Raw genomic sequence first — 140710 nt, 5'->3', positions numbered from 1 at the left:
CCATAAGGAGGGAGCTGGTATCCATCTCATTTTACAGAGGGAAGAGCCGAGACCCAGAGAGGATAAAGCAACTCCCCCCGAATCACACCGTGAGTAAGTAGCAGAGCCAGGCCTCGAACCCCCGCCACGTCCCTTGCAATAAACCATTTCTGCTTTGCATTTAGCATATGATGATACGCTATGCTAAAGTATGACTTCTTGTTTTTTAAAGATTTTTTTATTTATTTACTTGAGAGAGAGAGAGAGAGAGGGCCTTGGGGGGGGCGCAGAGGGAGAGGGAGAAGCAGACCCCCCCCCTCCACTCCACTGAGCAGGGAGCCTGACACGGGGCTCGGGGCTCGATCCCAGGGCCCCGAGATCATGACCTGAGCGGAAGGCAGATGCTTCACCCACTGAGCCACCCAGGCGCCCCTTAAAGTACGGTTTCTTAAACTTTGTCACCAAAGGGGCCCTAACAGCCTCCCGAGGGCCTCAAGTGAGAGCTCAAAGTGGCACTTCAGCGAGCCGGGCACTTCTCTGGCGTTCCATGTTTAGCTTTGACATTCATGCCCATCTGCATTCTGTTCCAGCAGACAGCCCTGTGCTTGTTTTCATATAAACACAACATTGACAGTGACTTCAAATCAAATACAATTGATCCTCCAGGAAGCCCTGCCACCTTGACCCCTCTGGTCCCAAGTGTCCTGGCACCCTTGCAGAGATGGCGCGTGCACAGGCCCCCAAATAAAGTCACAGATGAAAGCCCCCAACGGGGAGCTGCTCCTTGCGCTCACAAGACCTGAGCCCTGCCCAATCCCTGGGAGGGGGGCTCCCCCCCCCCCCGCACTCCGCTCTACACTGAGGCAGGAAGGGGAGGCAAGGGTGGGGATGGGGACTTCTCCCACCTTGCTGCTGCACTCACATCCCCCCCTTTGCTCCCCCGAGCCCAGCCCCACATCAGCCCAGAACAGAACTCTGCACGTTCTGGAACTGAGCGCAGGAAGCTGCCACTGACGCCCGGGAGGAAAGGGTTAAAAACATCTTTCATCTCTCAGCAGCGCCTTTATATAGTCTACGTGTGACTCTGAATGGTTATGGCTTTATATAGAGCGTGCTCTGTGCAGAGGGAGAAACCACCATAGTTAAGGGAACAAAGACGGTTCTAGTCTAACGACCTGCTTTTATTTGTAGGGACCACATCTCCAAGGGCGGCCTTCAGGTGACATCTGCCACGTCGAGTGTGCGCCTGAAGAATCACACCCATAAACACTGGGGATGCCAATGTAAGAGGGATGAGGACAGACACAAATAAACCCAAGCCACTCCTGTTTATTGTTTCTGGGGGAAAAAATGGGGGGGGGGGGAGAGAAATCACACGTTTCCTTTTGGATGTTTTCACACATAGCCGAACCTTCAAATGTCAACTTTTGCAGAGTGTTTGACCTAAAAATAGTATAATTTCTGTGTCATTTGAAAAGCTGTTTAAAATGACAGACTTAAGCCTGATTTTTCAAACATACATCTAGGAGGGGAAACCGAAGTTGCATGATTGAGGGCCCAATCTCTGAAAGAAGCAGCTAGGCCTTCATTTTGCTAAAATGTACCTGTTCCTGTGGTTTCTCATTGGTAAAATCTCCCTGGGATTTTTTTTTTTTTTTTTTTTTTTTTTTTGGCCGCTGGGTCTCCTCTTTGTGCCTTGGTGATTAAGAGAAGGGTGGGGTGGGGGAAGCATGGCACCCTGGGGGAGGCGGAGGGAGTGGTAGCCATGTCCTGGGGGCCCCCCCACACACACCACACACAACTTTGCCTCATAGGTTAGCGCCAGCTTCCACCACTCACTCCGGGGAACAGAAGGGCACAGATCTGCCTTTATACTGGCGAGATCTCAAAATGAGCAAAGCCAGGATTCCCAACCCAACCCACTTTGCCGGGCCAGAGGGTGTCACAAGCACCCTGGCAGGTAGGCCACCAGAAGCTCGTGGTTTGTTTAGACAGCGCAGGCCATTCCTGTCCACACCCCACGCTGACGCGGCTTTAGAAACACAGAGCACAGAATGCAGTTGGTAAAGTAACCCGGGTCAGAGATACACGCTGCAGATGGGGCAGGGCACAGCGCTGTGGACAGGTTCGGGAGCGAGGGGTCTAACCAGTTCTGCTCAGAGACAGACACATTTCTCCACCCGCTGGAAGGACGCCCCGCTTAATGCAAAGTGCGCCAGGTACCGCCATCCCTCCCGAGGGCCACGGTAAGCCTTCCCGGGAGAGGCAGTCCCCGCTCTTGGAAACCACTCCAAATGTGACCCTGAGTCCCAAGGTCTCAAGGCAGGGGCAGGCTGGATGCCTCTTGGCAGCCCCACAATCCTTGGGAACCCCGGACGGGGAGGCAGGAGCCCCAGGTTAACACGTTACACTGCTGGTAACTGGCTGTGTGCCTTTGAGCGAGTCACTTAACCGTTCTGGACTTCCATCGTCCCGATACGGGGATTAGGCTAGTTTCAAAAGTCTGATCATTCTGGTGGTTCCTCAAGTCACATTCGTGAAATGTATGAATGAACAACCGAATTCATGTATAATTGGCCTCCAATGGGGACCCCAAACCCCAGCCACCTCTGCCCTGGGTTCAGCCTCACACCCACACCCCTTCTCCCTGTCGGCAACTCCCCGAGAGCCTCTCATTGCAGAAAAGGTAAGCACTTGAAAACTGCTTCCTACAAACATGAATTCACGGACACATTTTCAACGCTCCAGCGCCCAAGCCTCCCCCCTCCCAACCCCCAACCTGGAGCATTTACCCAAGGCCATGCTTGCCTGGGGTTTCTCCAGCCCACTCGGGCAGCCCAGCCTCTGCTTCCCGCTCTGGAGCCCCAGAGAACCCCAGGCGAGCCCCAGGGAGCCCTGGCCCACGAGCTGCTGCACCAACCACGCTAAAGAAACGAACCTGCCGCCCTCTCTCTCCTCGCGCTTCACCAGTGGGTTCGTTTCAAAGCCTGTGGGTGGATTTCAATGAGAACAACATGAAAACATGGGCGGATTCTTTTCTCGCTAAAAGAAAAAACCTGGAACAATAAGCTGAAGTAATAACAAGGCAGAATGTGGACATCTGCTCCCCGCCCTGCACGACTCCCCAGCTCACTCCTCCCCAGCCTTGTCACCCCCTCCACCTGGCAGAGATTGCCAAAAAGTCCAAATTAATTCACCTGTGTCAACTAGGCATTGCTACCTGCTGATGTGTTGCTTGCTACTTACTTGTTCATTTATTAAACTGGAATGCGGTACGCCCTCCCTAGGTGCAGGGTGCCGCGTGTTGGGGGGGCCATGGAGGCTTCATTTTGAACAAGCCTTTAAGGAAGCCTGCAGTCTAATGGAGGAGCTTAGACAAGCCCATTAATAACTACGATACAGGGGGAAGGGAGGCAAGGCATAAATACAGGAAGTACTGTGGAAGAAAAAAAGGACATTGGCTTGTGTATGTCTGGGGCTGGAAGTGACGGGCAGGAAGGCTTCACGGAGGAGGTGGCACTTCACCTGGGCGTTAAAGTCTGGGTGAGGTTGCAAAGCATGGCTACAAGGGCAAGCCTTCTGGACAGAGGACACTGAGTGAGGAAGGGGACAGAGGTGGCAGATGCTAGTGGCAGGGGTCCCAATATCATCCACATTCAGTGTGAGCGTGTGGGGGCCAGAGCAGATAAGGCCAGAAAAGTAGACAGAAGAGGACCCAAAGCATGGAGAAAGACTCAGGAATTCGGAGTTTATTCGGTAGAGAGACAGGAACTACGGAGGACTTCTTTGCCAAGGAGCGTAGATTTGTCTCTCTCCTCTTGGATCCATTCCTTGCCCTTCTCTTGTTCTGCTCAGTATGGCAGGGAACTACATTTCCCAGGCTGCTTTGCACCTGGCCTCTCGCTCAGTTCAGCTAATGGGAGATACCGGTGGGAGGTTAGGCCGGCAGGTAGAGGGAGAAGCCAGGGTATTTCTCCCCACTCAGTGCGAGCATCAGTTGCTTCTCCAGCATCTTCTCTGTGGTTCCAGCTCCCGTTAGCTGACTCCGGCTTCCAGGTTCCTGCCACACTCCCTCTCCCTTTGTCGCTCCAGCCCTAGGGAAGCCTGCAGCTTCCTGCTGCTATTCATCCCTGTGTTGCTAACCTCTGTGTTACCTCACTGTGCCCTGTTTGGCTTTTCGGCTTCTCCAGTGTCTGTGAAGCCAGCTGCCTGGATTAAATTCCCTATGTTTAAATACCTCGAGTGGTTTCTGTTTTCTTGGCTAGACCCTCACTAATACAGGGTAATTGGATCCAATCTGGCTTCAGGAGACACATCAGCTGCAGTGGACCCCATTTAACAGCTTTTGCAATCATCCCCCAAGAGAAGGATGAGGAAGGCCTGAAGCAGGGCGGTGGCGGGAGAATAGACAAGGGAAAAGATGTTCAGAGAGCCCCAGAAGAGGTGACGCAGCCAGACCTCCCAGAGACGTGTGATGGGGGCACTGAAGGTGACGCTGATCCTCGGCTTGGGCACCCAGGGGAATGGCCAGGCTCCCCAGAGACGGGAGGGGCGGGGGAGAAGTTGAACTGGAAAGAAGTTGATGAGCTGGACTGTTCTTTCTTCTTTTTCTCCTCTTTTATTGCTTTTTTTCTTCAACTAATCCATGCACTTGGCTGTTGGGCTTTTCCTCATTGATTTTAGATTGAGGAGATTGATGGCGTAGACCTCTAAGAGGAGCGAGCCCCCGAAGACTGGAACAGGAGACAGAGGACACCTTGGGGCCAGGAGGATGGCTGAGCCCAAGGAGGGGGCACAAAGGGAAGCGGGGAGGGGACACACAGGGGCATGGAGAGGCCCACGGGGGTTGGAGGGCCTGAGTGCTGCGCAGGCGCCAGGGGCCAGGGTGGGGAGAGCAGCAGGGCTGGGCCCCACGAGCCCATGGGGGCAGTGAGCACAGAGGGGTTGGTGACAAGCAGCACGGCAGAGAGAGGAGAGGGAAGGCCGGGGAAGGCTTGCTGGGGGCCGAGGCAGCTTTGAGCCTGTGGGAAAGGAGCCAGCGAAGAGCAAGGACCCAAAAGTGCCAGAGTGAACGCATCCATTCATTCTCTGAACAACTGTTGACCACGTGCCTGAACATGCCGAGCAGTGTGTTGAGCTCCAGGGATGGAGCAGTGAATGAAAGAGGTGAAAAGTCCCTGCCTGCTCAGAGCTTCTGTGTGAATGAGGGGAAAGTGACAATACACAAGGACACTTCGGATATGTCACCCCGCAGATGATGGTAGAGGCTACGGAGCAGGGGAAGTGCAGGAAACAGGACCCGGGGAAGGGCTGTTGTCCTTCCAGCAGCGTGTTGAGCAAGGGGTCGCTGGGAGGGAGACAGAAGGAGGTGAGGAAACAAGCCAGGAAGATGGCATGGAGGAAGAGCGTGCCGGGCAGGGTCCTGAGGCCGGAGTATGCCTGGGGTGTTCCAGGAAGGACGAGGAGGCCAGGGTGGCTGGAGTGGGGGGAGGGGGAGAGGTGTGGTAACAGGATATGAGGTCAGGGAGGTAGGGAGAAGGGAAGAGACCAGGGAGGCCTGGTCAATCAGAGCAAGAACTGGTGCTTCTATCGGAGCAAAATGGGGAGCCACAGAAGAGCGTTGAGCTGGAGTGTGATGTGGTCAGGCCAAGAGTATGGACTGAGGAAGGGAGATGAGCGATCTGGGAAGCTCCAGTGGCGAGCCGCCTTCCTGTGGGAGCCACCACCCCTGAGGCTGAGCTGGGGCCTGCGTCCTGGGAGAGGGATGGCTTCCCTGCCGGCAGGTAGGACAGGGACAGGGCCCAGGAGTATCTCGGGCCTTTGCCACGACTGGGGCCAGGGCGTGCCAGTGCGGTGGGATTTGACAGCACACAACGGGAGCTTCCCGCCCCACGAACGGCCCTTGAGTCCCACACTCACGATTCCACAGTACAAAGTATTTGTGAACCTCCTGAAGGCGTCCCCCTTGCCCAGAAGCCTTGAGCAGGGGTCTTTACTGTTCATCTTCAGTGTCCACTTGACAGGGTGGGAACCGTGAGCCTCCAGCCCTCTGGACTCCTCTGCTCCCAGAACTCCCCGCACTGAGGCGAGGCTTGCCCTCACACCCACCCCTAGGTCTCCAGGCTCCCTGCTGACCTGTCAAAAAGGCCACCTGCAGACCAGGGCAGCCTTGATGCACTACCCACAGGTTGGCCCTGCCCCAGGAGCCATCTTCTTCCCCTGTATACCCACCCACCAGTGTTTGTGGCCGGCCTCAATGGAAAAACCTGTCACCCCTCACTTCTAAGACGGCCTGCCTCTGGGAAGGCCCTGACTGTGGCTTCTACAAACCTCCGGCCAGCAATGGAACCCACAGAGCCAGGGCAGTCAACCTGGTGGCCCTAGCCGGCTGTGTTTCACTCTGGAGCTTCAGCCTAACCTCTTCCCCCCAGTCCCTTTGGGCATCCACAAGAGTGCATATCTCCGTGCCCATGTACACAGACCTACTAGACCCCTCCTTTAGAAGAGTGGCTCCTCACAGCATGAGACAGCAATTTTCCCGCAGAACTTTGAGAACAACAGCAGTCCCTGGTAGGTACTCAACAGCACTAATCGGCAGCCATGTTGGAATGGGCAGCCATGTTGGAAAGGGTACATCTGAAAACAGACACTGAGATCTCCACCGTGGACCTGGAGCTCTTTGTAGAAATGGGGCTGCCGCTCTCTGCCTTCACAACCCCAGACTCTCAGTCTCGGGGAGCCCAGGTGTACTTGGCTGGGTATGAAAGGCGCCGCCTTTGGCTTTAGACTCTGTTGCTAAACCCTCCAAAACCTTAATAAAGTTTAGCCTCCCCGCTTGCCTTGTGGAAGTTGACACTTTTGTACTCTACATAGAGTTGAGTGTTAAAAATAATAGCTTTTTGTGTTGGAGTGCACACTTTCAATATGCATTTTCCACACTTCAAAATAAAATATATGACCATTAAGTCACTACAATAAGTTGAAAAACAAGATTACTGCTTTCACATCCTGTGTGAGTTGCTAATAATCTTGCTGTTATCCTGACATTATGGTCAAAAGCTATTGCTTTTAAAGTTATTGGGACAGAATGTGCCCAACATGATGGTTTTCTGAAAGGGAAAACGGAGAAGGGGAGACTATGATTTTATTGGGGTGGCTGTGATGTTTTTTTTAGCCTTTTTATTATGGAGAATACCAAACATATGCAAAAAGCGAGACTCCTATAAGGACCTGTCAAGAACCGTCATCAGCCTTACCAGCCTGCAACCCCGGGCCAGTCCGGTCCCACTCTCTGTCATCTCAGTTCCCAGACACCACAGACTTCACACGCCCGGGCCTGGGTTTTGTTAATAGTGTAGCCATAGATTATTGTCAAAGGGTAAGACCTCTCTCCTTAGCCATCCCTCTTCACTGCAGGGAAACCAAGAGATGAACTTCAGCCCAACCAATCCCCAGGAGGCCTGGGACAACCATCAGTTTCCAGACCCTGGCCACCTGGACCTTGCTGCAGCCTGAACAGAAGGTGCGTCTGCGGCGTAATGAGGGCCCGAGAGGGGAGCAGGGATGGAGGGCTGCATGCAAGGCCTCGCTCAAGTGCCCGCCTGGATCCCCGCTGCCGTGGGAAAAACACTCCATCTGTAAGACATGACCTTTGGAAAAGAGCTCATCTGATCCCATCATTTAATATCAGCTTAAAATTATTCATGGAGCTTTCTGCGGCCCTCAGGAGCGAGGCCAGACTCGCCTTATGTGCTCCAGCTCTGAAGGTCTGGCCCCCCACACCACCCCTCCACCCTCATCACACGCATGCACTGAAGGGGAGGGGCCCCGACTGGGGCCCGTGCTCCAGGTCCCTGGTGATCTCCTCGTCTGGAATACACAAATCCCCTCCGACCAGCTATACACCTCCTGGGCCTTGAAAGGTCAGCTTTTGTCACCTCCTCGGGGCGGCCTTTACTGGACTCCCCAACAAAAGCCAGCCCCTGTTCTCCCAGAGCACCCTATATTGCTTATCACAGAATCATTTCCTCTCAACAAATATGAACAGATCTTCCACGGTGTTTTCGGTATGGTGTTTGGCCACTAGTGATATAAAAGTGGAAGGAAAAAATATAAATACATATGTCCCCTCCCTCGAATCCAGGAAGGCTTGCAACTACTTCAACCAATAGAATTCCAAATTAGGCAGCACAAGGCCACAGGGTCTCTGCTTGGTTCCCACAAACACTCACGCTGGGGCCCTGAGCGGCCATGTGAGGAGTTTCACTAGGCCGAGGCCGCCATGCTGTGAGGAAACCCAAACAGCAAGAGAAACCACACGTACATGCTCTGGCCAGCGGTCCCAGATGAACTGAGGGTTTGGGTCATCCCAGCACAGGTGCCGGAAGCCTCCAGAAAAGTCCAGGGCCCAGCTGCTGGTCACCCCCAGCCCTTATGTCTTCTCAGCTGACACTCCAGTCATAGTGGAGCAGAAGCAAGTTTTTTGTGTCCTGTCTGCTCTCCTAACTCCTAGAGCCTGTGAGCGTAACAAAATTCTTGTTTCAGGTCCCTAACTTTTGGAGTGGTTTGTTATACAACAGGAGTAACAAAAACACACTGAGTTGTGAATGATGAGAAAAGGCAGACAGGCAAAGAGCTGGGTGTGAAGAGCCCAGCAAATGCAAATGTCCTGAGGTGAGACCAAGCTTGGCCTCTTGAGAAACAGGTAGCACTTTATCACAGGCCGTGTAAAGAGTTATGATTTTATTCTAAGTGTTACAGGAAGCCTTTGGGTGGGGGGGAGGGGTTGAGCAGGACAGAAACAAGCTGATTTATACTTTAAAAATATCCTACCACCCTACCACATGCTGGTAATGTATGGAGCAACTGGAACGTCCATCCACAGCTGTTGGGAGCTTAAATTTTCTAAGAAAGAAATGCCATTTTGGGGCCAGGTAAATAGTCCAGTGTTGCTTCTCTCACATGGTCCCCAGAAGACCCTGGCTTTGAGGGGCAGGCTACCATCCCCCACTACTCCCTCAGCTCTGTCCTAGCGCTCATGGCGCCTCTCCCGGTCCCCTCAGAACCTCCAAACGCCCCCTCTAGCCCATCAGTGGGGCCAAGAGGTCTGTCCTTTCCTCACCTTCCGGCCTTCCCTCACGCCTTCTCCCCTTCCGCTTTCCTCACCGGTGGCCCGGGTGAGGAGCTTCCACCTTCACCTCACCACTTCGTTGCTCACCCGGACTATGGCAACGGTCTCCTCCTGAGTCTTCCCACCTCGACCCTTACCCATTCTCCCATTCTCCATACAGCAGCCTGGGGGAGTTCTGTAAATAACTTTGTATTTGAAGCAAAATGTTCACAAAGTACAATACGCATGTCATAAGTATATATCTTGGTGGCATCTCACAGAATGAACTTATACTCGTGTCACCAGCGTCCCCATCAAGAAGCCAAGGAGCATGACCGGCAGTCCAAAAGCCCCCTGTGGCCCCTTCCATTGACTACCCTGAGGCCCTAAGGATATCCATTGTCCTAGCTTCCAACAGCATAAATTAATTCTGCCTGGATTTGAACTATCTATCGATGAAATCTACAGAATGTGTCTTTTGTCTCTGGCTTCTTTTGCTCAACATTGTTTCTGAATGTTTCCGTGCTATTGCATGGGGAACTTTGCTCATCTTCACTGCTGTCTACTATTCTATTGTGTGAATGTGCCACAATTTATTGATCCGTTCTACTGCTAATAGGCACTTGTGTAGTTTTCACAAGTGTAGTTATTTTGTTTGTCTGTCTTATAGGTAGTGCTGTAATCATATATTGACCCTGACGGAAGCTTTCTTGAGGCACAAGGCGACACACAGCAGCAAAGAGCCAAGAGATTGGCAGATAATTGGAGTCGGAGCCCTGAGCACACCACACCTGAAGCTCATCCAACTGTCAGATTTGTCAGTTACTTAAGCCATTATATCCCTTTATTGTTTAAGCCAGGTTGAACTGGATTTTCTGTCACGTGCAGTTGAAATCATTCTAATTGGTACAGAAGGCTAACAAGGAAATGGCCTTGCTTGAGGAGGTAGAAGGAATGCCACAAAAGCATATATAGGATGGGAAGATGTGAGGAGCCTTCGATCAAGGCAAATAGGAAAAGGGATATGTGGGTTCATTCTAAGACCAGAGCACCTCTAGGAAGGGTGAAAATTTGAATTATAGTTTAGTAGATATTCATCCCCTTCCCTCTCCCTCTGTGGTTTAGAGTATACTGCTGCCTCTCCCCAGCTGATGGTGTGCTGGACCACGTGGTCTTGTTTGGCCAATGAGATGTTAGCAGACTCTAATGTGAGAAAGGGTTTAAAATATTCTGGCGTGGCCAAGCTTGGCCTCTTACGCTTCTGACATCACCATGAGAAAAAGGTGCTCCAGGTAGCCCAATGGTCCAATGAGGATAAGAGACACATGGCGCAGATCTGAATCCAACCCGAATGCTGTGGATCTGGGGAGTGGTTTGTTACACAGCAGGATTACAACAATAGCTGATGGATACATAAGGCAAGAGAAAGGATCAAGAAGAACAGGAGAGATTCACCTAGGAGGGTAGATTAGTTTGCTAGGGCTGCTATAACAAAGTACCACACACCGTGTGGCTTAAACACCAGAAATTTATTGTCTCGCAGTTCTGGAAGCTGGAAGTTCAAGATCATGGTGTCAGCAGGGTTTGTGCCTTCTGAGGGCTGTGAGGGAATCTGTTCCAGGCCTCTCTCCTTGGCTTGTAGATGGCCAGCTTCTCCCTCCCTGCGTGTGCACATCCTTTTCCCCCTGTGTGTGTCTGTCTCTACCCAAATTTCCCCCTTCTATAAGGACACCAGTCATCTTGGGTTAGGGCCCACCCTAATGACCTCACTTTAAACGTGATAACTTCTATAAAGACCCTATTTCCAAATAAGGTCACATCCTTATTAAAATGTGGGTACTAGGGCTTGGGATTTCCACATATGAATTTTGAGGGGACACAATTCAACCCATAACAGAGAGCATGTTTGTGATCATGGCAAAAGCACCGATCAATAATAAGGAAAATTAAAAAAATAATAATAGGGAAAATTCTCGCTGCTGCTCATGAACCTCATACGAAACATCTGTCATACTCTAGGTGGGTTTCCACTGTTAGGCTGATGCAGCCGGTTCTCTACTGCATGGAAGGAGGTGATATAGAAAGAGTGGAGAAAGGGTTTGGAGTCATGGGGCGCCTGGGTGGCTCAGTCAGTTAGGCCTCTGCCTTTGGCTCAGGTTGTGATCTTGGGGTCCTAGGATGGGGCTCCATGTCGGGCTCTCTGCTCAGCGGGGAGTCTGCTTCTCCCTCTGCCTCTGCCGCTCCCCCCATTCATGTGCTCATGCTCTCTCTCTCTCTCTCTCTCTCTCTCTCTCAAAAAATAAAGTCTTTAAAAAAGGGGGGCTTTGGGGTCAGACACTCCTGCATTCAAACCCTAAATCTGCAACTAACTAGCTGTCTGACCTTGATTATTTGAACCCCCTGAGCCTCAGTGTCCTCATCTGTAAAACAAAGATATCAGTTCTGTGCCACTGAGTTGATCTGAGGATAAAATCATGTGTGTCATTTGGATTTGAATTTGGTAACTTATGGAAAACCCAATGAACCATGGCTTAAACAAGTATGAGGTTTGTTTGTTTCATACGGAAAGAAATGAAGAGGGTGGCTCTCCAGGACTAGTATGGCAGCCCAACGACATCCCTGAAGGCCAGTTTCTTCTGTCTTCTTCTCTAGTATCCTTAGTGTGTGGTTTTTGTCCTCATGATCACAAAATAGCTGCTGCACCTCCAGCCATGAGCCTCAATTCCATACAGGAAGATGGGGCGGGGGGGGGGGGGAGAGGAGGAGGTGGCCAAAGGGCCAAAAGGACATGCCAGCGGAGATGGCCCTTCACCAAAACCTTCCTCCTACATCCCGTTGGCTGGATCTGAGTCACATGGGCAACCCCGGCTACAAGGGAGCCTGGGAGATCACAGAATTGTGCTTTCCGGCCTCTGTGATGGAGGAAGGAAGGAAGAAAGCAGGATGTAGAGCCAGCCCACCGTGTCTACCACAGAAACGGCACAGTCCCCCCACAAAAGGGGTAGGCTCTCCGAGCAGTGCCCCCCAGGCTTCTCACACACAGGGTCCACTCTTCATAAGGTCCCCAAAGCTCTCCTCCTTGCTGCACTCTCAGTAACTGTCATAAACACTACGAGATGAAGGGAGGCAACTGGGAATTCTGTGAGGCTTGGGCGTGCTGTGTTTTACTCCGCATTGCGACCTTGCAGACATTCGGAAAACGGTCGCATCTCTAGGTGTGAGATGGACTATTTATTCCGCCTCCCTACATGCAGAATGCCCGGCCCGGATGTGGCCTGGGGGAGTCCCGGCTACAGCGGGCAGCCTAGGCGTTGAGCAGAAGCCGGATGCCACGGAAGGCCAGGGCGGAGGGCGAGAGAGGAGGCTCACAGGGCTATGGCTCAGAGAGACAGACCCACTCTCAGACAGAAGCCATGTCCTGTCGGGAGGCGGCGGGGAGGGGCCACGCTGCTCGGAGAAACTGTCCTCTGAAAGCCCTCTCGGGAGAGGTGCCACATTGCACTAAATATGTCCCAAAAGGTCAGAGGCCACAGCATGAGGCCGTCACATGCTGCATTTTGTAGCCGCTTGATTACTGAGCATCCCCTTCTCAAACACGTTCTGCCCTCACCCCCCCCCACCCCTCCACCCTCGCGCCTTTACCTTTCCCCATCCGTGGGGGTGGCGGGGGCAAGTCAACTCTTCCAAACTGCGCAGTGTAAGGCGAGGACTCTGGGAAGGACAGCGTGTCTGCTGCCGCCGCCTCCGTCTCTTTGGACTTCCGAAGCTGGGATTGTCTTTGCTTCGCTCCTCTCTAGATTGGTCGCTCTCGGGGGCCCACAGCTCGGACGAGCTTCCGCACTACAGGGAGCTGCTTCTCCTTCTGCTCCCAGCAGCCTGACCCAACTTGGCCTTGGCCATTGAGCCGGCAAGAGAGAACCAGGTAACCCCACGGCGCCTCGGGAAAGCCCAAGGCACATATTCACCAGCCACCCAGAAGCCCCTTTGCACCCTGAAATGCAGCTGGGTCTCAAGACTCCTGTGCTTGCCTCCACTTCCTCTCCCCACCCGGGTCCAGGCCTCCCCATGCTTTCTATCTTCCTTTTCTAGAATGTTCTTTGAAATGTGCAATGTATCACCTCACCTCCTTGCTTTAATCTTGTTGGTGGCATCCCACTGAGAAAGCCCTATAGGCAGCACCTCCTCCTGTGTCTTTTTCAGGCCTCTCCATCCAGCCTCAGGGCCTTTGTACCAGCCTGGAAAGCCCTTCCCCTAGCAGGCTTCTAGTTAACCCCTTATTACTCTTCCAGTCCCCATTCAAACGTGGTTTCTGCAGGACAGACTTCTCAGATGCCTCAGACCAAGTCAGGGCGCTTATGTCCTGTCAGACACCCCGATGTCATGGCTGAATGGTCACCTGGTGATTGTGTCTCCCTTAGGATGTTAGTTTCTGGAGCCCAGGCACCGGGTCTCTGGATATGCCCAATACATTCACTGAGGGAATAAAGGTGGAAATGAACTTTCCCCTAATTTTATAAAGTAATACATTCCTTTAGAAAATGTAAAAACGGGGCACCTGGGAGGCTCAGTCAGTTAAGCGGCTGCCTTCGGCTCCGGTCATGATCCCAGGGTCCTGGGATGGAGCCTCGCATGGGGCTCCCTGCTCAGCGGTGGGGGGGGGGGGGGGACTGCTTCTCCCTCTCCCTCTGCCTGTCGCTCCCCCTGCTTGTGCACACACGCTCTCTCTCTCTTTCTCTGACAAATAAATAAATTAAATATTTTTTAAAAATAGAAAATATAAAAACAAATAAAGAAAATTAAATCAACCATATTTCCAGACATAGGCACTGGTAACAGTCTTTTGCCTTTCCTTTTTTTTTTTTTTAAGATTTTATTTATTTATTTGACAGAGAGAGAGACAGCGAGAGAGGAAACACAAGCAGGGGGAGAGGGAGAGGGAGAAGCAGGCTTCCTGCCGAGCAGGGAGCCCGATGCGGGGCTCGATCCCAGGATCCTGGGCTCACGACCTGAACCGAAGGCAGCCGCTTAACGAAATGAGCCACCCAGGTACCCCTTTTTTGCCTTTCCTATGCACCTTTTATTTATTTATTTTTTTTACTAAACTGAAATTCTTCTTTTTTTAAGATTTTATTTATTTATTTATTTGTCAGAGAGAGAGATAGCAAAACAGAGCACAAGCAGGGGGAGCGGCAGGTAGAGGGAGAAGCAGGCTTCCCGCTGAGCAGGGAGCCCGACGTGGGACTCGATCCCAGGACCCTGGGATCATGACCTGAGCCGAAGGCAGACGCTTAACGCCTGAGCCACCCAGGCGCCCTGAAAATTCTGCTGAATATACAGTACAAACCATTATAGAACAATCAGTTCTCCAAAAACATGACGGTACCATTCTATTTCTTTTCCTCACTTTTTTTTTCTAATGTAACAATACCATGTAACCACTGTAGAAAATTTGGAAACTACCAAAAAAAGCGCAAAAAGAGAAATGTAAATGACCTCTAATCGCAAGCCGAGGATTTTCCTCCCGCAGCAACGCCCCATGTCCCCTTTCAGTACTGTTTCTATGCACACATTTCGCAGCGATGATTTCTGATAACATCACCACGACACTTCCAGGTGCTCTTCACCCAGAAGGGGGAAAGGGGTATTGTGGGACGTCGCCCCCCCTCCCCAAGCTGCTGAAAGCGAAGGGCAGCCTCCGGGGCGGGCGGGCTCCCTGGGAGCCTAGCTGGAGGTGGCTGGCTGGCCTCAGGCCCCACCCCCACCCCTACCTGCCCCAGGCCCCAGGGCCTTTTGTGTGCCCCAGGCCTCCCGCGAAGCCACAGAGGCCTGGTGCGCTTTTGTAACTTGATCACCTTCATCCCTGTGTCCCTGCAGGTTTCCTTAACAAGGCCAGATTTATGTACCCCCAAGGGAACCCGAGGTGTCGAGCTGTCCTCCTCCCCTGCCCAGAGGCCACCCCCCACCGCCAAAGCCACAGGGCATTCACAAGGGGGTCGGGTGGGCTTTAATAGAACCGAAGCAGTCCCTGGTGTCTGGACGGAAACTCCACCTCTCTCGGAGTTCTGGGGACGCAAGACAGGGAGTCATAAACAGGAAGCATTTCCACCGCGCCTAGTGGAAGGCAGGCGGGGCTGCTGGATGGATTCAAGTCTGCAAAAGGCGCTTGTGACGCTCAGCTCTGGCCCCCAACCAGGGGAGGTAGGTGGGCAGTGCAGGCATCCAGATATGTTGGAAAGGGGGGTAACCCCACCCCCGAAAGCCCAGGCCAAGTCTTCGATGGCAGGAAGCTGGCCCCCAGCCTGGAGCCACGGGGAAGGACTAGCAGAAGGCACCACAGTCGTGTGGAGGAAGGCCGTCCCAAACCCAAGCCTCCGGGAAACGCCTTCCTGGAGTCACAGAACACAGGAAAAATGAATTTCCCGGCCTGCCATACGGTTCCTAGAACTCCGCCTATCGGGAAGTGATGCTTCCGGGAGGGTTCTGCTCACCCCCCAGCAGTGGTTGGGCGAAAAGTCCGGTGGTGACAGGGGGTGAAGAAGAAGGGCATCATGGGAACAGCCTGCAGGGAGCCCTCCTGAAGGAGACTTCCCGGATGGAGTGTGGTGGGCACAGGCACCCGCCTCCAGCCACGCCTCTGGTCAAATCCCATCCAACCGGCATGATCCAGATTTGCCACCGGCTCCTTCCTGAAGCCACTCAGAGAGTAGAATCCGGGAATCAGAACCGCAAAAGATTTTAAGCATTGCTGGTCAAGCGTCTCCCAAAGTGTGTTTTGTGAGAGCCGGTCAGATGTACAGAGGAGTTCCTTGGTCAGGTGACTTTGGGAAACGCTGTGTGGTAGAGTACCATGGTGAGCCCAGCTCTTTGCCCCTCCCAGAATCCATGCCCTTTGCCAGGAAGCTTTGCAGTGCCCTCCCATTGCAGGTGGTTGGCCTTGGCCAATTGGCCAATATCATGCTAGCAGGCCTGAGGGAAGGAGGCTTGCAGCGAGCTGGGACGTTGAGGCTTGCTCCCTTCAGCCATCACGAGAACATGTCCAGGTAGCCCCCTGAACGGTGACATACAGGTAGGACAGAGCAGACCGGCCAGAGTCAACCCCAGCAGGACCAGCTTAGGTGGCCCTCCAGGCAGCCACCACCAGACACAAGAGCGTGCCCAGCCAATCCCCGGGTGATTCTAGACCCGTGAGCCATAAATATGGAACGTGGTAGGGTGTTGAGGTTTGGTAGCGCTGTCGAAGCAAAAGACAACTGATACAACATTGCATACTAGAACTCTCCAGAAGCAAGTCACAAGGCACATTAGTACAGTAAAGGCACTGGGACATTCTGTAGTAGAGAAACCTGTTGAAGTTTGCTGAATCCACCGTTCCCCAAACTCGTTCACTCACGGAACGCCTGTGTCCAAAGAAACATCTTAAGGAAGCAAAGTTCTGAGAGGTGCACAGCAGGAAACACGAATGAAGGCCCGCCCCTCATTTTATACATGAGGAAACCAGACCCAGAAAGGGAGCTGTCCTGGCTTCTGGGTCACAATTTCTTCTCCTTGGGGAGGTTGTCACTTGCTCGAGGCAACAGTGGCCTCTCCCTCTACTGAATTGAGGTCTGAACCACACATGTGAGTATTTGCCATATGTTGTTTTCTGATTCAATAAAGTTTTATTGAGGATCCGCTATGTGCAAACAACATAGGACTGTGTTTTCTTGGCGAAAGCCAAGCCTAGCAGCAGGATCACCAAGAAGAGACACAGTCTTTAAGCAGTTCGCTGTCTAGTGGAGAAGGAAGGCTCAGAAACAGATGCTGATAACCCAAGGGGAGAAGTGCTGTGAAGGGAAGCGTTGGGTATGAGGGATGGGGAGGTGACATACGTATCAGGGAAAGCTTCCTAGAGGAGGTGACATGTGACCTGAGTCTTGAGGAATGACTAGGAGTTACCTACATGAGGAAGATGACCTCGGGGGGACAGGGTGGGGTAGAGGCATGGGCAAGGACCCAGAGGCAGCAGGAGCGCAAGCGTGACTGAGCGGAGCTGTGTTGGTCAGGGGCGGGTGCAGAGACGAAGATCGACTCCAGGGAGTTTAAACAGAACGGGATTCCTTGTAGGGTATTAAGAGGCTTACAGGATTATTTGGAGGACTGAAGAGACCCATCCAATGCCGAACTTCCAGAAGAGTCCCCCAAAGCCACACCATGGAACTGAGCTGTCACAATCAGGGAGCCATAATGTAATCAGAAGCCACCAGGACCAGCTTGAGAACCATGTGGCCTCAGCCACGATCCATGTAAGCACAATGCATGCTTCTCTCCCGCTTTAACTGAGATCCAAAGTCAAGGTTTACACAAGAGCATCCGATCGTCATTGTCATTGTACCTGGAGCCCTAGCTGCAAGGGCGTCTGAGAAATGTCCGCTTTAGCTGTCTAATGCAGGGTGAAGTGGATGCCCAATGTCAATCCACCGTGTCTTTCCCAAAATGCCCTTAAGGAAAACGAATTCAGCATGTAGTTAGGGCTGATCTTCCCAGAAATAGTCTTAGCTCTATGGCTTCTTTTTTTTCTGTCTCTCTCATGGCACCTGTCCCCACTACTGAGCATGCTATAGGCGCTCATTAAAGACCTCCAAAAAGCCAGCCTCCTCACTGCTTGATCTCTAGGGTGGGCAGGTCTCAAGATGAATAAAGGCAACTTTTTTTTTTTTTTTTTTTAGTCTTGCCTGGAATAAATTGCTACTTTCTTGAACACACAGAAGGATGTATTATTATGAAGGTGTTCTGTATTATTACCAAGAACAATTATTCAGAAGCCAGAAGCCTAGGGCTGACGAGGTTATATTCTCTGAGGAGAAATTCCAGAAACCATTACTCATTAACTTTTTTGCCATGAAAATAATCTTCTCCTTCCCCTGCGTGGCTTTCTACCCAGGGAAGGACTCAGCCCTCCATGTTGGCACCGCACTGGTGAGTCAATGATCGGGAAGGCAGTAGTCTCCATTCTGATGCCAAAGCCAGCAGGCGGTCACTGCATGGGGCCTAATTGTGGCGCTCCACAGAGGAGGACTCTGAGAATGGTGCTTGGGCTTAGGAATACCGAACCCGTGTGTTTCCAGAAAACTCCCACGATCACACTTAAGAGTGAATCCCCATCTGCCCAGGCTTTCCTGGCGGTGACGGGTCAGGTGGCATGGTGCTCTCCTTCCTGTCCAACCAAACCCCTCGAGCTCTGCCCTGATACCCTGGAAGACGGGGCCTCTGGAATCAGACATCTGTCCAAACCCCACCGGAAGCGCGGCGGGCCTAATTAATTAATGTCTGTGGGACACTTGTACAGCCTCAAATGAGAGGTGCGAGGCACCCACAAGCCCAATTAATTAGCACCATTGACGGAGGCTTCCGGCCCCCCTCCTCTTTCGTCCCAGCCGCCTTGCCCTCTCTCAGGGCAAAGTCAGGCAGGCGGTGACAGGGCTACGGAGAGGCCAGAAGAAGGTCCCGGTCCGGGGCTGCCCACACCAGAGAGCCACCAGCCCTTGGCGTCCCCAGAGGTTTTCGGGACAGGACCTTTTTCCTCAGAGAAAATGGCTGTCTTCCTCAGAGCGTCTGAGCTTCTTCCTCAGATTAAATTCCTTTTCCTCAGAGGGAGGTACTAACGCCAAGCCGGGCCACTGACCTCAAACTCGGGCCCCTGCTCGAAGTGGCCTGGGTCTCCCGAAAATGTCTGCAGGGGCCGAGCCCTCCAAGGGCCACGCTTACACTCACCGCGGGTAGACGCAAGTGCCCACACCTACCGATTTCTCTGCTTCTGTCCTGCTATTTTTCTCCTCCACTCTTCCCCATCACCGCTCAAGGGGAGGGCGGGAAGGGAAAGGAGAAAATGTACATGGGGAGGGGAATGTTTTATTAAAGCAAAGTGAATATGCAATCATCCACCAATGGAGTGTGGAAAATCAAATAGGGGCTATTTCACATCTGATTCCTTGTACCTTTTATTACTTACGAGATCACTGGGTGTCTAATTTTCCAGCTCCGAGCACAGACCTTAGCCAGCCCGGCTCCCCGCGTGTAAGTTCAAGGCTGCCCTGGTGTTCCTTGGTCCACAGGTCACGGGAGCTCAGTAGGCCTGGTGGCTAGCACGGCTGAGACCTGGGGCATCGGGGAAGCTGGGGGTGGCCACGCAAGGCGAGGGGCAGCAAGGTCAGGGCCTGTGTGGCCCGGGTCTACGTGGCACTGAAGTCACCACCCCCCAAGCAGTCTGAGGCCTCCTGGCCCGGAAGACAGGGGTGCCTTTCAGCGCCTAACAAAGCGGTAAGGGGGCCAAGCTGGGGAGGTATTGGGTTGTATGTGAGCACTCCTCAGGGCGACACGTCCACCCACAAGGACCGCTAGTCCCCCTTCTCTTTCGGCCAGAAGCCTCTCTCCACCTCCAGCCCCCCCCAGCCTCGGGCCTGGGAGGCAGGCCCCACCCCACCACCCGCCCTGCATCCACCTCCTGTTTTGCCCTTGGCCACCAGCTGCTTTCCTGTCGCCAGGGAGGGTGAGGACAAGCTTGGAGCTGCGCACAGTGGCTCAGGCAGGCACTCCTGCCTCTCTGGGTGACAAGAGGGTTGTTTTCCTTACCTCTCCTGACCTCAGAGAGCAGGGGGCTCTGGCCACATGGCTCGGGCAGGGGAAGGGCCTGGGCCTGCTGGCCTTGCAGGCTGGGGAGAGACACGCTCAGAATCACCGAGAAAGGAACTGTCAGCCTTCATTATTAATCCCCAGTGTTAATATTTAATGTCAGAAAACTGCAACCGCCTTCTCCGCACGGGTCACGCCAACCAGAATTCCTCCATCTCTGTCCCTCGCAGCCGCGCGCCAAGACCAGCGGAGCGGTTTAGGTTGACTTCAAATACTAGGTGCGAAATGAATTCTAAAAAAAGAAAATTAAAATGAAATAAGACTTAAGAAATTATTTCACGGCTTTTGAAATCAACCTTGCTCTTTAAACGTCTCTAGAAGTATGTGTTGGAGTGCCAGAAAGTTTCGAAACGGGGCCAGGCTTATGCGTAACCTTTAAGCTAGAGAAGGGTTTTGATCTGCGGAGGGTTTTCGTGCTGTTGATGTTCCAGACGTATTTCTTAATCAGTAGCAGCCATGCAGTATGGATGCAGCCAGCAAGATTTGAAGGCTCCGATGGACATCCCCAAGATGAACTCAAGGATGGAGCACCTGACTGGCTCTGTCAGTAGACAATGCGACTCTTGATCTCCAGTTCGTGAGTTAGAGCCCCGCTTTGAGTGTAGAATTTAGTTTAAACTAAACTAAAAAAAAAAGATGAATTCAAGGTATTGAAAGAAGAGGAATATCTATCACTGAGGCAATCAATTAACTCTTACCTACCAAAACCAGCTTGTTTCTGGGGCACCTGGCTGGCTCAGTGGGTTAAGCGGCCAATTCTTCATCTCAGCTCAGATTTCAATCTCAGCGTTGTGAGTTCCAGCCCTGCACTGGGCTCCACACTGGGCATGGTGCCTACTTAAAAAAAAACAAAAACAAAAAACTTGTTTCTCAACCCAGGGCACACTGTCAGTATTTGGGGAAGGTCAGTCCTTCATTGCACGGGGCTGTCTCACACACTATCCCTGCCCATTCACCCCGTATGGCCCCCTGACATCGTGATCCTCAAAAACACCATTTCCAAACACCCCTGGGTGGTGGGCAGTGCAGCCCCAGGTTGGGAACCCCTGATCCGGGTGCACTGGGCCATCAACGTGGGATTTTTAGTGGGCGATGACTAAGCCACCAGACCAGGCCCGCAGAGCCAGCCCATCCTCAACTGAGGTGTTTGGGAAGGCAACGGGGTCTGGGCCTTGCCTCTACAAGGTGAGCTGCTGGGGTATCTTGCCCCCGTGCCCACCCCGCCCATACGCCTCCCCACCACACCGACCCAAGGGCAGCGGCCTCCACCATTCTTTGGCCCAGAGTGGGCTGCCACCTCCATCAGCGGGCGGGGAGTGGCCACGGCTTGCAAAGCTTTCATCTCCAGGACTTCAAAGAACAGCCTCGCCAAAAAGCCCAGGGCACAATTTTCCAGGATCCAGGAAACTGGATGAGTCACCTGTTGCCTTCCTCAGCTTGAACCACACCTACCAGGCCCACACCTCACCTTGTCACCAACGACCAGCAGGCTTTCTTAAAGGTCCTGTTACCAGAGCCGGGTCCCTGACTAGGTCGGGACAGCCATTTCGAAGGATAGAAATAGAAGATGACAGAATTTCAAGGGACTCTGCTCCCTACAGTTTTGTTTATAAGATTTTATGGAGAAATGATTTACATCCAGTAAAATGCAGACATCTCAAGTGTGCAGCTTGACGAATTTTTACAAATGTCCACACTCGGGGCACCTGGGCGGCTCAGTCGGTGAAGCGTCTGCCTTCGGCTCAGGTCATGGTCCCGGGGTCCTGGGATGGAGCCCCGCATCGGGGCCCCTGCTCAGTGGGGAGTCTGCTTCTCCCTCTGCCTCTCCCTGCCCCCACTTGTGCTCTCTTGGTATCTCTCTCTCTCTCTCTAAAATAAATAAATAAAATCTTTTTTTTTTATATTTATTCATTTGAGACACAGAGATACAGAGAGAGAGAGAGAGAGCATGAGCAGGGGGAGAGGCAAAGGGAGAAGCAGGCTTCCCGCCAAAAGGGGAACCCGACGCGGGGCTCGGTCCCAGGACCCCGGGATCATGACCTGAGCCGAAGGCAGACGCTCAACCATCTGAGCCACCAGGCGCCCCAATAAATAAAATATTTTAAAAAATAAAAAAAAAAGGTACACACTCACGTACCTTACAGAGTTTTAAGGCACATAAAAACGAAATTTTAATTAAAACACACACACACATCCACAAGCTGGGATAGCTAAAATGAAAAAGGGTGATGACACCAGATGTCGGCAAGGAGGCAGAGCTACGGGAACACTCGCACATGTCTGATAGGAGTGGAAATCGGTATAACCACTTTGGAAAGTGGTTTTTTTTTTTTTTTTAATTAAGTTGAACACATACCTACCGGCTGATCTAGCCATCCCATTCCTGGATATTTCCCCAAGAAAAATGAAAGTATATGCGCACGAACATTCATGGCAGCTTCATCCATAAAGAACCGAAAGCTGGAAACAACCCAAATATCCACCAACAGATGAATGGATAAACAAATTGTGGTATATCCGTGCAGTGCAATACAGCTCATCAATAAAGGGAACAAACACGCAACATGGATGAATCTCAAAATAATCATGCTGAGTGAAAGAAGCCAGAGAGCGCAGACTGCATGTTTCCATTTATATTAAATTCTAGAAAATGCAAGCTAGTCTGCAGTGACAGGAAGCAGATCAGCGGTTGCCTGGGGATGGGGAACAGGGAGAGGCAGGCGGGAGGGATTACAGGGGGGCACGGAGAAACCTTGGGGGGCCGTGGATATGTTCATGATCTTGATTACGGTGATGGTTTCACGGGTGGACGCATATGTCAAAACAGATCCAACTGTATCATTTAAATATGTGCAGTTTATCGGATGTCAATTATACCTCAAAAAAGCTGTATTTTTTTTTAAGATGTGTGCTTCACCAAACGAAAATTATACTTCCATCTTTTTTTGTTGTTTTAAATGCTGGAATTCTCTACCACTCTACCACTCCCCTCCAAACACAAACAAACGCGTACAAGTAGAGGACGTGCAATGCCACATATCCTCTCATCTTTGGGCCCAGGCAGGCGAAATCCTACTTTAGGCTCAAGGCTGTATGACGTAAGCGTGGTCACTCCAGCACAGCAGTGGCAGGAAGGCAAGACCTGCCTTCCCGAGCCGTGGCCCCGGCTCTTCCTTGTACCTGGGGCTGAAGGGCACGTTATAACCAGACGATCCTTCCCGGGGTTAGCCAGTGCACACAGTGGGGTGCACACGTGTCTACCTTTTCCTCCCTCCGCTGCTTCTGGCCCTCCTCCTTCTCGGGTGACTATTCATGGCTGGGGCACGGCAGGAACTCCACACCAGCAACCAAAATACTACACCGTGACAACTTCATCTCTTAATTACAGTAAACATTTACATAATGCTCGGGCCCAGCCAGTGCAGAAAGATTCGTTAATGCAGAAACATGCCCTTTAACCATCCCGTTTTATTACACAAACCCCCGGGGACCTGAGCAGCCCAAGATTTGCAAAAGATGATGCAGAAATTGGCTGAGATATTAAGCCCCTTTCCAGGTGCAATTAAAAGTGAGATGGAGAACCGCCTGCTCGCCCAGATAGATATTTTCTTCCTTCTGAATTCACACTATAAGGATTCTGGGGATCTAGCCGCCGTCGGAGTGCTAGCACTTGCCGGAGCCGGGGCTGGGCTTTGCTTTTATTCTCATCTTCTTCCTCTTCTCCGTTTCTGAATTGACAACCCTGCAGGCTTTGCTGGGAGGTCTAATATTTCCGCGGCCGCCCAAGCACAGGGGTTTATTCCAACATTATGAACATTCTGCTTGCTTCAAGCCTTTGATTCTTTCGAACAGACCCTCTCTGGAGAGACCAACTTTAATCACATTTCCTAGAGCCAAACCCAGCTGGCCTGGGGAGGGACCGCCCAGGCCAGGCTGAGAGTGGGCGAGGAGGCACCGGAACAGCAGACCAGGAGCCCCGCTTGCAAGGGGATGCAGGCCAGTGCACAGAGAAGGCGGCCGGGGGAGGAGGGGGGGCAGAGTGGGCTCCGGGAAGAAGTCAGACTTGAGCTTCCTCCCAGCTCCCCCTACATCCTCTCCACCCCCAGCCTCTTCCTGGCTGTGTGATCTTAGGAAAGTAACTCCTGCTCTCTGGGCCTCAGTTCCATCATCTGTAAAGCAAGGACAATGATCCCTCCTTTGCCAGGATGTGGCGGGCTTCGGGGAGGTGGCTCTGTACAGAGGGTGGGTCAGGGCCACACACGCCAGGCTCGGTGGGTGCTCAGAGGTCCCGTTATTATTTTCTTACTGCCACACTTCTCAAACCTTAGGCAGCCGAAGGGATCCCTCGTGCCCCCTGTCTAGCGATGAAATGACACTTGAGTGCTCTTAAGCCCCTTTCTCCCCTAGCGACTGAAAAGACGCGTTGTACATCAAATCAGCCCGTGAAAGCCACCCCTGGGGTTCCCACCCAGATTGGCAAGAAAGCCACCTCTGGGGTTCCCACCCAGATTGGCAAGAAAGCTGAGGCTGAGGCTGGAAGGGGCAGCTCTGAGCAGTAGTGTGCCCAGTGGGTGGACACGGCTACCAGGCTGAGAACAGGGCCAGCCGGGAACCTAGAAGGAAGTCCAACGTCCAGGAAGAACGAGACCCAAGGCCAGTCCTGGGGAGAGGCAAGAGCCTTGGTGTGGGCTCTGCCGGGCGCGCAGACACATATACCATCGTAAATAGCAGATGGCAGCTTTCAGTTATGTCGTTTAGCTCACGGACACTCATCAAGCAGCTTGGCTGTGCCGGGCACGGCTCTAGCACTTGACAAACATTATTCGTGTTGAATTTATTCATTTAGTCCTCATTACCACCCTATGAGACAGATAGTGTAATGATCCCCATTTCACAGATGAGTCAGCCGAGGCTCAGACAGGTTCATTCACTCCACCAAGTTCACAGCATCAGTAAGTGGCAGAATCGGAATTCGAATCCAGGGAGTGGGGCTGCGCGGCCCACGGGTCACCATGCAGGTGACACCTGGGGCGGGGAATCGCAGGAGGCACAGACTCGGTGGGGCTCAAGCCAGGACTTGAAGGATCAGATCAGGGCGAGTAGGGAGAGAAGGGAGAGAGGCAAAAGGGCTTTCCATGTCGGGGGCCAGAAAGTGAACCAAGACTTAAGGCAGAAATGAAGGCCACATGGCTGGTTGGGAAGGACAGGAAGAAAAGAGTTTGTGTCATCGAGCGGGAGATAGAGAAAGAGGGTATCGGGGATAATTTTGACTACAAATTACGGAAAACACCTCCACTCGACCTGGCTTCGGCCCTGCTCTCTCATGCTCTTTCTCTCTCTGAAATAAATAAATAAATCTTAAAAAAAAAAAAAACAAAAACAAAAAAACAGGCAGGCAAGACTCTGAGCACCTTTCTTAGGAGCAAATAAATATTAAGTCAATATTTTTCAGAAGCCCCTAGTAGGTGTCCCCCCCATCATGTCTCATTGGTTAGGACTGAGCCACAGATCTGTTCCTGACCCCATCCCTAGCCAGATAAATAGATCGGCCACCCAGAGGGGTGATAGATATCAGGGAGTGAGCCACCCTGCCCTCCACAAGCCCACAAGGGCAGGTCTTCGTTATGGACGCCAGCCAAGAACCGCAAAATTGATCTCGTGGGGTTTGCAGCAGAGGTGACGGGGTTTCGTGTGGCAAAGGACAGGGACCCAGAATGGCCACCCAGTGAGAATGCTGGGCTGTGGGGGTGGGGCGCATGCTGAGAAGGGCTGGCAGAGACTCACTTCCCCCCAGGGGCACCCCTACCAGTCCGAGGAGGCTGCCTGGAGGGCTAAGGACAGTGGACATGTTGAGGGGAGCAGGGCAGGGCCACCAGTCCCAGTCCCACCTCCGGGGAAGACGTGCGGGGGACACCCAACTGAGGCCAGGGGAGCCGGGTGTGGGTCTGGGGGCAGCCGAAGGGGGGTGGGAGCACCGTCCCCAGGGGCCAAGCCTGGAAAGGGGCGGCAAGAAGCAGATTGAGTTTGAAGAGCAGCCAGTCCGCAAGAAGGAATGTGGAAGATGTAGGACTCTAAAGCCAGGATCCCAGGGCCAGAAGTTCATGTGTGTTTCAGTTGTCTATTGCCAGGCAACCAACCACCCCTGCACTTGGCGGCTTAAAATAAATAACAATCACTTTACTTGCTCACAATTTTACAGTTTGAGCATCGGCTGGGCTGGAAGACCCGTTTCCTAAAGAGCCAGCAAGTCGATGCAGGCTGCCGTCTGACAGCTCAGAAATTCATTCTCTCCCAGGTCTGGAGGCCACAAGTCCAAAATCAAGGTGTCAGCGGGGTTGGTTCCTTCTGGAGGCCCCAGAGGGAGAGTCTGCTCCAGGCCTCTCTCCTGGCTTCTGGATCTCTGATCTCCACCCTGATCTCTGCCTCTGCTGTGACGTGCATAGCTGCGTGTCTGCCTCTACGTCCGTCGTTCCCTCTTCTTGAAAGGACACCTGCCATTGGATGGAAGGGACCACCAACTCCGGGACGACCTCATCTTAACCTGATTGCATCGGCCACCAGCCCGGTTCCAAACAAGGGGGCAGGGACTCCAGTGTGTCTTTGCAGACACGCCGAGTGGGGGACGGCACCCTGCCTCCTGCCAGGAGAGTGACAAGGAATTTGCAGCCATCTTGAACACCACCCCCCCACCCCCCGCCGCCCCGCGATCTGCGAGATGACAACAGGAAGGGAAATGAGGGCAGAGGAGGGAACGGCGGTTGTCCCTGCTGGCACCTGGGTGGGTCGGAGTCCCCTGGGGACCTCGTGCAGACAGTGTAGAACACGCCCCTGAGGTTGTCCCCAGCCAGCAATACGGCTGCGTCCGTATTTGTCCGCTGGTCCCTCCCCCGCCTTGTCAGTGCTCTAGGCTGCCCCGGGCCCCCGCACGCAGGAAGAGTGTGCTGCCAGAAAAACCCCTCGGGCAGGGAGTCATAGTTGTTTGCAGTGAGCAGGCTCCCAAGCATGGAGGCCAGGGCTACCGGCAGGGGGGTAGGACCCCGAAAGTGTCTGCCGCGAGGGGCAGGTCAAGGCAAGCCAGCAGGAGGAGCAGAGCCTCCCCACCTGGCCCCAACCGCAAACCCACGGGTTAAGCCGCTAGGAAAGGGCTCAGGGGCACATATGTCAACATCGCTGAACCCCAAGGGCTGCCCCCGACCACTTGAATCAGTCCAAGAGGAGCCAGCGAGGGCATATCATGGACTCCTCTTGGGTGAGCCACTGGAGGCCAGGCTGGGGACAGATCTGCCACCGCGCCCAAGATGGGCCCGGACTGCGGCCTCAGCCAGGTTCAGGGGCAGGCTTGAGGCTCCAGGCTGAGCCGTGGGGGAGCAGCTTGTGGGCCTGGGACGCAGGGCGCCGCAGTGGGGAGACGAACCCGCCGTCCCCAGGCTTCAGCTTTTTCCAGCCCAAACGGCCACTCTTCTGACCCAGGCCTCGGGGGGGGGGGGGGGGGGGGGGGGGGGGGAGGGGATTGGAAAGCGGGCAGAATGGTTTTCCCTCCCTGCTCTTCACGTCCCCTACCAGGCGCTCGTGGCCTGCAAAAGCCGCCTGCCGAAAGCACAGCCATGAGTTTCTCATGAATGATTTTAAATGATTCCTGTTCTGTCCGTGGGGGGAAATCACGTATTGAAAATCCCGCAAAAGCAGAGCCAACTGAGGACTGCTCCGGATGGTTGCTGAAGAGCAAACAGCATGGCCACTGGCGTTCAAACTGTAAAGGGTCCTGGGAGAGAAACAGGCTCCCCGGGCCAAGGCCCGCAAGGGCCCGAGGCGGTACCCTCTAAAAATCAGGCCACTGTGCCCCAACTCCACCCGCCACCCTTTTGTTCGTTATGCAACGAATAATCACTAAGCACTTGCAATATGTCACTCACTGTTCTAAGACCCTGGAAAACTGTTGTGAACAAAACAGATTAAAAAAAAAAAAAAAAAAAACCCTGTAGTCATGGAGCTTACATTCTTGCAGGGGAGAAAGGTAGAAAACAAATAAATAAACAAAACATGCAGCATGTTTTATGGTGGGAAGTGGGAAGGAGAAAAACAGGGCAGGGAAGGGAATAGAGAACATTGATAAGGGGTTGGGGATGGCGGGAAGGAGTTGACACTTCAGCAAAGGCTTAGAGGAGGTGCCAGGGAGGGAGCCGTGTGGATGATGGAGAAAAAGCAGGCCAGAGGACAGCCAGTGCAAAGGTCCTGAGGTGGGAGTGGCCCAATGTATTCCAGGAACTGCAAAGAGGCTAGTGTGGCTGAAGCAGAGAAGAGGAGGTAACAGGCCATGAGCTCAGAGAAGTCGGGACAGAGGCAGGGCCTTCCTACCGCCCTCAGCTTTCACTCAGGTGACATAGGAAGGCTCTGGAGGATTCTAAGGCAAAAGGGCCAGAAGCTGACTCGGGTTTTAGGGGACCCCTCTGGCTGTTGTTTTCAGAGCAAACTGTGGAGGGGTGAGGGCAGAAGGGAGGGGGACACGGGTGAAGAAGTTACACGACTAGTAGTTCTCCATATCCGGATACTGAGAACCACAAACATACAGTAAATATTATTTTAGTAGGACGTGTTTTCACCTTCATCACCAGCATTTGGCAAAACCCACCTTTTCCATTATGCCCACTTCAAAGATAAAGAAACAGAGAAGTTAAGTAACTTACTCAAGTTGCCCAGTTGGTAAGCTCTTTGACCAGGAAAAAATCTGGCATAGATTTCCCCATGAGACCTAGCCATATTAAAACCAAATTTATCGGGACGCCTGGGTGGTTCAGTCATTAAGCGTCTGCCTTCGGCTCGGGTCATGATCCCAGGGTCCTGGGATCCGCATCAGGGAGCCCGCTTCTCCCTCTCCCTCTGCCCCTCCCCCTGCTCGCGCTCTCTCTCCTGCGCACGCTCTCTCTCTCTCTCTCAAATAAATAAAATCTTTTAAAAAAAAATTATCCAGGGGCGCCTGGATGGCTCAGTCGTTAAGCGTCTGCCTTCGGCTCAGGTCATGATCCCAGGGTCCCGGAATGGAGCCCCGCATCGGGCTCCCTGCTCCACGGGAAGCCTGCTTCTCCCTCTCCCACTCCCCCTGCTTGTGTTCCCTCTCTCGCTGTCTCTCTCTCTCTCTCTGTCAGATAAATAAAATCTTTTAAAAAAAAAATTATCTAACACTCTCTATCTCCTGCTCCCTCCTTCCTCTGGATAAAACAAACAAACAAACAAAAAAAAAAGTGGACAAAAAGCCCCCTTGCGTCTACTAGTCTTTGGTTGATGCCTGATTCCTTTTGGGACTTCTCATGCTTCTGGTCTTTTCCTTGGGAGGAAAAGTGGTCTGAGTCTGGGGTTGAGGAGTCAGATGGCCTGGCTCAGCTGAACCCAGGGCTCTGACACCCAGCCGTGGGCAGGGCAGTTTCCAGAGGCACAAATCCGGATTTGCCTCCTCCTTCCATAAGTTCTTTTCCCCTCCGTGACCCAGACAGTGGCCAGACCTTGGCGTCGCCAGCCTTTGGGCTTTGGTGGGCAGGGTCAAGGCTGAAGTTGCCAGGCATCCAGGAGCCAACCCCTCCCAGGCTTTTGTTTCCAACGGCAGCCAAAGCTACAAAAGGATTATATGGGATCAGCCGTTCCCAGAGCCTGTTTTGTATACCGCTGGAGGTACACAGACCCGTATTTTTTAATAATTATGGTCATGTATTTTGATGTGCTAGGAAAAAAAGAACTGGCACAATCAACCCATGACTTCATGAATATTATTGCTCAGGAGGAGGCTAAAGTATTTTGGCTGGTTTGGTTTTTTTGTTTTTTAAGATGATTTAAATTAAAAATACAATGTTACTAATAACATAAGCGGTACAAAATACAGCAAGTATCATGGAGAAGGTACAGAATAAAGCTCTAGTAGGTTGTCTTGGGGGGGGGGAATAAAGGACGGGCTTCCCCTCCCCCCTCCAGCAATCTAAAAGGGTTTTAAAAAATATATATCTTTTTAATATAATGGAAGAACAGGCACACTGCAGAACGTTACAACATACAAACCATCAGAGAGGTTAAAATAAAAACCTCACACTCTCACCTCCCGGATATCACCACCATTAACACCTAAGTGCACATCCGTCTTGGTTGTCTACGGCTGTGTAGCAAATTACCACAACTTTGGCGGCTTAAAATCCCATCCATTTACTACCTGTCACTGCTGCAGGTCAGAAGTCCGGGTGGACTTGGTTCTCTGCTCTGAGCCTCAAAAGGCCAAAGTCAAGGTGTCAGCCAGGCTGGGCTTTTACTTGTAGGATCTGGGGAAGAATTCACTCTCAAGTTCGTCCCTGTTATTACCAGAAGTCAGGTCCTTGTGGCTGCAGGACTGAGGTCCTCCCAATTTCCTTTCCGGTTGTCCTCTGGTTCTTGCACATCTTCAAGCCAGAAAGAGCCCATCTAAACCCTTCTCCTGCTTCAAATCTCTCTGACTTCTCCTTCTGCCTGCCTCTTTCGCCACCAGGCAGAGAAAATGCTCTGCTTTTAAAGGGCTCTTATGATTGGGTGAGGCCCGCGGGGATAATCTCCCAACTTTAAGGCCAACTGTGCCTTATCACATGACACAATCACGGGAGTGGAACCTCCTCTCATGCACAGGTGCCGGGATCAGGGTGTGGATTCTGCCTACCACACTATCTTTCTACATTTTTCTCTGCACCCATATATTTATAAAGACATACTTGTAGGGCGCCTGGGTGCCTCAGTCGGTGAAGCACCCAACTCTTGGTTTTGGCTGAGGTCATGATCTCAAGGTCGTGGGATTGAGCCCCTCTTCAGGCTCCCCTCTCAGTGGGGAGTCTGCTCGAGGTTCTTCTCTCTTTATCTCGCTCTCTCTCGCTCTCCCTCTCCCCTGGCTCTCTCACTCTCTCTCTCTCAAATAAATACATAAATCTTAAAAAAAAAAAAAACAAGACGTACTTGTATTCTAGATAAAATAAGCAGCCTGCTTTTTCCAGTCAAGGATCTCTACCTTTCCATTTCAGGAAATATTCATCTCGACTAATACCCAGCACATATCCAGAGCTCCTCAGTGGACCCACAAATGATTTTGCAAACCAGTATCCGATCCAGACCAGATTGCATCTGGTTATGTCACTTCAGTCTGTTTCTGTCTGGCCGGGTCCTTTCTTAAATGAGCTTAGTGTATTGAAACAAATAGGAGAGCTGTTCTGCAAAATGTCCCACCTTCTAGAGCTAGCCAGCGGCTTCCTTGTGACACCATTTGGCTTGCTTCCTATCCCCTGTACCTGCTCTCCGTTGGAGGTCAGACACTGGTGCGGCGGCAAATGTTTACCACCTGGGGCGTTGGCCAATTTCCCTGGTGTAAATGCTTCCCCCGTGGCTGCTTTCAAGCTACCAACGTGACATCCCTGAATCCTGAGTTAGAAAGAGATGCCCACCGTCTGCCAGCTCAAACCAGTTCCAGCAGCCACTGCTTGATGGATGGGCTAAGGCTTTTGGAGGGGAAGGGGAGGGGGCGGCTGTCTGAAGAAAGACTCCAAGAGCTTCCCCACTCCCGTCCCCCAAGACGGCGGAGGCAGCATGATATGTGCTCCAAGAGCGGAAGAGACTGGCCACCTGTTACCTCTCAGAGGAATGGCGGGGGCTGGGGGGTGGTGAAGGGAATCACCCGGGCTGTGGTCTCAGAAGCCATGGCAAGGACCCCCGTCGTGGGGCGTGGCCGAGAAGCAAGCATGGCAGCTAAATACCCCCAGCACCCTGGCTCCTTGGGTGGGCTGCTCTCCACCGATGGCCGCAGATCCCCAGCAGGGCTGAGCCCCAGCTACCCACAGTGCTAGCTTGCTTGGTGACCATGCCTTCATCCGTTTTCTTTCCTTCCCGTCCCTGGCTCATCTCTGCACCCCTCTGCTGGGGCTTCCTGGGACCCCCTCCTACATAAAGGCCTGGCCCTCCAACCCCTGTGCCAGGGCCTACTTCCCAGACCCGAGCTGAGACAGAAGGTGGCAGGGGATTGGAATTGGTATAAGGCTAGTTCGAGGTTTCACGTTTTTTACAAAGGCACGTACTTATTTATTATTAATGCAATTAAAAATCAATTTTAAATAATAAATTTTTAAGAGGAAAAACTATAGCTAGAAGCCACAGAATATTCACAGAGAGAGACCACAGCCTCGCTCCCTATCTGCTCGCCCTGACTGAGAACCCACTGTCCCCCTGACCCTCATACCTCTCCCCGCACACCCCAGGACACGACAATGGCAGGTGATAATTTTAAGAGGAGCTGACATTTGTTGAGCAGATACTGTGCAGAGTGCTTTGCGCAGATTATCTGTTTTACATACTTAGAGCACATGTATTTATCTCCCCTTCCCTCCCAAACTCCCTTTAATACAATCGTGAAGGAACAAAAAAGGTATAAACCCACAATAAGGAAGAGGGGGCAGGGTGTCGCCAGATGAGGGATTTCAACACATTCCTGGGAGACAGAGAGCAGAAGGAAGGGTGGTGACAGGTGACACAGAGCAGAGGGAGAGGCTCCAAGCTGAGACTGCGGGGGTCCCCGAGGGCAGGAGTGGGGCTGGAAAGAGGACTGGCTGAGGGTCTGCAGGTGGACCCGCAGCCCCCCCACCCCACCCCACCCCGACCCCCACCCCCGCCCCACCACCACCACCATCCCCACCTCTGGCGGTAGGAAAGCCATGAGCCATGAGTCTTGGTTTCTTAGAGTTGACACTGGAGTTCATGCCAAACAGGGAAGACCCTCTTCTGAAGAAAGGGAACACATTTTCTGAGGAGAACTGGAGCGGCTTGTGTGCACATAAATGGCCCGGGAGAAAGCCCCCCACGACCCATCATCTGGGAGACCCAGCTCCCCACAGGCTCACCTAAATGGAGTTCACCAACCACCAATCCCCACCCATGCTTCTGGTCCACGTTCCTCCTGCTACACAGGAAGAGACACCCTCCCCAGTCGTTCATCTAAAGAAAGCCTGCAACATCAAAGAGAAAGACAGAGAAGAACAGGAAAATGGATCCTGGAGGAAACATAATTTGGTAAACAGGGGAGAATTTCAAGAAGGATGAGCAAGAGGAGGAGGTGGGGGTTGGGCGGGGGAGGAGGGGGGAAGGAGGAAGAGGAGAAGGAGAAGAGAAAGCTTTACCCTCAGATGTGAGAAGCTATTGCGCCCACAAAGCCAGACGGTGCCACTAACCATCGGAGAAAGTAAGAACCGGAGGAAATTTAAAATATGGGGACAGAGTGAAAGAAACTGATCGATGGCCTGAAAGAAAAAGAATTAAGAGATTCTTCCAGAACCCAGAGCACAAAGAAAGAGACAGAAACCATAAGAGAAAAGATAAGAGACATGCAGAATCGTCCGGGGGGTGAACATGTCAGGACTAGCAGGATCTTCGGAAAGAAAGACTATCGAAGACGGAGGGAGAGAGCCTGCAGACCATCCCAACCTTGTAGCTTAGGGCAGCGCTGGAAGAGGCAGCCTCAGCGGGGCTGGCTGTGACCCTGCACTTCGTAAGCCAGGCTTTTATGTTTTGTGTATTCTGTGTCAATGTCCCTTTGGACCCCCCTTAGTGCTTGGAGGTCTCAAGAGAAGCCAAGCTGGGGAGAGAGAGAGAGAGGGTGTCCGCACCGGGGACCCAAGCGTAACCAGGGGAAGGGGCTCTGCGGGGCCCAAGGTCAGAGCTGCTCACTTCTTATCCCCCTGAGAGATTGTCTTTCCAGAGCTAGATCCTAGAAGCCCTCCGTTTTGTTTGGAGAAGGAGGGGAGTTCTCCTTTACAGCTTCTCTTGTGGATGGGGAAGTCAGCTTGTCCAACACGTCTTATATCCAGAGGCCAATATGAACATCAGCTGATGGGTCTGATGGGAGCTGATGGGGGCAGAAGTTATAAAAGACTTCTCAACAGATGTTTCTGACACCAGAATGGGATGCCTGGTAAAAGAGTGAGCCCTCTGTCACTGGGGTATTCGAGCAGAACCCAGACAAACATCTTTAGGGAAAACTATAAAAGGAATTGGAACCCTACAGCAGGTAAATTCATAGAGATAGAAAGTAGAATAAAGGTTACCGGGGGGGGGGGGGGAACGAAGAGTAGTGCTTAACAGGTGCAGCTTCTGTTTGGGATGATGGAAAAGTTCTAGAAACAGACAGTGGTGACGTTTACATAACGTTGTCAATATACTAATGCCAGTGAATTGCACACTTGAAGAGAGTTAAAATGGTAAATGTTATGTTATGTATACTTCACCACAACTTATAAAATTTTTTTTAAAAAGGGGAATTGGAACCCACATACACTGCTGGTAGGAAGAGAGATGGTGCAACCACTGTGAAAATGAGTCTGGCAGTTTCTCAACAAAGTTAAACATAGAGTTATTGTATGACCCAGCAATCCCGCTCCTAAGTGTACACCCAACAGAAAAGAAAACATACGCTACGCATATACCCAAGAGAAACGAAAACATACGTCCACAAATGTTCAGAGCAGCACTATTCACAATAGTCAAAAGGTGGAAACAACCCAAATGTCCGCCAACAGATGAACGGATAAACAAAATGTGGTGAATCCACACAGTGGAATATTATTCGGCTATAAAAAGAAAGGAAGGACTGACACACAACAGGTATAAACGCTGGAAACATTATGTTAAGCGAAGGAAGCCAGTCACAAAAGACACATACTGCACACTATCGTGTATATGAAATCTCCAGAACAGGCAAACCTATAAAAACAGAAAGTAGATGAGTGGTTGCCTGGGACTGGAGAGTGGTTGGAGGGAGATGGGGAGTGACTGCTAATGGATATGGGGTTTCTTTTAGGGATGATAAAAAGTGATGATGGTTGCATTTCTGTGTGAACGTACTAAAAATCACTGAATTGTACACTTTCAATGGGTGGATAGTATGGTACGTGAATAACGCTGGGGTTTTTTTTTTTTCTTAAGAGGAACAGAGGCAGGGCGCCTGGGTGGCTCAGTGGGTCAAGCGCCCGACTCTTGGTTTTGGCTTGGGTCATGATCTCAGGGTCTTGGGATCGAGCCCTGTGTCAGGCTCCATGCTCAGTGCAGACTCTGCTTGAGATTCTCTCCCTCTCCCTTGGCCTCTCCCCCTCCCTCGCTCAAATAAATAAATAAACCTTTTTTAAAAAGAGGACTAGAGGCTTCCCACCAAGATGGGAACTCGGGCCGGATGACCTCCTTCTCCTTCCATTCCAAGGCTGGGTGATTTCTATTCCAAGGCTTGGTGGTCTTCGGATGCCTGCCCCCTCAAGGTTCGGGCCCCAGGAGAGTTTCTCAGCAGCTCATGGACACGCTCCCTCGTCTTGGTGCCTGCTGGTGGCTGAGTCCGAAGCTTCGGGCAGCCCCGAGCAGACGCCCCCTGCATCACACTGTCAGCCTGGCCCCCTGGGTTGGTTTGTTTTTCCAGGGCATAAACGTATTTTATGGAGAAATAAAATGCACAATAATAAAAAGGGGGAGGGGAGTGTTTCCACAGGCTCACATTTTATCCAAAGGGGCCGTGATTTGGCATCCCTGGCTCGAATATGAAATTATTACGCAGGAATTGACTCTCGGTGTCTCCGATGCTCCCGGGATGATTGCTTCTATAACTTATGGAGACAGCTGAGCGTTTGTATTCAAGTGATCACATAAATTAATATCCATATGTGGAAATGCCGTGCTGGGAGCAGACCCGGTTTAAGACTGCTTGCCTTGTAATGATCCTTGCACCTGAAGGAAAATGCCCATCCCAGGCTCCCAGTCAAGGTCTGGTTCAGAAGGGTTTGATGTGAAAGACGGCATGCAAAATGCTCCCCCTTAAAAGCGGGGCAGAACTGTGTGCTGTATTCAGCCGTGATGTCATCCGAGGGAATGAAGGGAACAGCTTTTTTCGAAAAAAAAAAAAATGTAAAAATAAATAAATCCAAAAGCATGTGCCTTAAAATGTAATGTTTTGCTCCTCAGGGATGGGTTTAGCCCAAAGTTCTAATTATACGTGTGGCAGTAAAGGCCTCCCAGGCTTCGTGCTTGCCAAACGCTTTGATTTTGCTACGTGACAGGAGACAAAATTATTCCTTTCTCCGTAAGAGATTGCCAACACCGTGCCAAAGGAGAGCCGGGGGGCGGGGGGCGGGGGGGACGCTGGCGGCTCCCGCAGGAATGAACAGTGAGCTTTGCGAGGGCAGAGCAGGGGATCGGGAAGCCGAGGACCGCAGATCACAGACCACGTAGGTGAGGCCGCAAGCCACGACCCGGGCAAGGCTGCCCCCGCGAGGGACCTAGGGAGTCATGGGGGCATCCTGTTGGCAAAGCCCCAAACCTAAGATGAAGGGGCGTCAGCCCACAAAGCCCTCTCCCATGGTACACCTCTAATTCCATTTCATTCATTCTGGAGCTTGTCAACACTGGGTAGATTTATAAACTTTTCAGGCAGTGAATGACAATCGTTTGCTCCACGGAAAAGGATAGATAGGGACGGCCCCCTGCAGAGCCAGTCACTACTCCCCACCCCACCCCACCCCCCCCCCGCCGCCCGCAAGCCTTCTCACTCTGGACTCTCCCCTGTCCAGGTGGCGGCCCCCAGCCTCACACAGGACGTGCTGAATTTAAAAACGAAGTGTTTGAAGGCTTCTCTTCTATGTTAAGAGCTGGGGGCGCCTGGGTGGCTCAGTCAGTTAAGCACCTAATTTCTGCTCAGGTCATGATCTCAGGGTCTTGGGATCGAGCCCCGAGGTGGGACCCCTGCTCAGCGGGGAGACCACTTGCCCCTACCCCCACTCGTGCTCTCTCTGTCTCTCTCTCAAATAAATAAATAAAATCTTTAAAAGAAAAAGAGCTGAACAGGGGCGCCAGGGTGGCTCAGTCGTTAAGCGTCTGCCTTCAGCTCAGGTCATGATCCTGGGGTCCTGGGATCGAGCCCCCACGTCAGGCTCCCTGCTCCACAAGGAGTCTGCTTCTCCCTCTCCTTCTGCCCCTCCCCCTGCTTGTCCTCTCTCCCGCTCTCACTCTCTCTCAAATAAATAAAATCTTAAAAAAACAAAGCTGAACAAACATGGGATAGTACAACACCTTCATTCCTACACACACACACACACATACACACCGTGGTTCTCCCATATCCACCCCACCCTGCTCACAAACTCTCCTTTTGCCTTTACAAGCAGAACAGTAGACTTCCAAGAAACTTCGAGAAAGATGTTTCTAAGGTCTTGATGGCACGGACGGACATGTCCCTCAGCAGCAGTGATGTTCTGGTAAACATTTAACAACGGGCTCTCCGGGGAGGGGAAAGCCTGTCTGTAGTGTTTGCCCATTTCTGTGGTGTAAATACTCCCACTGTGGCCCGATTTCAAGCTCTCAACTTGACATCGCTGACCGCAGAGTTGGGAAGAGATGTGTATAATTGGTTCTCCTCGGCTGGCGAACGCTGGCTCCTGCAACCACCTTCAGGAGCTGATTGGGAAAGCAAAGAGGGATGTGGGGGTGTCTTCATCAGCTCGCAGGGGGCCAAGTCTCTCCCTTGCACCGCGCAGACTCTGAGGTGCCGGGAACACACTGGCTCCCCACTAGACTTTGTTCCCGGGAGAAGCAGTGAGAAGAATCCAGAAACATTCCAGCAAAACCTCAGCTATTCCCCCCTCATCTAGAGAAGATTCCTGGCTTTCTTTCTCTCTCTCTCTCTTCTGGCTTTTGAAGGACTCAAACACCAGACACCTGAGAGAAAAGACTCCCCGCTCCAGAAGCTTCACTGTCATTTCTTTTCAAAGGTTCTGCCTTCCCCCCCAGTCCCATATTTCATCCTAAGAAACTGGGAGTCAAGATTATTCCCCACGGGGCACCTGGGTGGCTCAGTCGTTAAGCGTCTGCCTTCGGCTCAGGTCATGATCCCGGGGTCCTGGGATCGAGCCCCACATCGGGCTCCCTGCTCTGCGGGAAGCCTGCTTCTCCCTTTCTCACTCCCCCTGCTTGTGTTCCCTCTCTTGCTGTGTCTCTCTCTGTCAAATAAATAAATAAAATCATTTTAAAAAAAAGATTATTCCCCACTAAGGATGAGCAGTGGAATGACAGAGAGATCACAGAGGGGGGAAACTGATCGGCCGTATCTACCACAGATGTCCCGTCCTTACCTGTACCTGGCTGAGTCCTCCGCTTCAGCCCAAGATTGGATTTATTCCAGAGCAGTGTTACCAGGAGCACGTCACGTGCAAACCATGAAGGATGCGTGGCAGGTTCTGATCCCAGCTCCCAGCTCCTCCTCCCTGAGGAGCCAGTGCGAGCCCCGACCGAGTTTGGCTTCCTCCTAGATCTTCTTGGACCGTCCCAGGCAGGTCGGTCCTGCCCCTCTGACCTCAGGGCCTTTGTAGCTGGGCCCCCAGTCTTGGCTAATGTGCTGTGGCCGACTGTGCCATTGTCCAGCAAATACTCCCTCCGCCCTCCCCACTCTAGCCCCTCCGGGCGCCCCCCTCCGCCGGGGCAGAGTAGACTCCCCAGGTTCAGCCAAGCGACTCACTTCAGTCAATGGAATATAAGTCAACAGGCTACAGCCAGAGGTTTTCAATGCGCTTCCTTGTTCCGGCCTGGCCTCCCGACCCCCTGCCATCGCCGTGAGAACAAGCCCCCAGGTCGCTGTTGCTGCTTCAACTTGGGACACCGGGATGAGAGATGCGTGGAGCTGACCTCAACTCAACCCCTAGCCTAGAGCAGAGAAGCCACAACGATCCCCGGGTGAGAAATAAGGGTGTGTGGTAAGCCACGGGGATTTGGGGGTCATTCATAATGCAGCCGGGGGGTGGCAATAGTTACCACATCCATCCCACGTTCTGTCTACATACAGAGCCCCGATCAGCTTGTTGACACAGAAGACGCGGCTTTGCACCACTGTGGAGTCAGAGACCTTCTTGCAAACCAACTTCCAAGCACGCCAGTACGTAAAGGGTCACGCACGGGTACTTTACCCACCTATGCCCACACACACATGCCTTCCTGAAGTAGCAGTGGACTCCGGTTTGTTCTTTTGGTCTGACGAGTCATTTGCTAAGTACCTACTGTATACCAGACACTGGGTGGCGAGGTACCTGAAACCCATCTTCAAGAGGGTGACAAGTGACACTTGGGAAAGCGGGTACATAAAAGGGAGAACATGTGAAAGTCCAAGTGAATGACGCAGATCCAGAGGGCAGGGAATTCAAGAGGGAAGGCACCCTCACTTTTAAGAGTCAAGTGAGGAGCAGTGGTACCCAAGAAAGGTCTCCCAGAAAAGGAAGAAACAGAGATAAATCTGAAAGGAAGAACTGGTCTCTGATGCAGGCTGCAGCCCATCATTCTGGGCAGGTGACAATGAGTTCAAGTGCGCCCATGGAAGGTGTGAGGGACACTGCACAGATCAGACCAGTCCGGGGCGGGGGGCGGGGAGGGGCTGTAAACTGAGTCAGCTCACGGTCAAAAGACTCAGTATTCTCACTCTACCTGATATGAAAGATCAGTTATGGCTATAACAATCAAGATAGTGTCATACTGATGGAGGGACGGGAGCACAGATCCACCGGGAAGAATGCAGAACCCCTGAAATAAACCCACACTTTTACCCTGCGATACTTTGCCTTATTCTTACGTCAATGTCCTTGTCATTTCCTACGAAGTCCACCTTACCCTCTTATAGATATATGCGATAAATACACACCTATTTTCTTCCAGTTCTGTGCTTGCTGTTGTTGATGTATTTCTGCTTTGGGGGTTTTTTCGTTTGTTTGTTGTTGTTGTTGTTGTTGTTGTTGTTAAGATTCTATCTATTTATTGAGAGAGAGAGAGCACAAGTGTGAGTGTGAGTGTGAGTGTGGGGCGGGGCAGAGGGAGAGGGAGAGGGAGAGGGAGAATCTCAAGCAGACTCCCAGGAACCTGAGATCATGACCTGAGCTGAAATCAAGAGTCAGACGCTTAACCCACTGAGCCATCCAAGTGCCCCGTCTGCTTTGTTTTTATAGCTAAGTCTAACCCATCCAGAATTTTGGGGTAGGGGGGAGGACAGGGTCTGGTGTGGGAAACAGATCCAAATCCAAGTTAGTCCTCTATATAATAAATTATACTCGTGGTATTTATTAAATATTCCTTTCTCTGTTTCTTGGTTATTTTGGTTTGTCATGGATTAAGTTATCATAGTGTGTTTTTTTTTTAATTTGATTTCATATGGATTTTTTTTTTTAGATTTTATTTATTTATTCATGAGAGACAGAGAGACAGAGAGACGGAGAGAGAGAGGCAGAGGGAGAAGCAGGCTTCCCGCTGAGCAGGGAGCCCGACGCGGGGCTCGATCCCAGGACCCTGGGATCACGACCTGAGCCGAAGGCAGACGCTTCACCATCTGAGCCACCCAGGCGCCCCGTTATCATAGTGTTTTACATCTCTGCTAGAATCGTTCCTATTCGGTGGATCAGTTCTCTGTTTTAGAGCCAATTACATAGGATCTTGGTTATCACAGCAGTATATTCACCCCTTGACATCTGTAGGGAATAAAGAAAAAAAGGACTCGGGGCTCTATTTTGTGGGTAAAAAGAGCCATTAGCAATGTTCAAGCATAACAAAGCAGACTTCCTAGATTTGGGGTTAATAAGAGGGAGGTGTGTGAAATGTAGAAGGAGAGGTCCTTCTGGAGGTCAGGAGACTGGGTGGCAGTCTTAGATGATAAGGCCTCAACACAGGTAGAGACAAGGCTGAGACACAAAGCCACATTTATAAAATCAGAATATGTTAGCTATACAAAATCTTCTCAAGCATGGGTACTCACAAATATTCATTCTACAAACAAGGAAACCAAGGCCCAGAGAGGTGAAGTCACTTGCCCAGGACCATACTGTGAGTTAGAGCAGAGCTAGGAACAGAGCCCAGGTGTATCAAGTTAAGAATGCGACAAGTAACAGAAATCCTGGGGTGCCTGGCTGATTCAGTCCGTAGGGCATGCAACTCTTGATCTCAGGGTTGTGAGTTCAAGTTCCACATTGGGCGTGGAGCCTACATTAAAAAAAGAAAGAAAGAAAGAAAAGAAATCCTACAAACAGTGGCTTGGGTAAGGGGTTTATTTTGCTCTTGTATGAGAAGTCCAGGGGAACGTACAGAATCCAGGGCTTGGGCATCTACTTAAGTTAACACAGAACTCTATCTTCCTGCGCTGCTATCCACTGTTTGTGGGGTTCATCCTCATGATCCCAAAATGGCTGCTGCACCTCCGGGCACAGCCTCTGTATTCCGGGCAGGGGGAAAAAAAAAAAAAAAAAGACAAGGATTAAAGGTCTTCTCTGTTCCTGGTTTTACCTATTTGGAAAGAGAAACCCTTCCCAGAGATTGCTGCTTACCTCTCACTGGCCAGAACTGAGTCACATGGCCACCACTCGGCTCTCAAGTAGCCTAGCAATTCGAGAATTTCACTATCTAGCCTCTATGGCAGAGAATGAGAAAACAGAAGGGAGTTGGAATGGGTGTGAGTGAGACTAACTAGGGTATTTGCCTGATACCAGGTCTCTTATCTCCTGTTCCAGGCCTCTTGGTATTTTACACTTAAGACAGGACTGGCCGCGCTGGGGTAGGGGGTTAAGGAGGCCACACTAGTTTATCTAGGCCAGAGCCAGGGAAGATGGCCACCTCTTTCTCAGATATTGATAAGGCCTCACGAAAGACTTGAGACCCGTGAAGCTGCTCAAAAGAAGGGAGACAAAGTATGGATGTCTGGTGGACAAGGGGAAAGAAGGGATGTAATTCACGCCACAACAAACTAACAATTACCAGGCACTTAAAACTATGTGCTAGGCACTGTCTCCAGACCCGGGCCTGGGAAGTGTCTTTAAGGCAGAATATAGACGATCAGATTAAAGGAATGGATGGGAGTCAAGAAAATGTCCTTGGAATGAGGGCAAGAAAACAAAACAGAAAACCAAACGAAAGGAAGTTAATCTTGAGAGGACAGCTTAGGAGGGGTTTGAGAGCAAAGCGTGAAATCCTGAACAGTCTCCGCCAGAAAGAAAAGCAAACATTCCCCCCTGGCACCAACCATGATGAAGATGCCCCAGCATACTAGGTTTACTTCTGGATGGGTCCTTGGAAACATCTAGAGGCCAGAGAAAGAAAACTAAAATGATAACAAAGCTCGCTGGGCCAAGCACCGTGGAAGGAGAGATCTATCTGGGTTCCTGTCCTGGCTCTCTACCACCTGGATTTAACTTCTGGGAACCTGTCTGGGGGTAGCGACCTCTCCGTTTCCCCAGGGTGGCAGCTAAAGCAAGTGACAGAAAACCCAGGTCAAAGTGATCTCAGCAAAGAAAAGGAATTTATTGGCACACACAACTGAAATATCCTGGGGCAGCGCTGGCTTCAGGTTCAGTGGGATCCAGGGGCTCAAACAATGAAGACTCTGTCACCCAGCTCTTCTCTGCCTTTACCAGCTCCATTCTCAGGCAGCCAGCCAGCCCAGGCTTATAGCCTATCTTTTCGGTAACGCCAGCAGAAAGTGCGATTCTCTTTTCCACTAGAAACAGCAAGTTCTGAAACTGTCTCTCTGGGACATACTCAGGTCACATACCAGCCTCTGAACCAATCAGTGTGGCCAGAGTGGGGTGAGGGGACAGGTTCAAATGCCCCATTCATCCCACTTCGGCAGCAGGGAGATGGACTCAGACCCCTCCTACAAAGCACCTGGCAGCTGAGAGAGAGGAATGGTTTCCCCAAACACAGTGTGGGTTCTGGATCTAGAAGGGGAACAAACGTTGGACGGGCAAAGCTAAAACTGTCTACCACAGTGGTTCTGGGGAGCTGCCAAAGAAGCCATAAACACCCAAACCTCCCAATCAATCAAAAACTGCCTTTTCCTCGTATCCAGTCTTGAGGATTAAAATCCCAATCACTTGCAGCCTTGTCAAGGAAATTGTCAGAAAGTCTGAGCTGAAAAGGCCCTTTGAAATCATCTCTCCCCACACCAGGGCGCGGAGAGGGGAACAGGCCTGCCTAAGCCTGTAGGGCTAAATCAGCCGCAGAACAGACTAGAAAAGACCTACAAAAATTCAGCCAAGCCTTCTTTCACTTCCGCCCGCAGCTGCTCTGGGAATGGCGCATCAAGGACTAAGCAAAAGCCTGGAGAATGTCACCAGAAATGGGGACAGGTCTGGCCAGCCTCCTGTGATTGCTCAGTGAGGAATGTCTTTAGGGGGGAAAAAAATCCTCTTGGGCGTGAAAGAGACTAGGCTGCATAAAGGGCCAGGATGTCTGAGGCCCTCAGGCCCAGATCACAAACGGACGGCGTGGCTAAAGAGCAGAGGTGGTGGCAGGATACTTTTCCATGACAGGCTGAGTTGTCCAAAGGAACTGCAAGAAACCACACACCTTCTTTCTTTTTGGTTTTAAGTAAGCTCAAGGCCCGACGTGGGGCTCGAACTCACGACCCCGAGATCAAGAGTCCCATGCTCTACCGTCGGAGCCAGCCAGGCGCCCCCCCCACACACACACCTTCTTTCTGATACCAAGAGCCACGTGTCTTATCAGCACTGCCTCCAAAGGCCTACCACTCTGACTGGCTCCCCACAATATGATCTGTTTCCCCCCGCTCCCCAAGAAAGTCCCATATCTCCTTCATGTTTCCACCCAAAGGGAAAATATGGCCCCCCAACCTGGCTTCCCTTTGATCTTTCTCTTCCCTGCCAACCTCCAGGCCTGACGGTAACCATTGCTCAGAAACTGGGGGACGCACTTGGTAAGTTCACCTGGATAACACAGCCATGTCAGGGAGGAAAGTTTTCCGAGGGATATGTCGCAATACCCTTTATTATAGGCTGCCTTTTTCTCTCGTCTTTTCTTATAGGAAGGACTCAAGTGGGAACAGCAAATGGCTTCAGACCCTAAGGACTCTGAAAGGATTATCCTGATTACTTAAGCAAGGGTTTTCTGAAACTCCCAGCCAAGCGGGAGACAGAAGGAAACTTCTAAAGTTATACCCTTTCAGCGATTGGTTAGATAAGTATGGGGCCTGAGCAAACAGACAAACGGTGAACATTTCTTCCATTAACTCTTTCAAGGTCTCGAAAACACACGCCGGAGGCCTTTCTATGTCCCATGGGGCCCTGGTACTCTAGAATTTACCAAGACAAGCCTTCATTCCTTAAATAAAAGTTCATGAACCCATCAATTTTGTTTCCACCTGCTTTTACTCATCCCGGGTCCCCCAAAATAGTCAGGCCATCTCTTATTTCCAGATGAAAAGCAGCCTTAGGGAGAAAAGCCTCCATTTCTTTGTGGGGTGGGGTGGGGTGATTCAGCAGGGAGTTCTATGTTGGGTCCCAGGAGCACCCCACTTTGCCTTGGCCCCTTCTGGGCTGCTGCAGGGCTAGGCAAAGACTGCCCCAGAGGCCTCACATGGGGTGCTCATGAGAGACATCCCACCTGCCAGTCACCCTGGCAGCAGAACCAGATGGAAGGCTTGGCCTGCTGGCCGTTTGTGCACAGCCTCCCAAGATTCCTCACCTGCATCTGAGGAACACCTGAGAGGTAGCTTCAAGCCACATACATCGTCAGGAGCTTTGGCTAGAAAAAAAGAAAAATGCAAGCGACGAATGTCCCCAGCTCTGCGGGCAGGGGTGAGGACCAGCAGGACTGAGGTGAGGGTGGTGGCTGGCCTTTGCCCAGGCAATGATGTCACAGAGCGAGGCGCCCCAATGTCAGAGCATAGAAGCAGGGACTCTCTGCTTTCAATTTCCCCTTGAATTTGCAAAAAGAAAACGAAAAAAAAAAACCAACAACAACAACAGAAAACAAAGAGTGAGCCCTATCTGTGTAAACCTGAGGGTTCAGAGTCCTGAGTCCAGGCCTGCCCATGGCTGGGGTCGGGGCGGGGGGGGGGGGGGGGAACGGACCCTGGCTGCTTCACGGGATGGGTTTTATGTCAGCGAGGGCAGACCCAACGCTTGCAGCTTGCACATATGAAGAGAAATAGATTTTTAAAAAAATAGGTGTTTTTCAATTCTGGTAACCCCTACACTGCAGGAATGCACCAGGACAGGAAGGAGCTGTAAAAGTGTCCCAGAAACTGGCAAACCCTGTGGACCTTAACAGTACCCGAGCCGGGAAATTGGGGGGGGGGGGGCGCGGGAGTTTCATCAACCCCTGTTCAGGCTTCCTGGGAATGGGCCCACCCAAAGCCAGCCCACGGTCTGGGCCTCCCCAGACCCCGCTGCGCCGAGGCCTCCCTTCTACCCTGCCAGAGCCGCCAGGGACCTCGAGTTCCACCGCCTGGAGCCCCCAGAACCCACCCCCGCCCCCGCGCCATTTCCAGGTCTACGGGCGAGGGGGGGGTCAATGTCGTTCAAGTAATTTCTCTGCGAACACAAGATGGCAGCCTTAAATAAATGCAACCCTGCGCAGCTTTTAATCTTACACATCATTAAATTCCTAATTTACACATTATGTTTTCGTGGGCCAACCCATAACTCATTAGTGTTGAACTCACGAGGTATAAAGACCAACGCACGACGGGCGCCGGGGCGCCGTCACCTGCCTGGGTTAACAGTTCCTGCCGCGGGGGCAGGGAGGAAGGCGCGAGAGGGCCGCCGGGGCGCCCCCCGGGCCGAAGCTGGGGCGCGGGCGAGCCCTGGGTGCCAGGCCCCGCGCCGCAGGCCGCGCTCGAAACTCTGCCGCCGAGAAGGTGCCCGGGCCGGCTCCCTGCCCCCTCTCCTGGGCCTCGTGAGCGCGCACACACACGCACACGCTCACACGCTCACACTCGCACACTCGCACACCCGGGTGGCCGCCCGGGGCTCCGAGCGGCGCAGGCCTCCTTGGCAGACATCTTCCTGTGGGAGGATTTCAAACGAGCCGTGAAAGCCAGAAACTACACGGGTTACAAACTCCGGAATCCCTGGCCGGCCCGGGCCCCCTTCCCGCCTCCGACTTGGGCCCCCTCGGCTCGGCGCGGGGCCAGGAACCCACCACAGGGCAAAGCGCGCCCGCCGACGGCGCGGCGAGATCCGGGGGACGCAGGGACTGCCCCAAGTCCGGTCTCCCTCCAGACCCGGGGACCGGCGGCCCAGTGCCGCGCAGCCTAGCTCGGCCTCGCCCGGCTGGGGTGGCCCAGGGCGACCCGAAGCCGGGGATGGGGTGGCGGGCTGGCCGCCGCTCTCCGGGGAACGACGTCACCGGGGCGCAGCTGACTGCCCCAGGCCCCGGCCGGCCGAGGCGCACCACGAGGCGGAGGGAGGCCGGGGCCTGGAAGGGCCTGGGGGGCCAAAGGAAACGGCCTTCGCGCTCGGGCGAGGCCCCAGGCGGGAGCGCCGAGGCCGGCTGTCCGGGCGACGAGGGCTAGGAGCGGCCTCGCCCCGCGCGGAGCCGGCCAGGCCCTCGAGGTGTTCGGCGCCCTCCCAGCCAAAAGCCAGCTCCGCGCCGCGGCGGAGTGGGAGGGAGGAGGCCGGGCGCGCGCCCCGCCCTCGCCGCCCGCGGTCACAGGGGCAATTACACTCCTCGCTGCAGACGGTTACCAGCTCGCCCGCGCATCCCTCCTCCCCCCTCCTCTCCCCTCTCCTCCCCTCCCCTCCCCTCCTCCGCGGAACTGCTGGCTCCATCTTAGCCAGCGCGCCCGGGAAGCCCGGCCGAGGCCAACTGCCTCTGGGGACCTCCCGAGGCTTCTCCCGCGCGGTGCGTCCCCCGGGTGGCCCGGGCGAGCCCTCCACACCCCGCAACGCGTCCCGCGAGCTCCACAGCCCCGGAAGCGGCTGTTGCGGTCCCCAAGGGGCGACAGGAGCCTTCACGCGCTGCAAGACCCCTGCAGCCCCGCTTTGCCCCGCAATCCTGCCCCGCAATCCTGCCCCCCGGCCAGTGCAGCCACCCTAACCCCAACCCCAAATCCCAAGCTCGCCTCCGTTTTCCAGGCCTCTCCCGGGTCCAGCCGGTGTGCTTTCCAACTGCCGAGTGGACGCCTAGACCACTTGCCTGAAACCTCCGAGGCCTTTTGCGTTACCAGGCATCCTCTGCTGCACGCAAACCGCGCCCCCGCCCCCCCCCCCCCCCGCGCTGTGGTTTTATACTATTCCGGAAGGTGTGTTTGAAGCTGTGAATGAAAACTCAGGCTTTGGATTAAGGGCTTCATTTCCAACCAACTGTGATTTGAGGCAAATTTCTTAACCTCAGTTTCCTTATCTGCAAAATGGGAGAAATGATGCCCATATAAATGCGTGGCTGTGAGGTTTAAAGAAGATAGATGTATATGGAAACCGCTTGGCACAAAATCCTGGTGGTTAGCATTATTATTACCATATGGCCAGAACCGTGGCGGCACTGAAAGCGAGGTGGCCTCCTTCCGACCAGGAGTGAACCCCTGGGGAGTCCAGGGCCACATCTCACAAATCGAGGTGAGCGCAAGCCACCAGCTAGGCCTGAAGGGAGGACAGAGGAGTCGGGGGGCAGCCCAGGGAGCGAATCACTCAGCCTTCCGCCTTTGCAAATGAATAGGGCTCTGTCTACAGCTTCCGCCGTTCCAGCGCCAGGTCTGCGACGCCTAAGGCTTAAACCTGGCGCGGCGGTAAATTTAGCCTGAAGGCAGCGCCTCCTAAGGGGCGGGGATGTCTCCTTGGAGGAAGGAAAGCGAACTGGGTAAGAAAATGGAGTTGCCTCTAGGAAGAGGAATCGGGGAGAGGAACCATTCACGGCCGCTGGGAGTCCACTGGCAAAAAGAAATCGGACGCAAAAAAAAAAAAAAAAAGGCTCCCCAGAAATTGGGCCACCGTGGGAGCCGCGAGACAGACTTCCCATCTGGGAAGGGCTGCCTACGGGTAATTGGGTTTGCTCGAGTTGCCTCTATAATTAATAAGTGATTTGACTTGGAGATTGCAAATAGTCGTTGAAAGGAAGCCGCGGGCGTAGGGGTGCGAGGCCCGCGAGACCCCCTCCGAAATCCAATGACCGCGGAGGAGGACAGTTTAAGGAACACGAGGAATGTGATAATATTGGCATCTAACCTTCTAGTGTTTGAGTAATTCGTTGCTTAGCTACTTTGGATAGGCCATTATTTTGCAAACTGGAAACATTTGCAAGTGGTGATATTTTGCTCCTGCCTGACGCAGGGGCTGCAAACCTACCCCGGCTCTGCTGAACTCTTCGAAATATATATGCATAAATTGTTCCTAATGAGACCATCTGTTTTTTATGGCCCCTCTGGAAGCAGGAGGAACCCGAAGATTGCTCTGTCTTGCAGAAATCTGTGGCCAGGCAGGCCCGGGAAATAAATAGGGAAGATTAGAACGGTGTACGTGATTTAACAATATGCAGACAGGGTGTTCGGTGGTCGAAATGTATGCTCGGGTTCCCAGGGGTGCAGAGCACATAGGGTGACTCTGGGCTGCGTGGCGCCTGGGGCTTCCAGCCAGCGGGCCTCCTAGAAGGCCCAGGGACAGTGCGGATTTTCACAGCAAACACGGACCTCGCTTTTGCATGTCTGGAACCTCACCAGAGTCACCACGCGAAACCGCAAACCTGCCGCCGCTCTGGGGGGCCCAGGACACGTACCCGGCGGTGGGTGCCACCCCCCACTCCCCGGCGTCGCACACTAGCCAGGGCCTTCCCCTCCTCCCCTGCGGAGTTGAAAGGAGCCGAGCCTGGGGCACAGAGCCTGAGAACGCGCCTCATTCCACCCCACCCCCCGGGCCAAGGCGAGGCGCTCACCCTAGGCCTGTCCCAGAGGCTGAGCTTTCTGCCCGACGCGCGTCTGGCAGGCCCAGCGGCGCGACCTGAGCCTGCACCAAGGGTGGCAGGGCAAACACTTTTCACATTACCCGGTGGCTGTTAATTGGGCAGTGCAAAAGACGCCGAGCCTACCCCTTTGTGGTGGGGGGGAGGGGGGTCAAGAGTGGGCAGTGGGGGCTGCTTAATAATAGAGGGGCTGCCCTGGGGAGCCTCAGATATCGGTAACCCCCATGATTAATTCATAACTCTCCACTGCGCCTGGCACCGTCTCGGGTCTTTAATCGGTTCTGAATGTCAGCGAGGCTTCCCCGACAGGCTGAGCGCAGCCTTTTGAATGTGTTGAAAGTCGCTGCGCGCACACCAGGAGACAAAGTTGCCATCTGCTCCGGGGACCACGGCAACTGGGCGCTGGGAGGGGCCTTCCCGCGGCTCGGGCTGCCCCGGGCGGCCTCCTCCTCCCTGCTGGCCCCAACCCTGCCCCGGAACCTACACTGGCCCCCCGCAACATCCCCGCCCCCTCTCCCAGGGCGCACGCCTGGTGGAAACTCCGGCTCGCCGCGAAGTAGAGCGCTGCGCTGGGGCGCGCAGGGAACCTCGCCGTCACCCAGACCCAGGCCTATGCTAATGAGATTATGAACCAGGGTTGTTTGTGTGCGCGGACGCCGGGGGGGGGGGGGGGGCAGATAAAGTGTGGAGACAGGGGTGAGTTAGGGGAGAAGGGGAAGCCCTGGGAGAACAAAGCTCCGGCCGTCGGCCTCCAAAGAGTCGCCGAAGTGACCGCCACAGGCTCTTGCACGGGCGGAAGCGGGGGGAGGGAGAGAGGCCGGGCCTAAAGCGCCCTCGCGGGTTTGGAGAACTAGGAGAGGGCACGGGGCGGGGGGGGGGGGGGGGGGGGGAGTCGGAACCCGAAGCTAAATGTTTGGCCCTTGGACTAGTTTTTAAGGAAGTGGATCTCAGGAAGGGGAGGAGGCACATCGCGCCGCGGAGAGGTAAGCGGGAGAAGCCCTGGCCCCCTCAGGCCCCCCACCCCAACCCCCAGCCGGCAGAGGGTGTGCGGTGACCGACCTCCCCGCTCCGGACCAGAAGGTGGACGGAGCCGTCTGGCCGCCGCGGGCCTGTGCTTCCGCACTCCCCAGCTCTGCGCGTCGCCTGTCCCCGAGCCCCTCGCCTCCCAACTGCAATTCCGCACTCCCGCGAGCGCTGGGGCTGCGGAATCGTTTGAGGGAGTTGGAACTGCATCAGATGAGCACGCCGGGAGGTGAGACCGGGTAGGAAATAGTCGAAACTTTGAGTTGTGCGCCGTCGCCTCTTCCCCGCCCCCCCCAACACACACACATAATTCCCCCTCCCCCTTTCCAGCCGCCACCTCCCCCACCCTCTCGATTCTTCAAGGTTTGCAGCCCAGTCTTGTCATATGGTTTTGTTTCTGTGCTGCTGCTTTTTTTCAGACACGAAAATTGGACACGTGGAGAATTAACCCGGCTGGAGAAGCGCTGGGTGCAGACTCAGACAATGGTTTCCAGCAGCGAAGCTAAAGGCAGCACCTTCCCACTTCACCCCCCGTGGCAGCAGCCTCGGTGCGCAGCAGGAACACCCGGTGGTTGCCCACCCCTCCCTCAGAGCCTAGGAAAGGTCCAGCGTGGATTGCCCCTTCCCGAGACACACACCCCTAGGTGCCCCTCGACCAGCATGCTGGCTCTGACATCATTGTCCCTGGGGTCTTTGGGGACTTACAAATAAAGGGCCTATTTTCCCCTGGGAAGGTGGGTTGCCACCCCAAATATTCATGTTTAAAGACCCAACCAGGCTCCAGGCTCTCTGTCCCTTGACGATTCTGCCCTTCCTAGGCTGCTTGGAGCTGCGCCCCGTCCCCCCCAATCGGATGAGCCGGTCTCCAGGTGGCTGGGCCCTGAGAGCAGCTTCCTTTGGCCATTGTCTTCTCCAGAGGCCCCATCCTCCACTGCAGCCCCAACCTTGGCCCCCAGCTTCTGTGAGCCACCCCATCCCCACTCCGCTCCACTGGCAGCAACCACAGCCCCCAGCCCCAGGCAGCTCCACTCACTGAGCGGCCTGTGCACCTCGCCGGGGCACACACACCCCGCACAGAAACTCTCTGCCTCCCCGAGCCGGTTTCTTCTTATGGCTTCTGTCAGAGCCGCTGGGGCTGTAGCAAGCTTGCATGCGGCTCCCTATGCAGCCCTGGGTCTCCCCGCAGCGCCGGCCGCAAGCTGTGAATCGGCCTTCTCGTCCCTTCCTGCAAAGGTCAAGCCATCTCCTCTCGCCTGGCCAGGGTTCACTTCTGGCCTGCGGAGCCGGCACACTGCAGCTTGGTTATGGGGATGGCGTGGGTATCCATGCAGGGGAGAAGTCACCCCCTCCCAAGCCAGAGGGCAGGGACCAAGGGATGTGAGATTCACAGTGTTTCAAAGGGAAACACTGCAGACAAACCCCAGAAAGCCATTGAGCCAGAGACTGAAGAAAGGGAGAGAAACCCAGGCCGTGGCTGTTGGGCCTTGGCTCCTGAAGGATAGGCCTTTCTCCCCCAGGGGCTGCCCTAGGGGAAGGCCGGGAGAAGGGGCCCCAGTGTGTGCACTGTGTCCCGTGCAGTTCCGAGGGCCCGAGCACCTCCTCGGTTGCGTGCAGGAGTCCGAAGCGAACAAACAAGCTTGGACTTAAAATTCAGAGGCGCGGGGAGATCAAGTCAGCTGTGCTCCCCCACCCCGAGAGACCCCAGAGAGGCCTTTCTTTCACCCCAGCTCCAGAGGGGCTACTGAGTTCTGCAAGCATGCCGGAAGACTACATCTCAATGTGGAGAAAAATGAGAGGAAACACCATTAAACTTGCTTCCTCTAAAGAGCACTACCCCCAGTTTTCACTGAACTGTACCTAAAAAGTCAGGAGAGAGAACTCGTTAACTTTTGTTTGGTTTAACATTGCCAGCCTCAAGTCAACCGTGGGCCCCCCGAAGGTTTTGTAAAATATTTAATCTAGCTCAGACAATTTCCTGCAGTCCCTAACCGGACCACCCCATTTACTGAAAAGCTGCCAGAAAGCAGGCTTGACTTCAGGCTGGTAACCACAGGCCTCCAGAGGCCTAGCCGGCTGGTACCCTGCCCTCAGGAGTCGTACAAGGCCCAGCACAGAATCCAGAGAGACCGGGATCTGGGTCACCCTGGAGTCCAAAGCGGTAAGGAAGCAGCCCAGGAAATGAAGTTAAAGACGCTGGCTTTCCTCCCTAAGCTGGTGGTGTCTGTGTGACCTGCTGGCCGTCGCCCTCCCTCAAGTCTGTGAAATGGGCCTGCGGATGTCTCACCTTTGTTGGGGTGCTGGGCATTCTGAACAGGAGCACTATCGGAGGGGAGTGATCCAATGTGTGCGCCCCAGCGCCCTCTACTCCCAGCCGTTCCCCGTTTTCCTCCAAAGCATCTCACTAGGGAACCTAGCCAGCGACAGAGGGATCCTTCGACTGCGCTGAGCCTCAGCCCCTTCCAAACGTGAGGCTCACGGGGAGAACTCCTGCTCTGCCCAGTTTCCATTCCCGCTTCCAGAATAACGAGCCGAAAACATGTGTACTGTAAATAAAGCCTGTCTAAATAAAGCACTCGGGTAAAGGCTGCCGAGAAAACACTCGGCATCGCTCTGTGCTCAGAGCGTGAGTCAGCTTCCCAGCTCCCGGGGAACAATGGGGACCTTGCCAAGGGTCCCTTTCTGTCAATCCCCGAAGGCCCCCAAGCCCGTGTAGGTGGCGGAGACGCCGGCCCATGGGGACCTTCGGCCTGGGGATTCAGGAGGGGGAAGGGAGCTCCCGACGGCGCGAGGTTGGGGTCCAGCCCCAGCGTTAGCGCCGCCAGGAATCCATCTACCCGCAGCTGCCGCGGAGGGGTCGAGGGTTAAGCAAACACGCGGAAGAAGAGCCAGCCTGGGGTGCAGTGGGGCTGCAGACATCAGAGAGAAGGCGACGCTGGGGGCGCTCGCTATGGAGCCTCCCGGAGGGAAGGCGCCCCCTCCTCATTCCCAAGCCAGGCCCTCGCCCACTCGGCTGGCCGCCTCTCTCCTCCGCAGCCTCCCAAGCCTCGGCGGAAGCGAACGCAGCCGCTGCCGGAGTCACCCCACTCCTCCTGCAGTCCCCCACAGGCCCCTACGCGTACGCCAGCCGCCCCACACACGTGTGCTGGGGACTCGAGGAGGCCCGGCTCGCGGTGCGCGCGCCAAGGCCCAGTGAAACTGCGTCCCTTTGAGGGAGGGCCGTGCTGGGACCCGTGGCGGCCTCCGCGCTCGGTCTTCGGTCCTCTGGGCTTGCGCGCGGAGCTGCGCAAACCTCCCCCCCACCGCCCCGCCAGTAGGGTTCCGACTAGGGCGGTGGCCTCTGCTCCGGCGTGGGCCGGTGGTTTCCCCAGGCCCGGTGACCTTGAGGGTCAGCGATCCACCCCGCAGGCCCGCGGTTTCCGGAGTCGCGCGGCCAGCCCTTCCTCCCCGCCTCTCCGGCCAAGGCCGCCCAGCCTCGTCGCGCGCAGCAGGCCGGCTCCCGAGCCGGGGCGGGGGCGCGGGGGGTGGGGTGAAAGCACCGAGGCCCTCACCCACGGCCTGCGGACACGCGCCCCAGCGGGGCCGCCGTTAGCGCTCCAGCAGCCTGAAATTGGCAAATCGTCACTGGGCAAGGTTGGAGGCGAGGCTCTGGGCAGAAGGCGAGGAAAACAAGTGAAACGGGAGGGGCGGGGTGGGGTGACGGCTCATAAATCACCCAGCCCCACCCTCGGGCCTCACCGCAGAGGCGCCCCAGCCCCGCGGGGGATGGAGGGTCACTCGGCCACTCCTGGCCGACCTCTGAGCTCTCCCAGAGCCAGCGCCCCACCCTGAGCTCAGGCCGCTCTAGGACCAGCTCCCGGCCGGGATCGTAAACCACCCGCCCGATTCGGCGGGAAGCCGCCCTTGGACGCAGCGCGCATCCGCCCAAGGGGAAGTTTATTTATAGCTTGTAAACGTAAAGGAAACCAGACCGCGCTGGCTCGCCGCGCTCCGGCTCCTACGCTCCCCACCTGCCCACCAGGGAGGGCGCGGCGGGAGGCGAAGGGGGTGCCTTAGTTCTCTCCCAGCCCCCCAGCCCCGCTCCGCTCCGGGGAGAACAGGGTAGGAGCCTAAGAGGCTGGCAAGCCTTAAATTCCTCTCGGGGTGCCTATCAGTGCCGTGAAAGCCAGGGAGGGCGGAGGAGAGGGCCCAGGCACCGGCGTGGTTGAGGGTAGGGGCGGCCGAGCTGTCCCAGTTGGCAAGCTCCAGCCCGTGCGGCGCGGGATTCCGGGCCAGGGGAAGTCCTGGAGAGCCCGGGATGGGGGCGCTCCGGGAGCCTCTCCTTGGAAGGCGGGATGCTTCCCCTGTTCTTCCCGAGCACGTGTCCTCAGCAGAGCCGGCAAGCGCTGCGCGCCTGGGGCTGCGATCCGCGGGTGACAGCGGCTGCGACCGCCCCTCCCCAATCCCCACACCTCCGTCGCCGCTTCTCCTGGGGAGCTCGAGGCTCTGGGGTGCGCTCGGGGCAGGCCCGGGGAGACGGAGAAAAGGAAAAGTGCCGGGGAGGAGATTAGGGAAAGAAGACATTAAAAAGCCCAGCCCTGAATAGACGAGCAGCCCCCGCCGCCGCCTCCCACCCCGGCCCCAGCGGCCTCTCCCAGTCCCGGCGGAGAGCACCCACCCCCGGCCTCGGCCCGGGGGGGAGGGGGTAGAATTCGTGTGTGTCTGTGTGTGTGTCTGTGTGTGTGTCTGTGTGTGTGTGTGTGTGTGTGTGTGTGTGCGCGCGCGCGCCGGGCGGGCAGTTGCGAAACGGGCTCTTGGCTGCAGCGCGGCATAATGGAGGTGGCTGGAACAATGCGCGCTTTGTGCGCGCGGGGAGTTGTTTTCCACCCGCCTCGCCCCCCTCGCTCGGGCCGTATGGCACTTTAATCCCCGCCACGGCTCGGCACAAATGCACTTGTGTCCTGCAGGTCACCGGGGCCGTGCGGCTGGAACCGACCCCCTCCATCCGCGCACCCCACCGCCGGCTGCCCCATTTCCCTTCCTGCGCACCCACCACCGCCACAATTCCCGGCGTAGACGGGTCAGCCGGCTTGGAAGCTTCCGGGCCCGCGGGCCACTTTTCTTTTCCGTGGAGACGGCGCGCTCCACACCCCCCCGCTTCCTTCACGAGCTCACACACAAACACACACTCGGGCCGACTGCAGGCCCCACACTCGCCGCCCTCCCTCTCCTCGCCTCCATCCCGCCCCCGCCCCGTGCTCCGGACTCCTGCGAACAATAGTAAATGTCAACAGATTCCGCGCGGCGAGTGTCTGACTCGGCCGAGATAAGGGTGCACGGTTGGCCCCGCGCTCCGCGCCGCCGCGGGGGGAGCCCGCCCTGACCCCGGCAGGAAAGAGCCGGCTGTGACGAAAGCCATGCCCGAGTTGGGGGTTGGATAGGACGGGAGGCCACCAGTCCCAGCCGGGTGGGGGAGTCTCGCCGGGAGACCAGGCCCTGCCCCGCCCCCACCCCGCTGAACCGGGTGCTAATCGGGTCGGGGCACGGGGAAAGCGGCTGGGTCGCTGAGGCGCTCGGGCCTGCTTTCGGCTCACAATCCCAGTGCCCCGAGAACGCCGGAAAAACGCCGATCCGGGTCGGGACACAGCCAGTTTTCGCCCTACTGGGAGCCGGCACCCGAAAGACGCGAAGGATTCGAGCGCCTGTCTCCGGAAACTCATTAAAATATTTTTTCTAAGCGCGCACACACTTTCGCAGGTCGTCCTCCTCGGTCGTCTGCAGCCCACCACCCAACCGAGTTAAAATTCGCAAATTGATTCTCACGCGTTGGTATTAATGGGTTGTTCCTCTTAAATTGTTGCCAACTTTGCTAATGGATTATTATTTAAATGATTTCTTTTTTATAAAGTACGTGTTGTTTTATAGATGCGTATTTACTTAAAGAAATCAACTGCATCTATTAACATATTAAAGAGAGAATAAAGCATCGGGGCCGGTGTAATGTACTGTTCAGCCTTACTTTGGGTGCTCGCGAAGATAGGAAAATCTTATTTGTTTAATAATAAGTCACTCATGAATATGCAAATGGCATCGGTGCAGTACCTCACTTCTGTCACTATTAATGAGTTGCAAATTAATGTGACAACAAAAGGAAAATCTATTTAGTGGAGGAACTCGGGTTCCTACCTGGGGAGATCACAAGCCGGCCTGGAACCTGGGGCTCCGGGAAAGAGAGGACCGGGCATGGACGCTTGCTCACCCAGTCCCTTCCTGGAGTCTCCACTATTGTTTGGTCTCAGGGACCTGCTTTGTCAGGAGCCCCTTAAAATTCCTGCCCCAGGCCCGAGGAAGAAAGGCTGCTCCAGGGTAATTAGGGCCAAGTGTGATTAATGGAAATCAGCCCACAGTTTGAAGTAAAGCAGTTGGTGGAGCAGATTTTGGAGGGGGAGTCTCCCCTGCTTAAAGATTCCCCAAAGCCTTTTTGGCCTCAGTTGCCTTGGGCAGTTAGAACTAGAAGTACCAAATCAGGCCTTGCAGGCCTGACCACAGGTATTAAGACAGCACCCCTATGTGCTTGCGTTTTACGAGGTGACTCTGCTGATGGGGAGTTTAAGAGCAGATCAGCTCATTTTCCTGCCGACCTACTTCCCAGAGGTTACAGACTGCAATCTGGTTGTCTTCCATTTGAGCCTTGGCTTCTTTCAGGCCCGCACATCATAGCCTGTTTTTATTTCATCGATGGATGCTGGAGAGAATGTTTCTAATCCAGTTAAGTTTGGAAACGTCTCTGAGAAAAAATAGATGTGGAGCTGCCCAGAGCGGTAGACTAATAGTTCAGGTGCCTGGGTAGTATTTCAAGAAGCCTTTTGACTAAGGGAACCTTCTGGGGAGATGCAAATATTCTGTATCTAACCTGATTGATGGCTACACGGTTATATACAAATGTAAAAATTCATCAGGCTGTACACTTTCCTATGTGTAAGTTATATCTTGTTTTGGTTATCTGTTACTGGGTAAAGCCACCTCAAAGCTTAGCGGTGTAAACAATAATCATCATTTATTTTGCCCAAGAATCTGCAATCTGGGCAGGGCTTGGCGGAGACAGCTCACCTCTGCACCATGCTGTGTCAGCTGGGGGCGGCTCGAGGATCCGTTTTCAAGATGGCTCACACACATGCTTGGCAAGTTGGTGCTGGCTCTGCTTCTTCTCTATGTGGGCCTCTCCAAAGATCACTTGGGCCTCCTCGCAGCATGGTGGCTGGTTGCCAAGAGCGAGCACCCAAGAGAGAGGGGAAATGGAAGCTGCCAGTTACTTAAGGCCGGAGCCTGGAAGCTAGCAGTGTTCATTCTGCCATATTCCATTGGCCCAGCAACCGCAGAACCCAGTTTCCAGGGGGAGAAGATGTTGGTCCCTCCCTCTTATCTCTCAGTGGGGAGGTGAGTCAAAGAGTCGGAGCTCTGTTTTAAAACTGACACATAACTCATTTTAAACGAAAAGAGAACATGTGCCTTCCCGTTTTGCTTCCTGGCTTACTCCACCTCTACCTTCTTCGGCATCTCCTCCCTCCGCCCCACCATCAACGGGAAAAACTTGATATCCCAGTAAGCTGGTGTGCGTGAGAAGACCACTTACATTTGGGTTTTAAATTGCTATTAATCTGTTGGAGTTCCAGATTTTAAAACCTAGACTTCCACAAGTCTCTAACTTCCGTTCATTAACCTTGGTTTTATTAAAAAAAAAAAATGAAAGCAATCATTTTCAGAGTGGTCTTTGATAAAGACTTGATCAAGGCACGTTGACTAAATAAGATGAAATATTCTTTTTGTTTTCAGACTAAATGTTCTTAAACTGTTCCACACATATGACTTGAGCGAATTTTTCCTAAACATTTTCTTTTATTTTATATTTTTAAAGTAATCTCTACACCCAACGTGGGGTTCAAACTGACGACCCTGAGATCAAGAGTCACGTGCTCCACCGACTGAGCCAGCCAGACACCCCCCTAAACATTTTAGACTGCAATATACATATATACATGTGTGTGTGTGTATATATATATATATGCATATTTCGTTTTTATCTTCTTTTCGAGCATTCAAGGGAACGCTTGAATGGACAAACTTATGACCCTAATAAGCAAAACCTCCCCGAGGACTCAAACATTTGTAAATCAAATCAATTAAATTTGTAAATATAGTGAAGCTCCACTTGGCTTAAACAATTGCCACTGTGCTTTCCAAGTCAAATCTTAATTCCTTTTACCTGAAACCTGCAAGCTTAACGTCTGTTATACAATTTCAAGTCGGAATCCTAAGGCTCGTCCGTCAGATTCTTTACTAACCCCCACGTTTCACAAACGTTCCACATTAAATGGTATACGCAGATTGTTCCTGAATGTAACAACCACATACCACTACAGTAGGTTTGATTGATTTCATCTTCTCCATGTTCAATTCTCAACCTTCCCGAGGTTAAGAGGACCCCCCTCTGAGGAATGTGTTTTGCCATCTCGAGGGAGTTGAGGTTTCTTGATGTAAGGGACAAATTTAAGGGTTTGGAATAATCAGGAGATTACTGGCTCTACTTTCATTGGAATGTTGGAACCTGAGGGGGGTGGATGGGGTTGTCTGAACCTACTGGGACCTGACCCTTTGTCTTTCACTAGGCTATTTTACAACTCAAGAAGGCACAGATACCTAATGGCACTGTGAATACTTCTGGCCTACAAACAAGCAAATAAACTTCCATCCGGGAGAGGGAAAACCCCCACCCCCAACCCCAAAAGCCGGTATTGCATTCATTTGCAAATTTATTTCAATATTCACCACATATAAATGTTTCTATTCTTGCAATTCTCCTCTGAATGGGTTGGAATAGCTCACCCATTCTTTCATTTAATTAATGGGTTAAATAAAATCTTTGACAAGTATTCATTTTTACATTTGTATGAGAGTCGTGATTCGGGCTTCTTTGGAGAATCTCCCTTCGACGTCGGTCAACGGTTCCTCACGCTGTATGGATATTTGTGGCCAGCTAGAAATTGGAGGCCAGGATGCAGGATATAGGCCCTACAGATCTCCAGGGAGAATTTGCTTACACCCCAGACCCCAACAGAGCCCTTTTTAATCCTGTTTATAGTTGCTATGACAACTGAAGCTCCAAAGCCATCCCCTTCAGGTGGAATTATTTTCTTAACCTCAAGTTCCAAGTTCAAGGTAAATGCCACGCTGCTTCTTTTCTAACCGCTGAGCTCTCTGCACTCTGTCATCTGATCGGAGGAGAGGGAAATATGTAAGTCACCTTCCACGTTGCCTCAACACTTGATTGGATCCAATTAACTTAACTTACATCTGTGGTGGTTTTTAAAAATGTCCACAAATTCTTTGATTCTCCTCCCTTCAAAGGGTGGAGGCTAATTTTTCCTTCCTGTAGTTGTGGGCGGTACTTAGTGACTCACTTCTAATGGATAGAATGTGACTGCAGGTGACATCCATGAGTAGGATATACAAGGCATTGTGGCTTCCTCGTTGCTCTCTGGGGGAAGCTAGCTGCCCTGTCCTGCGCCCATTCAAGCAGCCCTGTGGGGCGAGCCAAGTGGCAATAAACTGAGGTCTCCTGCCAACAGCCTTGGGAATGAGCCATCTCAGAAGAAGGTCTTCAGCCCCAGCAGAACACTCAGATGATGGCAGCCCCAACCAGCATCTTTTTCTCTAAGATTTATTTATTTATTTGAGAGAGAGAGAGAGCACATGCACTGCATGAGCAGGGGGGAGGGGCAGAGGGAAAGGGAGAGAGAGAATCTCCAGCAGACTCCCCACTGAGTGCAGGGCTCGATCCCACCACCCTGAGATCATGACCTGAGCCAAAATCAAGAGTCAGCCTCTTACCCCACTGAGCCACCCAGGCGCCCCCCACCCCACCAACCAACATCTTGACTGCAGCCTCATGAGAGTCCCTGAGCTACACCCATTCAGCTAAGCTGCTCCAGAATTCCTGACCCACGGAAACCCTGAGATAATAAATGTTTGTTGTTTTAAGCCACCGAATTCCGGGGTGGCTTGTTAGGCAGCAATAGATAACTAATACATGAGTCAATCTTGCATTCCGACATAGCTCTAAACCATTCTAATGACATGAAACACATTTCTCTTTTGCCTAGATTGGGTGGATGTGCTTCTTCTAACCTCAAAGGAAGACACCCACCCATTTCTCTCAACCTTGAGAACCATTGCCTAAACGCCATGAGGAATACAACCTACATCACATTGCAGCGAGTAAGAGAAAAGAGTGAACTAAATATATAGCAAAATAATGTTTCCGGCAATAACGGGATGATAAACTAGCAGAAGTAAAACAGTTTTAAATAGTTCTTTGATCACTTTGCAGTTGAAAGTCAGATCTTTGTAAGAATTCATTACCATTTTAACTTACAGAGAGGAACCATGGTTGGAGATAGTCAGAAGGAAACAAAACACACATTCATACCCTACAAGAAGCCACCAAAAGCGTGAAGAGCAAAACCAGGATGACTAAGTTCTAGATGAGCGAATCTCCTATAGGTATGCCCCGAAGTGCAACTTAAAGATAAAAGAACATTTCTATGTGCATGGTATTTTTCAACGACCAAAATGGTAAAACATTTGAAGGGTGACCTAAATGACTCAGGTTGCTTCCTGTCACAGGGACAGGGTCTTGGTAGTGTCGCCAAGACTCTCCTTCTCAAAAAGAGTAGGTAAACCATCACATATTCAAATTACTTTTTAAAATTTTTTTTCCTAAAGACTTTATTTATTTATTTGAGAGAGTGAGCGAGCAAGAGAGCATGAGCAGGGGGAGGAGGGGCAGAGGGAGAGAGAAACAGACTCCCCTCCAAGCAGGGAGCCCAATGTGGGCGGGGCTCGATCCCAGGTCTCTGGGACCATGACCTGAGGCAAAGGCAGACACTTAACAGACCGAGCCCACCCAGGCACCCCTCCAATTGCTTTGTTCCACTCCTTTCTGTGAGCTTAGATGGGAAGAGGGATGGTGTGTGTGTGTGTGTGTGTGTGTGTGTGTGTGTGTGTATGTGACACTCTTCCACAAAGGATTTGAGTAAATTTGTAAAAAAAAAAAAAAAAAATTAACACACCAGTACAAAAGTATAAATAGTCAAAAACAGAATCTGGAAGAATCTAAGAATAGAAGGATGAGACAATATGAAGGCCATAGAAGGAATACGTCTTTCTAGCAATTTGTTAGCCTTCAGTATCCATTCATTTGAACAATCTGTATTTTGTGCAGCTACTGTAAGCTAGGTGGCACTGATACCAAAAAATGTAAGATGGGGCCCATGGATAAAGATGCTCCCAATCTAGAAGAGGGAAGCAGGGACACAAAGTATAGTGATGTGCAATAAAGTGTTGCAGACATTTCAACAAGTCTTTGTAGGTTAGTGGGTATACATACAACCAGAATTGTGTACCCATGTTCACCAAAGAACAGGATTCCCTGCGGTACTATCCATAATGGCCCCAAACTGGAAACTACCCAAATGCCCATCAACAGTAGAATAGAGAAAGAAACTGTTATCTTCCCACGGTGGAATACTATACAGTGGTGAGAATAAGCAACCCATAATCACACTTAGCAATACGGAGGGATCTCGTAAACATGATACTGAGCGGGAGAAGGCAGACATTGAAAGGCACCTACTGTAGGATTCCACATATCCGACGTTTAAAACTCTCCTTGGCAGTTAGAGGTCAGGATAATAGTTACCCCCTAGGAGGAGGGCGTAGTGACCAAGAGGAGGCAAAAGGGGCACCTCCAAAAGACCAGGAAAGTTCTGTTCCTTGCTGTCTGCACCACCAGTATGACAAGTCTTTTTGGTTTATGACAATCCGTTGAGTGATACACTTACGATACATGTGCTTTTCTGGGTGTGTGCTATCCTTCGATAAAACGTGCAAGAAAAAAAATCCACCCTTCCATAGAGTGGGTGGGCTGACGGGGGAGAAAAGTGGTTACTTCATCTCAGGGTGGAGAGCTTAAGAAAATCTTCCTGGAGAAAATGATGCAGGCCTTGCTGGTCATCACAAAGGTGCGCGCATTAGCCTTGGGGATGAATGCAAGAAGGTGTTCCCAGAGGGTGGATATGGAAAAGCAAACCCAGCGAGGCTGGAACAAGCCTGAGCACTGGGGAGCTATAAGGGAAGTGTTGCGAGGAGAGAGGAGTCTGCTTCTGGCATGTTTTTATCATAGAAATGTGTCTCCCCTTTGCTCATCGGGTCGACTTGGGAGCTGAAGAGGACAGGCTTGTATTTGTGGTCTGGGAAGCGCCCCTGTGAGCAGGGCAGTGGGTGGGTGGGAGCAAGCATGACTGAAGACTGGAAGAACCTTCTGTGTGGTCCAGGCCAGGGGCCCGGTGTGTGGGGGGCGGGGGGGAGGGCTGACCGGCTGGTTCTGGGGACGGAGAGGAGGAGAGCACTAAGGGAGAGCGGGAGCTGCCATAGAAGAAAAATGAGAAAGAACATCAGAAAGTGAGAAGAATGAAAAACGGGTATTTTTAAAGCTTCCGGTAAAACACATTTAAAAATACAGTCTGTTCAGCTGTCTATAAAAGCAACTTCACTGAATTCTTAAGAAGGACAGAATCAGTCATCAAAGGGATGCCCCGATTTCTCTCTGAACTAGGGCTTCTTAACTTGGGATCTGCAGCTAGAAATCGGGCAACTTGTGAACTTGGACGGGAAATCTTTTTATTGTTCTTTTCGTTCGTCTTTAACTGAAAGTTAGCATTTCCTTTGGCAGTGCGTGTAGGTAACGATTACAACTGTATTAGTAGCATCTATGACGTGGTCACCAATCAAAATCACAGATATTTTCATATCACATTACAGCTGATGCCAATATCTCAATATATTGATTACACTCATCACTAATGCGAAATTATGGTATTTGTTAGACCTGCTGCTAGATCTCTTTATTTAATTCGTAATTAAAGAGGCACATCAATTAGTGTTCTGGTTATCTTTGCTATGTAACAAATTGCCTCCAAATTTAGTGGCTGAAAACAGCAACAATCATTTCTTTTGCTCTCAAACCTGAAGTGTGGGCCGGGCTTGGCGCACTGTCTTGTCTCTCTATTCCAGGTAATGTCAGGGGCCTCATATGGGATGATCCAAATGACTGGGGCTCCTTGGGCGTTTGTCTGTGCCTCTAAGCAGTATCCTAGCGTCTCCATGTGCTCTGTCCAAGCGAGCTCTCCATCATAGCAACCTCTGGTACGGGGGACTTCATACATGGTGGCTCACAGCTCCAAAAAGAGTGCTCTAGGGGCGCCTGGGTGGCTCAGCCAGTTAAACGTCTGACTTCGGCTCAGGTCATGTTTCAGGGTCCTGGGATGGAGCCCCATGTCAGCTCTCAGGGGGGAGTCTGCTAGTCCCTCTTCCCCCCCTCCCCCCCTTCTCTCCCTCTCTCTGTCTCAAAAAAAAAAAAAAAAAAAAAAAGAGTGTTCCAAAGAATAAGGAAGAAGCTGCCAGGCTTCTTCTGACCAAGCCTTAGAACTTCCAGAATGTTGAGTGGGCAAAATGGGCCAAAGGGGTCACAAGATACACATTTCCAGTTATAAAATAAGTAAGTCACAGAGATGTAAAGTACAGTATGGCAACAGTAGTTAATAATACCGATAACTGTATTACATATTTGAAAGTTGCTAAGAAAGTAAATCTTAAAATTTCTCATCACAAGAAAAAAAACAATTTCGTAACTATACAAAATGTTACAAGATGTTACCTGGACTTACAGTGGTTTTACAACATATGCAAGCATGGCATCTTTGTGTTGTACATCTGAAATGAATATAATGTTATTGTCAATTGCACCTCAATTAAAAAAAAAAAAAGTTCCAGAATGTCCCTTGGGCCATGTTCTATTGCTCAGGCAAATCTCTTTAAGGTCAGCCTGGTTACAGGCTCTCAATGAGGGAAGCATCAAAGAATTTGTGGTCGCACTGACTATATCACAAATTTGTGGGGTTTTGGTGGTTTTTTTTTAAATCTACTTATTTATTTGACAGAGAGAACACAAGTGGGGGAAGGGGCAGAGAGAGGGGGTATCCAAGCAGACTTGTGCTGAGAGCAGAACCTGGCACAGGGCCCCATCTCAGGAGCCATGAGATCAGGACCTGAGCCAAAACCAAGAGTTGGATGCTTCACCAACTGAGCCAGCCAGGAGCCCCATGTCCCTTTTATTCTACTCACTAGAAGCCAGCTACCAGGTCTAGCCCACAGACAAGGAAAAGAGAATTTAGCTCCACCTCTCCAAGGGAGAGGTCTTAAAGAATTTGTAGACATATTCTTTAAACCATCACAATTACCTACATGTACCTAAAAGCACATATTTTTCTAAAATAATGTATCAGTTGAGATGGTTTTGCCTCTTCAACTGTCACATCCCAAAGCTCTTATTCAAACTTCCCACAAATCTTTGACAGTGATTTCGTCTGCACTACACTGCGCCCATGACCTGACGCAGCTTTCCAGGGCATGGAGCGCCCCCTGCCCAACTGGGTAGTTTGAGAGCCTCCACGTTCTGTGCGGAAATTTTACCCAAAGTTACTAGTACTCATTGCCCAACCATTAGGCTTTGTCTTTCATGCTTTCTTTCTGTGTGCATTTGTGGCCCCCACAGTCGACCCACAGACTCTTGCTTTCAAAAGCAAGCTTTAAAGGGCTTATTCACGACAACGATATTCATACCGTAACCAGGAATAATGACTAAACCTTGGTTAACCTTCTTTGCCTCTGCAATGGACTGAATGCCTCTCCCTTCCGCCTCCTCCTGCAAATTCCTGTGCTGATATCTGACCCCCACGGTGATGCCATTAGGAGGTGGGCCTTTGGGTGGCAATTAGGTCCTGAGGGTGGAGCCCTCCTGAAAGGGATTAGTGCCTTCTTTTTTTTTAATGTTTTACTTGACAAAGAGAGACAGCGAGAGAGGGAACACAAGCAGGGGGAGTGGGAGAGGGAGAAGCAGGCTTCCCGCTGAGCAGGGAGCCCGATGCGGGGCTCGATCCCTGAGTGCTGGGATCATGACCTGAGCGGAAGGCAGACGCTTAACGACTGAGCCACCCAGGTGCCCCGGATTAGAGCCTTCTAAAAGAAGCCCCCGCAGCGCCCCGTTCCCTTCTGCCATTTGAGGTCGCAGTAAAAACATGACCACCGTCTATGAACCAGGAAGCAGGCTCTCGCCAGACTCCCAGTCTGCCAGTACCTTGATCTTGGACTTCCCAGCCTCCAGAACCGTGAGAAGTGTTTATAAGCCACCCAGTCTATGGTATTCTGTTAGAGCAGCCTGAAAGCCTGCCTTCCTTCTTCCTTCTTTCCTGCCTTCCTTCCTGCCTGCCTTCCTTCTTTCCTTTTTCCTTTCCTGGAAACCAATTCTGTTAGGTGACCTGTATTGATTGAGGCCATTTCAGGTTAATGGGTCTTCCCCAAACACCACTTTGTTGTTCAAAATAGTCATTGATGGTGTTCTCCAAAGCAAGAGATTTTGTTGGGACTCAAATATAAAGCAACTGTCACCACGCCAGCGGATTGGTAAGTTCTGGACTGTTCACAGAATGGAACACTACATTGCAAGGAGTGAACTAACTACAATCATGCATAACCACGTGGGCCAGATCTCACAAATTACATGTTGAGCAAAAGAAGCCAAACACAAAAGAATACGCACAGTAGGGACGCCCGGGTGGCTCAGTCGTTAAGCATTTGCTTTCAGCTTAGGTCATGATCCCAGGGTCCTGGGATCGAGCCCCGCATTGGGCTCCCTGCTCGGCGGGAAGCCTGCTTCTCCCTCTCCCACTCCCCCTGCTTGTGTTCCCTCTCTCGCTGTGTCTCTCTCTGTCAAATAAATAAATAAAATCTTAAAAAAAAAAGAATACGCACAGTATGCTTCCATTTATATAAAATGTAAAAACCTGTCAAACTAACCTATCCTGCTAGACAACAAGCTAGGAGTTATCCCCTGTGGGAAGGCAACCAGAAGGGGCCACAAGGGGCCACAAGGGGCCTTCTGGGGTGCTGGTCATGTTCTCTTTCATCTGGGTGCTGGTTACACGGGTCTGTTCACTTTGTGAAAATTCATGTATTCATCAATGTGGATATTTATGATTTGAGTACTTTTTTATATGTTACATTTCAATAAAAACAGTTGAGGGGAATGTTGGTTGTGTGGCTGAGCAATAGAAACAGAGTGAGGGAGACAATGCACTTGCTACCTTCCCAGGGCTTCTAGTCTGGTGCGGGGGGGGGGGGGGGGGGGGAGGGGGCGGGGTGCAGATAATAAACACACAACCCCAGGGGCGCCTGGCGGGGTTAGTCGGTTAAGCGTCTGACTCTTGGTTTTGGCTCAGGTCATGATCTTATGGGTCGTGGGATCAAGCCCTGCTTCAGGTTCCCAGCTCAGTGGGGAGTCTAGTCTGCTTGAAGATTCTCTCCCTCTGCCCCTACCCCCTACCCCCACCCCTGCACGTGCATATGTGTGAGCGTGCTCTCTCTCTCCAAAATAAATAAGTCTCTGAAAGCATATACACACAATGTAATCATGTGCATGATCATTAATTTATTTAAAAAGAAATGTGGGGCGCCTGGCCGGCTCAGTCAGTAGAACATGCGACTCTTGATCTTGGGGTTGTGAGTTCAAGCCCCACGTTGGGTGTAGAAATGACTTACAAAAATAAAATCTTTGAAAAACAAAACGAACTGTGTGCTGGGCAAAGGAGTGTATAAAGAGGTATAGAGAAGTCGGATACAGCTTCCCTGGAAAAGTGAACTTAAGCCGAGATTTGAAATTTCACCAGATGTGGGGGCGGGAGGGGGAGTGTTTCCAGGCAGAGGGAACTGCATGTGTGAAGGGAGAGGAGAAGGAGGGCCAGAATGAGTGAGGAGAAGTAGATAAGAGCTGGACCATGCAGGTCTTAGGGTGCGTCTCTCTGTAAAAACCACAGAAAGTTCTAGAAAGTCGAGAGCAGGAGTGACTCGATGGGATCCGCCTTTACAAAGAGCTCTCAGGAAGCAGGGTGGATGGAGAAGGAAGGAAGGAGACGGAGGGAGTGGGGAGCTGTACAGGTGGCCAGAGGAGACAGAGTGGGGGTGTTTAGGAGGGCAGGACAGTTGGCCATCAGTTGGACTGATTATCTGTGGGAGAGGACAACCCCCTGGTTTATGGTGTGCACAGCTGGGAAGGTGATGCAGCCGCTCATCAGACAGGGAGTCCCTCCAGAAAGTACTACCATGAGGTCGCTGTTGACCAGTTGGGAGTTTGAGTTACCTGTGACCACCCTAGCAAGCCTTACAGCAGCTGACATGCCTTTCGCACCGAATCCGTTCATCATGCTAAGCATTGTCCTAAACCAGTTACTTACAGGATCCCAATTAATCCTTCAGGCAACCCAGGGCATTACTCTTGTTCTAGTCTACAGAGAAGGCCATTGATTTGAACTCAGATCAGACCCGAGTTGAAATGCAGATTTGACCACATTCTCTTTGCCTTTTTCCCCCCTACTATTCATTTCTTTTTTCTTTCTTTTTTTTTTTCTTGAGTAATGTAACAATGTTACTGTAGTTTCAGGTGTACAACATAGTGATTCAACTTCTATATTACATTATGCTCGCCGCAAGTGTAGCTACCATGCAAAATAAAATGGGACACTTCACGAATTTGCGTCTCATCCTTGAGCAGGAAACATGCTAATCTTTGTATTGTGCCAATTTTAGTGTACGTGCGGCCAAAGCGAGCACTCTGCTACTCATTCTTAAGGGAAACTGCAGTATCAGTTAGGATTAGGGTCGGTTATGTGGCGCAGAAAGGCTATAATAATAGTTGCCTGACAAGAGAGATGCTTATTTCACATAATCCATGTCAAACTTTGAAAGTTTCCTTGCTTTCTTGTGTAAGATGTTCCAGACTCAGCTTGTATTTTCTGCTCCAGGTCTGGAATCAGTCAGTTCTCCAAAAAGCCCTGATTCTTTTCAGTGGAAAATGGTATCTAGAGGCCACAGTTTAGGGACACCTGGCTGGCTCAGTCCTTAGAGCATGCGACTCTTGATCTCCAGGTCGTGAATTCAAGTCCCATGTTGGGTGTAGAACCTACTCCAAAAAAAAAAAGAATAGAGGCCACAGTTTGCACAGTTTGGATACTATGTTTTCTAAAGAGGCACAGAATGCCCAGAGTCGGGGCTGTGTTTCCAGCCTCCCTTGCACCTAGCTATGAGTGTATGACTAAATTCTCATCCATGGCACATATGGAGCTGTTTGTGATGACTTCTGGGAGATATCTTACAAGAGGCAGGTGTGACTTGTCCCTTCCTTCTCCCTGCTATCTGGAATGTGGATATGATGGCCAGCACTCTGGCAGCTTCACTGAACCATGAGGTAAAAGCCGTGTGTGGGGGGAAAAAAAAAAAAAGCTGTGTGTGGAGAGAGACAGAGCAAAAGTTGGTATGGCGACACAGCACTGCTTACCTCTAGACTTCCTTATTGTGAAAGAGATTTAAACTTCTATTTTGCGGGGCGCCTGCGTGGCTCAGTTGGTTAAGCGACTGCCTTCGGCTCAGGTCATGATCCTGGGGTCCTGGGATTGAGTCCTGCGTCAGGCTCCCTGCTTGACAGGGGGACTGTTTCTCCCTCTCCCTCGGCCGCTCCCACTGCTTGTGCTCTCCTGCTCTCTCTCTGCCAAATAAATTAATAAAATCTTTAAAAATAAAAAATAAAAATAAATAAACTTCTATTTTGTTAAAAAAAAAAACCTTCGATCTTATTTAAGTCACTATTATTTTATTCATGTGCTGTTTTTGTTCACCCTTTTGGTTTTGGCCCTCAAATCCAAAGCTGTTCTCTACTGGTATAGCAGAGTGTTGATTAAATACATCCCAGGACAATAAAATACCATGTCAACCATCAAAAATATTGACAAAGAAGTATAGTCATTCACATTGAAAGATGTTTGCCATATATTGTTTTAAAAGCTGCTTATAAAGCACACGAAAACAAAACAAAACAAAACAGAGAGATGCACAGAAAAAGAAAATTGAAAGCATAATCACCCAAACCTTGCCTCCCCCGTCTCCCTCCCCCCCGCCCCCGGCACCATGGGCTTGCAGTTCATTTGTATAATAAAAAATTTTAAATTTTTAAATTAAAAGAATTTTTTAAACTCCTGCCATACACTGGATTCCCTGATTTATTTATCAGGAAATTAACCAAGACCCCAGGCTCGCCGGCCTCACTGCACTGTTTCTCTGAGCCAGAGGCTCTTGAAGTGGTCTCTTTGCCCCTACACAGGGGTTGAATCATCTGGAAATTTGTATGCCGTATTTTTGTGCGAGTGAAAAAAATCTCCAGGCCATACACCGGAGTTTGCAAACTGGTGAGCCCCAGAGCCTAACCGGGGTGGTTTTATTTGGCCTACACAGCGTTTTTATCAATGTCATGAACGACTGTGAGGGCTCACATAAAACCCGGATTACTGGCTTCTCTTCTGGAGAGTCCGAAGACATGGCAGCAGTCTGACGCAGGGCATCACCGGCCCCTTTCCACAGGGCCCTGTTCCGTCCACGGGTCAGCCCAAGACAGGGCACGGATGGGCAGCGGGGCCCGAACTGCTCGTGCGGGTTGCTTCGTGAAACATTACAGCCCTCCCCAGGCACTTCAGTGGGGTTCCTTGGTTTCCATGCACTCAAGGATTTCCCGCCTGTAAAGATTTGGAGCATGTGCGGGGCAGAGGAAGCATGATGGCTTTAAAACATGCCTCCAGATTCTTTGACACTCTTCCCACACAAGATGGAATCTAAACCATCTCTTTTTGAATACAGGCCGGCCTCAGCTACTCACTGGTAGCAAATAGAACATGATGAGTAGTGGCATTGCGGGTCATGAAAGGAAACACAACTTCTTTGGTGTGTTTTTTTTTTTTTTAAGATTTATTTATTTATTTGAGAGAGAAAGAGCACGAGCAAGGGGAGGGGCAGGGGGAGAGGGACAAGGGGACTCCCCACTGAGGGCAGAACCCAACGTGGGGCTCGACGTGGGGCTCGATCCCGGGACCCTGGGATCATGACCTGAGCCGAAGGCAGACGCTTAACCGACTGAGCCACCCACGCGCCCCAGGCAACACAGCTTCTGAGTGGTCCCCGCTTTTAAGGGATGCTTGCCTTTGGAACCCAGCCAAACCAGAAGTTCCTTTTTGACATCTTTATTGAAATATAATTCACATGCCATAAAATTCACTCACTCAAAGTGTATAATTCAAGGGTTTTAGTGTCATCACAGACTCGTGCGACCATCACCGTGATCAGTTTTAGAGTACTTTCATCACCCACCAAAAAAGCCCCAGGGGCACCTGGGTGGCTCAGTTGGTTAAGCGACTGCCTTCGGCTCAGGTCATGATCCTGGAGTCCCGGGATCGAGTCCCACATCGGGCTCCCTGCTCAGCGGGGAGTCTGCTTCTCCCTCTGACCCTCTTCCCTCTCGTGCTCTCTGTCTCTCATTCTCTCTCTCTCAAAATAAATAAATAAAATCTTTAAAAAAAAAAAAGCCCCAGACTCCCCTCTCCCCTCCCTCCCCCAGCCCCCGACAACCACGAATCTACTTTCTGTCTTTGTAGACGTGCCCATTGTGGACCTTTCGTACAAATGGAATCGTACAATACGTGGCCTTGTGTGTCTGGCTTCTTTCACTCAGCATCATGTTTTCACGGTCCATCCGTGATGTAGCAGGTGCCACTCCTTCTTTCCTTTTAGTGGCTGAATCATATTCCATTGTGTGGAGAGACCTCATTTTCACATTTATCCTTTCATTAGTTGATGGGCATCTGGTTTCTATCTACTGCTTGGATCTTAGGAATCACACTGCTACGAACGTCTACAAGTGTTTCTCTGGGCATATGTCTTCGTATCTCTTGGGTACACATCTGGGAATGGAATTGCCGGGGCAGGCTTACGGGAAATTTTCTATTTAACAATTTTTTTTAAAAGATGTTATTTATTTATTTGACAGAGAGAGAGCGCGCACGCACAAGGGAGTGGCAGGTGGAGTGGCAGGCAGAGGGAGAGGGAAGGGGGAAAGGCAGGCTCCCCCCCACCACCCAGCAGAGAGCCCAACGCGGGGCTCGATCCCAGGACCCCAAGATCATGACCTGAGCCGAAGGCAGACACTCAACCAATTGAGCCACCCAGGTGCCCCTCTAATTTAACATTTTGAAGCACTGCCAAACTCTTCTCCAAAGTGGCCGCATCATTTTATATTCCCATCAGTTGCGCATAGTGTTCCAATTTCTCCATATCCTCGCCAATACCTGTTTTGTCTGTCTTTTGATTACAGCCATCCTAGTGGGTGTGAAGTGGTAGCTCACCGTGGTTTTGATTTGCATCTCCCTGATGACTAATGATGTCGAACATATTTTCTTGTACTTATTGGCCACTTACATATCTTCTTTGCAGAAATGTCTATTCCAATCCCTCACTCATTTTTCTGTTGTTGTTGTTTTCATTTATTTGAGTAAGCTCTCTACCCAACGTGGGGCTTAAACTCATGACCCTGAGATCAAGAGTTGCACGCTCCTCCAACTGAGCCAGCCAGGTGCCCCTCCTTTACCCATTTTTTAATTGGGTAATTTAATTTGTCCTTTTATTATTGAATTGTAAGAGTTCTTTATATATTCTGGATATAAGTCCTTTATCAGATGTATGATTTGTGAATATTTTCTCGCAGTCTATGGGTTGTCTTTTCACTTTCTTGATGGTATCATTTGCAGCACAAAAGTTTTTAATTTTGAGGGTGCCTGGGTGGCTCAGTTGGTTAAGCGACTGCCTTCGGCTCAGGTCATGATCCTGGAGTCCCAGGATCGAGTCCCACATCGGGCTCCCTGCTCAGCAGGGAGTCTCCTTCTCCCTCTGACCCTCTTCCCTCTTGTGCTCTCTATCTCTCATTCTCTCTCTCTGAAATAAATAAATAAAATCTAAAAAAAAAAGTTTTTAATTTTGAAAAAGCTCAATTTATTTTTTCTTTGGTTGCTTGTGCTTTTGCTGTCATATCTGAAAAAGCATTGCCTAACCAAGATTCACTCCTTTTCTCCTTAAAGTTGTATAGTTTTGGTTCTCACACTTAGGTCATTGGTCCATTTTGAGTTAATTTCGGGGTACAGTGTGAGGTAGGGGTCCAACTTCATTCTTTGTGCGTGGATTCAGTTTTCCCAGCATCATTTGTTAAAAAGAGTGTCCTTTCTGCCACTGAGTAGTCTTGGCACCCTGGTCAATGGTCTATATGTCCTTATGCCAGTATAAGCCATAACGCTTGGGGCTGATTTCGTTTTATTCAACCAGTCCCCGATTAGAGGTACGTGGGCTGCTTCCAATCTTTTGCTATTACAAAAACTTCTACAGGGGCACCCGGCATCCTAAAATCTTAAAAAAAAACACAGACACACAAAAAAACCCTGCTCCAGAGTATAGCTTTCTGCATACATCCTCTCGTGTATTTTGTAGTAATATCTTTGGGATCAATTCCTAGAAGTGTGATTGCCACACCAAAGGGTAAATTTGCTCAATGTTGCCCAATTTCCCCCTATAATGGCTGTACCATTTTATATTCCAACCAGCAAGGTATGAAAACGCCTGTTTCCACACCGCCTCCCCCACAGAGTATGTTGTCAAACCTTTGGGCTTATGTCCATGTGACAGGGGCAACATAGTAATTCACATTCTTCTTCTTATTAGCAAGATTGAACGTCTTTTCACATGTTTAAGGGCCATCTGCATTATTTTCTATGACCCTCCTAGTCACATGGTGTATATTTTCCTATCAGGTTGTTGACCTTTTCCTACCCTGCTTTCAAAAGAATGAGCTAATGTTCTAAAGAAGGACAACAGGTCCAACACAACAGAGAATTACAATTTCAATAAAATGTAATAAAATGGGGTGACTTTATGCAACTGTCACAACTGGAACAGGGGTCAGCAGGGAAGGGAGAATGGATAGAAGGAATCAAAGGAGGGGCGCCTGGCTGGCTCAGTCAGTAGCGCGTGTGACTCTTGAACTTGGGGTCGTGAGTTCGAGCCCCACGTTGGGTGTGGAGCCTACTTAAGAAAAAATTTTTTAAAAATACAATATTTGAAGGAATCGAGTGAAAGAGAGAGGCAGTTGAAGGAAGGAGTGATACGAACCTTCCTTGCTTCTTTTATTGGAGGATTGAAATCCAGCGGTGTAACGCAGCCACCAGGCCACCTTAGAAAGGTCTCGCCCTTTTAGCCCGAAGCCTTTGGCTGGGAACGTTATTAGCACTTGTATAGACCTTGCAAATCCCGCAGAGTTGGGGGTCGCAGAGGCTGAGGCAAAAGTTAAGCCTTGGGCCAATCACCTAGCCTCAAAGTTGCCTCCAAAATGTATTCAGGGTCATGCTCCCGCCCGCCAGCAAGATTAATCTGTAGAGAAAAGCCGGGCAGATAAGAGATCATTGCAAACTCTTAGGATTTTCCTTCTGGAATTGTAGACATAGGATGTGCCTGAAGACCAGAAACTGTTTACTTCTGTTATTTTAAGCATCACACAGGTTCCAATCAGAAGAAACTTTGGCTTCCAAAGTTCATATCCGGAGCCTGCTCCCTTTCTTCTTTCTTTTCTTTCTTTCTTTTTTTCTTTTCTATTATTTCTTTTCTTTTCTTTTCTTTCTTCCTTCCTTCCTTCCTTCCTTCCTTCCTTCCTTCCTTCCTTCCTTCCTTCCTCCCTCTCTCCCTCCCTCCCTCCCTTCTTCCTTCCTTCCTTCCTTCCTTCCTCCCTCTCTCCCTCCCTCCCTCCCTTCCTTTTGTCTTCCTCCTCCTTCCCCCCCTCCCCCACCCGGTAACCATTTCCCTCCCTCTGCTGCCCCCCTAGGTGACAACTATCCTGAATCAGGTCTGTATCACTCCTCTTCTGTTTTTTATCTTTACCAACTAGTCAGAAACCCATTAAGACTATAACAGGGGATGGTGCCTGTTTGTAATGTTCCATAAATGTGCCATGCCATGCACATTCTTCTGTAAATTACCTTCTATTTTGATCAGTTATGTCTGGGACATGCATCTACCTTGGTTGCTGTAGCTCGGGTCTAGTATCTCATTGGTTGACTGTAAGCCAACTTATTTATCCACTCGTCTGCTCTAACACCCCCTCCCCGGAGAGGCCTTCCCTGGCCTGCCCACTCATCTAGAGCCGGCCTTTTCATTCTTTTTCCTTCTCTTCCTCTCTTTAATATAAGCACGCCGAGGAAAAACACCAGCTTCCAAAAGCAGATGTGGCCCCTGCTAACCCTGCCCCCAGTCCTTTCTCACAGCACGTGGGACCCAGGGAAAGTGTGTACGTGTTTAGGTGTTTGGGTAGGCCCAGAGGCAGAGGCAAGCTGGAATGGGACAGGAAAGCGAGTCTTGGGGAAGTAAGCAGGAAAAGGTGAAGGGGAGCCTTCACACCCTCGTCAGGTGGGCCACTTGCAGAAGGTGAGGGAAGGAAGGTGGGGTGCGTGGGACTCGGAGGGAGTGCGTTCCAGTTCAGCCAGGCCCTTGCGTCCTAAGCCAGGCCACCCACTGGAGGAGGCCCACGTTTTGCCAGAATGAGCCTGCCTCAGCACGGCTGCTATGCTCAGTCACCGGCTGGGAAGGGCCCACAGGAAGTGTGGCCTTGGCTTGAACGTGGAGCCGGATCCAGGGGAGCCGTGGCCTGGACCATGGGTGGACTATGCCCCCCAGGGCAGGTGTGAGCTGTGCCTTCTCGTGGCCCGCTCTGGCCAGCGACTTGGCTTTGGCTGCCTGTCTGCAGGGACTTCATGAGGACCTCTCTGCTCGGGTTGGAGACCTGGTGGCCCAATCCATCCTCAGAAATCTGTTCGTCTGAGCCAGGGGGCTCTCGGAAGGAGGGCGCTAGGAACTGAACGTGGGTGTCCCCCGTCCCCCGCCCAAATTCACCTCTCAGAACCCTACCTGAGGAGCTGGAGCCTTCGGGAGGTGACTAGGTCATGAGGTGGAGCCCTCAAGAGTGGGGTTAGTGCCCTTATAAAAGAGGCCACAGGGCTAGCTGGCTACTTTTCCACCACACAAGGACACGGTAAGAAAGCAGCCATCCGGGGCACCTGGGTGGCTCAGTCATTAAGCTTCTGCCTTCGGCTCAGGTCATGATCCCAGGGTCCTGGGGTCGAGCCCCACATCGGGCTCCCTGCTCCGCAGGGAGTCTGCTTCTCCCTCTCCCACTCCCCCTGCTCACGCTTGCGCTCACACTCTCTCTCTCCTCTCTCTCTCTCTCTCTCAAATAAATGAATAAATAAAATATTGGGAAAAAAAAAGAAATCTCCATTGTTTAGGAGCCACCCACTCCACGGTACTTTGTTATTATAGCAGCCTGAATGAATTAAGACAGGGGGTGACTTCAGCGTGAGAAGGAGAGACACCCCTCCCCCAAAGCCAGACCCACATCCAACCCCCCCAAACTCTGCACCTGGGCTTCAGGAGGGGTCTTGATGGAGAGGGGCACAAAACCTCTTGGGCCTTCTGTTTTCGGCAGCATCCTAATACCTTTTGGAAAAAAGGAGAAGAGTGACACGGTAATAAATGTTTTAACCTGCCTCTGTCTCATCTTTCTCTCAGGAAGCTGCTTGGAGAGGCATTGAAAAAAGGCTGAGATGAAAATTACAATTTTTTTTCCTTTTTTCCCCTCAACTTATTATTTTGAAAAATTTCAAATCTATAGAAAAGTTGAAAGAACAGTTTAATATATGCTTTACCTCGATACACAATTAGTAATATTTTGCCATGTTTTTGTTATCTCTGTGTGTGTGTACTTTTTGCTGAACCATTTGCAAGTAAATTACAGATGTCATGAAAATTCACCCTTAAACACCCTAGCGTACATCGCCCCAGAACAAGAACATTTTCTTACATAACCACAACGCCATTATCACTAAGAAAATTTACATTTATTCAATAATGCCCTCTAATTTATAGCCTTTTATTTCAATTTCCCATTTAACTCTATAGTGAGAGAAACCACATCAGTGGTTGCCTGGGGTGAGGGAGTCATTGAAAGCAAAGAGGCACCAGGAAACTCTTGGGGGGGGTGATGAACACGTTAGATGCTTGACTGGGAGTGGTGGTTACAGGGTTGTGAGATTGTCAAAACTCATAGAACTGTACATTGAAATGGGTGTCTTTTATTGTATGTAAATTATACCTCATTAAGGTTGATTTTTAAAAATTTCTCCAGTAGTCCCCAAAGTGTTTTATTTATTTATTAAAAGATTTTATTGATTTATTTTTAGAGAGAGAGAGAGGGAGAGTGCAAGGGGCAGAGGGAGAGAGAGAGAGAATCCCAAGCAGACCCTGTGCTGAGTCTTCTCTCCCTAATCTCACGACCCTGAGGTCATGACCTGAGCCGAAACAAGAGTCGGATGCTTAACCGACCGAGCCACCCAGCGCCCCCCAAGAGTTTTATAGCAATTTTTTTTCTGTCCTAGAATTCTATCTAGGTTCATGTGTTGCATTTGATTGCCTTGTCTCTTCATCTTCTCTAATATAGAACATTCCCTTCTGCTTTTGTTTTCATGACATGGATTAAAAAATAAAAATAAAGGAAGGCCAGGCCAGTTGTCTTGCAGAATGTCCCACATTCTGGATTTAGCTGTCTCCTCATGATTGGATTCAGATTACACGTTTTTTTTAAAAAATTTATTTATTTGACACAGAGAGACACAGCTAGAGAGGGAACACAAGCAGGGGGAGTGAGAGAGGGAGAAGCAGGCTTCCCGCAGAGCAGGGAGCCCGATGTGGGGCTCGATCCCAGGACCCAGGGGTCACGACCCGAGCCAAACGCAGACACATAACGACTGAGCCACCCAGGCGTCCCTGGGTTGCACATTTTTGACAAGAACACTACAGAGGTGATGCCATGTCCTGACTCAGCCCATCTGCCAGTCTATCCCTCCACAGGCAAGGCTCACTTTGTAGGCTCCTTGCTACAGACTCGGGGTCAGCCATTTCTTCAAGCAGTCCCTGGTTCTTGAAGGCGGAGAATGGTATTTAGAAACCAAGAACTTGCTGCTAGATGTGCTCATTGTTACTGGAGCGTCAATGTCTTTTTGGCCATTTTAGTGGACAGAACTTAAAAATCCACATTGTATTTGTTTTGTTTAAATCTTGAGTTGACAATTCAAATCCAGCATCACAGGGTGCTTTCTCTTCCCTACATTCTATATTCATATTTCCCTTCTCACACGGTGGTTTCCAACATCACCAGTATCTTTGCTTTGTCCTATGATGCACGTAAAATACGTTCAGAATTATGATACAAATACCACTACACGAGATCTGCTAAGTAGAGTTCAAGATATCTTTGCAGTTCTTTTTGTCCTTAGAATATATTCCATATAGTTAGGCTCCATGAACCTACTTAAAAAAAGAAAAGAAAAAAGAAAAAAAAGGGGCTCCTGGGTGGCTCAGTCAGAATATATTCCACTAAGGATGTGTACTCCGTGTTCTGCTTGAAACTTACTTCAGTTAACTTTTTTCTGTGGGGTGATGTTGTCAATGTGATACAAAGTTTAATTTGTTCCTGTTTACATTCAAATTTAGCATTTGCCCTCAGTCATTTATTTTTATTTTTGGCTTTTGGATATTTAAACCACTTAAAACTATATAATCTGCATACCCAGGGAAGTCTGGCCCCTTCTGTGACCCCTCTAGCTTTTGCCATTGAGAACTAGCATTTGCCATGGTATCTCTGCGTTTTCCCAGCAAACAGGTCATCAACAGATGGTTGAGATAAGAAAAACACAAATCTAGCTTGCAGAAATTTACAAATTGTGTGTGAAGGGGCAGGCTCACTTCAGGGTCTATTTTTTTAAAGTACATGACTTTTTAGTTTAATTTTATTTATTTTAAGATTTTGTTAAAAAGATTTTATTTATTTATTTGAAAGAGAGAGAGAGCGAGAGAGAAGACAGCACGAGTGGGGTGAAGGGCAGAGGGAGAAGAAGGCTCCCCGTGGAGCGGGGAACCCAATGCGGGGCTCCATCCCGGGGCTCCTGGGATCGTGACCCTGTGCCAAAGGCACACACTAAACCGACTGAGCCGCCCAGATGCCCCAAGATTTTTTTATTTTTAGGTAATCTCTACACCCAACGTGGGGCTCAAATTTAGAACCCCAAGATCAAGGTTCACATGTTCTATCAACTGAGCCAGCCAGGCACCCCAAGTGTTCAGCATTTTTAAACGAAGAAACATAAGCATTAATCTGGTGCCTACCATCTATTGGGCCTGGTGCTTGGTGCTCTACATATGGTATCTCATTTAATCCTCACAACAACTCTGAAAGATAGGTATTGATAGTCATCAAAAAACATTTTTTTTAACTTTTTTTTTAGGCAGGCTCCACACCCAGCATGGGGCTCAGATTCACCACCACGAGATCAAGAGTCGCATGTTCTACTGACTGAGCCAGCCAGACGCCCTATACAATTTTTTTTTTATTGTAGAAAATTTCAAATATAACCAAAATGAGAAAAAGAGTATAATGGAAATAAACCCCCGTGTACCCATCACCAGCTTCAACAATTACCAACTGATGATCAGGCTTGTTTCATCTATACCTCTTCCTTACCCCTCCTGGATGACTTTGATGCAAATCGCAGATATCTTGTTATTTCACTCATAAATATTTTAGCATGTATTCCTAAAAGATAAGGACTCCACCAAAAAATGTTCAGTGTTCTTATTTCCCTGGTTTTCACAAATATATATTTTTAAAATTCTTTTTATTTATTTATTATTATTTTTTAAAGTTTTTTTTTTTTTGGACAGAGACACAGCGAGAGAGGGAACACAAGCAGGGGGAGCGGGAGAGGAAGTGGCTTCCCGCTGAGCAGGGAGCCCGATGCGGGGCTCGATCCCAGGACCCCGGGATCATGACCTGAGCCAAAGGCAGACACTTAAGGACTGAGCCACCCAGGCACCCCAATTTATTTATTTATTTTTTTAAAGATTTTATTTATTTATTCATGAAAGACAGACAGAGAGAGAGAGAGAGAGAGAGGCAGAGGGAGAAGCAGGCTCCCCGCTGAGCAGGGAGCCCGACGCGGGACTTGATCCCAGGACCCTGGGGTCATGACCCGAGCCAAAGGCAGATGCTTAACCATCTGAGCCACCCAGGCGCCCACCCCAATTTATTTTTAAGTAAACTCAATACCCAACGTGGGGCTCCAACTCAGGACCTCGAAATCAAAGTTGCGTGCTCTATCAACTGAGCCAGCCAGGCACCCCTGGTTTTCACAAATACGTTGTTTTTTAGTTTGCTCAAATCAGACTCTAAGGGGCGCCTGGGTGGCTCAGTCGTTAAGCGTCTGCCTTGGGCTCTGGTCATGGTCCCAGGGTCCTGGGATCGAGCCCCGCATCGGGCTCCCTGCTCGGCGGGGAGTCTTCTTCTCCCTCTCCCACTCCCCCTGCTTGTGTTCCTGCTCTCGCTGTCTCTCTCTCTGTCAGATAAATAACTAAAATCTTAAAAAAAATAAAATAAAACCACTGTACAAATCAGACTCTAAGATCCATATTCCCCAACTCTTAGTGTTTAAGTCTTTTCAGTCTATAGGTTCCCCTCCATCCGTTTCCCCCTTACAGCTTATTTGAAGAAACTGCATCACTTGCCTTGTAGAGCCTCAGCCTGGCTTTTGCTGAATACACGCCCATAGCATCCTAACATGTTCTTCTGTCCCCCTGTATTTCCTGTATATTATGACTAGATCTAGACCTGCATCGTCCAGCATGGTAGCCACTAGCTACATGGGGCTATTGAGGACTTGAAAAGTGGCCAGTCGAAATTAAAAAGTGGGGTGTGTGTGTGTGTGTGTGTGTGTGTGTGTAAAATACATGTTGGGGTTTTTTTTAAACAATTTATTATTTTTTTTTAAGGATTTTATTTATTTGAAAGAGAGAGCACAAGCGGGAGGAGCTTCAGGCGGAGGGAGAGGGAGAAGCAGGCTCCCCGCCGAGCAGGGAGCCCGATGAGGGGCTCGATCCCAGGACCCCGGGATCATGACCTGAGCAGAACTCAGGCAGACGCTTAACCGACTGAGCCACCCAGGCGTCCCTCACGTTATATTTCTATTGGGGAGCACGGCTTGATCAGTCTTCAGGTTCAAATTTTTGGCAAGACAACTTCATAGGAGGTGAAGTGTTTTCCCATCAGGAGGCTCACAAAACCTGGTTATTCCTTTTTGTATTTTCCTTTATTTTTGGTAATGTTGGCATTCATAAACGATCATTGCCTAGATCCACTCGTTCATGAAGGGTCGTAAACTGGTAGCATTCTGGGATTTCTTCAGGTGCTGGCTGGGATCCTGTCGTAGAGCAAAACATTTCCTTTCACATGGGAAAGGCAGGGGAAATGCTCAATTCTTTCCCTTTGCCAAGTTTTCAAATGATGAGGTTTTCCCCAACACTCCTCCATCGGGGGAATCAAGGGAATTTGGTTTTGCATACCTTTATGAACTCACAATTTGAACAATTCATGCTTATTTATTCATTGCAGCTATCCTCACTGATGCTCAAAGCCGTCCATATTTATCCTATTGGAGGCTTCTCCAAGTTGGCTGCTGTGTCTTTTTGACAAAGCCCCACCAGCTTATTGTGTCCGTGCACACTCCCCAAACTGCAATCAACCGTTTCTCAAAGGAAGCTCAATTCTTTGTAGTGGGATAAGGTATTTAGAAACCACAGTCTGGGACCTAGTGGTGCCCATTTCTATAGGTCATTGTTTCTAGGCCTTTTCAGCAGTGGACAGAGCTACGAAATATATATATATATTGGCTACGAAATATATTTTTAAAAGATTTTACTTTTAAGTAATCTCTGCACCCAACGTGGGGCTCGAACTTCCAACCCTGAGATCGAGAGGCACGTCGTGCTCTGCTGACTGAGCCAGCCAGGCGCCCCGAAATATTTTTTTAAGATAAAACTCATCATGACTTCATAGTGATACTACTTCTAATTCAGCTTCGGGACTGCATAATTTGTATTCAACCTCACCAGTCCTGCATTTGCATCTCCTTTCTCCTGTGCTGAAACTCTCAGTTCCCAACAGCAACAGATACTTTTTGCTTTATCTCACAACACAAACGGGACCGGCTCGGAATAACAATGCGGACGCCACCACGAAGGATAGGGTTACTGAAAACAAATTTGAAATGTTTTTTGCCCTTTTCTGTCTTCAGGGTAAATCCACAAAGGATTATATAATCAATTGGTCGTGTTCTCAAGTCTCTTGGAATAGTTCTTTTCTGTGTAACTGGGTACAAGTTAGGTTTGCTTCGTTTGGTTTTTGATTTGTAGGCATTGCTTACAGTTGAAAACTGTGGAAACTCTAAAGTCAAATCTGTACAATAAGGAAATTCAGAGATGTATAGCTTCCACCCTCTTTCAGTTGCAGCCGGTTCTATTTTCCCCAGATGTAAGCATTCATTCTTTCAAAGGTGTTTCATTTTTTTCTTCACCTTGTCTTTTCATTTAACGATCTACGCTGAAGAACATTCTAAAGCCATTCAGAGAGCAGGTCCCCAATCCCTTGCACGGATGTACCAGTTCGTTTACCCAGACCCCGGCTGACAGAGACCTGGATGTCTTCGGTCCTTTACCATGAACAACTATTAGGCCAATTTGCCAAAAGAGAACAAGGCTGAAAGAGTACCATGCCCAAGTTCACGCAGGTGGTAGATCAGATTTGGCTGTAGTAGAAAAACTCAAACTTAACAGTGGCCTGCCTCGACATCATCACTTCCTAGTGTCCCACATAAAAGCCAGGCAGGGCGGGGCGGGGCTGGGGGGCTCTGTCACACCAGGGTGTTGGGGACCCAGGCCCCGCCCCTCCCACAATGGGAGCACGTTTCTCCGTCAAGGGCAGCTGCTCTGGCTCTCGCGGTCGCAACCACAGTCCAGCCAGGGGAGGGAGAACAGGACACCTTCAGAGCCACCTTCAGAAGTGGAAGGAACCGCACTGCTGCCCCCCACCCGGGGCGAGCAGGGAGTGACTCACTCTCCCCGTGATGTCACTGCAGCCACGGGGGTCTCTGGGTCTCACACCGCGTCTTACATGGCATCTCCACGGTCTACACCCAGCTAGGTGTGGTCGACACCCACGTCCCCGCGATTCCCACAGGGCAGCTTCTGCGCCCGTGCCACCTCCTCTCTACCCGTGGTCAATGCTTTGGCCCGTCTTCGTCCATGTTTCCACACGTGCAATACATGTTCTTTATGCTCTGTAATGCTCCTCCAGCTGCAGGAACCACCGCCTCCGATGTTTCCTGAACCAAGCTCAGTACTCCCCCGTCCAGCCCGTAAACCTGGGGCTCCCACCTGTTTCCTTGGCTTAATTAATAGAAATGCCCTTCATCCAGGATGGAACCGCAGCTGGCCTCGGGCCCTCCCTTTGCCTCCAGCCCAACTACGAATACAAAGAGCTCAACGCCCTGGTGTTCTTCTTTGCTTTATTTTGGGCCCGTGGGAGCCCCTGGCTGCCTGCAAGAGTTTGGGCTCACCAGTCCTCTTTGCTTAAATTACTTCCAAGGGTCTGTGTGACAGGTCTTGCTATTTTTTTCCTTTTTGCCACTCTCACCTGCTGTTTTTCCTAAAAAACAAGAATGCAGCAAATGATAAACAGTCGTTTTGATACCGGAGTGGGGGATGGGCGGAAAACATGGCTGGGGATGGAGAACAGGAACCTGTTATTTCTGAAATGTGTGGATTGTTTTTCCTTTCTTTTCTGGTCAAAACGACTTTTATTTATTTATTATCTTTTCAAAAAATTATTTGAGAGAGAGCGAAAGTGGAGGGGCGGGGAGGAACAGAGGCAGAGGGAGGAGGTGGCTCCCCGCTGAGCAAGGAGCCGAAGCGGGACTCAGTGCCGGGACCCTGAGATCATGACCCGAGCCGAAGGCAGACGCTTAACCGGCTGAGCCACCCAGGCGCCTCTACTTTTTTTTTTTTTAAACAAAATAACTTTTTCGGGGGCCGGTTTTTTTTTTTTATTATCATGTTCAGTTAACCAACAGCGTGGATTATTTCTTAACAATGAAAGTGGATTTCTTTTGGGGCGCCTGGGTGGCTCGGTTGTTAAGCATCTGCCTTCGGCTCGGGTCATGATCCCAGGGTCCTGGGATCGAGCCCCGCATCGGGCTCCCTGTTTGGTGGGGAGCCCGCTTCTCCCTCTCCCACTCCCCCTGCTTGTGTTCCCTCTCTGGCTGTGTCTCTGGCAAATAAATAAATAAATAAATAAATAAATAAATAAATAAATAAAATCTTTTTAAAAAAAGTGGATTTCTTTCTGATTGGAAGAATTAATAGATCAAAACCACTTGTTGGTTGCCTTTTGTCTTCAGGACATATCCCAAATGTCACATGGTACTCCACGTCTTCCCCAACAAGGGGCTCTGTCATTCCACACGCCAGGTTATCCGACGGTGCTGCATGTCCCCCTTCCCAGCTCCGCCTCGCTATTCTCACCTGCTGAGGCTTGCCGACCCCACCCTTTGCCCGCTTCAAGACCCCACTTGAGTACAGCATTTCCGTGGCCTCCTCCCAGCCCCCAGAACCCCCTTCCATCTGCTCTGCCTTCGTGTTCTCCACGTTCGACGCAGGCCTAGAAAGCACTCGGGGCGTTCTGAGCACCAGTGGATTTGATACAAGGAGTCACATGCTTATAAAATCTTTGGGAGGGACCACTGGGTTCCAGAACAGTCTGCCAGGGTTGTCGTCCAGGCGTCAGAAAGCAGCCGCCACAGCCCCGACTGCTTCTGAAGACCCGATGTTGGAAGGCTGGTAGTCACTCCAACCGGCCCACATGCCTTGATGAGCTCTCGTCGGCAGCTCCTAAGAGCAAGAAGATGCCTCTCCCTCACTCTTGCCTTCCAAACCGAGCTAGGAGCTCTCAGCTTTCCAGGCTCCGCAATGAAGGAAGGACGTGAAAGGACGTGGGAGAGAAACTGAGTGCTAACCGAGGGAACCCAGCATGGACACTGCTGGAAAAGGAAGAGCAGCAGAGTGGCAGGGTGGTCAAAACTACAGGCCTGGACCGTAAGAGGTAACAAAAAAAACATGAGGTCTGGAGGGAGAAGGGACGCGACCCCTCGGTGTCTAGAAGGATCGCTCCTTGAAGATGAAGGGTTGGCCATGAGGGAGTTACCATAGTCCATCATGGCCAAAGACAACATGAAGGGCGTACTTGGGCATCAAGAAAAAACTGGGAAGAGAAGGATCTGAGAGACATCAAAATATATGCCCACGTACTGAGCTTTTAGGAGAGGACTGCAAACTGTGTTCTGAGTATCCTTGGTCCGCTCTGGATTCCAGACTATAAATTCCTCTGAAGTCCTCTGTGGGGCACTGACCATCACCACTGCCTAAAAAGCATCTGTGACAACAGTAATGTTGCAGGAAAACATACGACACAAGATACTTCGGTTTTCTCCTTTCCTCAACAGGTTTATTGCCTTTTAAGAAAATTTTTGTAAAATATAAATACAAAGGCAGAGAATTTACTTACAAAGTTAAAACACAGATTTCAAACATAAACACACAATTCAGAAAATTTTAGTTTTATGTACATTTTCAAGCAACCTCAACATATTATGTTAGTTTTCAATATTTTACAGGGTACAGAAAAAAATAGCTCAAAGTCTTCTTTAAATAAGAGCATAAAATGTTTAAACATATAAACAATCCGGTTTGATGCGTGAAAACTAATTTCACAGCTTTTAAATTAGGATATAAAAGTTTCATACAATTAGTTGTTGTGTGTGGATATGGTCTGAATTTATATTACACGCTACTGGATTACATCCAATAGCATTTACCTGGCCTGAGCAGGTACTCTGTAAACAAAACATAAAGTTACAACAATTGCCAAGTGCCTTCACCCAATTCATGCCCCCAAACCAACCACGTGGTTCTGGCCACACTTGAAACAGCTCTGTGTGACACTGAGTCCAAGTGTGCAGCTCCTTTTGCTCATTTTTTTTTTTTCCTTAAAAAAGAAATGGAAAGAAACTAATGTTCCAAGTAAAAAACGAACAGATCCCAAGGCAGGTGTGCATTTGAAAAGTAAAGAAACATTGTAACAACGTCATAAAGACTGGCTGAGAAGTTTGAAAGAGAAAAACAAAGAAAAGCAAAAACAGAAACAAATAACAACATGTTGCTAAGTCCTTCTGACTGGAGTCGTTTCTCTTATATAAAGAAGAGATATTTCCATATGTAATAGTGTCCTTTCTTTACAGAAATAGTCGTATTATGACACATATGCACAAAGATTAACACTATGACACACTATACACGGCGGGCCCGGCGAGCTCACCAGTAGTCGTCCGACGCCATGTCGCCGGGGTGCAGCCACTCCATGGACGAGCCCAGCAGAGTCTGTAGCTCGCTGGTGAACTCCACCAGATCTAAGAGCTCCTTGCTTTCTGGGTTGAAGGCCTCCAGGTCTTTGGAGCAGGAGAACAAGAGACTTGCCGACACTTGCCGGTATAATTCAGCCTCGGCGATGGTGACAATTTCCACGTTCGGGAAGTTGCAGCGGAAGATGCGGGAGGACATTTTCAGCTTCTTGAGCACATCCGAGAGCAGTAGCCAGTTTCGAGGCCTGCGAACAAGACAGGCGAGTGGCTCGAGTTTCTGGGCCAACCTGAAGGCGCCTGGGGCTAGGAACCCCCACGCCGCCGGGCCGGCCGGGCCGGGGGACGGACACGACACGGTCACTTCTGCTGGGACACCGCCGCCCCGCCCCCGTGTCTCACCATCCCGAGAAGATCTACTTTCGGAGGCGAGAACGCGAGACGCGTCCAGATTTGTTAAGCGGCCGACTTCGGCGGCAGCGGGGGCGGCACCTCGGAAGGAGCCTCCCCTCGGGGTGCCGCGGTGGCGCCAGAGGCTGACAGGCAAACACCTGCTCACTCGGCTCTGGCCACAGCTCGGGTCACCACTGTCCAAGGCGAGTGCCTCGCTACTGTCGCTGTGGGACGCCTTCTGCATCCCAGCCCCAGAGCCGCGCACCGAGGCCCCTTGGGTGGCTCCTGTCCTCTCCGCTGACCCTCCCGAATGGAGCATCGTCAACGCGGAAGGCCGGCCGGCTTGCCTCCCCTCCCCAGCGCCTCCACCGCCACCCCTCAGGGCTTTGGGGAGTGACGCCTTCGAGGAGGCAGGTGTTACATTCCTCCCAAACACCCTGGCACGCTTTATGATTCCTATAAGGAATAAAATGTCCCGGTAGCGGCATACGTGTTTACAACTTCGGAGCCTGAGGAGGACGTTACTCATTAAGCACCTGTGTCAACACACAGCCGAAGAGTCTCCTGTCGTGCACACGCCCCCCAGGGCCTGGTCGTCTGCGGCCCAGTGGCCCAACCACGGGGGCAACGCTGGGTCTGACCCAGTCTGATGACACTCAAGATCCCAGGTACCATATCATGTTCTTTTCAGTCTTACACGAGAAGGGGGTCTATCACCAGAGGCCAACAGACCTAAAGTGCCTTGGAAGGTCCCTACGGTGGCCTGTCGTGGGGGTCTCCTAAAAGAGGAGCCCTTTCCGAAACAGTTTAGTGACCTAAGGATCCAAGCTGCCCCAACTCTTCTGTGAGATTCCAGTCACCGAATTCAATGTCCTTTGGGCTTGGCAGGGGCGGTCCCTGATCAGGGCAGTTAGGTCATGCTGTACTTCCCCCTCCGCACCTTTTCTAGAAAGAATCTACTGCGGTACGTGGAGTTTGTGGGATTCATTCACCCACACCCCCCCTCATCTGCTGAAAGGGGTTTCTGACTCCTGCCCGCGCCGCGCGCCCGCCCAGCAGCCCAGCTCGTTCTCAAGCACACGATGGCCATGCTCACCCTTGAGCGACGGACACTTGGATGTTATAACATGGTAGGAGGGGGCTTTCCGAAAACTCAAATTCAAACACATCGCTGTAGGCCTCATCGTCGTCGTCCTGGTCCTCTGGCCCTGGGGGGTTCGCTAAAACATCATACCCACTTTCATCATCTGGTTCTAAATGGAGGGCAAACAGGAGAGAAAGAAACAAGCAAGCTGCTGTGAGAGGTCCACCATTGTCAAAAGAGGACTCTTTAAAATTCCTTGCCCCACTCAGCCCTGCTTACAGCACCCACTGCCCGCCGTCCCTCACCCACCGCCAGAGAGAAACGTTCTGTAACTCCTTCACTTGGCCCTGAACAAGAAAGGACAACGGCTCACCACACACAGAGCTGCCATAGAACTCCCAAGAGCCATTGGAGTCTTCGTCACTGCGACCCTGGAGGTCATTTAAATAATCTGGAGAGAGAAAAACAAGATAAAGCCCGCTGGGGGGGTGAAGTGCTGACCGCCGGAGGGGCATGTCCCTGCGCTTCCGAATTTCCCTGCTCTCAGCCACATGGGACCGGACCTACATACCCGTCCACCTGCCTTCCAGACAGACAGACCACCCTTACTGCCCCTGGCCCACCAAAAAAGCTAGACTGGCAAGCTGAGAACTCTCTCAGCCCTCACGAGACAGTACGTATCTCCGCTCTGAATTATGTATCTGTTCTCTGAGAGACTAACTTTCCCCAGCAAGCGTCACTGGGGGTGAAGAAGGGTGGGCCCCGTGAGTGAGGGGTAGTCCCCGGACAGAAGTGTGTGAAGAAACCATCTTGAACGGCTAGCCTAAGACCGTTTCTTGAACTTCGTCGTACCTGTTAAAAACTTTTCCATAAGTTCGCTGTGGGTCATTTTCATGATGGTTCTACCTGAGTACGTAGCCAAAGTGGGGTCAGCACCATAGGAGAGGAGCAAGCGGACAATTTCCAAGTGATCATTCTCAACGGCATCATGGAGAGGTCTAGGAGAGACGTGTCACGGGATTAAGCCTGTGCTGGCCTCTGACATCGGGTGAAACTGGATGTGCGCGCGCCAGGCCTCCCGGGCACACTCCTCCCCAACGAGGTGGGCCGCTGCCCTTCCGGACAGGGAAGCGGGGGCACGGTGAGGGGCCCAAGGTCAAGCCACGACTCATTCTGTTGTTATGTCTACATGTAACCCTTTCCAACGTAGGTGGAAGGGACAATTTCAAGCCCAATTCTCAAATGCAAATCTATTTTAATCCAGGCCCCAAGGAGGAACTCAAGCTAAAATGAAACCATTTTCAATGAACTTAAGTAGTGACACAGACTGGGGAGAAAAGAATTTACGGCCGGGGGGGGGGGGGGGGGGGGGGTGGGCGGGTGGGGGTGGGGCGGGGAACCACACCATTATGGAAGCCAAAACATCAAGCAGTTGTTCTACTGTTTAAATAAATGAATAAATAAATCTTATTCCTTTTTTAAAAAGAAACTAGGTACAAAGCAGAGCCTCTCCAGAAAGCGACACATCAGCAGGTTGGAGATGAATGATCACGACACTGGCCCAGGAGCAGAGTCCCTGGGGTGAGGCCTGAGGAGGGTAGAGTTTTCCGGCCCGTGTCCACTGGGGTCAGAAGGCTGCCTGCAGTCCCATCCTGAGGGAATGCTATTTGGAAACCATGAGACACCAAATACCTTGCGGTTTGGCTAATTGTATGCCTGTCAGGAAAGCCCTATGCCCCGCCTCCCGGCTGCATCCCACACAAAACCAGGAAAGACGCTTGGGCTGACTCCGACCTGGGCCTCTGATCCGAGGTCAAGGACAGGGTAAGGGACAGGCCTGGGGATGCGGGTGGACACGGCAGCTCCTCCGGAGCCAGTGGCCTTTGGCCCTCTGTATTCCTGAGACTATCAATTCACATGTATTTTAAATACGCCCATTTCCTAGATGCTGACCAAGGGTGCAGGAGTTAAAAAGCAACACCCTCAGTTATTCACATAGGCTCCGACATCTTCAGGGCCTTCTGTCCAGGGGAGCCTTAGTAATTCTTAAAGTTCTATCTACGTTTGCCAGAAAGGTCTGTTCGATTCCATTCTAGAAGACTCCGCCATCAATATGCTTAAGTTATCACTCTCCACCTTTCCTTCTGGGGTTTTCCGCGTGCCCCGAGAACCACCATCACTGACCTGGTTCCGTCCTGGGCACTGCAGTTGACGTCTGCACCGTATTCGAGCAGGTGCCGCACGATGTTGAGCCAGCCCCTCGCACAAGCCTCATGCAGGGCACAGTAACCGGCATTGTCTCGATGGTTCACATCACAAATCTTGTTCTCCAGGCAGTACAAGACCACCTCCTGTAGTGGGGGAATGCCATCAGACCACTGCACCAGGAACCCTGCAAGGATGACCTCGCCATAGCCTGGCAGTGCCTGCTCTCAGAGGGCGTGCACCCCCGGGGCCCAGAGCCCACGAGCAGCGCGGGCCGGCGGTGGGGGGGGGGGGGGGGGCTGGCGTGCCGGTGAGGTGGCAAGAGCACGTGTGATGGAGCCGCGGGCCGGCGGTGGGGGGGGGGGGCTGGCGTGCCGGTGAGGTGGCAAGAGCACGTGTGATGGAGCCAATGGGTGGTAGTGGAGAGAAACACAAATCCAGATAAAAGCGTGGATGACCGATGCACGGAGATTAAATCAGCCCGAGAACGTTCCTTCACGTAGAGAGGGGAGGGATGGCGGGTTAGGTTAGCCAGGTCCTCCCACCCTCCTGCTTACAGGGTAAGTAGCGTACAAGAGAGGCACTCTCTTTGCACCACATCGAACATCGAGAAAGGACACCAAGTGCTTCAAATAACCTCACCCTCTGTTTGACCTCGCGCCACCCCACTGGGAACAGAATCAATATATAATATTTTCATAGTTACTTAAGTTAATGACAAGGATCCGAAAAACCGCACGCTGCAACCTACACATCTCGAGAACTAAATAAAACAAGTTCACCCTTCCCCCCACCGTCTCAGAAGGTATTCTGTGTCAACGGTTGGCATTAGAATCACTGTTATTAATCTGACTTCTTTGGTGTGTTAAAATATTAATATGAACCGCTCCCAGTAAGCAGAGCAGTAATTTATTCAATGTTTTATTACCTTGATTAAGAAAGTTTTCAAACACATAGAACAGCGTTTGCCACCAGAAAACACCCGACACTGTTTTCCCACCAGTCATGCCCAGCAGAGAGCTGTCAGGTTCCCAGGGCTGGGGGCAGGCGGGGCTGGCCTACACGCGGTCTCCTTGCAGAGGGGGAGGTGGACGGGGCCTACACAGGCCTCCTTGTGACAACTTTGAAATAACTCATCTGCTAAACCCCAAACAGGGGTCATTCCAGCCACCTGCAGATATAAGGTGGGCTCTGCAAACCTCCTGGGCCCTTCCTGGGACCCATCAATCAAAAGTGGACCAGTTAGTTGGGAGTTAACTAGAATGTTCCATATGCTCACCCTGTGAACCTAATGTTGCATGCTGGTAAACCCGGCCACTGGTGTCCTGTTGCTTCAGGTCACCGTGGCAGCTCCCCTCCAAAACAGGAGGGGGAAGAAAGAAGGCATGCCCACAGATGCGTTTCTTCGTTTGGAGCCCAACCTGCCAGAAAGCCCACAATCCTCCGGGCTCCCAGGCCACCTGCCCCGAGCCCTGGTATCCAGGATACCACATGAAGCTGCTGCTCTTTTAGCAGGCCCTCACTAGCCAGACTCGAGTGGACGGCTGCAAGCTAATGAGTTGTGTGCCCCAGCCAGGGAGAGGCCTCGTCACGTGGCTCTGGGATCAGGTCTGAGCGCCACCGACTGCTGTGTGCAGATCAATTTACCCGGGTCCCGGCGGCCTGCCTGGGGTCCTACCAACCCAGGGTTTATTTGCTCTGACAATTATGGCCTTCACCTGGAAACCTCCGTCGCTACCGGGCTGCTTTGAGGGTACCTCGAAATGAAAGGACAGCCAAACTGGTGGGCGAGGTGACTCTCCTCTCCTGGAGGCCGGCAAGAAAGGCAGCAGGCCCCGGCCACCCACGGGACCGCCCTAACTGCACTGTGCTGTTTATAGCACTTCTGTTTCCCCAAATGAGGATGTCACCTGTTATCCCACAGTAACCTGTGGCACGGCAGGAAGGGAAGGTGGTACTGTTCTCATTCCACGCTTGGGGACACTGAGGTCCAGAGAGGTTAAGCCCCAAGTTCAATAAACATCGAGTCCTAGACCTACAGCTCAAGTCTTCCGGCAGCTGGTCCGCAGGGAAGATTCAGAAGGCCCAAGAGGGCCCCTGTGAGAGGGACCAATCCAGCTGCGATGAGCATCCCGCGAGGCCCAGGCTGTTAGGGTCAAGCGGGCTGGCCAAGTACACCCTCCTCACTGAGGGCGGGGGGCGGGGGGCGGGGGGCGGGGGGGTGGGGGGGAGGGGCAGTGCCCTCTAGACCCGCCACTGCTGTCAGCCTCAGAGACAGTGGTGAAGAGGCTGGGCACATCTGTCTACCCAACACAGTTCGTGGCTTCTTCTCCACACACTAGAAACGGGAGTGTTTGAAGGGCAGCCCACCCATTTCCAAACAAAATTAAACTGTTTTCGTTGGACAATTCTCTGTTAAGCGGCTATAAGCCGAATGCCATTAACCGCAAAATGTAACCATAAAGGCCATAAACCCGACATTGTTAATTAATTAAATGCCTCATTAACTTTTTTAAAAACATGATTTATTCAATTCATAGAAAATTTAACCATCACCACTAAGCGCACAAGCATGTGGTTGCACACTGGCATTTTAGCCTAAGAAACAGAAGCCTTTTTATCGGGAGGGAAAGCTTCGAGTGTCTCCAGCCACGCAGGTGGTCTATTTAACACAGAGGGTGTTTCTGAACCTTAAGGACCAGATAACCACAACACAAAGTTCGGACAGCCTTTTTATGGACACACAGTATCTCTAGCTAAGCAGAAAATCACAGTGGTAAAGACTAACTTCTGGAAGACCCTCCCATATCAGTTCTTTCGTAAAACATGCCTTTCTGGGGTTAAACAAACTGTCCTTCAACTCTCAAAGATTTAGACTGCCGAATCTAACTGGCCATCATCCCAACGATTTAAAATTCTGCCCAAGGAAATTCTAGAAAATTGGGAGTTAAAAGTCACTAGTTAAATGTTCGGCATCAAAACTGGCAATTATGCAACTTACATACTGAACTTCAGGCGTGAAGGGAACACCCCCCCCCCCCCCCCCCCCCCCGCCAAGCTGTCCTGACATAAACATTTCCAAGGCTTCAGGTGCCATCAAAGGCCCGGTACGTAGCTTAAAAATTCACGGATCGAGTAAGTGCTCCTTGGTCCAGGCCTCAGACCCACCGGGTTCTACAAATCCACAAAAACCAAAACGGAAACTTCCTTAAAGGACCAACAAGGGTCTCCTGAGGTCTCCGGTCCCAAATGGATCAATTGTTGGAAATGCCAAGATCAGAGGCCAAGCGGGGAGCCCCACCCTCCTGCTCTCTTGCCTCTCCTCCAGTGTTTGGCGGGAGCCCAGGCCCCTCTTCTCAACCACGACCAATCACGAGCGAAGGAGCGATCGCCAGGCACGCAGGGTCTAGCTCAGCGGCGGGTACAGTATCCGCCCCGTCATCCTAGGTGCTGCAGCTCTCAGCTCACGGGACTGGCTGTCACGTGGATTTCACCTCCCCTAACTAAAAATCATTCGAGAGAGTTCTCTCCAGGCAATCCAGAGATCTCCAGAAGAGGCACGTTGGTACAAGCAATAGCACATTTAACCGACCACCAAAACTACCCCCAAACTAAGAAATCGCTACTGCTCCGAACTTCCTATCCAATCATGCCCAGGGAGGGAGATATTGGGGGGGGGGGCTGGCTTGGGGGTCAAGGCGGTCACACCAGGAATGGCTCCCCCACACAGCTGGCCAGGCTGTGGGGGCCAGGACTCCGGGCCAATCCCGCGAGCCCTCAGGCCAGCACAGGCCCTGGCCCGGCAGCCCTCGTCCACACCTCCACACTCAGCCTGCTGAGCCCCCTTTCATTTCCACCATTCAACTCCCAGAGGGATGATGCCAGCATAAAAAATGCCTTTGCCCCGTGGGCTATTACCTCACAATTTCATCTGACAAGTGTGGTGGGGGAGCGGCGCAGGGCAGAGGGGGTAATCTATCTCTCAGAGGGCAACTCCAGTGTGAGCCGGTCTGGGAGAGAAGCAGGGTGGGGGAGGGGGCGGTGAGTCTTTAGGCACAGCAGGAGGCCCTCCTCCCCCGCTCCGCAGCCCTCAGGCTCCCCGCCCCATCATGGCCCAGCCCTCTCAGAAAAAAAAAGACCTCTTCGGGTCTGCCCCCCAACCCCTACCCAGACATCTCCTGCCCGCTCCCAACAGGGGCACCGCTTTGCCCGAGAAACAGCACAAGCAACCCAAAATAGAGCTAATAACTTCTCTCCCCCTTGCTAATCAGAATCCAAAAGGGCTCATTAAAATTCCCCCAGTCGCCAAGCCCTGGGTTATGTCAGATTTTATATCAGAGATAAGTGAGCGAGACTGGAGGATGCCGAAGCGGCCTACCTGCCTGAACACGAAGTGAACATCAGAGAGGCCTTTCTTTTCACATGGCGATTGAACAAGCCAGCAAAGAGCCGGGAGCGAGCGGGGAGCGCGAGTGGGGCGAACACAAACATCCTGCTGGAACACCCGGCCCAGCCCCGGATGAGGAGGGGGGCTGCGCTCCGAGTCCCTGCCCGGACCCCCGCCGGATGGGACGCCTCCACTCCCCCCAGGCCCGAGGAGCCAGGCCCCCCCAAGGCCCCTCACCTCATAGCCGAGCCTGGCGGCCCGCTGCAGGAGGGTCTCGCCCGCGTTCTTATTGACGATGAGTCTCCGAGCTTCTGGAGGCATTGGGCGCGACTGGGTGGTCTCTGGAGGGGAGCTTGAGCGTGGCAGCTGTGAGGACTGGGAAGCCGGCAGCAACTGTTGCAAACGGTCGAAGGGCTTCTGGTCCTGCTTGGCTGGTGACAGATCGTAGTCGGAACTGGGCTCGGGCCGCTTCCGGAACCTCCGGACGGTCACCTATCACAAAACCGGGCGGCGTGCACGGTTAAGCTCGGCTTCCCACACCGGCTTCTCTGGCCCTCCTCCCCGAGTGACAGCCCTGAGCGGAGGAAGGAACTTTTCCCTTTGCTTTTGTTTTGGGGGAGAAGAGGGGGGTGGGGCGAAGGGGGCCTGGGCGCGGGGGGGGGGGGGGGTAAGGGGTTTCATTCTTACTAGTTTGAAACTTCATCGCCACCCTGGGGATGGGGGGGGCGAGAGTGACATCTGGGGGAGGAACGTGGGTAAAGGGAAGCTCTGTCCCCAGCAGCGAAGAGGCTGCAGGCAGACGGGGTGTGCTGTCCCACAGGCCCAGCAGGGAGCAGGGGGGCAAAAGATACCTTGCCGTCTGTGTTCTCCACATAGTAGTCTCCCGTCAACGACAAGCCCTGCCTGGGCTCCTGAGGGATCAGATGCTTGGTTTTGCACAGTCTCTTCCCGGATGGTTTCTCGCTGCTGTCGGTGTATTTCTGCAGCAGGGAGGCCGCCTGGCAATCCTCTTCTTCGTCTGTGCACAGCACATCTGTCTTCTGGCTTTCTTTAATTTTCTGCTGTTTGGCAGGCGGCCTCGAGGCTGGCGTGCAGCTTGGCTGAGTCTGCTTTTTGCCGCTTGCATTGGTGGATGAAAGGCTCTTCATGGGCGGAGAGCCGGAGAACACAGGCAAGCCTAAATCCGGAGGGGGTGGCGGGCGGGAAGGAGGGAGGGCGAGAAGAAGCGGGCGTTACACAGTTGTAGCCGGTGCGGAAAGAAAAGCCCATTGTTAGCACTGATCACTGGAGCGGCTTCAGTTTTTAAAGATATACCAATTATGTTTCCAAAGCATTAATATTTTAATTATCCCACATTCAAACCGGCAAATAGGTTAACCCACAAAACGCCAAACGGCCCCCAAGTTTCCTCAAAGGACCGGGACACAGGAGGGCAGGAGTCAGCCCTTCCACAACCCCCACCCCCATCCACGGGGTGGGGGTGGGGGGTGGGGCGGGCGTGGGGACTGGGTGCTCAGGACCCGAGCGAGCAGACACAGGCTCAGGCTGGACCCAGGGCGCTGGCCAGCCCCGCGGGGTCGCCCGGGCGTCCCCTTCCTGCCCAGCCCGGGGGCCCCCAGGGTGAGCCAGAGCCAGGAAGACAAGCTCCCTGCTGAGCCCCCTCACTGTACATTCCCCAGGGAAGGGCGGAGGCTGGAAGGACCTCAAAGGAAAGCACCCCCTGCCTGCCACATCCTGGTCCGTCCATTTGTCTGGCGCTCCGCTCCTCCCGGGGCCCTTCCCCACGGAAGGTGGGTGACCCGCCCTCCAGGAGTGGGGCAGCCTCTGCATACCTTGTTCATTGTCACTGGATTTGAGGGACTCCTCCGACCAGCTTCGGTTGCCTTTGGCCTCAGCCCTTTTCCTGCCAGGTTTCTCTTCGGGGCTGTTAGTGCCCTGGGCGGTGACCTCAGGCTGAACTGCCTGGGTCACTTCCTTCCTGCCCTGGCGGCCAGCTTTGCTCTCTGCGGCCGACACCTGCTGTTCCCAGCGTTCTCTAAGGTGCAGCAAGTGGCGTTGCTTTTTAGGATGGAGCCCTGTTAATTCAATGCACACCTTCAGGTTGGTCAGCTCACTATAATGTGGGTCTTCTAAGTGGTTAGAGGAACTGTTTGTCATTTCCCTCTCAGGCCAGTCATCTAATGGAGAAATAACTACACATTAATCAAAAAGCCCCCTGGGGGGGGGGGAGAACAAATTGTCTTACGCATCGCTAATAGGGGTGGGGGAGGGGAGGGGGAGTGAGTGGTCCCTGCCTCTGCTTGAGCCGGTCACCAAGTCTCTCGGGAGGGGACTTATTCATCTTTGGCCATCTTTGGGCTTGAGCTCCTGCATCTGGCTTTGGGGACAGGGGAGGCGTGAGCGGCTTCTCTGGGGCTCCAGGGCTGGAACGGGGGACCTCCCCTGCTCGGCACGAGGGACTCCCCCTGGGCGTCCCCGCGGCTAGGGTGGGCAGCACAGCTCGGGTCTGGCCACCTCCGGCTGCATGCGCAGGCCGCCGAAGCCGACCGAGCTCACCTTTGGAGACCCGTCTCCGCTTGACCTTCAGCAGAGGGTCCTCCGGCAGCTCTTCCACAGTGGTCTCAGTGTGGTTGCTGTCACCTGAGACTTTGCGCTTTCTGTCCAGCCGGAGGGGGGAGCTGTGCGGCATGTCCACGGCCGCCTGGTCAGCGGGTGGCTCGCTCACGGGCTGCCTGTCCACGAAGTATTTCTCCACAGGAAGATCTTTGTCCTCTGGAGCTTCAAAAGGGTCGTGTTTGTTGCCAGCACTGTATTCGCCTGGGGGGCGGGGGGGGGGGAGGGAGACAGTAGTACAAGGAATGAAGGCCCAAAGGTCACTGTGAGAAGAAGGCAGGACCTCTGTGCCCACGGTAATCTGCCACAAACAGACCCTTCTCCGGAAGACCGGGGGCCTCACACGCTGGAAGCACAAGGCCCACCGAGACAGAAGGTCCCAGAGGAAGGGCAGCTGAAGAGCATCAGCAAGTACAGCAGAAAGTGGAGACATCTACGACACTCAACTTTCTCCCTCTACCTTTTTGTAGTTGGGGCGCGAGGAGAAATCGGACCATGAGGCATCGCCACCACTTCGATGACACTTAGGTCCCTTCCGGGGCCCTTTCCCACAGGGGGCGGGTGACCCCGTGGCAAGAGCCAACCAAGCCAGGGCTGACCAAGAAATTGCTCGGGAAACATTTGCTGAGGGTGTTACTTCGAAATAAAAGGAAGGCTATGTAATAAAGAGAACAAATAGCTCCTACGTGTCATCTGCGGAAGGGACGGAAGCCGTGTCCCCTTGGGTCAACTGGGAGATAGTGAAGAAAGAGGGCTGGGGCGGGGTGTGTTGGCAGGCGGAGAAGCTGGGGGACCAAGGGCGACGGGAGGAGCCCGGGGAAGCCAAAGGAGAGGCTTCCTGGTGTGCACACGAGGGTCAAGGGCAATTTTGAAGAACTCAACCTGATTACCACGCGTCCCCCTGTTTCTCACATCCGGGGAGGGGGGACAAAAGCACACGTTAGCCCCCCAACACCTCGGCGACACCGTGCACACGCACGGGGACACCAGTTATCCCACCCGGCACTCCCTTCATGCCTTCCTTCACACGCAAGCATCCCCAGGACATTCCACACCACCAGGCTCCGTCCCCTACAGTGTCAGGTGTGTCTTGTGCTAGGCGGGCCCTTGTGGAGCTGCCAGCTCCAGGGCTCCCTAAGCCACGTGGGCTCTTCCCGCTCTATCTAGCATCGACTCGGGACCTTTCCTTAAATCGCCTCAGCTTGACATCACGCGCTGCTGTTTTTCTAGCCTAAGAAATGGCCCAGCGACGGTTCGGGTCACCTTTCTTCCAATACACAAGTAACTCCACAGGCATCCCTGTGACGGTAAGGAGCGGGAGCCGGGTATTTGGATAACTCTGAGCCGAACTGTGCGAGTCCATCTCTAGACGGAGTCAGAAACACACTCTTCATATGCCAAGCCCATTCCTCCTCCGTTGCCCCCCCCCACCACCACCCTCCCGGCCAGTTCAAATTATCACTCCCGCTCCTGACCAGCATAGCTGGTTCCCTGACCGGCTTTTTCTTGGCGGGGGCATCACCACCATTTAGTGGTGGTCAGGTGTGTGTGTGTGTGTGTGTGTGTGTGTGTGTGTGTGTGTGTGTCAGGGCGGGGGGGGGATTTCTCCCTGGCCTTGGCTAGCCTGTGCTCTCAAGGGTGGAAGGACCCAACCATGTGGGTCTTCTGTCACAGCAGCTGTGTGTGTGTGTGTGTGTGTGTGTGTGTGTGTGTGTGTGTGTGTGTCAGGGCGGGGGGGGGATTTCTCCCTGGCCTTGGCTAGCCTGTGCTCTCAAGGGTGGAAGGACCCAACCATGTGGGTCTTCTGTCACAGCTGCGTCCCGACACAAAGCTCAGGGGCAGCTGGGATGCCCGCCGGCCCGCGGTGGGCCAGGGCAGGCGAAGGGGACAGGCCGTGACTGCCCTGTGACCCTCTTAACTGCTCTGGCAGTAACCGCGCTCCTTTACAATTCGGCCCCCTTCAGCTGTAAAGCGGGACGATTACTGCAAGCTGCCTCCCGGGGGTGGCCCTCATAAACACGAGCCGAGCCCAGCGAAGTTGGAAAGGCTGGGGAAATCACTTCAACGGACGCACAGACGGCAAGGCTGTCAAGACTAGCTTGAACGTTAGCCCCATTGCATGCAATTTTAAGATGTGAGCCCTCCTGGTTAACACCATTTGGCGTCTCTGGTCGGCCTTCCCAGAAAGCCCCATGGGAGGCACTGGGGATCAGTGTACAAATATTAAGAACCACCATGTGCAATTTTAAAGTTAAGGCAGTGTACGCGTCGTACCCTCCCCCCCTCAGGTAGGAAAGAGGATTCAAAGCAGGTAATTTGAAAGCAGGGGTAACCGGGAGGTGATGGATGCCTTCTAGGGTCACAACCAGGCAGCAGCTTAGCCGGCGTGGGGCCCTGGCCATCTCTGCCCACACCCGAGATGTGCCCTGATCCATTTACGCCCCTCTCCACCCCACGATTCCACTTCCACATTTTACACTTTAACTGTGCCTGGGTGGCTCAGTCGTTAAGCGTCTGCCATCGGCTCAGGTCATGATCCCGGGGTCCTGGGATCGAGCCGGGCACCGGGCTCCCTGCTCGGCGGGGAGCCTGCTTCTCCCTCTCCCACTCCCCCTGCTTAGGTTCCCGCTCTCGCTGTCTCTCTCTGTCTCTCTCTGTCAAATAAGTAAATAAAATCTTAACGAAATAAAAAATAAAAAATAAAATAAAGAGGCACGTCTTGCTCCGGGAGAAGGCTTTCCGTTTGTCTTCACCCTGGCTTGCAAACTTCAGACCGCACGCGGTTCATTTCGACCCCGCCTGCCCGGCCTTTCGCTGCGTCCCCTCACTGCACCACAGCGCCCCAACAAGAAGACAAGAGCCCTTCCCTTTGGTCTCCTCATCCGGTAAAAGCTGCCTGAGGGTAGAGGGATACCCCCTCCTCACCCACCAAGACAGGGAGCAGAGAGCCACACAGACGCCTGCCGGTCCCGCTCAGCAGGGGAGGGCGCTCCTGTGCCGGACCTTCCAAATGGTCCCCCTCCTGCCGCGTCCCCAGGGACCCCACGATGTGATGTCTGTGGCTCAGTACCAGGAACCCTTCCGCTGCTGAAGTCACGGGTCAATGAAATCGCCTGCCCCCACAACATAGTTGAGCTGCTTTTTTCCCTGTTTTGCAAGAGGATCTTTCCCCACACTAGGTGCCTCCCCATCCTTTCCACAACTCCCGAGCCTCTCAGGGCAAAGATCCCCCAATTCGACTCAGTGAAGGCCTGCCCCAGTCAGAATCTTGAAGAGCACCCACCCTGACTGCCTAAGAGACACACGGCCACTGGCTAAGGGGGAAAGAGACTCCGTGTCACACACCTGACCCAGAGCTCAGTGGTGAAGCTATTCTAGCCACAGCTCACGGGGTTACCCTTGAAAGCAAAGGAGACAGAGAGCTAGATACACAGGGGTCCTAACCACCGGGTCCGCCATGGCTGTTACTTTCAGCCCTTCTACAAAGTGGGAAGGCATGTACTCTTGGTCACTTGATCTAAGCAGATGTGAATGTGGCGGTGTTGTTCGGGGCTTAACACTTGCTCCCTGCAGCGCGGTGCCGTGACTCGCAGTGCCTACATCCCACAATTTATCATGGTCGTGCCATAGTGCCACCTCACAGAAACATCGCCATGGCAACATTTATGCCTCACTAGGGCAGCAAAGCACCTTCCCCGCTGCCGGGGGCCAGCAACCCCCCTGCCCCCTGTGAGCCCTAAACAAGGCGGGAGGGTTCCCCATGATGGAAATTCCCTCCTCTGCACGTAACTATAGCGCCTCTAGCAAAGGCTAACCTTGTGGAAACCCATGCCCTCTACAAAAGGGACACAGGGGACCCTCTGGTTCCAAACTCAACGTAGTTTACAAACATGCAGCTGCTCGGCCAGAGAGAAGTTTCCTGAAGTCCTTTGACTGAGGTTTCTTCCAGATCCTGCCCAGGCACTGCCACGGAGCAGGTTCTGGGTCTGCCCCAGCCAAGTGGCTGCCAAGGGAGACCATCACTCCCGGTTCACGGGGGAAGGGATCGATGTCTCCTTGTCCCTCCCCACCTTCGAAATGCCACTGATGGTTCCTCTCTTGATAAACTTCCAAGTCCGCGAAGGCTCCTAAGGCATTCGCTGGAATTCTAAAATAAAAACTGAATCCGGCCACCCCGACTACCATAAAGAGCAGATGAAAACCCTGACCATTGTGCTTTCGACTTCATTCGCTCTTCTTAGGCCAGCCCCTCCCAATAAGGAGCACCCAGGTCTGGGCAGCCCGAGGCCATGCAGGAAGCACCCACCATCTTAGGAAGCTCCTGGAGTCTGCGGGAGGGGAGGGCTGCCTTGGAAGAGGGAAGGCATCTGGAAGGCATCTTGTACCCTCTTCACAGCCCCTGCCTCTACCCCCACCCCCACCCCAGCTCCCATGTGCTCACAGCTTGGCTCTCGGCCACATGGACCCCTGTGAGGAGAGGGGACCCGAGCCCATGTGGGCTCAAGACACGAGGGCCAGAAGGACAAGACGACCCATTAATTTGCAGCCGAATGGATCCAGCACCTGCTGTCCCCTAGATGAGGAGGTGACAGCCAGGACAACGGTTCCTCTAGGTTACCCCTCTTGACCAACCACAAACCACAAGTCCCCAGAAGACTGCAGATGGTGACCCACCTCCTTCGTTGCCCCCGCCTTCAAAAGTGAGCCTCCACCCCCACCTTCCCCAATCCTTCTCCTCCCCTTGGTGATGACCTATGCCTTGCTGGGCCGCGTCCTGGGTGCTCCAGGAAAAGAGCCCCTTGGTCTGAGCCTGGAGGGACTCAGGGGAGGGGAGAAGGGAGGCCTTTCTGAGTCATCTGGGCTCTGCTCTCCATTGACCAGACTGAGTACTCGTCTCTAGGTTCAGCAGGGAAGATGGGGAGGACACAAACTTCCCTGGGAAAAAGGCCAGGCTGAGTGAGATGGACGAACAGCAGCTACATTGGGTCTGGCCATGTTACTGGAAACCCAGACAAAGGGCAAGAAGACTCAAGGCCGGCTAACTTCATGCTCCCTTCCCTCCAGCCTACCTTACCCATTCCCTCTCCTCAGAGAGGCATCTACCCGTTAACTTGGCTTTGCCCACGTCTACCAGGTCTCCCTCAGAGGCTTCCCCAAGAGCTGGCATTATGGGCAAGTCAGAAAAAGGGGGCTGCCCACAGCGAGCGTGAGCAGGGAAGAAGGCGTTCGTTGCTGCTTTACGCAAGAGCGGCTTGGACCCTCCATGTCCCCCTATCAATCCCCCTGAGGTGAAAGACTAAGGAAATCTTTACTCCAGGTGCATCAGAGTCCCCGCCACTGACTAGCAACAAAAACTCCCTTCTTTCAAGACCAAAGTAAAACAAACTGGTCCTGGCGTGGCTTACCCAGAAACCTGGCCACAGGCCCTTGTCTGACCCCAAGGCTGACTGGGGCGGGGGACATGGAGGGAGGAGCGGTCTGTGTCCTAGGCAGCGAGAAGCACCCTCTCCGGGACCACAAATTCTCCCAAACTCCATCAAGCGCCAATGAACACCAAACCCATGACGTCCAATAGCACAGAGCTCACAAATGCACCTCCCATCCCTGCCTGTCCTTGTGTCAGGAGGATTCTGCACCCACTGTCTCCTTGACATCCAGCCAGACGCCCAAATTCACCATCACCAGTGAGGTTTCCAAGGTCTAGAGTGGCTTCGGGCCCCCGAACGTGCACATTTAAGAAACGCATAAAAAGACCTTCTCCGCTTGCTACCCACACACCGTTATCGACCAGGATGTCTCGCGAGCGAATCCCACAGTCCACACCACAGTGGGGGACCAGCTGCTGGGCCCGGAGAGTGACCTGAGAAAAGCACTAGCTTTCTCTCCATTTTGCCTCCCCAACAGAATACAAACCCCTGTATGGTGCGAAGAACCCCCTCTCGTTTATACCACGCCCCTGGATGGTGCTGTCAACATCTAACCACGACCAACAAACCCGCCACCGAAAACAATGTTCTCATCTCTAGGGTGCCGTCATCAGCCTCCGTGCCATTTTAACAAAACCTCTGCCTTTGGAGGGAGAATATGAGTACTCTCCGTTCCACGGGAGACTGTCACTGTGGTGGGTGGGCAGGTGCCTCTGGCTGGAAGTATCATTCCACTGGTACCAAAAAAGAAGGGAAGGGCAGGGCAGGGCAGGGCAGGGCAGGGCACCCTATGTGGACCCGCTACAAAACAGAACACAGTGCACATGGCCACATTTCTGTCTCCTGCTGCCATTCTCCCGCTTAAATCATATCAGACCATTACTAACTACCGGACGGGTGTTCCTCTGGAAAAGGAGAGGTGTCCCAGAAAATCATCTTTCACGGCTGCCTCATCCCTGGATGCCACCACGTTCGAACGGACGCTTGGCCCTCCACCCCTTGGCTGGCGAGAGCGGCCTGTTTCTCTGGGCAGCCCACTGGCTAGGGCCACAGCGGTGAACCGCTTCCCGCCGCCTCCCCAAGCTCTGGGAGCGGCGGCCCCCCTGCCCACCACACATAAGCTGCTTGGGTTTACTTACATCTCTCATTGTCATTCTGGTCGGCAATGGCCTCTTCCAGGACGACCGACTTTGGCTTTTTGTCCTGATTTCCTTTCAACCTGTCCCAGTCGGCGGGGCTGAATTTGCACACCTCGGAGTCTTTGGCTGTTGGGTGGCCACCTTCTCTCTCTTTCATCTCCAGCTCTGAGAAGCGCATCATTGCACGCTAGAAAGAGAACGGAGACGGGAAAAAAAAAAAAACACAACACCTTACCATAAAAGCTATTTCATTTGCCTTACCTTAAAGGAAAGTAGTTTCAAAGAAAAGTTTGCCCAAAACCAACCACAATATATGATACAACTGAGATATTTTAAAACGTAAGAGATAAAAATGTAAGAGTAGCTATACGTAAGTAATCACACAGTCTTTACTCGTGAAGCCATATGTATATAAATATATATGTGCTGTGTATGTATGACCATACATACACCATGGCACAGAGACATTCTCTTTTGAAGGTAAGTAAAAACAAAACAAAAACACAACGCAAAGAAAACAAAACAAAAACACAACAGAAAAGAAAACAAAATGCACAATGAATAAAGACGACCATGGCCCACAAACTTCCCTTCGTATATTTGGAAATGAAATTTAACTCAAAAGGTTTATGTAAGATTCTAGTAATAAAAATTTGAAGAACTGACCTCACAGTAAGCAGCGGGTAGACATAAAATACTGTCCTCTTGTAATCCTTCCATCTATGTAATTAAAATGGGCACTCAATGGATCATTTAGATAACTTCATCCATTTTTATAAGCATAAACCAATTTTTTTCTTAACATTGCAACACAATTTGGCTTTATTTATCTTTTAATTAAAAGTAAAATATCTTAAGGAAATTCCTATACAACATCTATCATTCACTAGCAAGTTAAATACATAACTCTATCCCTTTAAGCGAGCTCTCTCTCTCTCTCTCTTTTTTCTCTTTTGGTGGAAAAAAAAATTGCACGAATCCCACAGACATGCGGCTGCTACACACCTCCACCAAGTATCACATAAGGCATTCTAAGCGGCACTGCTAGGCATTATTCGTTAACGTACAGTAATGGCAGAGAAATCAAAAGCAACTGATAGGTAAACGTCATGCAGTCTTTAGCTATCCTTCGCCATCATTAATACCTCTCTTAGCAGCGTCTGCGTTGAGTTCTCTTAGTATCTACAGAATAACGGCAAGTATCCAGACACATGAACCTCCTAGGTGCTACCACTCACGTCCCCTTACTGGACACATGTCAATATATTTACGGTGACCATAAGCTTCATTAACCAAATCTGCCCGGCGCCCTGCCCTACCATACTCCCCCAATCCTCTTTCCACATTAACAAAACAGAACTGACAACTGGTAAAGTCACTGAAACTCGGGGGGTGGGGTGGGGCGGGGGGGCGGCTCACCTGCAAGGCGCGCTGCTCCCGGCTGAGCTGGCTGGAATCTGCGTACAGTTCGGTAGTGACACATTTGAATCGGTCACCCACGTAACCAGCGGAATTCGCGATTCTCTTGGCCAGCTTCGATGGCTTCGGTTTGAGAACTTTGCCATCAGTGGATTCCGCCTCATCGGCTCCATCTTTGGTATAGGTGGGGGTGACATCCACACTCGGTGGGGCACTGCCCACACAAAACGGTTTGGGATCCTCTTGGGTTTTACCAAAAGTTACAGCCGGGCCATCGCTCCCCAGAGTTGGTTCCAGGAAGGGAGTCGAGACTGGCAGCCCCAGGTTCTCCTTGTTGGTTCCGGCCGGAACGTTCTCCTTGCTTAAGCTGAAGACCGACTGGCCCGGGGCCTGTTTGAAAGCATAAGCTTCGTGGAAATCACTGATGCGCCCCAACTCCTCTCTCAGGGCGACGAAATCGCGGTGCGGCTGCAGGACTGGGTCAGCCGGGGGCTTTGTGGGCTCGGCGCTCGGGCCCACGCTCTCGGCCGCGAAGCCCGGCTTGGCCGCGTTCGCGTCTGCTTTAGCATCTGGCTCCTCCCGGAGCAGGTCAACATACACAAGCTTGTCGCTCTTGACGACAGTTTTCCCTTGATTCCAGCTGGGGCTGGGCTTTAGGTTCTTGTCGGAGGGGACTTCTGGGTGTAGCTTGGTGCTGCTGGCCTCCAGCATCTCGGAAAACCGGTTCCGGAGGGTTGGGTCCTCGTAGCGTCTCTCGTGGGAGCGGGACCTCCTCTCGGGTTTCTCCTCCTTAGTGATCTCTATGGGCGTGTGAGGTATCAACATGGGATGCACCATGCCCAACCCCAGCGCGTCTTGGTAGGTCACAAACTCCGGCCGGCCCGTGGGCAGCCCGTAGGGCAGTCCGGGCTTTGGGGCAAGGTGCCCAGGGAAGAGACTGCCGTTGGGCAGCAACACGGGGTGAGGGTAGACCGGTCCCTTGCCATGTAAGGAGAGGGGACTTATAGCGATGCCCTCGGGCGCCGGGTAAGGGAGGTAACTCCTGGGGTAGGGAATTGGTGGGGACCTAAACGCCTCGTTTGGAGACAGAAAGATGGAGCTTGGTGGGAGGCCGTTCTCGTTTGCTTTGAAGCTCGGCTCCGGGTTGCTGGCTTTGGCGCCCTTGCTGCTGGTGCTGCCGCCGTGCTTGGCAGGAGTGGCCGGGGGCTGGCCCACGTGCTGAATGACGGATGGCGTGGTGTCCATGGAGCTCCTGCTGGTCTTGCAGCCATCCGCGTTGGCATTGGGGGCCGGCGATGCGGAGGCCGGGCGGCCCGCGCTCGAGCCCGAGCCCGAGACGTTCGTGACCACGGCGTCCGTGCCGCCCATGCGGGGACACGATGAACTCCGCGGCTGCGGGATCGCCCAGTCCAAGGCCTTGTTTTTCAGCGGCAGGCTTTTGCCATTGTTCTCTTCGTTGGGGCTCGGCCCGGGCACCACCCAGGACGAGGGAGCTGTGCTAATGATTTCAGATCTATAGATAGCACAGCCGTTTCCGGGAGGAGATAGTGTTTCTTTCGGAATCTCACTTCCAGAGAGCACTAGGCCGCTGCCGGCTCTGCTGTGAACCAGGACCGTGGGAGCCATCTTTTTCATGTGGTCGGCTTTGGACGCGTCCACGTCCACCACTTTCGCAGACAAGTCCAGCGGCTTATCGGTGACGTCTTTGGTGACCGTCTGCTTCTCCAACAGAGGAGGGGAGCCCCCGTCTTTTCTGTCTTGGCCCGCCGCCTTCCGGGCGTGCCCGGGAACCGGCGGGGCGCTCTCGGCCCCTTCCGGGCCCTTAGGGTATTTGCCGTTGGAGAGCCTGGCCGAGGGGAACTCACTGCTGACCGTCAGGTATGGCTTCGACAGGGTGACGGAGGGCGAGGTGGAGATCCTGGCGTAGTGCTTGTGAAATTCGGAGTAGGTGTCCGCGGCGGGCTGGGAGGGAAGGTGGACCCGGGGCGAAGGCCGAGGCGATGGGGGCAGCAGGAGAGCCGTGTCGCCGGGCAGGCCACTGGTGACCGCCTTGGCGGAGGGCACCCTCGGCTGTTTACTGTTCTGGATGTGGGGATAGGCGTGGGAGTCGACGGGGTTCCCGGGACTGACACCCATCTTCCAGGGCAGGCTTTTGTCAGCGCAGTGGACCAGAGGTGGGATGGCCGGGGAGGCCGAAGGTGTCGAGAGCCTCATGGGCGAAGCCAGGGACGACGGGATGTGGGGACTGACGTAGTGAGGCGGCGGCAGGTAGAGAAAGCGCTCCCCGTTGGTGCACACTGGAGAGTACAGCGGCTGGGCCAAGCTGTAGGACTGCTGAGGTAGCAAGGCCTTGTACATGTTCAGTGAATACTTATTTGGCGAGTCGAGGAAAGGGTAGATGGCTGGCGTGGCGCCCTCCATGTAAGGATTGACCCAGGGCAGCCGCAGATAACTAGCACCATTGATGTTGAGAGGGCTCTGTTTGTCGCCGGCAGGCCTGTCCAAGCCCAGTGTTTCTGCTGTGGGTACAGCACTTTTTTGTATTCCGGATGGTGTTTTGTAGATAGCACTGAAGCCATTTGGGGCTTTTCCAGAGACAGCGGAAGCCTCCACCGTCTCGGGGGTGTTCGGTTTGAACTGCATTTCTGGATTTCTCTCGGACGAGAACCCAAGACCACCTAGGGTGCTCGTGGCAGCCTCCCGACCTTTCTCCGAGCCCAGTCCACACAAGCTAGAATAGACGATGTTGCCAGGGACGCGCAGCCCTTCCCGGATCAGGCCAGTGCGGTCCATGCTCAGCGCGGCCAGGCCATCGATCCGATGGGCCGTAGTGGCATCGACCTTTGCAGAAGAAGAACATGGGTGTTACTCGCGGCGCTTCCTCAAAGTGGCAGGGCCCGTCCCGAGGAGAAACCGCCAACTAGTTCAATGTGACATCACCCTCAACATCTGAGCAGAAACGGTTAAAAAGAGAGGCTCCACAGGGTCCCCCGTCCCCTGCCCACTTATCCAAAAGCCTTTGCTGTCTGCCTTCTCACCTCGGTTCAACTAGTATCCTGCAAGCCTGTAAAAGGTTGATCCCTTTAGACCTGGGGCCCATACATTAAATTCAGCCATCTATTAACTCTGGAAAATTCACCTTCTCAGCAAAAATTCTCTGCGCAACAGAGAGGACACCAGCTCCCCTGCTCTCAGCACCACGTGGCCTCATGGGGTACCGACCTGAACCTCCCAGGCCCTTTAGGTTGGGGGGCGGGGTGGTGCTCACTGGGTGGGTGGGTTGGTTGGTTTTTCCCAGAGGTAGGGGAGCATGCTTATTTAACATAAGAAGAAACAATCTTTGGTAGGACGGCAGGGCAGGAGGACTTTAGTGGTCTCATTTCTAAATCAATAAAGAAGGCCATGGGTCAAACTGTGGCTGCGTCTTTTGACTTCCTCTCCCTGCTGTCTGTGTTTCATATTTTACTGGAAAAGGAAACCCTAAAGGTCTACTTGGAGGCTGGAAATTTATCCAGCTCCAGGGAGCACGGAGGTGGCGCGTGGCTTATCAAAGAAAAGGAGGCACCGGTCGCTACGGGACTCGGACATAAATGGCCAACGTGTCAAAAGCAGCGCGGGGGCCAAGCAGAGTTCGGGTGAGGGCCAGGTCTTGCAGAACAAGCATCCCGCTCAGCCCCACCCCCAAAAGCCCCTTTGGTGGCATGCAAATTAATGCACGATGGATTACAGACCACTGATGTTCAGACAGAAGCCATGAGTCTCTTACCACGTTGTGGTTCAAGGGATTTTCTTCCCTCAGTTCCAGTCTGGCCTTTGAAGCGTCACCATCACTTACAGGAATTTTCCTATTTAAAAAGGACACACCAAACTTCGTGAACGCATTCCCCACTTAATCCATCTTTCACAGATCACCCCAGAACAAACCAGTTTCTAATAACTCCCATTTCTCAAACCGCCCTCACCGAACCGTTCCTCCCCAAACGGCCCCGACTGAAAGCTGTCCCCAAGCGGTGCTTCAGCTGGGCTGGGAGAAAACAGAGGAAAGGCAGGGCACCACGGGGACGGGAAATCCCAGATTGGGCCCCAAGCTGGCCGACGCAGGAACGAAGATCCTGCGCCGTTTGTTTTCTCTAGAGAGGCCAAGGAGGCCAATCTGAGCTCTGCCGTCCTAGCAGGCCCTCTGAAAGCTCTATGTGAGGACAGACATCAGGGAGGACGATGGCCAAAGGCCGAAGCGGAGACACAAGGCTGGCGTCTCGGCGCCGGCCGCGCCAGTCACTTCCGTGCTCCTCACGAAGGCAGGCTTTCAAAACTTTTCCCCAAACAAAGTTAGGTCCCGTGTTCTACAAAACTGGTTTCCATGGTGATAATGAAGCCATATTTGAGTGCTTTTATCAGAATGACGGGGGACACACACACACACGATACAAAGGTCCGCTGCTCCAGGCTGCAGAGCGAGCCGCACATCTGTGCCGGGCTGCCGCGGCCGCCCTGGGACTCGTTATCAGACCGCACCGATAGAGAAAGCGCTTGGTGCCAACTTCCAAATCCCCAGGATCAGGTCGCTGACAAGTGGCAGCGGATACCCCGAAGAGCCGCTTCCATCATCTACTGCTCAGCTGCCGCTACCCCACACTCCAAAATTACTGATTAGGGGGCCCGGCGGGGCTGTCGGGCGACTGAAACCGGGAGCCGATGGCCTCGCCGAAGAGGCCGCAGAGGACAGCGAGAAACCCGGGGCTTAAATGAAGTAAGGGGTGGTCGTCTCCCCATTTATTACTGAGCAAACTATTTGTTTTAAAAGCACATCGAATGCCGATCCACCTGGGCCCACACTCCTGACATTTAGAGTTAAAGCAGCATATAGACTGGGATTAATTCTCCTTCATAAATATGAAATAATAAATTAAGGACGAAAGTGCACCGAAAGGCCGCTTTAGGGGCTAATCTTTTAAAGGGCGGCAATGCTTCGCTGAGCCGGGTTGCCTGTTAAAACTGTAAATCAAGGGCCGCCAGCTAGGCGGGAGATCGTTCTCCCCCACCCCTTTTGGGCCCACTGTGGCTGTGAGAAGGTGAGGGGGGCTTCAGCAGGGGCTCTGCTCCGGAGCATGCGGGGCGGGGGTGGGGAGCGGGGGGGGCGGCACCCACCCTTCGCTCCCCAGGCCTCAGCCAGACAGGCACATTCACCTGTCTTCGTTGATCCCACACATGCGGACCCTCTCGCTGTTCATCCAGCTGTGAACGTTCCCATACAGGGGGGTTGCTGAAAGCATGTCGTCTTCTTGGATGGCAGCTTTTCTTCAAGCGTCTAGTCTGTTTAAATAAAAAAAAAAAAAAAAAAAAAAATCCCAGGAGGTTGAATAAAGAGCCAAACAGGGAATCAGAGAGGCCCTCTTTCTAGGCAATGCATACAGAATGCAGAGCCCGGAAGGCAGGTTGTGCTCCATGTTCTACAGATGTCCGGGAGTGAGGGAACACACCTGACCTGAAGGGTACAGGGGCGGCCCGCAACTTCCCAGCAGGCGGGGGGGGGGGGGGGGGGTCAAAGGGCCACACGCCACACCATCCGCCGTCCGAAGTAACCGCACACATCATCACCACCACCCCCGGCCACCCCTGCCTGCCCTCTCCTTTCTCAGCCTTTGGGGAACACATGTGGCAGCATACGGTGCTGCAATCTAGGGGAGCCACACGCTGATTCTTTTGGGGTCTAAGAGGACCAGGGCTGGTGGAAGGCACAAGAGTCCGGTGTGGCAACCCAAACTACCAGGTGTCCCCGGGGCTGTGGTGTGGGCTACTTAACAGATGGAGGGTTACAAAGAGTCGGTGGGCTGGTGAGCCACCCCACCCAGCCCGTGATCAGATGAGGCGCCGAACCCCGGGTGGTTTGGTCTGGGAGCTGCAGAGGGAGGCGGTTAAGTAATTCCATGACGCCTGCTCGCTGGGGACAAGAAATCATTAGTGAGTGCAGAAGTCTTAGCAGCCCAGGCTGCTGGGCTCCGAGCCACTGGCACGCTGGGAGCGGGCAAAAGCCACCCATTTTCCACCTACGGGGAGGGGGAGGCTGCCCCGGGCAGAGGAGGGGAGAGCACCTCTCCCCGCCCTTCCTTACCTTCTCTGCCCACCACCCCCACCCACATCACATTCTAGTTTGCTGCATGAGTGAAGGGTCAGGACAAGCTGCATTTTATTAACAGGATTATCACGGCGCGTGATTTATCCTCGTGCAGGATTTTAATTGCTCTTTGGAGGTTGAGCCGTTTCTTTTGACTGCGCTTCAGCCCATATCCTGCTGTTAAATGCTGGGTTAATAAGTAGGGGAGCCTTTAATGCCTGGGACCGATGGCCCTGGGCAATTCCCTGCGCACAAACACGTTGTCATGTCCCTGGGCCAGGCCGGGCTGGGCTCTCTTTACACGGGACCCAAGGCAGAGTGCGAAATCAGTGGTGTGCAGATCGTCGGGGGAACTTTTCTTTCTCCTCCCTCACACACCCACCCACACAGTTTCCGAAAGCCCAAATGTTCCCTAAGTCGACACATTTCCTTTGTTAGCAGGGAAAAATATGCAAATGCTTGCTTTTACACTTGAGCACAAGGAGCAGACTGCCAGGTCGGTGGGGTTGGAGGCACCAGGTCCAGGGACTCTTTCTGGGAGTAACTGAGGGTGGGGGTGGGGGAGCACCTGAATCCAAAAGCCAGGCTGGTCTATCCTTCCGCAGTTCTTTGTCCTAACTAGGCCTTTTGTCCACCAGTGTCCCTGTCGGCCCCTATACATAGAACACCGTCTGTTAATCAAGAGCCACACACACAGACACGCGGCGCGGAGTTAGAGCCCAACAATGAAGCTGGAGGAGGAGGAGGAGGCAGAAATCTGCAGTTGCAGCAGGCCTGGTGCGATTCCCAGGGAGCGCCTCCTCCAGGAAGCGCCTCCTTCTCTTTCCAATGGGCTAGCCATGGTGCCCCGCAAAGACCACTTGGGGTCTTGAAGAAGGTTCCATGGGGGCTCATGGGCTTCTCTTCTTCCAAACCTACGAATTGAGTTGGGCGGGGGGGGGGGGGGGGGGGGGGGAGGGGAGGCCACCACTAGGGCAGGGACAACCACAAGGCACATTCAAGGGACTGTCCCCTCCCTAACCCCTGCCGCCCCTTCTAACAAAGGGAAGACATTCTGGGTGGCCTGATGTGGAAGGTGGGGCAACATTCCTTGGTGCAGGCGACCTGGTCATCAGCTGCGGCAGTGGGACCTGGGACCCACCACACCAGGCCATCCCGCGCTGCACGCCATGAGGAAATGCAGAAATCACACCGGGAGCAAAAAGGAAAGGACGTGGGAAGGAAAAGGTGTGTGTGTGTGTGTGTGTGTGTGTGTGTGTGTGTGTGTGTGTGTGTGTGTGTGCGCGCGCCCGCCTCTGAGACTTCAAGCTTGTGTGTGTGTGTGTGTGTGTGTGTGTGTGTGTGTGTGTGTGTGTGTGTGTGCGCGCGCCCGCCTCTGAGACTTCAAGCTTCTGCTGTCCCCAAAGTGGCCTCCCCTTCAACAAGCTGCCACCTCCCCACCTCCTTTAGTAGCGGCCTTGTGACAAGGACCTGTGAGCACCTAAGAAACAGGAAGGGTGTGGTCTCCATCATCCTACTTTGCCCCCGCCCAGCCCCCGCAAAAAGGGCTTTTCTTAAGAAGGGGCAGCCTGGACTTGGAGGAAAGGGGAATGTGATGGAGGGTATCTGGGAGCACTGGGTGCTTTCAAAGCTCTCCCCACCCCACCCCCACCTCTCCAGGGCCCCTCCTGTGGACTTTTCAACATTAATGCCACACACTTAGATGACACCCAGCATCAGAATGAGGTGGCTTGGCATGCGCGGGGGTCAGATGGAGTGTTGGGGAGACGGCAGAGGGAGGAGGCTGTACACGAAAAAACAAGGGAGGAGGTACATTGTTGGATCCTGCTGACTACTCTCTCTCTCTCTCTCTCTCTCTCTCTCTCTCACACACACACACACACACACACACACACACACACAATCTTTAGCTGCCCCATGAACTTTTTGTGAACTGTTTAAAAGTGGAGGTCTGTTGAACAAACAGCGGCGCCACCGCCAGCCATAATTTCATTGCAACAAGCTAAAGACTTTTAACTCTTCAGGTTCCTGGCCAAAGATGGGAGCTGAGCGGGAAGGGCCAGTGAGCCATGGCCTTGCCTGTCAGGAGGCCCTTCTCCAGGGTGACAGCCTGCTCGGGAGGAGGCCGGATGCCCGGCAGGAACCCCCAGCAGGAACATCCTGGGCGGTGGCAGAGGCCAGGAGGCCCCGAGGACCTGCCCCCCCCCCCCCGCCCGCCCCGGGATGTGGAGCTAAGGGGACACTGGGGTGAGAAACACAAAGAGACTGAGAGGTGGAGATACAGCGATGTTCATCCCACTCTACTTCTAGAAGGGGCTGTCGAAATAGTGGGGTCTTTTTTTTTTTTTTTTTTTAAACTCTAAGAGAAAGTGCTTCAAAACTGACTTCGCTGACCCTGGGGCCACGGTGGAGAGGACAAATAATGTGATTTAGATGACAAACAGAGCAGGCACTTTGCCACTATGAGAGGCTTGTTTGCCCTTACTTCTCCGCGTGCACCAGCCTCCCCTCCCCGCCCCACTCTTCCACATGTAGGCTAGAAGTGCCAAGATGTGTGAAGTCACTCAAGAAAAGCACTTTACAAGCACCAACCTGTTTCCATGTGAGCTGCTAAGCTACATCCTGGCTACGGGGTTTTAACCCTTTTTCCAGTAGTGGAGAGAAGGGGGCCAAGGAGGCAAGGACAGGGATGGAGAGGGAAGGGGAAGGTGGCCGAGAGAAGAGGTCAGACGGGGAGACTGAGGAGTGTCTGGTTTCTAAAGAACAGACCAGGAATTGGAACGGTTGCCTGCTGGAACACCCAGCTCTGGGGAGAGACCTGGCTTACAAAATGCACCACCACCACCCCGGCCCCCAGAGTGGACTCTGGCTCTCGGACTGGCAGTAACTGAAAGCATAAGAGAACTTGGGTCTCCCTCAACAGACGTGGGCAGTTATCTGCTCTGGAAGCCAAGGGTTATGCTTAGAGTTCTAGGCTTGGCTTGGACACCAGCGAAAGGGCCTGACTGGCAGATAGAGGTCAGAGGGACCAAAATTAGGAGCTGTCATCCCTGAGAAGAGGCACGGCCAAGGGCGCCTGGGTGGCTCAGTTGGTTAAGCGACTGCCTTCGGTTCAGGTCATGATCCCGGAGTCCCGGGATCGAGTCCCACATCGGGCTCCCTGCTCGGCGGGGAGTCTGCTTCTCCCTTTGACCCTCCCCCCTCTCATGCTCTCTCTCTCTCTCTCTCTCTCTCTCTCTCGCATTCTCGCTCTCAAATAAATAAATAAAATCTTAAAAAAAAAAAAAAGAAGCACGGCCAATCCTCTGACAGGACAGGAGGGGCACACAGGCCCCGGAGCAGCACCGGCCACCACCATTCCACGAGGACACCATTGTGCACTGAGGCAAAGGAGAGAGCTGTTTTGTTTTGTTTTTTTTTTTAAATGCTATCTACCCTGGCCGACAACAAACAGCAGGTTGAGAAGGGAAGCCGCAGTGACTGAGAGGCTGGGATGAGCCAGGGGAGGGGAGGCAGCACCAGACCACACTTGGCACCCCTCCTTTCTCTCCACTGGGCTCCTCCTGGCACCAGGCCACTTTTACTGCCTCTGCCCTTGACGTGGTGCTCAGTTCAAGTCTGCACATCACACTTGTCAAGTTCACCGACAAAGTGGAAAGCACCGCCGTCGAACCATCCCAACTCCCACGTGCCACGCAAGCACGAATGGTGACCCTTCCTAGGCTCTCTCTGACCTGGCGCCCCTTGTGCCATCAGGCGGTTACCCAGTCAGCGGCCAAGAAGGCCTGGGCAGGTGTGGGGGCGGGGGAAGCTTCTGGCTCAGAAGGCTGAGCTGGCATCGGGGAGACCAGACCGTCTGCGTGCAGGGCGTGCTGGGGAAGGGGCCTCCCTCGCCGCAGAGCTGGCGTGAACATGGTCACCACCACAGCCTCCCAGCTCCCACCCTCATCCACAGCGTGTCTCCGGGCAGGTGGCCGAACCTCTTCAACCTTGGTCCCCTCATCTGTAAATATTTGGCACCGTGTTTTCCAGAGGATTAAACTGCACTACGGACTTGAGTTTTGCCTGGCGATAGCTAGTACCTGCCACGCTGAACCCCATTAAACAGCATCTGACTCCACCAAGCATGTTGTGTGACAACCCCAGGTCGCCGCATAGCTTCTGTGTGGCAGTGGGAAGGCTGAGGCAGGGACACGGGGGGGGGGGGGGGGGACAGGCCAGGGAGGGGTGACCTTCAGCAGAGCTGCGCGGATTTCATCAAAGCCCAAGCGAAGCCGGTGGGAGCCCTTCCCGGGGCTGCCCCAAGAGCAGACTGAGTGGCACAGCAGCACTTCTCTCCGGTATCAAGAAAGGGAGGGGTGAAGAAGTTCCTATTTTAGGATGGGGGGAAGGGGGGATGTGTGGGGGTAGAAGATGGGAGGAAAACGCTCTCCCGGATGTGCACGGTTGGGGGCGGGTCCTCCTGGGCTGCTTTCCCCCGGGGGGTGTAGCTGCAGGACGCACGGCGAGGGGGACCCCAAGACTGCCCCCCCCCGCGTCCCGACGGGACATGGCCACAGGCTTCCAGGGGTGTGGCTGAGGTTGGTGGCTGGCTCCGTCTACCAGCCCTCCAAGGGTGTTGGCGGCGGGGGGGGGGGGGGGGGTTTGGGAGGAGTGATCCAGCCTGCCCAGGCGCTGTCTCTTGGCACACTCCAAGCCGGGGCCATTGCCTCCGGAGGCGTCCCCACCCACGCCCCAAGTTTTGCATTAGTAACAGACTGAGCTGCGGGGCAGGAGGGGGGAGGGAGTGAGGAGGATGGGAAACTCGCTAGGCCCTGACCTTTTGAGCAACCAGAACCTTCCCTGCCTCCTCCCAGGGCGCCTGGGTCAGAGCAGAGAGCCACTCGGGTCGGTCGGGGGGTGAACTTGGCCCTCGGCGGCCGCGGTGAGGGCGAGCAGGGGAAGGGCGCCCCCTCCCCCGCCTCAGCCCCGAGCGCGATCGGTCGGCAACAAAGGGATTTTCTCTCCCACCACACACACCCGTGCCGCTCCGGGCTCGCCCGCCCCTCCTCGCGGCTCCCCCACACCGAGGTCCCCGCGCGGGGCCGCGCCACGGCACACGCCCACACCCTCGCGACGCGCCCCCGCCCGGCCTTCCAGGAACTCCGGCTCTCTCCGGGAGGCGGCCCGACCTCCCTCCCTCCGCAATCCCTAGTCTCCCGACCCCAGGTAACCCCTCGGGCCCTGCGGCCCGCGCGCTCCTCTGGGGTTCCCCCTTCCCGAGCCCCCGCCGCTGAATCTCTGACAAAAAGGAACTTTGGATGCGCACACGCAGACCCCCTCCTGGCCATCATCCTGGGATCCTTTCCGAGTAGACTGGAGTGTTATTCTCCATAGACGTGCGCCCCCCTCCCCCCCCCCCCGCCCGCAGCAAGCCAAGTGCAGCCAACTGTGAAGTGGGGAAAGATTCAGAGAGGGGAGGCCCCTGCAAGGATGCACCGGGAGAGTGGCTGCCAAACCGGGGGTGGGTCTCTGCCATGCACCACCACCCCAACCCGGGGTCCTCTGTTGGACCAACATGGGACACTTCCCCTTCTCCCCTGACACCGATGCAAGCCACCGCCTCAGGGTTTTGTTCCTTTCACTTTCTTTCACGGTGGTGCCACACACCACCACGTGGGCGAGAGAGGGCCCATTTGGAAGCTGGTGTCCCTCAACAGGAGGCAGCCCAGGACAGGAAAACCTAGGTGGAATGCAATTAATCACCCTTACTACCCCCCCGCCCCCCAAAAAACCCACACCCCCTTGAGGCTAATCCCGACAGAACTGGGTTGCCACTTGGGAGTCTGCACAGCCTTGGGGGCAAATCCAGAATAAACCATCCATATCACAACTCCAGAGGGGGTGTCCATGCACTGCGATCTCCACCAGGATTTTGTAGGAATAAAACGCACTTCATGACCCCCCACCCCACCCCCTGCAATGGAACAAGCTATACCGTAAGGCCATTAACATCAGCTATCGGGAGTACACGGGAGGCACAAAGGAACTTTTTATGCATAAAAGATGCCTAACACACGGGGTCCTGTGATCTGCACCCAGGTTCCTTGGCTGATTGTGTGCTGCCTGGGAGTTCTGGGAGAGCTGGGGGTGAGGGTCAGAGGAGGAGAGGGGCTCCCACTTTCTTGACGAGGAACAAAAGAAACCCCGTGTCTGCTACTCAATCTTGGAACTCGGAACACCCCAAACAAAGCTGCGGAACAACTACGGTATAGATGGGGGCCCGTGAATTTTTGTAGCTGTTCAGAGCTTAATTACTCCTCCTTGATCCGTGGGACTAGACACGACACCGCCAAGGTTAAAATGCCCCGAACAGCGCCGAGCAGATGTGAGCGAGCTGGCAGACGCGCAAATGAGGCCTGCCTCGAAGCACGATAACAAGTGACTAATACATTGCATATCGTTGAAAGAAAATTATTTTTCTCTAATTTGCATTTGCTTGGGGAAAAAAAAAAAAGCCAACCAGAGTCCCTCTTACAAGCACGAGTCTAATCCTGGAAATACAGCCCGGCTGCTTTAAGAGAGCTGGAAGGAGGAGAAAGACTGCCAGTGTTTTGGCGTTACAGGCTTGTTTATCTTTCCGCCTTTCCTCCAAGGCGAAACTCGTTTTGCAAGCAACATTCCTACAGAAAATGGCACACGTCATAAAAAGAGACCAATTTATAGAACTGGCACCGAAGTTCATGTATCACTCCAGAAGCATCTCCCAGCTCCCCACTGGGGAACCCAACTGGATATAGAAGTCCACGTTAAAACTCAGAGAGGGTAGACCTGGGAGGCTGGGGGCAAGGAACTCAATTTGCAGATATCCTGGAGGCTGTACACCCAGGGACCAAAGTCACAGAGAAGGACAAGATACAGAATTAAATCAGCTCTAAATGATCCTCCAAACCGTGAGGGGCGGGGGGCGCAGGGCTGTGAAGGCTCCAGCCTTGGGAGGGGGAGGGGAGCGACTCTGACACCCGTTTGGCCCCAGGACAGCCCAGAAGCAGGCCCAACGTGTCTGGCCATCCTGAACCCACCTGCTTGGGCCAGCCCTACATCTCCAGGCCTGGGCGGGGTGTGTGTGTGGGGGGGGTGACTGCCGCCTCCAACTGCTCTCCCTCCCACCCTGGCGCCTCCCCCCAGTGCCTGGCGGGCGACCAGGACCTCAGAGAAGGCCTGTGGCTGTGGGCATCTAGCTGATCTAAGTCACAGAGTGGGTGGTGCCGTGGGCACACCTCAGGGCCGCACCTTTGCGTCCTACAGCTGAAGGCGAATGTACTCTTGGAAATGGGAAGGCTTGCGAGGGAAGGTTAAGGGGTGTGGGTAATCAAAAGCCAAAGTGCACCCCTTCGCTTCCCCCGCCGCCCCAGTAGACCTCCCCCGCTCTGGGTCCTGAGCCTACACACTTGTGTTTCCAGCCCGGGGAAAGAGTGGTGAGTGCACAGAACACAGTGCCCACCTGTCTCTCTAACTTGTCTCAGTAACAGAGCCACTTCAGAGGGGCAACGAGGGCCACCAGAGCCTCTGCGACTTCCAGAAAGCCTTCGGTTAATAACACACTGTTTCCAACAAGCTTGCTCAGGGCTGCAAGTTACGTTCCCAAATCTTAAAAACCGTGCCTATGAGCCCCTGAGGACTCAGGCCCAGCGATCCTGGCCAAGCCTCTCTGGACAGTGACACTCGGGACCCCGTGGGCCCTCTCCCACCACGTCTGCAGGACTAGACGACACATCACATGCCATCCTGCACCTCCGTGCGGATTCTGGGAGCCTGGGAGCCGTAAAGATGTGTGCTGGGGCGGGGGTGGGGGTGGGGGGGCGGTGCGCAGCGCGGCTGACTTTTCCTCTCATCCGAGGACGCCGTGGCCAGAAAGCAGCGGCCACCTCTGCAGCTCTCCGCGGGCCTGCACAGTGCACGCTTTGTGTAAGCGCAGTGCTGCTCGTGCACCAACAGCTGTCACATTATTTGCACTCGCTGTAAACAGCCTTCACATTCCCCCCTTACCACACAGTTAAAGCCAGACTAACAATCCCCAGTTCGAGATCAAACCAACAACAGCAGCATTGTGTCTGCCTCCACTGCCTTCGCACCAAGCCCAGCAGCTGGCAGGTTTCTCCGGAACAAGGGGACCCCCCTCCCCCCACCCGCCCCCCCCCCCCAGGCTCCAGCCAAGGCTAGCCAAGGCAGCGTGCAGTTTGTCGCGGCTGATTGTAAAAGCGAAAGAGCACAGCCCTGTCGCCGGCATTTCTGTGTGGTTTATCAGCCCTCTCCCAGAGTTTGCCCCTCCTGGTGGCTGGGGGGAGGCACCCCTCCCCCACTTCCTCGGCTGGGAAGAGAGGTGGTTCACGCTCCCGGGGTCGCTTTCTCTGCTCGGCAAAGCCCCCGGGGCTGGGCTTGGGGCTTGGGGTCGGGGCGCAGAGGCCAGGCGGCTCCGCGCTTTCCGCCGCCCGCCGCCTCTGGCGCCTCAAAAATGGCTCAACTCCCTGAATACTTACTGGCCGCCCCACTGATCAAAATGTCTCCTTTATGATTTTTGGTTAAGTCGAACATTTCCATAATCGTCATTATTAGCGCAAATTACACGCCTAATCGGTCCTTAAATAGATTTTAATTAAATAATCATACAAGGCTCATTTTATGACTTAAGAAAGGCATTGCTTTTCGTTACAAACTTTCCACCAGGATATAGACTCAGGACAGCAGACAAATACTTATTCTGTGAAAATCGCCAGTAACTGATGGGCAGAGAGGATCCCGAAATGATAACTGTTTCACCTTCTGGAATCCCAGCAGAGACCAGACATAACCACATCTGTGCAACTTTCCTCTTGAGAAGGGAGAGGGGATTCTCTTCCTCCAAAGGCTCACTTGCGCTGTCTTCTCCGTCTTCTCTTCCGGGCCAGGAGAAAGAAATGCTACTTTTCCTTACCCATCTGCAGAGACTCCTCCAGCTAGCGGGCTCCTTTAAAGACCACTCCTCCCCACCGCCAACCATCCAGTTTTCCCCCTGGTCGGCCGAGAAAGACGGGGCGCAAAGCAGGCAGGGCTCTGCTTGTTAACTGCTGTGTAAAATGCTGTTAATAAAATAATAAATACAAAGGATGGAGGCTGCTGGTTCCATGGCTGTTTTGACTGGAAATGCCTTGGCACTTGTCATGTGTTTATGGGAGGGCAGACAACTCCAGGATTTGCATAGTTTGGACATTTCTGTACTTCATTTATTCTGTCCTAAATGACGTAGGCCTAGAGCTATTTCAAGTTTGCATTTGTACAGAACTGTTGAGTGCCTAAGAGCTTCTCCAATTAGACCACGTTTTAAATCAGACCCAAAGCTGGACCGTCCCTCCTCTCTGACTCGGCCCCTTCTCCACCCTCTGCCTCTGTTGCCGGAGAAAAACAAACAGACCCTCAACAACGACCCCCTGGCCTTGCTCTCCCCACCTTCACCCTTTCTGGAAGCATCTGGGGCAAAGGTTAAGGTGTCTTCAGATTACAGGCAAGGCCCCGGCTCTACGGTGTGGAAATCATGGCAGTCAGGCGCATCCTGGCCATACTCTACCTCTAAAATAGTGAGCTAAGATGCGGGGAAAACTGCTGGCCTGGTAAAACCCACTGTTCACAAAACAATGTCAGCAAAGGCTGGGAGGCATTCTTTAGAGAGGGACCAGGGATTCGTGCCTACTGAAGCTCTTTCAGCACAAAGGCTTTTAGGGGAAGAAGGGAAAAAGAGGGAGGAGGAGGGGAGAGTGGAGGAGAGAAAGGGAGGGCTCCTGTTTCAGAGCAGGCATCCCCTGAGAGTCAAGAACCAAGTGTAGCTTCAATCAAACGCTGACTTCCCCTCTGGGAGTCGAGTAGGAAACCTGATCACAGTAGCTTACTACCGGCCTGGATCCATACAGGTCTGGTTTTCTTCTCATGCTGGTAATTTTTTAAAATACATATCGATATAAAAAAAGAAGCAATCCCTGGCAGACTTTATTGAAAACCACAGTGAGACCTCGTAACATCCGGACTTAATCCCTATCAAACAAACCACAGCACCTCTGGCCTCTGCAGCAGGCCACCCCCTCACCTCTTCCAACCAGGTCTCGCCTCTCCAGCCACTAGTTCCTCTCTCCCCTGAAAGAAGGACGGGCAGGCTTGCCAAAGAGCACCTAGATGCCCGGTTCTGGAATCAATTCCTAGCCATATAATGACCCCACTTGGGGCGGGGGGGAATCCAAGCCCTTTCATATGGAACCCTTTAGAGCGCAGAATGCGAAGAACTGCAACAAAACAAAAGAGGAGCCCATGAAGGCAGACCAGAGGAATATCCTCGGAGGCGAATTTAACCTGCGTCGTTCCCCGGACACTGGCCTAGGCAGGTCTCGGGAGGGCGGGGGGGGGGGGGGGGGGGGGGGGGGGGGCAGTGGGGAACGGAGGCGCAACCTATAGGAACCTGATCAGTCATTCAAAGCAATCCCTAAATCCTCAGGGCCTACTATGTGCCAAGTAGTCTTCTTTGATCCTAAAGGTGGATAATTATTCCCAGTCTTACAAATGAAGAAACTTACTGAGGCTCAGAGGCCATAAATAACTTGCCCCCAAGGTCACACAGCTAGTAAAAATGGGCCACGGTCAAACTCAGTCCTGGAGTTGCGGAGAGGAGCCAATTATTGGTCTAATTGTGCCATTTGAAAGCCCCAAGAATTTCGGAAAGCTTCTTAGCCCTTGTCCTCGAAGGCAGGCTAAGAGGAAAGCGTTGATGTAACATATAACTTAGTCAACAAGGAGACCAGAAACCAGTTTCTCCTACAACCAGTAATCTCTTAGTCCACTTGAAGTCTTTCCCAATTTCCCGAGACTTCCTACACATCTCCCTACCCTGGAATACCCTGGTGTGAGGTCAGGGCTTCCAACAAAGCTCCACTCTCCCTTCCTCCAGGAGCCCAAAATAGGCAGGGGTTGGTGGGTCGCTACTCTCAGGGCCCTGTAATAAAGTGCTGACTCCTGGTACTGGGGCTGGGCCTGCCACCCTAGTTTTGCCACATAAAGCAATAAATCAAATTATCTAGATAGAGCAAAAGCCCTTTGGAAAGAGTGCCTACTCCCTTCCTAGGGTTTTAAAGAAAAACCCCAAGGACCAAAATGGGGTGGGGGAGGAAATTATGAGGGAAGTGCATCCTAAGACGCCAGGCCCTACTGGACTCCCCCACCCCCCGGGGGGGGGAGTTATCCCCACAAAAGGCCAAGCCTTCTGAGACGAGGTAGGGACTGGATTATCTTTCATTTCTCCAACTTCTCATCCCAGAAGCGGCGGTCGGGGCCTAACATCGCCACCCTGCCCATCCCCAATTTCCAGATCTGCCCCAGGCTTTCGGATGCTCCGGGAACTCTCCACACTCGACGACCCAGGCTCACAGGGCCATCTCCCGCTCGGCTCGGTGGCGACCGTGAAGGGCAGGGGCACCGCACGGTCGGCTGCCCCTGCGGGCTTCCCGGGGCCGAGCCCGTGGCTCCTCCAAGAGGCCGGGGCTCCGAATGTGCGAAATGTCTCCAGGAGCGACTGGGCCGGCAAAGGCCTCGGCAGCGGGAGGGATCGAGGCAATGGCGGCGCCGGGTCCTCACCCGACTAGCCAGCCGAACACGCCCCCGCCGCCCGGCCGCCCCTGGCTCCCGGCCAGTGGCTTTCTCTCTCTCTCTCTCTCTCTCTCTCTCTCTCTCTCTCTCTCTTTTTTAAACTTTCCGGCGTTGGCGATCAGGGCAGGGTTTCCAGCCTCCGCCCTCCCCCACCCCTCCCCACCCCCCCGCCCCTAGCTCGGAGCAGGCCCTTCCAAACCTCCGGGGAGGCGACCCCCGCCCCGGCACCGCGAGACAGCGGGCCCGGCAGCCCCCCCACACACACACCTTGAGCCACCTGGAGCCACCTGGAGCGGCGGCTCCCCGAAGCGATCGGCGTCCGGCCGAGCGCGGGGCTGCTGCGTCCGGGGAGGAACTCCGGCAGCCGCCCAACGGTCCCCGCCTGCCCGCGGCGCGCGTGCAGTGCGCCCCACACTCGCGCGCGCTCCGAAAGAACTTACGCAGGGGGAAGGGGTGGGAATGGGGCGGGCAGGGCCGCGGGCTTTTTTTTTAAAACTCTTTAGTTTTAAGAGTTTTGGGTGTCCCTGGCACGATTGCGAGCGCTCGGGTAGAACAATAGAAATAGGGGCTTGCCGGAAATGGTGCAGGAAGACCCCTATAACCCTATAAACCTCTCCTCCCCTTCGCCAGTTACTATTAGCATTAAAAGACCCCAGTGCCTTCAATGCAATGGTGACTGTTTATAACTTTTTCCCGCTGAGTCCCCATACCCTAAACAAGTCCCCCTCCTCACATGAAATCACAAGGGCAAAGATCGCTCCCAAATCTGTGACCTCTGGAAGCTCTCTGGGACTTTCACCTGCTCTGGCCCTGGCACCCCGACCTGACTCACCCCCTCCCCCAGTAGTTTCTCTGGTTTGCACCTAGACAATAAATTTAGTTTAATTTAGCTTCCGGTCTTTAATTTTAGCAGGTCTCCTTTTTGCATGCAAATCAATATGGCAATTACCATCTAAAAGCTCGCCCAGCCCCGGGTCAATGTAAATTGATCATTGTCCGCCTTCCACAAAATAACACCGGGAGTCTGTGGTGCATAATGAGATTATACTGGAAACTGTCTTTTAGATCACAAATTATATTTTATGCTGTCAGGATCTTCTAGCGGACTTCCCCGTTAGTCTAATCACGGGGAGCCGAGCCCGTGGGTGCTGAGCGGGGATGGTTGGCTTGGGGAGACATGGCTCTAAAAATTAACCAAGTGAGGGACCCCCATTTCCGAGACCCTCGACTGAGGACAGGCACAGATGAGCCTGTGGGGGAAAAGGGGACCTTCTACAGAAATATCACGGAAAAGCATCGTTCATTAATTCCCATCCAACACAAAGTCAGATATCCCTTCCAGAGGAACACGTTGGGGGGCGGGGCCGGGCTGGTGGTCGGGGGAAGTCTCGGGCCAAGTGCTCGCGACGAAGGCGGCCGGGCTACCACCGGGGCGGCCCAAGGAGGCTGTCCACTTCTGCCCCCGCAGCTTCTCAACCCCACCGCCGCCACCTAGGCCCCAGCAGCGCGGCCTGCTTTGCAAACAGACGGAATCCTGTGGGCCATACACACTGGCAAAGCAGCTGGGGCGGGCCTTGGCCGGCCTCGGCCTCCCCTCCCCGAACCGTGTGAGCGGGCGGCCGAGGCCTCCGAGCAAGGATAAGGTCCTTTCTCGCCGAGAGCACCGCTCTCCCGCCCCTCTGCGGCCCCCAGGGCACGGGTGTGACCCTGGGGCCTAACAAAGGGCCTTCTGAGCTCCTTTCGGCCTCGGGCTGGCGGGGGGAGGGGTGGGGCCAGCGGGAGGGAGGGGTGGGGCTCGGAGGCCGAAGTGGACCCTCGAGGTCCCCCACCCCGCCCCACCGGGCCTGGCTAGCTCAGCCGGGCCCGGCGCCCTCGAGGAAACCACCGAGGTGGTATTGTCAGGGCTGCCTTGCGCTCCTGAGGACCGTCCCGGTGTTCGGGCGGCACTGCGGCCTGCAAGCCTCCCGCCCAGACCGCGCGGCCCAGCCCTGCCCCGCCCGACCCGGCGCGGGCTCCACCCGAGTGCGGTCTTCCCAATAAAAGCTGGAATTCCCGGCTGGGCTCAGACAAAGAGGGACCGCGGCAAATCGACGCCGCGGGCAAACCAAACCCTAGCCTAGTTTACGTGAGCGTCTGGGGTCGCACAGGCGCCTGCTAATCCACCCTACACAGACCGTCCCCGCAAGGTCTCCTCCAGAAAAGAAAAAGAAAAAAAATTAAAGCATACCAAAATGAAAGCATACCTCCCCTTTATTGCTCCCGGAGGCCGAACTTCGCACTTCTTTCGGTTCTATCTTTATCAGTCCACCAGGCTGACAGCCACATCAGCAAACAGGACTTCAGAGCAGGGCCACCATCTATCTATTCCTCCTGACCTGCTCTTCTTTTTTCTCCACCATCCATCCACTCAAGGTCAAGAACTCAGAATCTCTTAGAGATCCTCCTGCCAACTCCACACATACCCTCTCCCCTGCCCCAGAAGGGAAGAAATTATAACCAGAAGTTCTACTGGTGAGCAAGGGCCATTCACCCTTAGCTAGGCTGCTTTGCCCTCAGTTTCCTTCCAGCCTACGACACAGTTTTTCCCTGCCAGTGAGTGCACGAAGGCGGTTGGGCGGCCCACACTTCCGTGCCCACATTGCTCACCCCCGGCAGGAAAGTCTTCATCCGCCAAGGAGGAGTTTTTGTCATTCAGCCAGTGTATCTAAGCATGGATGTATGCATATGAATGCTTTTTGTGTTTCCAAGTGACCCTCTTCACACCTTTAAATGGGCTTTTGTCTTTGGAACGCACTTACAGAAATTCTGCCCCAGTTTCCAGCTCAACAAAGTCTGGGATTTTTCTCTTGGAATATCACTACAGGTCCCTGTATTTGCATACCCGTGTTTACATTCTTCTCGGCCAGTTCTTTATCTCTTATGTGCCTCTTGTTCCATGTGGGCATCGGAGACCAAGTGTCTTGATTTGTCTCAGCACATGTCACCCAGGCGCACATCTTAATCTGAACATTCCTGTCTAGCTCCTACACCTCCCCACTACTTACATTCTTGCTTTGCCCGTTAATATGTGGCCCATTCCCAGGCTAGACCAACAGGGGTTTGCAGTTTAAATATAACTAGAGGATCCCCTGGACCACAAACCCTAAAAAGAAGAGAATGGGGAAGGAGACAGAGGTGTGTTCACTAATGACTTATTTATATATAGGATAACCCACCCACCAATTTCAACCTCTAGAAAGAACTAGACCACTCTCTGTGAGGTTATGTTTAAATTTTTGGGACAGGCTCAATGTCGACCCCACGTCTGTGCATACGGATGCTCGATCCTGTACACATCCCTAACCAACTCCTGTTTAGAAGCTGTCTCCTTGCACATATCTGATTCTAACTCCCCACAAGTTCATGGTTAAAAGTGCCCTCTATTTATACAGACAACTCAAAGACCTCTTTGCTGTCTCCAACGCATACCTGTACACACTGGCCTGGCATTTCAGTCTCAGGTCTTCCGTCTGCAGCAGTCTTGGTCAGAGGCCCCACCCCACTACAGCTCTGAGCCGACCTTCCCATTACTAGATCGTCTGCACGAATTCTCTCTGGGAGGTCTAGATCTGCATCTCCTAAACCCAGTTCCTTAAGTGAGGGTGCCTACTGTGTGTTCACGCCTCCCTCCCGTTGAGAAGTCCTGGGTCAAACTAGATCATCTAGCAGCTGCGTTTGGTTTGTCGAAGAATCGAGTCCAATGCACCAGGATGTGAGCGTGCAAGCACAGAAGAGAAAGGAAAACCCTAGGCCCAGACTCCCGCCCCGCCCCCCTCCCTCCGGGGGGCTACTCTGCCTCCAGGAATTTCTACAAGGATCTTTGCCCCCACCCCCCCATCGCACTCCCCCACTGCCTCTAAAGGGTTAAGAGAAATCCTCACAGCCTTCCCTCCACCCTGCTCGCAGGGCCCGCAGGCTTGCTCGCTCACTCGCTGCTCACGGGAGTCTGCCGCCGCCTCCGCGGCCCGCCCCCCCCTTCCCGTCCTTCAGCCGGGAGGGAGCCTGCATGCCTGTCTAGACCGATCTATCACAGGCACACCAACAACACCCGCGAGAGCGCGGAGACCCTGCCCAGGTCCCCCTGCTTGCACGGTTCCCGGCGGACAGAACCCGGGGAGCGTGACCGCGCCAGCGGGGTGGGGGTGGGAGCCTACGGGCGCGGGCCGCCCGGAGCGCACCGCGGGTTCTCGCCGGCCCTAGCCCCGGCCCCCGGCGCTCCCGCCAGCCCGGCTCCCGGGGCAGTCACAGCTCTGCGCGCTGGGCAGTCCTATTTTTATCTTGTCTAATCCCAAACTGGGCGGGGAGCACAAGCGTCGTGCTTAGAGAACAAGAGATAGGCGAGGGAGGCGGGGAGGAGCCGCCAGGCAGCGACGCGAGCAGGAGCGAGTTAAAGACACAGTCGAGGCGACCGAGAGCAGGAAGAAAGAGCGGGTTGCGCGGGCCTCGCGGCGCCGCACGCAACGCGCAGCCCGGCGAAGTTACACTCGCCTCTCCGCCGCCCCTTGCTGCCGGTCCCTCCCCACTTCCCAGCCGCGCTCTCCGAAGCCCGGGCCGCGGGGCCCCGGCCTGTGTGGGAGGCAGAGGCCCGGCCGGCCCTGCAAAGGGCTGGGGAGAATCGCTAATGAGCTGTGCGGCCCATTGATCCGGAGAACACTTCCTAATTAACTCTCAGTCACCTACTGGTGACAGCGCCTCAAAGGACAGCGCTGGGGCCGTACGAGCCCCAGCCCCAACCTGCCTGCCGAGTGCCTGGCGCCCGAACCCCGCGCGCTCCCCTAACTACCCCAAGCAATCCTGGCGAGGGGCGGCGGATACCCGCACACTGAAGGCCAGCCTCGCATTAAACCTGGACGGCATATTAATCATCGCCAGCTTCCCCGCCCCCCCCCCCCCGCCAACGTCCCTCCACGCGGTGAAATCGTGCCCAAAATAAACACGAGAACCGACACTGCAAAGCCCAGACCAGATAACAGGTCGGGGGTGGAGTGGGAAGGGTCGAGAAGCAAACGTATTCTCCAAGTGCCCACGTACAGAAGTCTCCGAGGCCGACAATTAAAATGCCTTCCACACAAGCAATTCCGCTGGCAAACCCGAATCCAACACCTCGTAAGGATTGATTTCGGCCCGCGGTGTCCGTTTCCAGTGCCACAGGAAGTGTCAGATGGCTAGAAATACCCAACTCTGTCTGCGTTCGCCACCCACTACCTTCTGGGGTGGGCCATTTCCTCCCTGTTTTCACTTCCAGGCCATTTTTAAGGATTTTTCGACAAGAGGCTACCCCTTGCACCAAATACCACTACCCCTCCCCTCGCCTTCTCCCTCTCAAAAAAAAAAAAAGAAAAGAAAAGAAAAAGAAAAGAAGAAAAAAGAAAAAAACCAGCTAAAATCCTGAGCTGTCTGGTCTAGACACAGACAGACTGAGAATACCTATTTGAAGCGCGCTGGTTTCTTTTTAAGGTTTGTTTTTAAATACACATAACCCTCCCCCCTTCCTTCGCTCTTCAATTCCCCCACCCCCACCCTTCAGACGCCGGCGGCGCGCGCCCTCACGCGCAGGCACTCACAGCCTCTAGCTGGAGATCGCGGACTTTCTGGAAAAGATTCATTAACAGCAAATTAAGCCTCGCCCGGCCTCGGCCTACACGCGGCCAGACTCCGCCGTCTCAGGGACCCGGGGAAGTGCCCACTCGAAAGTGCGAGCGGCGGAAAGCCCGCCGGGACCACGCGTGCCTTGAGCCGCCCTGCTCCGCACACGGCGCCCCAGGGCTCGCTTGGTAAACAGCAGGCGCACGTCGCCGCCGCCCTGAGCCCCCGAGTTGGCGGAGGCTCTGCGGCGCCGCGGCCCGCCTGCTCCGAGCGCGGGCCCCGCGGCGCGGCGGCGCCTCGCCCTCCCCGCCTCTGCCGAGGATCGCGCCCGGGTGCGCAAGTTCCTCTTCGCCCTCAGCCTCTGCGCCGCACGCCCTCCGAGTGAGACCAACTTCCTCCGGCCGCAGACACGCACACGCCCAAACAGCTTCCCCACCAGACTGCCCGCTGCCCAGTGGAGGGCCCAGGTCTCGGCCCCCCCCTCCCACCGCCCGCGCCTCCCTTCCCGCCGCCGCCCCCGCCTCCGCACATTCCCCCCCCCGCCCCCGGGGGCTCACAACTTAAAACCTACCCGCAACGACGGGGAGGGCGTGGGGGAGGGAGGGAGCCGCGGATTATAATTTCAGAAGAACATTTAAAAAAAACAAAGCGTCTGACCTGGCTGGCGGGCGGGCGGGCCGAGTCGGGACCCCTCGCTCGGCTCGATTTCCTAGTAGTTTCTTTTCTTTCTTTCTTTCTTTTTTTTTTAAATCCACGTGATTCGCGCTTTGGGACAAGCCAAGAAAAAACCCGGGACTCCCCTCCCGAGTTGCGCGGCGGCGGCGGCGGCAGGTCGAGCTCGGCTCGGCCCGGGGCGCCCGCCACACACCCTCGCGCACGCACACGCCGTCGTTCCACTAGGAGGAACGACCGGCCCCTGGAGAGGCGAGATGAGGCGGCGGCGGCTGGGGGTTTTTACAGTTCTTTCCCGAGTCGAAAAAGAAAGCAGACGGGAACCCGCCGCCCTCCCCTTCCTGCTCGCGAGCTAACGCCGAGCCGAGCTTCCCAGCTTCCAGCCCAGCCGCCCCCCCCCGCCCCGCGCCCGACTCGCGGCGCTCAGCGGCGACCGCGCTCCCGCGCACAGACACACACAGGCTGCAAACTTCCACTCCGCGAACTCCCTGCTCTCCTCCCAGCCCCCGGGGAGGCGGCAGGCCCCTCGCCGCGTCCCTCCCTCCCCGGTGCCCACGCGGGGCCGCTTAGGCTGGCTGCATTTTTAATAACTTACAGCTAGGAGATAAAAACGAAAGCGAGCCAAGCAGCCAAAGGGAAGCGCGAGGCGAAAGCTTCGAGCTCCACGGGGTACGCGAGAGAGTCGGAGGAGCAACCCGCTGCGGGCGGGGGCCCCGAGGGAGGGGGTCGACTGCAGCCCGCGACGCGCCCGCCCGCCTGCCCGCCGCTCGCGCGGCCTCCCCGGGGAAAGGTGTTCCGAGCACTGACCTGAAATCCCCGGCCGGGGAGTAAGCAGGGAGCCTGCGATCCGGCGCTTTGAAGTTTTTCTCTCCCCCCCCAACCCCCGAGCAGAGTCGAGGCGGCGAGGAGGAGCGAGGGGCGGATGGCTGGGTGGGGAGAGGTGTGCGGGGTTGGAGGAAAGTGGGGTGGCGACGTTAGCGAGCGGAGAAGGAGCCGGGCCGGGGAAGCGCGGCGAGCAGCAAAGTTTGCCGTCCCCGGCTGCCCGCAGCCCGCTCGCGGTGCCGCGCTCGCTGGTCTCCCTCGCCGTCTGCTGCCAGCCGGCTGCCCTCGGGGTCGGCCCCGCGGAGGGGTGGGCTCTGGGCCGGGTGGGGGCGGGGCGGGGCGGGCTCAAAGCCTCCGGGCAGGTGGCGACGGCCCCGCGCGATCCTCCGGGCTCCCGGGGCTGGGCCGGGCTCGGCCGGGCTCAGCAGATCCCGCGCCGCCGCTGCTGCCGCCCGCGCTCGGGCAGGAGCCCCAGCGCCATGTTGACGGATCGCCGCGAGCGCCCGCTCGGGCTGGGTGTATGTGAGTGTATGTGTGTGTGTGTGTGTGTGTGTGTGTGTGTGTGTGCGCGCGCGCGCGCGCGTGTGTGTGAGTGAGTGTGTTGGCCAAGTCGTCCCTGCGCGGCGACAGCGCGGCTTGGGCTCCCCGCCCGGCGGCTCGCGGGCTCCCCCTCCGCCGCCGCCCGCCTCGCTCCCGCTCTCGGTCGCGGTCTGGGCTCCGGCGCGTCTCCCCCGCAGCCGCCGAGCTCGGCCCGCGTTCAGCGAGGAGCGTAGCTCTTCCTCACCTTGCCGCTGGGAGCCCGAGCTCCGTCTGCCGCCGCACGCCGCGATCCCAACGCGTCCCCCTCCCCGGTTCCCTCCTCTTCCTCCTCCCCCTCCCTCCGCCCGCCCGCCCGCCCGCCCTCCCTCCCTCCCTCCCAGCAGCCGCCTCCCCTCCCCCCGCAGGCGCTGCGCTCGGGCGACAGCCGCCCGCCCGCCGCCGCCGCCTCCAGCTCTCGCAAGTTTGAGCTCCCCCAGCCTCCGCTCACCCTCCGCTGCGGCGCCTCGGCGGTGGGGTTGCGGAGGGGTGATTCCCCAGGAAAGGTTTGCCCCGAGTTTCCCCAGCCGTCATCGATTCCCGGCCGGGCGCGTTTCGCCTCTCTGGGTCCGGAGCCCGGACCACTTGGGTGGCTCCCGCCCCCCCGCCCCTTGCCCTCCCCTCCCCCGCTCGGACCGAGTTGGCTGCGCACACCCGGCCCGGGCGCGCGTCCTGGGCGAGCCAGAGACCGGCTCGGGCGGCGGCGGCGGCTCGGGCGGCCGGCTGATCCCGAGCCGAGGGGATGGGGGGCGGCGGGGGCGGCTCTCCCAGCCGCGCGCCGAGACTCCCCTCGCTACCCAGAAGGCCAGTGGAGGACCGCAATTACCATAAAGCGCCTCGCACTCCGCGCAGCCAAAGCTGTCAAACCCCAGCGGCAGCCGCCGCTGCCTGTTCTCGCCACCAGCGCTGCGCTCTCCCGCTCGCGCGTCCCCTCCGAGACCCAGCAGAGCCTGGCGAGTGCGCGTCGGCGCCCACCCTCGCCCTGCGTCGCCCCTTCCTCCGGGAGGAGCCCTGGCCCATTCTGGTGTCCAGAGAGCTACCTGGAAACACCACGCCGGGCCCCAGTGGCCGTTCCGCTCGAACTCCGCACCCGAGTTCCCCGGACGTTTCGATTGTGTGGGAATTGTTTGGAGAGGCGGGGGCGTGGGGGTGGGGTGGGGAAGACAGTCAGTGGGGCACAAGGAAGCGGGGGTGGGGGCGGCAGGGGAGCGGAGATCCGCCAGAATTTCTCCCCGTTCACGGGCATTTCGTAGTCTGCACCTCAGACGGTTGGAGGCTCTGTCCTGGCCCTTCAGCCCCCGGCCTCGGGAGATTATCTCCCGCGTTTTATTTTCCTTGGCAGGGAGCAACTTTTGGCTTACACCGTTCGCCCCATAAATTTCCACTCGGTAACGTCGTGCTGATCGGTGCTCGGCGGCAGCGTACAGCCTGCGCCCGCAGCAGTTCAATTCAATTGACACGTATTGAGCTTCTCCAGCGCACCCGGCGCGGCGCTGGCCGCGGGGGGAGGGCGGGGGCCGGCGGGCGGGAGGGGGAGGCGGAGAGGCGAGGTTCCGGCCTCCCCGGAGCGCAGAGCCTCTAGGGCGAGCCGTGAAGCCCGGGTTCGTGAAGCTGGCGGGAAGGGGTGGGAGTGGGGGAGGGGTATTCCGGCCTAGCCGCACCCAGACCGCGGGCCCGGACCCCGCCGCAAAAGGTGATCCTACTGGGCTCTTCGCTAAAGTCTTTTTATGCTGGGGGTGGGGGAAGTCTCTTTCTGCCTTAAGGACAAGATGGTGCAGGCTCGATGAGAACATCAATCCGAAATGGAGGTAGCTTGTAAATCCACACGGAAAGTTTTAAAATATCCTGGAGTGTCTCCATGCCAAAAATAATCAAAAGCATCTCAAGTTGATTACGAAGTCAAGGTCAAGGCCAAAATCAGCTCTAGCTAGCAGAGCCCTTTTAAAAATTAGACTCAATACTGACTGCAGGACTGGTGTTAGGTGCGATGTTATTTATTCTGTCTTAGTTCTCAGTACATAGTTATAAAAAGAGCCCTTTTCAAAGCAGAAGTGAAACATCTCTACCGTTTGAAACCCGAAACTTCTGGCAGAATTAAATCTTCAGGCTCCAGAGCTGCTTATAACAACTGATGTAAAAGACAGGCAGGCAAGTGCCCCCCGAGAACAGTGCCCAGCCCTGCTGGGCCGTCACCACTTCCAGGACCCGCGCCTGCATAATGGAATGCACGCCTTTTTCTTCCCGGTCTTTCTGGAGGTGGATGTCTCTGAAAGCTAACCCACACATTTTTTTAATCTCCGGTAACAAGCAGAAAGACACCTGGACTATTATGCTGTAAAGCTATTTTTTATAAAGACATTTTAGGGCCAGACATTAAAAGTTATTAGACTGAACGCATGCGAGTTACAGACACAGCTGGAGAAAAGGCCTCTGGTTGTGTGTTGTAGCAACATTTCTTTTTGAAGCGACTCCTTTTATTCAAAACAAGTCTAAAATAACCAGGAAGGCTGAAGTTGGGTATTTGTGGGGAAACTCTCTGAACGTGGTTCCAGGCAAGGAGGCCGCGGTGCCACTGAGGGCCGCGCAGGAGAGCGGGCCTGGCTGAGTGTGGAGCCGTGCCAGGCTCTTCCGGCTCGGTTAGGCCGCCGCAGAGACCCTGGCACCGTGCCCGGCCACCTTCTCTCCCCTTCCCATGCCTCCCCAACTCTCCCCCCAGGCACAGGCTTTTCCCAGAGTTAAGAGTTGCATGTAACCGTCCAGAACTTTTGGAAAATCCAGGAACTAAGCGAGACAGGGAGCCTGCTGCCTCTCAGAATCCTGTGGCCCTCCTGGGGCTGCTGACAAAGGGGCCTGTTTGTCTAACTTTAAAAGTCCTAGAGTTAAAATGAATTGGGGGGGGGTGCGATGCTGTAAATGCGAGGGGGCCGCGAGGAGGGCTGACTGTGGGAGAAATTTGATGCTGAAGACAAACAGGCCAGTAAATTCGCCTTTGACGTAATTTGCAGCGTTCACCACCACCACACCCCCCCCCCGGACTTTTTTAAGGAGCCGGGCCTCCATGGTATCCCCGTGCGGGTTGGTGGGATTAAAGGGTTTCGCTTCCATCTCTGAGGGATACATTTTCCAACTCTGTGGGATTTTAAAAATATCTTATTAAGGGAGTCCTAAGAGGCATGAGTGTGTGTGGGGAGGGTGGTTCGTGACTCACTGGGAATTAAAATGTGAGATTTTCCGGAGGTGCTCTAAGGGAGGGGAGGATTGGGAGTTTACACCTATTGGCCCGGTTAGTTGGAATTGTTCCAGGGAGGAGGAGAAGAAACTCACGCAGGGCAGTCCCATCCCGTGTCCCCATTCAGGAAGGGACTCCGGGAGCTGGGGACACCTCGGAGCCTGCAGAGCGTTCATGCAGCCATGGCCTTCCTGGGCTCCCTCCTCCCCTGCCCTCCAGGAGTCCCCTGGGAGCTGACCTGGGGGTCAGGCTGCTATACCCAGCACTCAGCAAGGGGAGGATTTCAATGAAAGTAGGGGAGGAGGCGGAGAGAGGCAGTGGGCGAGCGCAAGGCAGGGGAGGCAGCACAGGCACTGGAGAAAGAAAGGGGCTCAGAAAGGAGAGGTGCGGGGCCACACCTCTCCCACCCACCTCTTGTCCCCTTGGAAAGGTCTCTCGGTTAGAACATATGGCTGGACCTCAGGCTCTCAGGGACTCTTCTGCTGCAGATTCTATCCCGGCCCCGCAACTAACTAGGCAAGCAGGTTGGTACCTCAGGGAGCAGGCCTGGAGCCTGGCCACACTTTTTGGCCCAGGCTGATGGTGCAAGACCTGCCAGGGCCCCTTCCACACCTTCAACTACCGCCCAAGTCTGGGGGAAAGGCCACGCATTCCGTGGTGAGGTCCTTACCTGGTATTTGGTGGACGCTGGGGTTCCAGCATTGTGGGCGTGGTTCATTTGCAACATACGTGTACAATCTAAAGCATAGAGCTCTGTAGGCCCCTGGTGACGCTCTTCAGAGGCTGTTCTCACATTTATGCTGCTGATTATTGTGATAGGTGGGATCTGGGTGATCACAGATAGTGTATTTTTACTTCGTATGGTATGAGCTAGCCTCTTAATGGTAACTATTTTAAACAACACACACTAACAGTCTTCCCTGGTTACTATGTATAAGAACCCTGGGCTTACCTAGTCTCCCGGAAAAGATGTACTAGCCTACCCCTTCCAAGCACGGCGCATCCTTGTTCCTGGGATTTCACTCATCCGGAAACATCTAAAGGTACCTGCTTTCCACGGCAGAAGTCTCCTAGACTTAGGGGTCGCCAGGTTGAAGATGGCGGCTCTTTCTGCCTGGCCTTTGAGGGGTTATTGGGCGTTTGGAGAAGGAGGGTCCGAGAGGCAGGCCCAATGTGATAGCACGACTGCCTCTTGGAATTTCTGGTCTGGGCTCTATTAGTGTCAGGCTCTGAGCTCCTCCAACCCAGGCACCCGTAAGTGAGCTGCCCTTTGGTTTACACTGAGGGGCTCGCTGGGTAGATGGGTGTCAGCCTGAGGAGTATAAATACGGGGCGGCTTCAAGGAGGCCTTGTCTTGTGCTCCACCTGGCCCCGGCTCTTAGCCCTCGAAGCTGCCGCGCTGGGCCGGTCGCTCCTGCAGATAAACCCGGACTCCACGACCCGCCCTGGCTGCTTACTTAGCAAAGGGGCCTCTTATTTTACCCGGCTGGGGGCGGCGAGTGGGAACTATGGGGTGAGGGGGCGGAGAAGCACCAACTCCTCGCTTGCGGACCCAGCCGACTGGCCTTCCTCCCCAGCCATTTTGTATCCAGCCTCCTTCCTCCACTCCCAGCGGAGCCCTGCGGATACTCATCACCCGGAGCCTGAGTCCCTTCGCGGGCACTACCCAGGGACTGGAGGGATCTGGAAAGCTCCACCAGCCCCTCCCTCGGGGCAGAAAAGGAGTACGGCCCAGCAGAGGGAAGTGCGGGGCTGATCTGTCTCTAAAAGCCTCTGAGGCCCCCGCAAAGTCGGGCGTAGGGGTGAGTGGCGCCGGGTGGTGGCCTCGGGAAGGTCAGCCGGGAGCAAAGCTTGGGGCCAGCGCCAGGCTGGGGATTCCACACGGCCTAATCCACGGCACTTTTTACCTGCTCCCAGGGTCCCTCAGGCCCACTCCGCTCTGCCTTCGCCCCCAGGGGACCCCTCCCCATCCCTGCGACCCCGTTGCGTTAGCAGCCGCGCAGGCCCTGGTGGGGAGTGGGGGGGGCGGGGGAGGGGGCTCAGGGTGGTTTGTGTTGCGAGGCCTGACAGAACCTTCTGTGTGCGGCGGAGGGAGGAGGCTAATGCATAATGCACAGCGCCTGGAAGCCCGGCCATTAGCGGCCTGTCGGTGACACAGACAAACGACTGAGAGAGAGGGAGGAGATCCAGCTCGCTCTGGAGTTTAAATATACCAGCGTGGAGGGGAAACGCCATGATTTAAAAGTGTGTGTTTGCAGACACTCGCATATATTTTAATGATTTCCAGCAGGCCATGCGTCCCAGTCTTGCATCCCCCTCCCCAAAAGGGGGATGTGTATGGGGAGGGGGAATGAAAGCAGAGTGAGAGGCCTCAACCCGAGACCCACCACCAGCTTTTGAGACAAGAAGGGAAGGAGAGGTTGGTTATCGCAGCGCAGAGAAAACAAGGCCTAGGGAAAGCCAAACGAACCAAGGCCATCCCCAGAATTTTTTTTTTTTTTTTAATCTGGCCATCGAAGCTTTCCATCCTGGACTGGACCCTCTAGTTGTACTAGAAAGGCCTGGAAGAATAAATCCCGCCACCCTTGCTCCCACACCCCTCCCCCGCCCACATTTTGAATCTTGCTTTTCCACTGACAATCCAGAGACCTCCTTCCTCCCCGTTTAACACACCAGTGTTTTTTAGCAATTAAGGCGAGAAGGGGGTGGGGATAAAGATAAGCCAATTTTTTTCCGCCATGCAAGTGTGAAAGATAAGATAACGCTAAGCTGGGGCAAAGCGGCTGCTTACAACCTCCCCTCAGCGATTTTGATCGGTCACTTCTTATCTCGCAAAAATGCTCCTTTCGAAAACGGCATCAAAAAAAGGAAAAAGGCCGAAGGAAAGCATTTTCATTTGGAAGTGACATTTAAAACCCACCTCCTATACACCAGCAACCCCCTTCCCATCCGCGGGGCTCCCCGGGAAAAGTCGCACCTCGACTCCAGGGTTTCAGGCTTTCTCGTGGGGAGGGAGGTAGGATTACTAGTGTAATTAGGCTGAATAAAACCAGGGATGCGTGATGAGGATTTATCCTGCATCCCAACCTCAGGCTCGCAGCCGGGTTTTCTTCTCTTAGTTACTGACCAGTGTTTGTGTTTCTCCATCGCGCTCGCGTGTTGAAACTAAACAGGTAGTTATATTTGGGAGGGTCATATAACTATGTCAACACGGAGTGGTTGTTAATGCGAAATAATAAGAAACTGTGCTGGGTTTTGCAGGCCCCTGTCAAGGAAGGGAAAGGTATCATGCACCCTAGAACCCGAGAAGTCTCAGCCGAACCGGACTCTCGGGGAGTTTTGTAAAGTCCTCCCCACCCCACCCCACCCCCGCACAAATATTTCACGAAGGGGTTTCCGGAAGACTTTGTATTTGTTTAGGGAGGTTTCGGTGTTGAACTCAAGGCCCGCAGGGCGGCCTGTAAACTCCCCCCGGCCCAGGCGCTGGCTCCAGATCGCAAACAACAAGGCGGGCGCCCCAGGCCGAGTTGCTGAGCCACAGTGCCCACCTCCGGCTTAGAGCTCCGAGGCTCCCACCACCTCGGCCCCCCCCCCCCCCCCATCCCGGGCTCGAGCCTCGGCGCCGCCGAACGCACACCGATTCTGCCCCCTCCGGGCCAGGCTGCGCGACCTACAGCCCGGGGCCAGCCGCGGCCGGATTGTCCCCCGGGGAGCCGAAACCGCCGAGCGGGGAAACCCCTCCTCTCGCCCTTCCCCGAAAAGCCTGGCCGCGGCGTAGGCGCCGAGCGAGCGGGCATCCGCTGACAGCCGGGCCTCACGTAAGGCCTACACGCGTCCCATTAGTCAGCCTGAGTTCCCCTCGGGCGAGCCGTCTGGCGCGGCCCCAAGGCCGGGCGCGGGCGGGGAGGGGTGCGGGGCCGCAGCGAGCGGGGAGCGGGGCGGGGGCGCGGGCTCTGCGGGACCCGGCCGGGCTCGGTTCCGCGTTCCTGGGCCCACGGGTAAGCTGAGCCGCGGGGACAGGCCGCTCCCTGGCCGGCGCCGAGGCGCCGAGCTGCGCTTCACGTGCCCGCCATATCAGCGGCCGCGGCGGCGGCGGCGAGGAGAGGGGGCAGGGAGGCGCGCCGCAGTTCCCGCGGGGTCTCCGTCCCCCCGCCTCCCCCTCCGCGCTGGGGGCTGGGCCGGGGGACCACCCCGCAGCCCCCGTCCCGGCTCCAGCCGAGAGCGGCGCTGCCAGACGCCGAGAGGCTCCTAGGGCGCTGCTCCGAAAGCTGCGCGGAGGCAACAGCCAGGGGAGGGTGCTCCTCGCGGCCGCCCCGGGAACTTCCCAGCCGCCCCGCCGCCGCCGCCGCCGCCGCGGCAGTCACCGGGACCGGAAGCCCTCGCGCCGCCCCGAACGGCCTCTGCTGGCCCCCAGGGTTGTTCCAGAGGAGGGCTGGCCGCGCGTCATTCTCCATCCCTCCTGGCCCCGGGCGGCCGCCCTCGCCCCGGGGCATCCCCAATTAAGCCCGAAGGACCCTTCTCGCGGTCCAGTGAGACCTCCTTCGTGACCGCCATAAGAGCCCCCCTCCACACACCCCACCCCGCCCCGCCCGCCAGTCCCAGCCCCGCAGCTGGGACGGGAGGGGCTCGGAGCCGCCACTCCGGCCGGGCAGGAACACCTGCTCCCGGGGCCCTGCAGCTGGGCGCGTGGTGCCGGGAGAGGCTGCCTACTGTTGTGTGCGGAGATCGCGGAGGAGAGCACGGGGCTCCGAAGCTCTGGGCCAGGCGCAGCCGCGTCTCGGCCGCCCCCATCTCCCACCCCTTCTGTGCGATCACGCTCGAAGCCTGGGGACTCGGGTCTCCTGGGGAATCGAAGGGCCGCCACCCCTGGGATCCGACTTCTGTCCTTAAGAGGTCGTTGGAAAGACAGATGGGGCAAAACCTGTTTTGGGAGCCTTCCCGGTGTCCGCCCCCGCTCTCCCAAGCAGACACACTCATCTCCCCTCGGCCCCGACTCTAGCCTCTGGCGGGGGACGAGAGTAGGTCATGGCGGCACCGGCACCTCCTCCCCCTCCCCCGAAGGGGCTGGTATGGGGTTCGGACTTTGCCACTAAGCGTGGGGAGGGCGGATGGACCCTCCGCATCTTCTCCGTGCCCGGAGGAGATCGGGCGGCCGAGGTGACCTGCGCCGCTTGCCCTGCCTCACCCCCCCTCCCCCGTTCCGCCCTCCCCGGCGCTCCTGGCCCAGGGCCCGGCCGGGGAAGGCGTTGTTTTGCCAGCGGGGGCCGAGCGAGTGCGCAGAGAAAAGCCTCCCTGCTCTAATGAGAGTGCACACAGCGCTGCAGCGAGGAGGATGATTACCCGGCGGGCGGGGGGGGGGGGGGCGCGCGCAGGCCCGGGCCGCGGGCGGCGTGTGCGGCGGCCCCGCGGGCCCGGAGTCCCCGCCTGTCTGGCTGCTAATCGCACGCTTTCTGCTGTTACGGAGGCAGGCGGGAGCCTGCGGCCGAGCCCAGCGCCGGCGACTCGGCGGGTGACACGGAAACATGGCGCAGCGCCCCTCCCCCGCCCGCCCTCCCCGCGCTCCCGCCTCCCGCCTCGCACTTCCTCCCGCCCGCGCGGCTTTTGCAGTTCTAATGCTCTGCTGTCGGCCCGGCACCATTACGCTAGCAGCCGCTTCTCGGCGGCCCCGCGCGTCTCTTTCCCCTTTGTTTTCCGGGTCTATAGAAAACGTTTGCTTTTGTCCCGAGCTCTCGTTAAACCAAACTTGTGGTGGCAACGGAAGGCGGTGCGGGCGGGGAGGGGCCCGGGGATTTTGGCAGCAGTCGACCAGAGCGTGGTGGAAACTTCTCTCGCTGGGTTCCCCGCCACCCCGCCTTTCCCCCCCGCCCCCCCTCCCCTCACACACACAGGCCAGCCGGCCTGCCGACGCTTCCCCCTTCTCCCCCGAGAGGCCTCAGCGCTCCAGGAAGGAGGTCTGGGCCAGAGGGACCGTGACCAGGGGTGAAGAGTCTAGGGTGCGTATCTGCTAACCCCGAGTTTTGGGGCACTCGGTAGCCTCGATCTTTGCAGCCCTGACTGGCCTCTCCTTCCCTTTGGTCATTCGGGGCTTTGTATCAGCCGGTGGAGAAGGAAGGGGAGGGAAGAGAAGAAAGTGGTTTGTGTGTGTGGCTTTTCTATTACGGGTTTGTTGGAATCTCTCACCCCCAACTGTACAGCCTCCTTTATAGGATCTAGGGCGAGAAGGGGGAGGGGGAACGGGGGCTCCACGGGGGAAAGGGTCAGAAACCTAGGCCTGGGAGCTGGATCGTACTCTACTGGCGGACTCAGCCACACGGCCCTCATGAAGGGTGGGGCGACCCTGCAGAGTCGCGGACGGGAGGGCCAGGTCCCTGGACCCAGGGAACGCCAGACCTCCCTCCCTTGGGCAAGAGCGCAGGTCCCCCCTGGCGCGCTCCCCAGCCCAGCGCGCACGCCTTGGCTCTCCGCACCGGAGCTGCTCAGGCGGCAATTTTTTAAGCCTGCAATTAAGCGAGGCGTCGCCGTGTCCTCTGCTAGTGTCGATCCTGTCAGTCGCACATGGCCTTGGTGCTCCGGTCCGAGGCCCCGCGATTAGTCACAGGCTCGCTTCGCTCCTTCCCTAATCCGCCTCTGCAGGCAGCCTGGGGACGCGGCCGACTTGGCGGCGCTGGCAGGGAGCCACCGCGCGCGGGGCGGGCCGCCTGGTCAGTACCAGCCCCGCTGCGCCCGAGCCGGCGCGGGCCCCAGGGTGCGGACTTGGGACTCCCTCCCCCTTCGCAGCCCCCAGGCTGGGGCGGCGGCGCCCCTCCTCCTCTCGCCCCACTCCCGGGCCTGCGAGATCTATTTGTGTGGTGTCATTTGCATAAAAATAGGACAAGTGTTTCAGTGCGTTCGAACGCGGGAGGCGAAATCCTTATTGATGTGTCTGTGTGGAGCCCTCGGTTGTCGGAGCGGTTTGATTTAGGGTGTTTGTGTTGCCTTCTGCGAGAAATGAGAGGAAATCCTGCGCAACGCCTTCGGCGGCCCAGGCCCCCCAGAGCATCATCCCCCCTCTGCGCGGCCCAGAACGGGCCCACCGCCTGGACCCCAGCGCGCCGAGTCCACAGCGAGCAGGTTGAGGGCCAGGCGGGCGGCCCATTATGACTCATAAAACCGGGCGGCCTAATCACCAGCTGCCAACCCGTTTACGTGGGGCGCTTCCCAATGCTCCCTTCGCCTGGCCCGGGCCTCCAGCGGGCTCGCCCCGGACACGGATAGAGCCGCTCAGTAGGGGCTAATCAAGTGGCCGCTCCTTCCCGGCGGCAGCGCGGCTTCCCATCCCCGGCGACCCCCGCTCTCCCGGCCTTTGCGCCGCTCGCCAGCAACTCCTCAGCTTGGACAAATAGCTGGGAGGGCGCCGGCTGCGCGGAGCCAGTAAATCAATCATTAACTCCCCGGAGAGGCCTGGCCAGCGGAGGGAGGGAGCAGGGGACAGAGCCGAGTGCGCGGGGCGAGCGCAAGGCCCCCACCCCGGGTTGGGAGCCGTCCACGCGCCGGCGGACAGGGTGCGTGAAGGCGGGTCTCCCCCTACTCCCGGGGGGAGGGGGCTCTCGATCCCCTCCAGAAGCCTCCGCCTGCCCGGCCTCTCACGCCCGCACCTTGCCTCGCCGGGCAGGTCGGGTTACTGTGCGGCCCCGGGGCGGGCTTGAACATTAACGAGGCGCCCGGGGCCTCGCGGCCTGCTCTCCCCAAGAGAGCCTGCCGCGCTTGGGCGAGCTCCTCAGATCCGGTTGGGCTCCTCCACACTCGGGCTTGCCAAACCAAACTGATCGCCCCCGTGCCGCGCAGCCTCCCCGCGGCGCCCTCCCCACGGAGGCCACGGTGGGGCGGCACGCAGGGGGTTAAAAGCTCCGGTTCGCTCTGGCTCCTCGGCGGCGCTGAGGAAACGCTGATCAAAGTGCTTACGGGGAAGGAAACACACGCACACTCGCGCTTGGGTCGAAGAAGGCCGACTGGAGAGACGGCTCGGAGCCGCCTGCCTCGACCCGCTTCCCACACTCTCGGGAACGCAGTGGCGGCGGCGGGGCTGGCCCGCGCGATCCTCCTGGCGGAGCTCGGCGCGGCGGGGCCGGGCGGACCGCGGCAGGGGGCGGGGGGGCCGGGACGAGGGGGCGGGAGGCGAGCCCGGGCTGCGCGCCAAGAGGCCCGGAGCCGCGGATTAGTCACCGCTCGGCTCGGCACTCACGGGTGCGCCCGGGAACCGGGAGGGCAGGCGTCGGCCCCGCTCAGCCGGGCTCCCGGGGCCCTCGGCGCCACGGCGCGGGTGCCCCCGCCCCCACCCCCGAGCGCGCCCGGAGCGGCTGGACGGACTCTCCGGGGCTGGCGCTGCCGAGATCCACTTGTCAGTTCAAGGGCAGGACAGAAACTCTGCAAGCGGAGTCTTGCGAACAGGAAATTTCTCATTGACAAGGTGC

At 54.0% G+C, this 140710-nt stretch overlaps 2 protein-coding genes and 1 non-coding gene across 12 annotated transcripts; 1 reads left to right on the top strand and 2 right to left on the bottom strand.

Annotated features, from left to right (window-relative positions):
- Positions 1–49020: 49020 nt before the first annotated feature.
- On the top strand, positions 49021–52136 carry LOC113931045. 2 transcript variants are annotated; one of them, XM_027608789.1, is made up of 5 exons: positions 49021–49117; positions 49411–49464; positions 49559–49733; positions 49924–50052; positions 50323–52136. In XM_027608789.1, exons 1-5 carry the CDS (start codon positions 49108–49110, stop codon positions 51149–51151), a joined length of 1197 nt encoding a protein of 398 aa, XP_027464590.1. In that variant the 5' UTR covers positions 49021–49107; the 3' UTR covers positions 51152–52136. The 2 variants fall into 2 exon arrangements, with proteins under 2 accessions (XP_027464590.1, XP_027464591.1); XM_027608790.1 differs by lacking the exon at positions 50323–52136 and having other exon boundaries at positions 49924–50283.
- A 15021-nt stretch (positions 52137–67157) lies between these two features.
- Positions 67158–67261, bottom strand: LOC113931633. The gene has a single exon (XR_003522795.1). It is a non-coding gene; the product is annotated as a U6 spliceosomal RNA (small nuclear RNA).
- A 16720-nt stretch (positions 67262–83981) lies between these two features.
- On the bottom strand, positions 83982–129295 carry BCOR (BCL6 corepressor). 9 transcript variants are annotated; one of them, XM_027608172.1, is made up of 15 exons: positions 129240–129295; positions 108766–108891; positions 107345–107423; positions 103579–106419; positions 102826–102879; positions 102160–102346; positions 95538–95798; positions 94814–95158; positions 93833–94158; positions 93219–93473; positions 88574–88740; positions 87242–87387; positions 86763–86840; positions 86402–86558; positions 83982–85160 (listed from the first exon to the last, which is right to left on the bottom strand). In XM_027608172.1, exons 2-15 carry the CDS (start codon positions 108849–108851, stop codon positions 84869–84871), a joined length of 5274 nt encoding a protein of 1757 aa, XP_027463973.1. In that variant the 5' UTR covers positions 108852–108891; positions 129240–129295; the 3' UTR covers positions 83982–84868. The 9 variants fall into 9 exon arrangements, with proteins under 9 accessions (XP_027463973.1, XP_027463972.1, XP_027463977.1 ...); XM_027608171.1 differs by lacking the exon at positions 129240–129295 and adding an exon at positions 128441–129229; XM_027608176.1 differs by lacking the exon at positions 129240–129295 and adding an exon at positions 128441–129229 and having other exon boundaries at positions 94814–95056.
- Positions 129296–140710: the final 11415 nt, after the last annotated feature.

The sequence above is a fragment of the Zalophus californianus genome, chromosome X (genome assembly GCF_009762305.2).
Source record: "Zalophus californianus isolate mZalCal1 chromosome X, mZalCal1.pri.v2, whole genome shotgun sequence".
In the NCBI taxonomy this organism is placed as follows: domain Eukaryota; kingdom Metazoa; phylum Chordata; class Mammalia; order Carnivora; family Otariidae; genus Zalophus; species Zalophus californianus.
This window is presented reverse-complemented; position numbering and strand designations above follow the sequence as displayed.

Coding starts and splice junctions, on each gene's coding strand:
- LOC113931045 (XM_027608789.1), top strand. Junction 49,465..49,558: donor GCACATCGCGCCGCGGAGAG/GTAAGCGGGAGA, acceptor GCTCCGGACCAG/AAGGTGGACGGAGCCGTCTG. Junction 50,053..50,322: donor CCCCCGTGGCAGCAGCCTCG/GTGCGCAGCAGG, acceptor TGCCCTTCCTAG/GCTGCTTGGAGCTGCGCCCC.
- BCOR (XM_027608172.1), bottom strand. CDS start 108,851: ATGCTTTCAGCAACCCCCCTGTATGGGAACGTTCACAGCTGGATGAAC. Junction 107,424..108,765: donor TGTGGGATCAACGAAGACAG/GTGAATGTGCCT, acceptor CTTTTTAAATAG/GAAAATTCCTGTAAGTGATG. Junction 106,420..107,344: donor ATCCCTTGAACCACAACGTG/GTAAGAGACTCA, acceptor TCTTCTGCAAAG/GTCGATGCCACTACGGCCCA.